This window comes from Aythya fuligula, chromosome 14, assembly GCF_009819795.1.
Source record: "Aythya fuligula isolate bAytFul2 chromosome 14, bAytFul2.pri, whole genome shotgun sequence".
In the NCBI taxonomy this organism is placed as follows: domain Eukaryota; kingdom Metazoa; phylum Chordata; class Aves; order Anseriformes; family Anatidae; genus Aythya; species Aythya fuligula.
The window spans coordinates 12,928,803-13,051,775 of NC_045572.1; the positions used below are offsets into that span (position 1 = coordinate 12,928,803).

The following is a 122,973-nucleotide window of genomic DNA, read 5'->3' on the forward strand; positions in this document are numbered from 1 at the left end:
AAATCCCAGCTTTTTACAGGAGGGTCAGGGCTCATGCTCAGTAAACCAATGGAAATTCCAAGAAAAACAAACTGGTTCTGTTGAGAAGGTGGGTTTGAAACAATGAAAACATCAACCTAGGGGGCACAGGGATCCTTCCAGGGCAAACGAGACAGGGAAGAGCTGAACGGCCCCGTTTTGGGACAGTGGGATCCTGGCTGCCCCCTGTGGCTGGGAAGGTGCTGGGCTGTTCCCCTCCACCTATGTGCGGAGGGGCTGGACGTGCTGCCTGCTGTTCTCAGGCTCCTTGGTGATCCCCACCTGTGGCAGGAGCAGCAGAGCCATCCACCTACCTGATGCTTCTCTCCTCCCCAGTCTCAGCCACTGCTTTTCTGTACACTGGCAGTTCTGCTTCCACCTCGGTGCTCTCTGCTGAGGATGCCGCAGCGATCACAGAGCACTTCCTGCAACACGCAAAGGAAGCAGATCTTGGAAAACGTTCCAAAAACAATTAAGTAAAAGCACATTAGGGGGCTTTGAGGTACTTAGGGAAGAAGCCAACAGTGCTTGCAAGGATAAGAGATGTGAAATTGGCTCCAACTCCTGGCAAAGTGAGATTGAGTGCTGGCAGAACTGTGCAGTCATCCCTTATTGGGTACAAGGGAAATAAATTAAAAGAAGGAAAAAAAAAAGCTCTGAGGTTCTCCTCTCCACACTTAGCCTGCTCAACCACATCTCTAAAACATAAAACCATTAAATCCACATTCACATTTTTCCCCAGTCCTCTGCGCTGCCCTTTTCTGCTGAGGAGCAGAGAACCGAAGCCTGGTTTCCATCAACATTGCGAGGAGGCCGTACGAAGGCTCACGCAGAGAATCGGACATGTTCAATTTCAATCTCCACCAGGGAGAAAAAAAAAACAACTCCAAACAAGCCATTTTTATGATCTCCACATCCCACTACAGTGTAATCCCTCTTCCGGTATCTGACAAGTACGGGCAGCTCCTCCGCAGGAGACAACCTTGGGACAGGAAAATGTCCCTGGTCCCCCAAGCAGTCGCACAGCCCCGGGCAGGGAGGTGCAGGCAGCGAGCACCCAGCACCCAGCTTGCTGAGCTAACACTGCCCTCGCACGGCAGCCGGGAGTGCAGAGGGGGGCGTGCGGGTTCGGATTTGATCAAATCAATCTGCTGCTGGTGCAGTTTCTCAGCGTAAACGTGTTAAAAAGAGACTGAGCGGATTCCTCTCCGGGCTCGAGCATGAAATCTTCTGTGGGTTGCTTGGCGGGGAGCCAGAATGAGATTAAGCGACATTATCTGTCTGTCTATACAAATCACAGATTCACCAGCCGTTTGTTTCTATCACTGCAGTTTCCAGTGTACTCTCTCTTGCTGAAGATGGCACCTGCGTAACTGCTGCTTGGTTGTTCTCCTTCAGCCCTTCTGCCTCTCCTCCCTGCACAAGACACCTCACGGTGCTGGCAGAAGAACCCATGCTCACCTGTTTGGGAATATAAATGACACAGCTTTTCCCTTTCTACTGGGTATGCTGCCCTTGTCCTCACCTGAAGATCTTTCCCTGCTACCTCATAGAAAAGCCTGACAACATGCAAGTGATGCCCTGCGAAGCAACCTGCCCTTGCTCCTCGTGCTGTGGTGCCTGCCTGTGCCACCTCTGGTCTTCTTCAGCTGTGAGCTCCCTGGGACAGGGACAACACTTGCAGCACGCTGCCTCACACAAAAAAGCTCCCAGTTCTTTGCTAAGGCCTCCAGACATATCCAAAAAAAAAAAAAAAGACAGTGATGACACTGGGATGTTCCTGGTGTGCCAGCTCAGTCTCTCCCAGCTCTCCGATACATCGAGGTCTGTCTTTAACCAAGAGATTAGACTCGGGAATAATTACTGATCGCTGTTTCTCACAGCAGAGTGAGAAAGATCATCACAATTTGACTCAGTTCTCTAAGGTCGCTTCCCAAGAATTCTCACTTCCTCCCTGCCAAAAGCTAACACCCTGGACGTAGGGCAGGGGGGGACCAAACGCCTGCCGCAGGCACCACTCCAGTACGACCAGACACGTTCCGCATGGCTGGAAGCCACCAGCAGCAAACAGAAGAGCAGCAGCACAAGCTGCCACCCTCCTCCCCGCGGGCATTTCGCTGAAAACAAACAATGAGGAGCGCGCAGGTCAGCTGGCTGCAGGACAGCACCAAGGAATAGGGATACAGGAGGCGGTGTGCGATTGTTTCAGGGAGAATTATCTGTGCAAATCTTTACTGCACATGAACAGTGTGATTTAACTTGACAATGATATATTCAGGTCATGTATTTTGAACATAAAACTCTCAACATCCTCTGTGAGAGTCCAAGTGTCTGAAAAGCTACGCTACAACCTCTTTCCTGGCTAAAAATCAAGGCTAAAACATACCTCAGACACTGCCAGCAGAGACTTAGGAAATGCCATGACAGAGTTCAGGAGAACAAGTACCGAATCCCCAATTTCTGGCATCCCTCACTTCCTTGCTGCAGGAAAAAAAAAATTAGACATCTTTGGTGTACAAAAATGATGTTCGGGATGAAAAACTACAGGAAAATGAAACAAAGCACTACACAGAAAAGGATCTCTCAATGGATTTAACACTGGGATGCTGTGTGTCAGCATTGCTCAGGAGTAGCACCCACCTTATCAGCCGGGCACGCCGCTGTGACTGGATGACGGGAGCTGGAAGTCATGCATGAAACGCAGCCAAGGGTGTACTCGAGAAGGAAACAGAAGCTCAAGGCTGAACTTTGCATAAAGAAGATTCATTAGGAAACACAATCAAATGAGACATCGCACTTGACTGACTGTTCATGACAGGGAGGGAAAAAAAAAAAAAAAACTGTCATGGAAAAGCCCCAAATTCCCTGCGCTGTAAGGTCCCCCAACTCTCCAGCTAACTCCAGCTTGCTCCTGAGGCTTTTTGTTGCACTCCAGAGACTCTGTGATTTCTCCTGCAGCAACCCACACAGTTTTGTCACAAAATAGCCGATGACCTGAGTTTTCTACTTCAGGCTTGGCATATCCTAGTCAGCAGGTGCCATTCTTCCTTCCACGTCTGCAATATTTTCAGCCCTAGGAAGGTGGGTGGGAAATGATGGTGAATCAGACAAGCCCGGCACAAAACATCCATGCAAAGCAAAACTCCATTGGCTCTGGAGCCGAAAATGCTAAGGGCAGAAAGGCAAATGCAGCAGGGAACATAGGCCTTGTTGCTAGATAGATCATTTATTAAAGTGAAATTCAGCATTTGATCTTTGTCAGACAGTACAGAGTTAAAGTCTCATACACAGTGGAAGCAGGACATTTCCTACACCTCAGAGAAGTGAGTTCTACAGTCTCGCTATAAGTTACTAAGTCGCTTTAACAATACACAGCTATCTTACAGTTAAAAATACAAGGTGTCCAAAACATTTGGCATAAGATCAGCACAACACATGGAGGCCAGAAACAGAAGAGGGAACACAGTTTTTCTCTCCCAGTAAGCCCATTAAGAGACTCCAAGCCGTTCTGCGAGTTACCTGCGATTTACCTCCCCTGCACCGTGGCCGTGGAGCAGAGCTGTGCCTAGGACAGGAGCACACCCAGCCCCATCGGGGTGCAGCGGGAGATCCCCGAGCCTGCTGAAGCACAGCCTCTGAGGGCCTGCGGAGCTGCTCGCGAGGGAAGTTCAAGTTTAAGGCAGGAGCCCCCCTTCTCTCCCCACTCTTTCTTCAACCACTAATTCATTCCAAACAGATGTGTTCGCAGGCAAGTCAAAAACGCAAGAGCGGGGATAGCTGTGAGAAGTGCGAGGAGTACCTCCCGTTGTAACAGTTCATTTGCACTTTGAGAGGGGAAAATGAGCCCTCCGCAGCTCGGTAAGCTAGAGATGGCTCACGGGCGTCAGTGACAAGAGGAGTGAGGCATCAAAAACATTCCTTCACCTTTGGGACTCTCCAGTCAGCGCTGCGGGCAGTGCAAGGACTCCTTTCAGAAGGGAGACCACCTCGTGTTACCCACTCTGTTAAAGTGTGGAGGCAAAGTGACGCTAGTGCTCTGGGGAAGCGGAACGATCTGCCAGCATAAACAAACAGTCCCCCAGCAGACCGCTCCTCTCCCCTCCAACTGCAGTTACTGCTGAAGATCTCCCATTGGTATTTACATTTGGCTCAACCAAAAGACGTAAAGTGCACAGCTCCCCCCTTCTTCCCCTCTCATAAAACATCCATTACGAGAGTCGACACAGAACAAGCCTTCCCCGTGTTGCTAGCAGTGGAAGGGTGTTTTGCTCAGTCTTTCCGTGGGCCGCACGTGTGTCCTGTTTCTTCGTCTCTTCGCCACTGTGACCCACTTCAAAAAATGCACTTATTGCAGATTATTTCTGCTCTTCATTCCAAAGCCTCTCCGAAGCCAGCTTGCACTTTAGACTAACTTTAAATGTCAGACTTAACGCATTTAGGTCAAGTTTTGCATGCCACAGTATCTACTGCTTTACAGCCAGATTTCTAAGGAAAACTGGGATACCACAGTACTGGGGACAAGCCGCACAAACCTGCCCCTTCTGCTTTTCTCAGTCTGAGCATCTAAAGTGCCTGTCAAAAGAAACGTTAGCTTTTGATGCAATTGTTTAGTTCAGGTTGATATATGATATTCATGATGCAGTTTTTTTTTTGTAAAAAATGCATTCTAACACAGCCTCCTTGGATATATTTGCATTTTTCAGCCATCAGATTGCTGCTTACTCCTGTCTTCACATGCTTTAAACTCCCTCGAGTTGAGCTCAAGCCAATAACTACCAACAATGATTTCTTCTTCTTCCCTTAAAGTGAGCAGAGGGTCAGCATAGAGGATGAAATTAACTCTCTTAGAGATGTTTCTGCATTATTTGGATTTCCTACTAATGGCTTTGGATCTGGTCAGAGGTCTAATGAAGTTGATACAACTCTTCAGTGAGAATTGAATTAGTCTATGTAATTGAGTTTGGCTATGTAATGGCTTGAGGGCTTCAAAGACGATTCTCTGCCCCGGGGTGAATGTCACCTATGCAGGCTTGGAAGATGGAAGCTTCCACTATTATAAACGGAAGATGACGTGGTCATCCCCCATGCCCCAAGGCTTGAGCTCCATGGTTCAAAGCTAGACAGAATTTAAGGCCCATCTGTGAAAAGCAAAATGCAAAAAGGAAAAAAAAAATCCAACAACTTGTCACACCAGCCAAAGCAATTTGGGTCTTCCACCTTTCCAACGAGTTCCATCTAAAAGTGCTGAGAAAATGTCCTACCTCATGGCTTCACAAGTGTGAGGTTCAAACACATTTACTTGAAGTTTTTTTTTTTTTTTAAAAAAAGTTGGAAAGTCTGTTTTTAATTGGCATGCAGCATAAGGAATCAAATACACAGAACGGTATTATACAGAATGACAATTGCATTGTTGCGTTTTCTGGTTATTAGACACTAAATGCTTTTCAAGAATCACAGGCACCCTGAACATGGATATTGCTACTGAATTGACATGTGATTTCAGTTTATAGCGTGGCAGCCAGAAAGTGGCTAACCCTTCCAGCGAGACATCAGCTTTCTTTTGCTCAAGGCGTTTTTGCTCTGGCTAAGTTGAGAACAAGGTAATAAGGCATTTGCAAGGGTTTATAAGGCTATGGGGTCTGACAGCCAAAGACTCTTCTGTTTCTTTGGTATCCTGCCCCGAAGCTTTCCACCTTATAAACAACTGCTAATGGCTGGTAAACATCTCTTCATCATCACACTTTGCTAAGAATTTTTCCCCAAAAGTATAATTGCTTTAAGAGAGAAACCAAGAATCACAATTTACATCCATTGATTATTTCCAGAAAAAAAAAAAGTTTCCTGGATACCACCTCTGCACAAAGCATTCCAGTGAATACACCTGAACAGATGGAACCTGCCACCGTATTTCCTTGAAAAGAATCATTTTGCTGCTGGCTGCTAAAACACCCCCAACAGATTTATTTACTTTTAGACATAAAATCAAATGACAACAACAACAAAAAATAAACAAATACAACAACAAAAAAGAAACCCCCAAACTACATTTTTTACAGTTTTGGTCTAGAAGTTACGATGAGGCACAACTCTCAACTCAGAAACTCGTTTTCCCTTGGTAATATCCCCTGATTACATGAGCACTTGGAATATTAACATGCAGTCAGAGAACGTACCACTTTACCTATCTGTCTTGAATGAGAGAAGCCAGATCATGTTGACTGATGTGGGAATTGCTCCACCCTTTCAGTAAGGAAAGGACCAGGATAATTGGGAAAATTTTAAACATTCATGAAATACCAATGCAAGACATCCTCTCCTCATTCCGCAAGCCTCTCTCATGTCCAATGTTCTTAAAATCCATATGGAAACAAACAAGGAAATGCTGAAACCATCACACTCTCCAAAACTTCACAAATGGGGCATGTACCATAACAGATTATTGTGCCTATGACACAGGACTTTAAACACATTGAAGTTCATTTAACTTGATAGAATATTAGCACACAATTCAAAGCTGATGTGAACAGCTTGCTTTAAATTGACGTGATTTTTAAAGAGACCCTGGGAGAGCTTCAGCAAGAGCTTCACTGCGTGAACCCTTCATGCCTTACAAAACACGTGATGCAGTACGAAGCTGGGATTGTGACCTGTGTGTTCTGTTCTTCAACAAAGCTTCATCCAGTTTGGGAATATTAAAACCTGCCACTGGCAAAATGCTAGCCAATGTGTTTTTTTTTTTTTTTTTTTACTGTTCAGTTCATTGCTTAAGGCTTGTTGAGAATACACTCTCTACGTGGAGTCTTGGCATCTTTTGACAGAGCAGAGACATTGGTTAGGACAGCATGGAAACAGAGCGGTGCTTTAAATCGTGAGATCCCCTTGAGTAGAATTTGAGGTCACAGGAGAACAGACAGTCACGAGCAACACTTTCATAAGCTCCTTTTGCCAAAATAACTACTGTGTTAGTTGTTAGGACACCTCGGCCTTAAATAACAGGATCAGAGATATTTCTTCCTACAGTGCCCTGTTAGCGAGCATCAGCATGCCACCCTCTGCTTCAGAGAACTCTCAGAAAGCACACATAATGCTCATAAAAGGCAAGTGCTTCGATACTCAGGATGCTTTGTTTGCTTGTAAAGGCGGATGAAATGCATCATGCTCCAGCCAGTTTGCTACCCTGCTTATGGCACTACACCCGTTAGCTTGTCTTTACACTGCCAAGCCTCTTAATCCACACAGCAGTTTTGTGACACCTGCTGAAGCCTAGCTTCAGTGTGAAATTCCCATCACCTGTGACTGATAGCTGACGTGGCACAGAGATTAAGAGACAGATGTTGAACCCATTCTTTCACCTATCATCACCCAGCCTTGAATACAAGGGAAACACATACAAGTGAATTAAATGAGCATTTCTACCAACGCAATCAAACCCAGCAAATAAGCTGTATTTGCCTTGATACCACATTCTGAGGAACTGCAAAAGTTCTTAAATGCTTACAGACAATTAAGTAGTGAGTTCTTAAATAAAAGAACTTAGAAAAACAGCGATTGTAGAAAGTTGTTTGGCTTCCATGTCGGGTGAAACAAGGTGAAAAAAATAAAATTTCAGACTCGTCAAGTCACTGGAGTACATTTGGTGAGCTGGAGCATTTGTATAAGTTTGAGACTTGAAGCACTGACTCAAGGCAAGACAGAGCACGTGTAGGTGGGGAGCAAGCTTCAGACAAACTTCTGACCCACGCACCTCGATAATGAATTTCATCTCTGCTGCTATTCCAGTCCTGTGCCAAGACAAACTGCATGGTGTTTTGTGATGCAGTCTAAATTCAGTGAAAAAAATCCATCTGTGATCTAAATTACATTGAGATGCAGATTTCCAGAAATGTTTTAAAACACTGAGTTGGCAGACTCTGCAGTCCTACAAGTTTACTTCGTTTCCTCATTATCCTCATTTCTTGATTCCAATGTGACTTTTAAACGAGGGGAAGAGAAGTCTTCAGAAACATGCTGTGCACATGTTTTCATATATTCCTGATAAGAATGTCTATACTTTCCTGTCATCCAGACTTACTGCGTTTTAAAAAAAATTTACAATATACTTCAACAGTTTTTATATACCTAAAATGCACAATACCATCTGTTCCTTCAAGATCCCTCTTATTCCGAGTCTTGTTAATCTTCATTCTAGTTGCTTGCTACTTTCTGATTTCTGGTCCAGCCTGCTCTTGTTGTTCTTTACCATATAGATGAAATATGCAAGCGTCTCTTTCTCATTCACAGGAATATTCCTGAAGTGACGACTGACAGTCTAGAAGGAGAACATGCAGAAAGACAAAAATTCGGAAATTAAAAAGTGGAAATATCCAGAACTATGGGTTTTCTGTGTTTTCCTAAAATTATTTTATGGCCACTGAGCATAATATGCTTTTAGGCAAACATGCACCAATTCAAAGCGTCAGTCTTCATTTACCTCTCTCTCTCTGTCTCTCTCTCTTTACAGCTGCAATACGCATATGAACAGAGCACAGTCTTGCTATGTCAGCACTATTTGCAGCCAACCTACAAGCAGAATTTGGAAGCCAGAATGTCCTCCTGCCAAAGCAGCATATTCTCTCCTCAGTGGCATTTTATGCCGAGATTATTTGGAAGAGTAAGCTTTCCCTGCATCATGGTATTTTAAGGAGAGTGTCAGAAATACTGAAACTCTTTGCTTTGTGAACCAGATGTAGCAAAGATTTTGAGTCAAAAGAAAAATAAGCTTTTACCTAAGCTTTTACTGAAAGGTACACCAGAGGATTTGCAATGGGAAGATTAGAGTTCAGTTAAGGCTACTCCTCTCTAAACTGAGCATAAGCCCTGAACCATTAGCTGCTTTTTCCTCAGAAAGTGAATAAAAAAAACCACTGGAGCTGGATGAGGTCTGCCTCTAATAGGGAATAAGCTCTTATTGGTACCCAATACAGCTCCAAAGCTGAATTTTATTCCTCAGCCTGCATCAAGTCACTCCAAGAAGATTTATGGAAGTTTGAGTTTTCCTTACGGTGGGGTAGCAGCAGGAGTCTAAGAGCCTCAGGCAGCAGTGATTCAAGCATGGGAGCTGGACGAGGATCCAGCGTAGGGTCAAAGCTGCTCAGACTTCACAGGAAATCTGGGAAGTGTGTGACAACTTTAAGTTAGGCTCCCTTTAAGGTTATTTTCTGCTTGCACAGTAGTTTTATTTATTGTTTTTTCCTCCTGAGCATATGAATGGTAAATTGCTCAAGTATGTAGCCTTTCATGGCAGGAGGTAACTGGCAGACAGTTAGTTATAACATGATAAATCAGCTCTACTAATGTGGACACACAACCACCCTACTTCATTTACCTTGCTCCTACGTGCATTACACTACACATTCTCTATATTCTGTACACTCATTCCCTAGCTGACTTGGAAAGAACTAGAAAGTGTTTTACTGTCTTTTTTGGTCTGATGGTTGTTGTTCCTTAAAGCAGCAGCAAAACTATTCAGTTCTGGGCAGACAGTTGTGACAACCTCAGCTTACAAAAACAACCTCATCATTCTTAACTGCTACAGTTCCTCCAAGTTTAGAAAAGACTTTTCTTAGAGAAAACCTTCAGATCAAGTGAGGAGAGAGAGCAGAGCAGATGCACACCAAGCACAACTAGCCTGAATAACAGAGTTGCACAGTTATTTCTTAAGTATGGTGTGAAAACAAAACAAAACAAAAACCAACAACACAGGAAAAGACCTTAAGAAAAAAAAAAAAAAAAAACTTTTACATGTTGACTTACTAGAGAATCATAAGATAAACTGGACAAGGGAGGGAAATAAGCAATCTGAAGTCATGGTCAGATTTTGCCTTAAATAATAAGCAATTCCAACCAGTTCAAGTGGCTGTGAGGAAAGAGAAAATAATAGGGGCACTTCAGGTGACTATTAATGGGTATGCTTGAGTTCCAGCAGAACAGAGATTTTCAGATAACATCCAAGCCACTCAAAGCTAGGTTCTCTTTCTCTTTCCTAAAGGTATTAGAATGGGGACTATGAACAAGGAGGGAAAGGAAGCAGAGAAAAGCAAGTTACTAAAACATGCTTTCAATAGCCAGCTTCCATGTTTTCCATGACCATCTCCAGTGAAAGAAAGCACGCAGCTTTCTGTTGGCACCATCTCCTGAGAACTACAGCAGAGCACATGGGACGTGCTAACAATAGCCACCACAGGTATTGGTGTCCAGAAAGTGGGCACCTCAGTATAGGAGCAAAAAAGATTTTTAATGATGAAGATAATAGTACCACTTGCCATCACTTACTTCTGCTAGCTGAGCCTTGTTGAGTCCAGGCCTTGTCTGCAGCTTATAATGTCTCTTGTAACGTCGCAGAGTATTCACTTGGAGCTGGAACAAATCAACCTGGAAGTGATACAGAGAACAGGGGATAAGCACTACCTTTAGCATCTATTAAGCATAAATGCGGAATAATCTAAAAAGAGCTATTTCCTCTTCAGCAGAAAAAGTTCCTTGCTCACATTTAGAACCACATGAGCTTGCCTTATGGACAAATCTAAATCTATTTTGTACTTGTTAATGTTAAAGGACCAAAATAGCCTCAGGGAAATACAAAATTTTGTTCTGGTTCACATGCTGTCAACAGAATTGCTGGCCAATTTCTGCTCTCAATTACACCTCTGCAACCTCTGAGCAAAGGGGAATCTTTTGTTCCCACAAGGTTTAAAAAACTCACATATAAAATATCAATTTAGCAGGCATCGAACAAAGGGCTTGTGACATAAAACAGAGTACAGAGAAGAAATGAAATTCAAATATTTCAATGGGAAGTGCAGAGTTTAAAAGCAGGGGGCAGGGAGAGGCTACAGGAAGATGAAGATCATGTGGGAAATGCCACATTTCAAAGACAAAAGGAAGCTCTGCCAGAAACCAAGAAGAAAACATCATGAAGACTGACACACTGCAGAGATCCATATTTTGTTATGTGACGTGCATCCCTCCGTTTGTAACCACCAAACAGCTTGCACGCCCTGTAGCACTAACGTTCTTAGGTGCCAGCTGGGCCTCCACCAGCCCTTCTGGTTAACTGATGTAAACTCTGTATTGTAAAGTTTCAGCAGAGATCCATACGGAATGGAAGCACAAACAGCTACAACAAAGGGTCACATATCCTTGAAAACAAAACAAACATTACTACTTTTTCAAAACCTCCACGCAGGAGGTGCGGGGACACAGTTTTGCTGGCAAAACATTTCTTATTTTAATTCAGAAGAACGCCTTTTCCCAGCACGGGTGGCATTTCCAGCAGAGGGCTCTGCTGACATGGCCACAACTCAGCTGCTCTGTGAACATTACCTTTGCACAACTTTTTACGATGTCAACAGTACCAGAATCATCATCAAAACAAACACTGCACGCAACGGGACAGAGAAGAGACGATTCCAGCGTTTTGAAATCCAAAAAGGAATATGACAGTTTCCTTAAAATAAAAAGCCTTACAAATACGGTCTGTAATTTGAAGGTAATTTTAAATAGTGTTAAAAATAGTACATGCAAAGGCCTGCAGAAGCCTAGTAGCCCTGAGGATCACATTCCCAAACATAGAGAGACTGACTGGATCAAAGATTTCATACAGGGATGAAGAAGAAAATGAGGATACGACACAATCAATAAGAGTCTTCCTCAAAAATCAGAGCAACTCCACAGTAGTTTCAGTGGAGCTGCAAATTAAATTATTTTCTGATACACAAAAACATCCAAGTGAAACTTCACCATGCTCAAAACTGGTAAAGCATCCTACGATGACTCGGTGCCTACTAACCTCTGGGACATCGGTGTCATGCTCAGGAGAGTCACCTCCATCATCACTTGTCTTCCTTTTTCTTTTGTTTCGGACGCTTTGAATAAAATTCTTGTGAAAATCACATATATACAGATGTCTCACCTACGGATCAGAAGTGGCAAAAAAAAAAAAAGCAATCAAAACAGGTAGTGTAAAAACAGTACTCAACAGCAGCCCTTAGACACCAGAACCACAGCGTGTGTTCTTACTACCTCATGACCGAGGGTAAGAGGCTGACATTAAGAAATTCCTAATCTGAAACCCCAGGCCTGGTATCATACGCTTGTGTTAAAGATAACTTACATTACAAATACCAAAGAGCTCCAGTTGAACCTGAATCTCAGAGATAACATATTTCTTTTTTATGGTTGTAGTCATATAACAGAAAGACACAGTGAATGGCCTGCAGGAAATGCATTTTCTTTAGGAGTAGCCAGGTAACTAACAAGTAAAATATTATTCTGCTCCACCCTGGTGAACTTTCTGGTTTGAATAGCACATCAGATTATTAACACAAGGGTTTCAAAACCTAGGCAAAACAAAACTTGGCTAATTACATCAATTAAAACAGACGAAGTAAGAGCAAAAGCATCTCCCTTCCACAGCTTATCTTACCCCAGAACTGATGTTTTAACAGATATTATAACACTAAAATTAGTATACATACAAATGATCAAAATTATTTGATGCCAATAAGGCAAGAATATCTCCAGGTAACACAAGCACCCTATATTCAGAATCCCTTTCTGCAGCATACTTGATACTTTCCCTTCATTTTGAGCTCATTAGCCTGATTTTCTCTTTTTATTTATAAAGCCTTTCATCTAACAACAAAGAGTTTTTTCCTAGAATGAAACAACTATGCCACTAAGCAATTCTGCTGGGGACTACGACCAGGAAAAACCTAATTCTATTCCTAAAAACCACGAGGTTTCAAATTTAGTCACCCTCTTCCCATGACATTTTGTATTTTGGCTGTATAAAAGTGACCTGACCACCTGGAGACGCTGCCACATGGCCGGCCTCAGAACTTCACCTTCTTTGTTTTTAATGCTTTTAACCTTTAAAGATCAGATAAGAAAGGCAAGCAGAGCAGACTTCCGGAAACAGAGTCGCTTCTGAGAAATTCCTCCTGCAGTCTTCACGAGCTGCTGTGCTATACCTGCTCTCTACCCGGCAAACAACCTGCTTCTATCTTGAGCTGTCAGCTGTCACTTTGTGGAATTAAGCGGCCAGCAGCAAACTGGGCTGCTCAGTGCCGAACAGCAAATAACCATGTGGGTGCTGTATTTGTAAGGCAGCACGCTGCACGTTGCTGCGCATTGTGGCCGTGATGCAGCGGTTTATATTTTAGTAATCTGCTCCGCTGTGACTTTAATTAGTAAGAAGGGATGTTAGCTACACTTATATAGAGATAGCGAGCCGTATCGCTGGTTTCGCCTAGCAGCACAAGCACGTTCCAGTACGAAACTGAAATTAAAGCAGCGCGGCAACCCCCGGAGCAAAGCCGGCTTGCTGCCTGGCTCCCTGAGAACAGCACCCACTGCGCAGAGCCTTCCCTCTCAGCCACGGCTTTCGGGGCTGCCGCAGTGAGCCTCAGGAGCCCCTCCGTGCCACCAGGCACCGCTGCCTCTGCACCCAGGCGTGAAACCCTGTGCCTTAGCGCATAAGCACCAGAGGCAGCAAGTTTGAGAAGCAAAGCACCGCAGTTCCTGCCACAAACCATCCCCACAGCTCCTGAGGCTCGCAGGACCGCGGGGAGGGGGGTTGGAGGGCAGAGCCCAACTCGCCGTGCGGAGAAGCAACTTTAGGGCCGGGCACGGCCGGCGGCGCACTCACGCTTTTATCGATGTCCAGCTTGAGCTTCTTCTGCGAGATGCTCTTCTGGATCCTCTTGCTGAAGGACGCGTTGCCGGCGGGGCGCACGCAGCGGTCCCCGTCGTCGATGAGGCAGCAGCTCTGGCCGTAGAAAGGGGCTGCGGGAGGCCCATCCCGGCTGTCCTCCTCGGTGCTGAAACCATTCATCGCCCGCCCGCCCGACCCTCGCCCGGGCCGCCGGGGGGTGAGAACCGCCTCAGCGCCTCAGCCCCTCAAACCGCCGCCGCCTCAGCCGCCCCTCGGCCCCCGGGGGGGACCCCGCCGCCCGCCCGCCGCGCACCGCGGGGGCCCCCTCCCGGGGGGGAGCCCCCTCAGCAGCCCGCAGGAGGCCGCTCCGCCGCCCACTCGGCTCGGAGGAGGCCGGAGCCGGGCCCCGAAGCGCCGCCACCGCCGCCGACCCCGCGGGGGAGCCGGGACCCCGCGCGCGCCGCCCGCTCCTCTCCTCACACACAAAACCGCCTCCCCGGCGGCGGAAGTCCCGCCCTCGCCGCCCTCCAAGCCCGTCGCCGATTGGCCGCACGAGGTTCGAGGGGCGGAACCCGCCGCCGCCGCTCCGCGAGGCGATTGGAGGAAGGAGCCGCCCGTCTGCCTGCACCGCCCGGCCCCGCGCTCGCACGGTTGCCGGAAGCTCGGGGCGGGAGGGGAGGGGAGGGGGGCGCGCGGCGTTGCCAGGGCAACGCGGTTCGCTCCCCCCCCCCCTCCGCGGCCTCCCCTCAGGCGAGGCCCGGCCCCGCGCTGCCCCCCTCGGGGCGCTGCCCCCCGGTCCCGGCCCTTCCCCCGGGGAAACCGGGGGACCCCCGCGGCCCCCATCGCCCCCCGGCCCGGCCCCGCAGGCCCCGGGGCTTCCCCCGCCGACCGAAGCTGAGGCGGCGCCGCTGTAACGTTTAAAAAAATAAATGTGGTCAAAAATAAAAAAAAAAGTGGTCAAAATAAAAAGCAAGCATCCAAATGTGTGCGTTTCTTTCCCCTGTCTTTGTAAATAAGTCCCCGGGACACGCTCCTGCCTGGTCCTGCTGCCATCAGCACCTGAGGTGTAAAAAAAAATTATACTTATTTTTCTAATTAGGAGGCGGACAGTGAAAAGATTGAAACTGGAAAAGTGCTTCCCGATGCAAGGTAACTTGAAAGTTTGCATTTCTTTCCTCTCTGGACAAAATAAAAAATAAAAGGACTGCCCTGTGGAAACAAGGCATCACTTCTGGAGGTGCCGTCAGCTGTGGGACACCAGACAGCAGATACTGGCGAGGGGAAAAGCACTGCCTCTATCTGAATAAAAGGCTTTGTGCATAAACAGAAGGTGCTAGAGAATAAAATATTTCTGTAAAGTTTGAAATCATAAGCTCAGTGTGCTTTAGTACCGAAGGAACCGTGCTGCACGTACCCCCATGAAATACCTCTGAAGGGAAGAGGCCGCTCGCAGCCCTGTGGGAGCAGAGGGCCCCAGCAGCACCCACAGGGGTGTCCTACACCTAAATAGCCGTGTTCCAGGCAGCTCCTGCAATACCCCACGTGTCAATAAATCTTGAGGGCAGGGCCCAGTCTCCAGACACTTCCTCAACAGTTCTGACTCGTCTTAGTTTTTATTGCTGGTGTGCTCAGGCGATGAATAATTTGTTTGTGCTGCAGAACTACAGCGTGATCTTACAGGGATGACGCTCCCAGAAGCTGGCCACCCACAAGGGGAAGGTGGTGGAAACACATAACTCACCTGCAGACCAACAAGCAGATAGTGAGGGGCAAAGAGATCACTGAAATAGTCTTGGATTGTCAGGCAGGACTGCCTTGACATTTGGGAAGCTCAAAGCACAAACCGCAGGGGCAGATGATAACAGAAGCAAGCAACTAGATAAAAGGGAGCGTGTTTGTGTCAGGCAGGGCTTCCTCCTGTCCCCGTGACAAGGAGATGCTGCAGGTGCTCCCGACTGCTCCACGGGAAGCTGGGAGCAACTGGAGGAACAAGCACCAACAGTGCCTGAACAGGTCGGTACTTACCATCAGGCTGTATTTCTGCCTGCAATCTTATCCCATGCAAATGAAACCATTCTTTTAAAATTGTTTTGCAACACCTACTGAGAGGAAAAAAAAAAAACACAAAACAACCAGAAAAATAAAAACAAACTTGCTCTTGTCACTGTCTGTTTGCTGTTTCAATGCTAACTACCTCCAGCTCAGGCTAACACAATGACATGTTTTTTTTTAGTCTTCCAAAAAAAAAAAAAAAAAAAAGTAAATGGAGGTCTTCGTATAATTGCAGTTTATTTCAGCATATTAATCCTCATGGGAACCTCAAGATTTCACAGTCTGGTAGTCCAGAAGTAGCTTGCTGTAAAATAAACTGCTTCACAGAGACATTCTTTATTAGGTATCTATCACTAACCTGATCTAATAATTCTTTGTGGGAACTGCAATGAAGTGAGAAACAATGTTTCATAAACCCATCAGCACTGAGGCAGTTTTAGTGCCTTTGAAGCAGTAATAGCCTGCCCATCCAAGTCAGCCCCCTAATCAAATTAGGGAAACCTGCGCAGGCTTTTAAATCTTAGTTGGAGCAGCACTACCTCCTACAGATAAGTCTGCAATGTAGCTGTCATCTGGAACCTACTGTTTTAACAGCATCCATTCAAGGTTCTTGAGACAGAAATGCTACTCTCCAAAAGGTATGTGCTGCAGAAGATGCCCTGGAAAGAAGCTTTTTTTTTCTTTTTTTCTTATACCCCCTCCAGTCTTGGACTAAAAGACTGCTCCCACTGCCCAAAGAACAGAGCACAAAAAGGGCAGTGAGCTGTTGAAAGCCCTCCCCTGAAAACCAAGGTGTAGGATGGATCTACCAGCAGTTGTACACAAGTTAGGCACACTGAAAAAGGAAACTGAGGGCTCCATCTTCCCCTAGGCTAGGCAATTGATGTGCAGCACTGTGCTCCCACAAGCTGCAGGAAAAGGTCTTCAGAAAAGATGCGCGTACAGGCTTGGGTGTTTTTAAAATTCCATTCTCATGGCCATTTATCATAGCAACAAACACACAAGCTGCCTTTCAGGAAAGCTTTCTGTCACTTTGAACATGTGGCTGATGACAGGCTGGGAAGGAAGTGTCCCAGGTATGGTAGCTGCTGCCCAGGTGTCAGCCCCCAGTGACTCCAGGATGGCACAGAGCACCCCCTTACACAAACTTAGCTCTTTCCACAGCTCCTCCAGCACAGTCCACATCTCCCTAGATTTCTCCTCAGGTATCCTCCTTCCCTTGTGGCTGCTGCTTTGTGTTAAACTTGGCTGAGGTGAGGTGCTGCTCCTTGGATGAGCTGCTGTTTTGGGGTGCAGTGGGGTGTTCCCCTTGGCTTCAGAGCTGCCTGGAAGCAGCTGAGGGGCAGACGGGAACTCACAGCTTCTGCCCCAAAGGCACCCCAGCTGCCTGAATCTGGTAAGTATGCCCAGCAGTGTTCAGGCATGAAAGCAGTAAACCCTGCAAATTTATAACCCAATACAAAGGGCAGCTGGGAGGGATGTTTCCCAGTGGGGCTGGAGGAAAGCAGTGCGTAACGTGGCCGGAATCCTACAGCAGAGAAATGTCAGACCAGGGTAACTAAGCTTCTTCTCATAAGAAGCAGAGAAGGGAAATCAATCACCAGAGCAAAACAGGCAGGAACAGTCATTTCTGCATACACAGTTTCAGAAAACACATTAAAAATTTATTTTAAATATATTATAAAAGGAAGTCCATTCAACTTTAAAAACACTAGGCATTCTATCAATGATTCCCAGTTTATGAAAGCTACTACATTAAAGTGCTACAAGTCCTTTACCACCCCCAGATATTAGGCTGTTGGTCCTAATATGCACAGAAATAAATATACACTGATTCAAGAGGCACCATCCAGTTTTACAGATAAAATGCATGCAATACAAGAAATAGACGAACTTAGACCTTATCACCAAGATTGTGGAGAATGCATTTTAAAACAAATTCCCTTCACCACCCTACAGGCTAAAGCTATTTGTTACTGTTATAATAAGGGCTAATGTTTTAGACTAATTAGCTTGATCATTTTTTTAGCATGATTTTATTGTGGTTGAAGTTCACATTTGCTTGCTCACTAATTGGGATTAGAACTTTTTTTTTTTTTTTCCTAGAGTTGAACTAGTAGCTGTGAGACCACACAGATCCAGTATCTTTAAATAAAACTCCCAAATCCCTCACATCTGCTGGAATCATTGAAGCCTTTTGGGTAATACAGAAGCATCAAGAAAGCTCAAACGCAGTGATTAAAGCCGAGGCAGAGTTAAAAAACAGACAGGAATTTTTTATTAGGATTTCCATAATCTATTGTTGCCTAGTTTCATACACATATCTCCAAGTTAAAGTGTGGCACTATAAAGGAGCAATCGAAGCAGAAGGTGAGTTTATTTCAGTCACACCTCAAACTTATAAAGGAAGTCAATCTGACTGGTTAATGAAGAATGTGAAATGAATTGACAACTGAGCACTGAACGCTGATGGAAATTTTGGATCTCAGCTTTCCCGTTCTCCACCCATCGCATCTCTCCCCTCCACTTGAACCAGGTAAAGACTTGAAACTTCTTTTAAAAATATGGACTCAATAATAAGGTGGCAAGTAAAGCACTTAAAGCTAAATCTTACACAGGTTGGGAAATTGCAGCACACAGACTCGCCTTGCTCAGCATCAAGCAATAAGCCACTGGGAAATGGAAAAGGACCTCCTGTTCCTGCCCCCCAGTCCGCCTCCCCTGTTACTACATATCCTGTGAAAGGCCTTTAAACCCTACCTCCACAGACTCTGATAATAACCTAAAGCTATTCACCATTTTGTCAACCACTTGCCAATGATTTAAGAAGCTTGCCATGCTAAATAACTGTTAAATGGAAAGCCAGCTTGCTGCTTCTCAGGTAAGGACTGACTTAGGCACCATCAGGCTTTATCACAAGTAGAAACACGGTAGGTGAGTGGGAACATGAACTGCAGCAGGTGGGAATGGATGGCACACTTGAATCCCCAGCTAGCAAAGCCAGACTGTTTCAGACATAACTACCAGCACTCTTTTGACTGCAAGCAAGCACGACGGGCTGACTGCTAGGGGCTGTTCTCTCCAGTCAAAACCATTCAAGTGTCTGTCCATATCCTGAAAGACAATTTAAGATATAGGCTTCTCCCTTTTAACCCAGCAGTTATGCAATTGCCCAGTATGACTTTCAGGATATATCCCTCATCTCCCCTCAGCGATGCGAGCCAGCAGAACTACTCTAATGATCCGCACCGTGTTCCTGCAGCACTGCTGGCTGGTGCTGCCATTGTGCCTTTCAGCACATTGATGTCTGAGGGCAGCAGGGAAGAGCAAAGTTTGCTGACTGGAACTTTCCACTAAAGGAAAGCAAAGCCCCGAGCACAGACATTACAATAAAACAAACCAGGAAGAAAGATAAGGGGAGAAATTGCTTTCTTGCTACTTCTGTATTAAAGATTTGAACACACCCTTTAAAGGTTTCTCAGTGACGGAAGGTGTCGACCGTCTGTAAGACGCTTCTGCCAGAGATTTGATGTGTCCTTGGGACTATTTGTGATTTCTGATTTGGCTACTTAGAACATAAAAAGCAGGACCTTGCATGCCAGTGAAATGTGTCAGCCTTCGCCATGAGGTGAAACATCCAGCAGCTAACTGAAACATGCTCTGGTCTAGCTTTAGTCATCACAGCGTACCAAAAGGAAGCTGCCACTCTTTCCAACTCTTCCTATGAGGAGAGACACCATCTGTCCTACCGCCCCCAAGTCATTAATGACATCAGTTTAACAGAGGAAACTCGGGAGCTTCTGAATTACTGTCATCCACACAAATTTTGCACTTGGAGTCAAACATTTTAAAAAAAGCACACGCACACAAACACTGCACGAGTCAAGCTTTCTCATACATCCTTAACCCCCCCAACCCTTTCCCCTCTTCTCTCTTGTCCAGCAAGGCACTAGAAAATGGTTCAAGTTTAAGCATTTGCTGTACATTTACATTTAAAAAGGCACATCTTTATTTTAATGATGCTGTATTCCCCCATTCAGTAAGGGTCACACTTTCTTCTATTATGCTGTGGAAAGGAAAGTTAAATGCTCAGGCATGAAAAAGGGCACCTTGCACATATGAGGTCCCCAAACCTATTACTGTCTGTAGACCTTAGAGATTAGCACCTGTATAAACCAAGAAATTCAAGAGCAAATCAAAATATTATTATGCGACATAACACACATCCAGGGATCCCATTCTCGTCTGGGACTCTGATATTTAAAAGCAGCAGAATTTATGCAGCCATGGAGTGAGGGTTTGTTTGAATATTTCTGGGGAGAAATGGAAAGCATTTATTTTGCATTAGATAATCACTGGTATTTAATTTCCAGTCTTGACTTGCATGCAGATATGAAGATTTGCTTATGTATTCATGCTTTAGCAATTTTGCTTACAAATAACCAAAGGTAATTGGAATAATTAACCAGTTTGCCCAGCAAAGGCTCGATTAAAAGATGTAGACTGTGAAATACAGCTTCTATTTCTCAATCAGCGAATGGTTGGCTATATTAAGTCTTCTCATTAGTCAGCAAAGCCTCTAGGGTATTGAAACTTTTAATTGATGTAAATAAATTAACAGCTCAAAGCACAGTGAGCCAGTCAGAAGTGTACAGAATTTGTGGGGTACTTACAAATTCAGATGGCAAGCCTTGAGAAAACAGATGAGATCAACCACACTGTGAAGGACCCAGTGGGACCAGTCACCCCACAGCTCCAGTTTCCTCGTACTGGTGGTTGGTTGTCAAGCAGGAAACGCCTCAACAATCCCTAACCTTTTGGTGCATACTACTAAGAGCTGTCCTTTCTCACCAAATTAAGATCACTCTGTGGTAAAAGACCTGCTTGTTACTACAGTTCTCTCTGAAGCAAGCATCCAGCAAGCTAACCAGCTAGGACTCGAAGCTCTCTTTGCAAGGTGAGCCCAAGTACAAAGCAAGCCATGCATTTTAGAAACAGAAACTAATCCTCTTGTTAGAAAACTAAGCCACAGAAAGCTGCAAGCTGCAATCAGAATGCCCTATGTCCATGTATATCACTTGCTGATTGTGTTCCAATTATATATATATAAAAAAATTGCACTGCTCATGGACAAACAGCTTCTTGTTCCACAGGTACTAAAACATTCATAAAGACACCTAGTCAGGCCATGTAGCGATCCACAGTCAACATTACTAGGCTAATGAGAGCATTAATAACTTAAGGAAAGCAAGTCAGACACAAAGCACTGGGAAGTGGCGCTCTCTCCCATAGAAATGAAAAGGGATCCTAATGACAGATCGTAGGTACTGAGAACAAACAATATTGACACTGGTCTCAATTCCATTGCAATACTGCTGCAGAACTGTCACAGGGAAAGCCTAGAGCCTTTTCCCTTTCTTCACTCCCAAAACGTTAGACACTAATACATTTGGCAACCCCAGTCCCAGCTGCAATGCAATGCCCATTTCCCCCTGCTCTGTAACAGCATGAACCAGGTGAATTGGCAGCACAGGTCAGATACAGCTTCATCTGGGAGGATACAAAGGTGGAAATGATTTTGACCTCACAGTCAATACATCAGACTCGAGCACTAGAGATGCAGGTAGCCGTGCCCTAGCCTGCTCCCAGTTTACAGACAGCACTGCGAGGCCTCAAAGACATCTAAAACACAGGTAGTGGCCCTACAGCTGGCAACAGGAGAAAGGGCTTCTTGTGGAGCTCTGCAAAGGTGGGAGCCAGCCTGACCAATTCTTTACATTAGGCAAAAATCCCGATTTCACAGAAAAGATATGTCAGAGCAGAGCTTCCCTGCCCCAACGAGGAGGGCAGGTCCATTAACCGTGTTTATCTAGAGTCCCAACGGGGTACACTGCTCTTGCCCTGAGCGATTCAGCCTTTCACTCCTGGAGGCGACTGTACACAACCTCTTGCTGCAACATTACTGAAAGGACGATTGGACAAACTGTGGAGCTGGATGATTATTGGAAAAGGCCTAGTTGCATTGATTTAGGAAGCATCTTTGCAAAAGGTTAACTGCACCATCATTCACAGCTTTTGCTAGAAAATGTCACTGCTGCCTTCAATATAAGTTAACTGAATTATTAAATGTTTTCACAACAACTTCGTTTTAAACCAGTCTTTTGTTCCATTTTTTTAAACACTCACTTTTAGATAGACTTGAAACCGATGGTCCTCTGTTCATCCTTCAGTGTCAGCACCTTCTTTTTCCAGCTTCTGGGATGAGATAATTCTCTTTCAGTGTCTGGTCGATCTCACAGCCCAACCACAAGGGTAATACCTTGTGCTGCAACCTGACTACACAAGGACAGGGTACCAGTGAAACCAGCCCCTTGATCCCACACCTCTGCTTAAGCACACAGATCTCCTGTCACAGTGAGCTGTACAGAAAGGGAGAGAGAGATTAAGAGCATGCTCCCCCAAACCTACACCACCACTGACCACAGGACTCATCACTGGAATAAATTACATACAGACTGATGAATAAGCGGATACAAAACAATGGCTAATCCCGGCCTTGACTCAATTATCCTGAATTAATCCGCTCACACCACCTGTGAATTAAGTTAGCCTCTAAAGGAAAAAATAAAGTTGCCTTCGTGTTTAATTCTGAGAAACTCTGGAGGTGTCCATGCTAAAAAGATGTGGTATAAGAGGTGAATTTGATATCCAAAGGCTCCTAACAAAACCCTTAACCTGTAAGAACTGTGCTCACTTAAAAACTCTCTACTAATCTTTCACCTTGAGGATTCAACAGTGAGTGACAAACTGACTGTAAAGTGAATGGAGCAGAAACCCAGATTCCTCATCGCTAATAACCATGGTGATAACCCCAACACTTGGCTGCATTTCCTCTAGAGCTCATTCCTTTATCACAGCTATCATTGGGAAAGTAATAACAGCCAACCTGTTTGAAATATATTTTGGTTTAAGGCAAAAAAAAAAAATCATTTCGTTTTACATTTTGATGTCTTTTTTTTTTTTTTTAATGTCTATGACATCAGAGGATTAAATTTTGTGTTCAAGATTTTACTTAGATGGATTTTGGAAGATAAAGCACCTAAGCGGGAATGCTTCAGCAGGTTGCATAGCAGCTACATAAAGTACGGTACTTTGAGGGTCCTGGAGAAACAAAATCATTTAATGCCAGACCTAGATGGGAAATAAAACATCAAAAAAGAAAAAAAAGAAAAAAGGAAAAAAAAAAAAAAAAAGCAGTTGGAATCAACATTCAGACTCCTCTAAAAACAGAGTTTCTATTCCAGTCTCAGCACAGAAATGGCTCCGGCAAAGCCTTGAGAATTCCACCATGCCCAGAAGAGAAGGATGCAGCATCTTCACAATAAAGACTGGCCTGCTAGTTTACCTTCTCCTGAGATTCTCCCTTTTACCTTCATTAACTGTTAAAAAAAAGTATCCTTAAAAAAATTTTTCGTAACCCTCCCCAGTAAAAACTATAATTGTAAAATATATATATATATGTATATATATATACAGTCAGTCTTTTTAAAGATCAAGGTTTCTATTAAATTTTTCCAAGACGGTTGAGTTTGTATGTTCAAATATCCACTGCTGTGTTGGAGATGAGGGATTGCAGCTGTTCATAAAGATCTTTCGATCACTCTCACTGCAGTCCATACAGCTGCTGCTTACTGGGTGGTACAGGGTCTTGTCCTGGAGAAGAGAAATTTCAGGTGAGGGCACTAAGCAGAGAAGCAGAGCTGTTTTAAAACTGACTGAAAGAAGTCTTAAAAACTAAGGCAAGCCGTTTTGTCACTTGAATGTATCTGAAGAAGTTCCAAGCTTAACTGGTGGGTAAGTAGCACTCCCATTTCCACCCCCTCCCTTGCTGCAGTACTGAACCCAATCCTCCCACCTGCACTAGGAAGGTCCAAAGCTATTGCTGAGAGCAGGTGCTCCAGCACCAGGCTCTCTTCCTGCTGCAGCACTGTGCGTGCAGATTGCAAGGGCTAGGACAGGGCATTTCATCAAGAATGTGCTTACCTGTTTGCAACAAAAGCATTGCTTAGCAGGAGGATGAATAAACCCTTATCTACTTTTGGCGTGACCTCCTAGTGCTCAGAAGAAGCCAGTAAACGCAGCACACTCCTTTGCAAACTGGTTTTGCAAGGGTGTTGCATCACCTCCCCGCCAGCCCTGGACAGGACTGCACGGACAATGCCCTTTTGCTTAGCAAGCCCTGGAAAAGTTGCGCTCACCATTCCTAACCCATGAAGCAGGGCAGTCAGCTCTTTCTGATCAAGGGTAATTAATGGCACAGTGACTGAGAGATGAATAAAACACGGGTGGTGACATCTGAAGGAAACTCAGGTGCCTACAGGCAACTTGCCACCTTAATGAACGCACACGCGTGTGCACGCGCGCACAGCACACACTCACTCTTCTGTATCTCCAGAGCTGGTTCCCCTTCATCCCATGGCAGTCGTAGAGGGTCACAGGGCTGCTGTGGGAAATGGCATCAAAACAAAATTTCTTGGTATGCTGAGGGTCCCCGGGACGGATGTCTTCTCTCCAGCTGAAGGTGAATACCTGCTAGGACAAAGCAGACCCTCAGGATGGCAGGTACTGGGCACAGCGCTTCCACCAGCACTACGACATCGCCTTCTTTGCCCACAGAGCGGGGACTGCTTCAAGGAAAGGACAAAACTATCCTGGAGAAAAACTGCTTCCCCCTCTGGGGACAGGGACTGCTGACTAGGGGGATCCGTAAGAGCTGCCCCGCGGCCTGCCGCGCAGCATGCTCAATGAGGCTGTGCTGCTGCACACAGCCATGCTAGTTAGCTTGGGTACTAATAGCAGCCTTGAATGTCTCTGCAATGCAGACATACATCATGGATTAAGTGAGCAGCTGACCAATTACAGCACTTCGCAGCTAGCAAAAAAAAAAAAAAAAAAAAAAAAAGGGGAGAGCTACAGGAGCTCTGAGTTAACACCAGCAGTAAATATCCAAGTCTGCACAGGCAGCCTGCAGTCACCTTGAGAACAGTTTGCCCCGTGCCTTCTGGTACCAGACATCAGGAGGTCCACAGCCTCCCACCCCAGCTCACAGGAGCTTTGGAAGGGTAAATGCTAGGGCAGTGCTTCCTGGTGCTCTCTTCTACTGACCCTGCACTGACTCAGTCCTTCCAGACCTCTTTTTGCTGGGGTGAAGTGAAAGGAGGGATACCAAGGAAAAGAAAAGGTTTTAGCTCTAGTGACTAAGCATAACCTATCAAATGCCTGGCAAAATCATGGCTTTAATGAAAGCTGCTGGATGCCAGCACATCTTTAATCTATAGTGTTGGAACATGGGGGAACTGTCGGTGGATGTACCATGCTCGGCTCCCCTGGCACTTGCTTTCAGCCACAGCTTGAAATAGGAGCACGGTCTAGCTGCATCTTACGATGATCACGGCTTTGCTTATCACATATGCTTTAAGCATTGTAAAGCTGAATCTCACAAGAGATAACAGACATGTTTAAATGCAGGTGCTGCTGTGAAGCTTCTGCTTCCTACTCTGACAGAACAGTGTCTCTGGCAAGGGTGCAAGCAACCCCTGTGACTGGCACCAGCCAAGGTGGAGCTGCAGGGCTGCTGGGCAGCATGTCCTCCCTCAGTCCCCATGGGGAAGGGGCTCTTCTGGGGGCTCCTTTTGGACCCAGGTGAGGGAATGGCTCTCTCTTCAGAGAGAGGATTTTGTGGGACAGTAAGAAAGACCAGTAATGCGCAGTGCTACTACTTGAAGCAGTGTGGCCAAAACCTTTGGCACAAAGAAGCTGCTTTGCTCCTGTCTCCCTTTAAGCCTCTCTTGTGAGAGAAATTACCATAATCGTTTAGGTTCAAGGCAACACAAAAACCCCAAACGCATTCTCCTCCTCAATGTAAGCCAACACTAATTGTTTAAGATCCTCTTGACACAACAGAGGCTTAGTTTTGGATCGTGCCCGAGTAAATTGGTTTCTAGTTTTCATGCATCAAAATTGATATGCAGCAACACGTTATCTCCTAGTACTGAAGCCATTCCCCCGAAGAGTTACGCATGGCTCTGTAATAGAGGCATTGTTTTCTTGATCTTTTCTCAGCTCAGCTACTACACTTTAGACAAACTAATATTTCCCTCCCTTCTGCTACAATAAAGCTGTCGTTTCTGGCACCTTATATGTTGAGAGGGTGAATCTATAGCCCGACTGGTTTCATCTCTCTCCAGCAACGGCTGGGTGTTTATAATGTATTTGCCTCCTGTCAGGAGGATGATAGTGAGCAGTTATTGAATGCTCCTGCAGCTTTATTAATATGCATGATGCTCCTCTATCACTTCTTTCAGCACAACCTTTGAAGTTAATATTCACTTTGTTACATATTACAGCTGCCTTGTTACCGGTTTCTTTTATTATTTTGGCATATTGTTTTCTTGTGCTTTCTTTTGTTTACTCCGAGAACTTCAAAGCGGAGGTAAAAGCCCTGCACAGTCTGCCAGGCTCCAGACCCTGCCACAAGCAAAAATGCCACATCGGGCTACCAAGCCCATCAAGTGAAATCAGCATTTGAGTCTTGGGGTGCACAGCACCCTCTGCTCACCTGACAGAGTTCTGCAAACGCCTTGCTTCTCAAACCGTTACCTGCACATTGTTCCATGCTGCCTCTCCTCTGTCCTTCACGCAGCTTTCCAGCCTCAGTGGGGATCCCAGGGCTCCATGCTTGGTATCCACACACAGCCCAGTTCCTACATTGCGAATCTGAAACAGCAAATTAGTTGCTGAATCTCCTGCTCTTATCAAGTGACAGCCAAAAGAAAAGAAGACTTAAACTGCCTCAAATAGTGGCGGTATTTGTATGGAAACAGTTTTACGATTCCTCGTTTAACTATATATCTGAGCTGGCAGATAGCAGCTAGAAGAAAGCACAGGAGCTCAAAATGGGACCCACTGCCAGCTGTAAAATAACCTGCAGGACACAGCAAAAACCATTTGCTACACAACTGCAGAGCCTGCTGTGCTGTGTACAACAATCCAATACTTCACTCCTGAGATGCCTCTTCCCCCAGAACACAGCGGACTTTCAAACCAGGGATGACTTTCCTGGCTTTCAGATGGGAAAACCAACGAGCAGAGCAGCTCAGAACAGTTGTGTAGCCCTTTGGAAATACAAGATTTCTACTATTGCTCAGCTGCCTCCTATTCCTAGTTCTCCCCGTTGGTGTGTTTTGCCTTTTACTAAATACATAACATGCAGACCGAGCCAAGACTCCTTTTCTATTTATTTTTCTATTTCTGCACTAATAGAAACTGTTGTCTCACTGCTTTCATTGAGCAGGCCAACACAACGGTATGGGAATGCTGGTCTTTGAAATGCTTTGAGCCTGTTTGCCCACTGCCGACTTCAGACCCCAAACTTGCCTCTCCCCAGGCAGCTGCTGGAGGCTCCACCGGTGGGTAAAACTTGGGCAAGTCCCACGCCACCTCGCTCATGAACCATTTGAAGCTCTTGCAGTTGAGGTTGTTGCGGAGCTCCTTCTGAGCCGTGACGTCCCCTGCAGAAAGGTGCCGGTACTCGGGCCTGCGCTGGTAGATGTACTCTGCGTACTCATCCATCCACACCTCAGCCACCCGCTTCAGGTTCTGTGGGGGCAACAGCCATGTGGGAAAACCAAGGGGAAAAAAAAAACAGATGAGAGATCTCTGTACAAACCATCAACATTAGCATTCAGAACAGCTCCCCTGTTTTTGCTCAGGAAGGATTTTCATTCACATCCACTCTTTCTCTCCAGCTTTAGGAGAGAGATTATTTTTATTATTCTCTAGTTCCAGGGGACTTTTAGAAAGATATTTTCAGCTGAGGTCAAAACAGAATCCTGGCACTTGGCCATTATATCTAGTTCCTTGTGGCTAAGAAAAACAACATTAATCAAAAGTTGGTTTTCTATTTTATTTTTCAGAATAAAAAAAAAAAAGCAACTCAGAGAATGATGCTGGTAAATACCACTGGCCATTCAAAGGTCCCTGACAAAAAGCTTCTTTCTTATATCTTTCCTATTGTATTTTATATTCACCTAGGAATGGGACTTGTACTACTCCCTTCTGGAAAGCTTCAGTTCACAATATTCTTACCACTCTTTTTTGGTTTCCTTGTGTAAAAAGCTGTTTAAGAGAAACTCTGAGATACGGTAGGAATACACAACTTTCAGGGTATGACCACTGAGAACAGAAGCAAAGGGTTTACTCCCTGGCAGCAGAATACTTCACATTGATCTGCACAGCAGTCTCACAAAACCAAATATCCCCCCCAGATCATGCCTGTCACATCAGTGTTAACTCCAGCTTTGTACTGGCTCTGCAGTGAGACTTCTTTTCTTCTGGGAAAAATACAGATAACTGCACATGCTGAATTCGTGTATCACTGTAATGCTACACCCTAAAACACCACCCTAATCGACTGAGCAAATCCATCCCAGCAATGAACACACACTACCCTCCAGAGTCAGCCCTGCTGCTTGCCATCAGGCACCCAGCAGACTGTCAGACCTTGTGCTCTCTGGCAGCACCAGGGATGCTCCTGGTGCCACACAGAAACGTGACGTGTTCAGTCACGACTTCAGCGACCCAACAGCACTGATCACCTCGCTTGGAGGCAGTCAGTCCAGCAGTGGTCACCCACTGCCAAAATAAATTCGGGTGTTAAGAACGAGCAGCGTGCCGACCCTGCCCCAAGCGCGGCCTATACAAAACAAGAGCACGCATTCACCTCAAGGTGACTTTTATAATCTTAGATGACAAGAAACAGCTTTCCCTGCACCTGTCCACCATTTCCTTCCAGCACTGTGGGGGTACGCAAGAGACAAATACTGAATCAGAAGAAATATAGCTCCTTCCTGAAGAGATGGCACAGACAGGAGAGCGCTCTGTCCCTCTGACAGGTCATTGCTGGGCTGGGTAATAAAGTCAAATCTGTAACTAGGACAATGCTATTAAACTGAGAAACATTTTAACACCGTGCAAGCTGTAAGACTGCACGACAGCAGGGTACCTTCTTGTGGTTTATAGTTTTGCAGCCTTCCTGCTCCTATGATTTTTCTTCTCCCCACCAGAGGGCAATGCAATCCCTTCTCAATTTGAGAAATTAATTGGACAAAGCTACTGCACAATAAGCAAAGGCTCTTTCCTCTTTGGGGTACATTAGATTAAAAAATAAGATGGCACAGAACTTCCATTGCAGAGAATTACAGCTTGCTCATTCAGTGGTCTGTGATGCTTGAAACCGAGAGGTCTTTCAATCACCGAAACACAATCAGCACGCTGAAGCCTGCTGCTCTTGGAGAGCACAACTAAAATGACTGAATTATTATACAAATAAAACTGTACCTTGTTTTTTTATTGGTGATTCCATACCAAGTGCCTGATTGCAAAGCTCCTTCTCAACACCTAGCAATAGCTGGTATTTTGAGCACGGAGCTGTCTGTACGTGTCTGTAGCTCCCCTAGACTCTCTTCCCTTTGTGCTAGACATCCTCCTCTGCAACAACTGCTCCATTTGACCCCCGTATGAGTACAATTTGTGTACTACAAGCCTCAATTTTCCTCCCATTGTGGGGTAAAAGAAGACAATAGCACAGCCACATTGCAGATGGACATCTTTTATAGCTTGAGATGGAGAAAGTAGAAGAGCTTTTGCTTTGCAAAACCTTCCAAGAGGCTGCTGTCTGATCACATGCAGGGTGAGGGGGAACATCGCTGCCACTTACTCTTGCCAGGCTGACTCCTGTTGGAACCTTGTAAGGAACGTATTTCCTGTAGATATGGCCAACTCTAGAGCAAGGGATGTCCTCCATACGACCCCCACACATCCATACCTGTGAAACAGCAGAGATGGATTCACTCTTGGTTATATGGAGAAAAAGAGAAGAAAGACTTTCAAGTTATGAAAAAGCTTAACCCAGATTTTTTTTTTAACTTTAAAGTACACACTCTCTGAAATATCCTCCCTCCTTGCTTTAGTCTCAAATCCTATAACTACGTGATTAGAACCATGCAAGCCTTGATTTAGTGCAAGTACTATCAAGCCCAATGGCTAAACAGTTTAATTTTGCATTTCTTAGAGGAAAGAACAGAAAATAATCCAGAGAACAGCACACTTTCAATTGACATATGTTATTACAGCAATAGCGATCATAATAATTAAACTGGACTGCCATATAAGATCCTGGGTTTAGACTGTTTATAAAGGAGGCCATATATATAGTACAGGTCAGGTCTTATGCAAAATGCTCCGGGGAATTCATGAGCCCGCTCCAGTGCCAGAAAGCAGTAAAGACCTGCTACTTTTCCTGGTGGTTATCATTGCGAAGTCTGGGATATCACTCTTATGGTTTTATTGCTGACAGGCACTCATTGCTCTTGCAACCTTACAATTAAGCATAAATCCCTTCCTGGTAAAAACATAATTTGCCTTAAAAAAAAAGTCTTCAGAAAGTCAGTGAAACACACCGCTAGTTAAAGATGACTACCTTGAGGCTTGATTAATGTCTGGATTACACCCAGATGTTTCCTTCCCCATCTGGGAAGACTTCACTTTCTGCAACAACTTTCTGTTATTCCTTATTTATAGCCTGGGTGTAGTCATTTTGCCCAAACAAGTGAAACCAAAGGAGACATTTCTGCAGCAGCTCATCTGCTCCATTAGGTTTAAGAAATATATCGATACGTGCTTCCCAGAGATACCTAATCAATAGTGAAAAGTACTCTTCGCTATTCAAGCCAAATGCTTTTCTAAATTCTTGAAGCATGACATTGAATGGCCTTCGTTTTGTCCCTAGATCTTGTGTTAATACCCCCAAGGCAGCAGTATTAAAGAAGGCCTGCTGGTGCTGCAAGCTGATGCAGAGCTCTTGAGCTCTCCATTCACTGTGGCTAATTTGAGCCACCACAGTTCACCGTACGATGAGCTTAGTCAACAGCTTCACACATAGCAGGCAATTCTATTAATATTCCACGGTGACAGTATTAAATACTTAGCTCGGCAGAGAAATATTTGGCCAAGGCTGCTGCATAATTATTAGCTCTGACACTAAAGTCCTCTGGAGTTTCAGCTCTGTCTACTGGCCCTAATAATTACAGTCATTTGCTGACTGTGTATAACTTAATGGAGGTTGGTTGCTCTCAGTTAGTGGAATATTTTTCACAGACAACTTCTAAAGTTCAAGGTACTTAATTACATGCCGTTACGGCGAGAGAGAGACAAGAAGAAAGTTGACAAACACTCCTACAGAATTTCATTCCTTTTGTCCCTGCTGTGTCTTAAGAGTCTGGTGCAGAAGAGATGAATATAAAAAAAGAAACTTGCTCTCGGCTTCTGTGAAGTTTCTTGTTGAATTAGAAATGCTTCCTATTCTCTGTCTGCTGCGCTTTTTACTACAGAGAGCCACGATGTGATTTCACCACTAGGAAATTAACAGGTAGACCGAGAAAAGAATAGTTTGAGATGTTTTGTTTTGTTGTTTGTTTCTACAACAGAGGGTTTGTACAAAGCTGTAAGAGCTGCAACAGATCTGTCCAGAACCTGGGAACTATAAAAAAAAAACCTGCAGGAACAGCTGAAAAGCCTAGAGCTCAGTTGCACAGGCAGAAACACCCCTCACCAACCTGTATTTTCGCATCGTACGCTGCACCAGCACCAAGTAAGCCCTGTTGATTCACAACCAGCTGTGTTTTAGGGTAAAGCAATCCTGAACGAAAACACCAGCTTGTTAGCCCTGCTGCCTGCCCAAACATTGTATGGCACACTGGGATGAAGGGGTACGGGAGGCTAGACAGAGCGATGAGATGTGGGGCCAAGAGCTCCTTGGTGGTACAAAAAGACTCCAGGTACACAGGAAGACACTACATAAACCCATGTAATGACATGATAAGAAAAGCCACTCAACTGACTTACTGCATAAGTAAAATCTACGATCAGTTTTACATGCTCCTTTCCTAATCATGCCTTACAATATTTACTCCCCAGTGATGCTGCAACACCGCTGTGTGGAGCCAGCAGAAGGCTTCTTAATTCCTGCTAGCAGACCTCTGCGACCCTTTCCAGGTACTTTGCCAACTCAGTGCTTTTTTAATATTGTCTCATGCTGCAAGTGACAGTGTGGCACTCGCAGTACAAATCTAATTTTAAAAGCACGCTTTCCATTCATTCATTGCTGCTTTGATTTATTTTATTAGCGAGCTTCTTTGTGCGGTGACAGAACTCATTACAACCTCCATAAAGACAATTACCAGCCCTTATCTATAAAACTGGAAGAAAGGAGAGAGGGGAAGAGTGTGACGTGTATCAGTAAAACACAGCTAACAAAAGCATTAGAAAGTTAAAGGTCAGGGGAATCACATTCAAGGGCCTGTCAAGGAATAACTGCTAGCGAAGCAAACCCGAAATAGCTGCGCGTTAGCTGAGAGAACACTTCCACTCGGCTGGCAATATTTGGTTGTTTTTAAACAAGGCCACAGTTCACAGGCATGACACATCAGAACTTACACTGCTAAAAATACAGCGCTGCCAAACAGCTGAAACGGCGCTGCTCTGGGGGGAGCTCCTGGTGCCTCTGCTCTAACACTGCCTGCCACTTACTGCATCCTCCTTAAGCCAGGGAGCCAGTTGCTTTTCTTTTTTCCTTTCTTTTTTTTTTTTTTTTTTTTTTTTTTTTTTTGGTTGCTGTTTTATAGAAGGGTGAGCTGGTGCCTAACCTCACTAGCTGACATGACAGCAAACATCAGAGCCTGAACTTGATGCACTTAATTCCAAACAACAATTTACTGGAACGCTGCAAGAACAAGAATTAAAGCTGGTCCGGCAGGCTGGGCTTTACAAAATGATCTAATCAGATCTCATTAGGAGAGAGCAGGAAATCTCTCTTCCTCCCCAGGCACAATTTCACCAATCTACATTTTGAGATAGGAACCTAGCAGCTGACAGATCTGCTGGAATTAACCGAAAACCCGGCTACAGTGAGGTCAGTGGAAATACTGCAGCAGATTTCTCTATGGCTACAATCTCTCCCTGATCATTAAAGCATATACAGGAAAAGTGAATAACACAGGTGGTATTATTTCAGTCTTCTCAGTGGCCTGGAGAGCCATAACTCCATATTCATAAAGTGACTCAAGAGCCTTTGACTTAGCTATGAAAGCAGAAGATAACACGGCACCTATTCTCTACATGGGAATGTTATTCTGATCCAATTCCCGTTCTGCCATTTCAGAAAACAATAACACGTAAGACAGCTAAACCTCTCCTCTCAAACACACAATACAATACCACGATTGGTGTGTGAACACAAATTATCCGGGTGTACAAGGTTTATGGTTTCCAGAGACTGCAGCACGATGAGCCAATGCTTCCCAAGACAGGAAGAAAAAAACCACAAAAGCACACACACACAAAAGAGTGAGTCAAGCCTTGAAAAGAAAGCTGCTTCTGCGAGGCACAACAAATATAAAGCGCATGGGGTGGATCAATGGAGAGAAGCTGGCTGGGTGTCTGAGCATACACTGAAAGGTGGGAAGAAAAGGACACAGAGCAGAAGCCAAGGGGGTTCTCTGCGTAACGAGGTAAGTGAGAGGATGAAAGCAAGGGCAAACAGTAATTCAGGAAAATTGTAATTCTTTGCATTGTAAGCATCAGCTGCCATTACAGCTGGGACTCACGGCTCTATAAAAGATTGAGGTGACTAAAGAGGCGTTGGGATCTGTGTGTTTGCACAATACACACCAGCACGGCTCCTCCTTATTGTCTGGAGCATTTTCCAATAATTGCATTTCACAGGGGGACAGGGGTGTGTGCATGCCCATTTTCCTGCTGGTGCTTGGTGGAAGGCTACTCTGAAATCTGACCTAAGCAGTTAGGGTGAACAGAGAGCAAAAATTCTAGTTGACAGTCTGAAACTGATCTCTGCATCAATGGGATAGGAAGGGAAAAAGAAGCCACCCTTCACTGCAGCTGAGTGCCTTAGAGTTAAGCAGGATGTGCTGCTCAAAAAAAGAAAAAGCAAAATGCCAGGCCTGTTTCAGTGTGGGCAAACGTGAGCTGCTGGGAAGCAGCACCAGTATGTGCCTGGAATAAGCAGCAAAGGCCCCAGTCAGCACTAACTTCAGTGACACAACCAGAAATGTTGTCAGAAGTGACCACTGAACAGAGAAACTAGAGCTGTAGAGTTAGGGGCAGCAGAAAGGAAATGTAGCCAGTGCTGCACAGAAACACTTGTGCATGCTTTTTTATCCTTTCTTCAAAATTCAAGAGTGCACTCAAAGGTTAGTATTTGTTAATCCACTGAGATGAAGGAAAATGGTTCTCATACCACACAGACCTGCAGAGCACTTTGCCTGGAGCATCCTGCATGTAAGGCTTACAAGAGGATGCGGCTCATTTGAATAGGTGTAATGCCAGCAACTAAAATTCAAGACTGAAATCTTCCGTTTCACCTGAACATGACCTGACACAGGAAGACCTTTAGAAGAATTGGTTTAATACACCGAGCTATTCTGCATATACACAAGTCAAAAGAGCACACACTTTTGTCCTAAATGGATAGACTGACTGTCATTTCTAATCTACAAATTCCTGTTTTAAGGGATTGAGATTGCTAGCCAGTATTTAGGGTTAGGACCCAAGTTAGGAAGTTTGTTTCTAATTTAACATTTGCCTAAATTATTTTTGTCCCCACTGTATGCTGTGTTTTCTAGTGAAGCTTTGTGTACACGTTTCATCCAAGAAACAAGGCTTTTATTAATGGAATTTGATCCATCCCCTGGTTAAATGTTTCCTGAGGTGCTAAAGACTGATGGTTTCTCTGCTGGCTTGCTCTCAGCCTGAACGTTCTTTCAATGCATGCAGCAGAGCTAGCTGATGGCAGAAATACATAGGATCTCAGAACAGAAAGGCATGAGACTCCTAAATAAGCTTGTTTATTTGCAGTCTCTCAGGCACAGAGTTCTGGATTTTAAAATAAAGGGAAAAAACTGTAAAGTACAGTCCATACATGGCCGAAAAAAAAGAATGTGTTTGAGGGGAAAAAAAATATCTCCTCCTGGTGAGGCTTGAGAAAGCCAGAGCTGATGCAGTGGTTGAAAGACCATCAGTATAAACCAGTACCTGCACCCACAACTCTCAGCCATAGGAATGAACTCTTTGTTAAAGCTGAGCTGTAAATTTGGCACGCTTAGAATCTGCATCTGCATTAAATAATAAATAATGTGAAAGTAGGTACCCCATGTCTATACCCAGTGCTTTAAATTATTTGACAGTGCCCCTTTAATTACAAAATCTCAGTCTGCTTCCAAAGGTAAGAACATAGCTCTAAGCTCTCCAGGAAACGTCATAGCTTCATAAATTCTATGAACAAACCTTCTATTCTTGCAATTCCAGCAGAATTATTAAATCTATCAGCCACAGATGAATGTATCAAATTTATCTCAATTTCTGAAAATATACCAAGCCTCCTTCAGTTAAAACTTCATTTTTTTCTGTTGCACAATGAAAGAAAAAAAGGGGTTCTTTGCAGAGATTAATTAAAGCAAACTTATCCCTCCATAAATTACCATCTCTGGCCTGAAATAAAACACTGCGTGCTTCAGAGAGGATAAGCAAACAGATGAATGAAGCAGTCTTATTTCCTGCAGATCAAGCAGTGTGACTGTCTGCTGGGGCACTAGAGACAAAGGGCTTGCCCAGCCACTGTCATCACTCTTGGAAACCAGCACTTTCGAAAAGGGCCAAGGAAAAGAGGCTGAATGCTGCCACTACCCCTCCTGCAGAGAATGACACCGTTACACAATTTTGTTACATGCAACACAAAGAACAAATGGCTCTACCTGTAATGGCATCCCCAAAGAGCGAGTCCCTCCCTCCCTCCCTGCTGCTGTTACAGAGGAGAAGGGATCTCCACCATGGCTTTATTATTTTTTTTGTGATTTTTTTGTGACTGAAAAAAAAAATGTTTGCTGTATGGTGGTACGTTGTACATATGCATGGTAACATGGCTTGCTGAATATAGTTTGATATGCCTTGAATTGCCCAGAGGCATTGAGATCTCAGAATCTGTTTTGTTAGACATCATCTGTGACTTTGTCAGGGGAGACAGATGAGAAATTTCGGTTGCTGAAGCTAAACTGTGTACTATACGAGCATTGCTGCTGACTTCTGGGCCTGTGCTGAGGCCAACTAGCTTAGTTCAGTGGCACCGAGACACCTATGAGATATATTCATATACCCATATATTCCATATCCACCATATATTCAATCTCTGAAAGAGAAACCATGCTGTGGCCCAGAGTTAAATGTTGAAATCTTTACTTAATCCTCCACAGGTTATGGGAAGGATTCCCACCACTGAAGAGAAGCAATGTGGGGCAACTCTGGGTTTCCTAGAGTATATTTCAGAGTGCCATATTCTGTGATAACACAGCTACCAGTGGTCTTTATGGGTCGCAGTGACTTGTTACTATTAGTATGCGCTTTTGGCTAACTCTTACTTTAAAGCCCTCGAACTGAGCAGCTTGATCACGCAGTAAGTAACAGAGCTGTCCCCATGCCAGGTAGATAATGATGTGAAGTCACTGCCAGCAGCAGCGCTATTATTCCGATTGTTGATGATTTCTTTCAGGGTAATTAATAGGCTTGGTTCCTCGCAGCCAGGACTCAGATGGATTGAGCACAGACAGTAAGTTACTCTCATCGCTGGGAAACTCAAGTTCAGGCCCAAGGTACTCAACCAGGCGAGCAATGAGATGCCTGGATTCCTTTCACTGAAGGAGAATATTTCATCTTCTTGCTAGGGTGAGTGCAAAAAGCCTAACAGTTACAGATAGCTCCACGCAAGCTGACTTACCCTTGCTGGGAAGAGCACATGCATCTGCAGCTGTGAGCACAGAACGGGGGCACCCCAGCTAACGCTCCAAAACTGACCCTCATCATCGCTGATTCTTCTGCACACTATCTTACTACTCCCAGCTCTTTCACCTTTAGTCACACGCAAAAGCAAGGACAAGATAGATCATTCACATTCTGTGTCTCAGAACAATTCTTACTTTTTAAAACAAAAGTAATTTCCAGAGAAAATAGCTCACCTTAAAGGATATTTCATATTGCTCTCCTCCCCATATCTCCAGACCTGCATCATACCCTCCCAGCTCCCAGAACCACTTTCTATCGACTGCAAACAGTCCTCCAGCCATTACAGGAGACCTTAAGGAAAAACCAGACTCCATATTACAAACATATTCAAGGATACAGATCTCTAGCTAAACATTTAAAAAACAAAAGCAAGATTTCACAAACATTCTTTTCACCACCCAGAGTTCACAGTGCATTTGCTGCCCTGCAGGAACAAGCAATTGTTTTTGCATTATCTAGTAATTTCCCACTTGCAAATGAGGAGGACCAGACCAGGCTCATTTCAGAAGCAATAAATGCCTCTCCTCCAAAGAGGCAAGAGAGTTCACCATTAAGTGACAGAACATAACCTCTTCCAGAGGGACCCATATCCCGCACATTAGTGCTCTTTGTCTCAGTAGTATGATCAAGTCATTGAGCTTGACCTCCAAGGGTGTTTTTTTGTCGTTGTTTTTTATGCTGCAGAAGTAGAAAGGACAGCAGAACTGTCTCAATGTTGGCAAGCACAGCAACAGCAGAACATAACTTGATCACAGATTTACTTCTGCAATGCACTGCAATCATCAAAATTGCTGTAATTATTCTGCTAGGTTTTCTTCTCCCCCCACCTGGGAATGACATATAAGCTGCCACTGGCTTGTTGTTTTTGGCAGAGCATTAGGGATACTAAGTTATGTTTGAAAGATCTCAGTAATAAATGACCACATTAAATGTTACACATTACAGTTTTAAATGAAATGTTAACTTCTGCGGGAATTAAGGTGGCAAAAAATAGCAATGAAAAGGAGAGCGTTCACAGCTACTACACAATACAGTTCTTTTAAATCAACAAAGCAAACAGCTGCCAAAAACCAAGTAGCTTACAATCAGCTTCTGGCTTCTAATACACGGAGGTGTAAACTAACCCCGTAGCAGGGTTTTATTTTGTTAGCCAGCTCTTAGCACGCTGCGTTTCAGTAACTTACTCAAAGGGATCACTGGGATCGAGTTTCTGTAACTCAGGAGGAATAGGGATCCTCTTGTAATACATCTCCCAGTCAAATGCACCTCGCATTGCGTCTCCAGCCTGAGTCTCATATCCAAAGTGGTCATGATCAATAACATCGATCATTGGACAAACGATAGTCTTGCGGTTTCGGGCAATGCGATCTGAAGATTGGAGAAACACATTAGAAGACCTGCACCAGTTGGTTCTTTTGACCATCAAATTACTGAAAAGAGCACCAAAATACCAAGTCATCCGAGAGCAATATAGCTTTCTCCCCTTTCATTCTCTTTTGAGCAGATGCTCCAATTTTATCAATTTATCTGGTGTTTCTGAGATAGCTGGGATATCAGAGCTAAAACTATTGACATCAAAACACCAGGCACTCTTGCTCTGAGGCAGAATAGAAAAAGACAGTCATGCCACCACAGATACCCAAACCACCAGGTTTAAAAAAAAATGACAATCTTGTACGTACTTAGTTAGCAGCCTTGTTTTAATGAGTGACCGGGATGTGAACCCTTTCTGTACGGATTCAAAACCAGGGCAATAACCCATTGTACCACCTCGCTTTAATTGCTATGCCAGGATCTGGCAGGAAGCGATCCAGACTAATGGCATAACTACTCTCAGCAGGCTCAAGAAACGCAAGTTCACCTCCTCCTCTCAGCTTTTTCTTCCAATCAAATAATACAAAACAGGATTAATTCCTGAATAAACATCTGGAACTTCTTAAATACTTTATTACTGAGAAGGTCTCTTGTTGGAAGTTAACTTTCAGAGCTGAGGCGACAAACGATGTCTCAGCTTCCAATGCACGTCTAACAGAAATCCTTTCTTTCTATGCTTCAAAATTAAAGCTCGCTGTACATGTTCTCATTTAAATGGCATTTGAGCTAATTCTGCCCTCCCTCCCTAGAGCTCAAGAAGCAGCAAATGTTTTACGTTATTACCAGATACAAACTGTTGTGAAAGCAACAGCATTACCATCCAGCAATCCTGCTGACAAATCTGACTTCTTTCTCAAACCTCCACTTGATTGCTGCTGCCAGCGTATTCCACAAAGCCACACCTCAGAGAGCACTTGGACACATCACTTGCAATGAGGTTGTAAAGGAGTTTGGTTTTCTTTAGGAGGAAGTTTCTACTTTCATACAGCATCATATCTGGCAGCCAAAGCAAACTGGATACTGCAAGATGCCCACTCTAAATAACGTGGGAAGAGCAGTACGTACAACTGGAAAACCTACCAAATCTACAGCAGGGCACAGATCACAGAGAACACACCCCTCCAAAACAAGCACAAAATCCAGATAGCATCATTCCACTCAGCTGAGCACTGCAAAAACAAACAAAAAAGGCAGCTCGCTACTTAAAACAGAAATTTCCTCAAGAAGCACCTGGGTAGAGGTGTGGCTGGCCAGAGGCACAGAGACACCAGGAACAGAAGGCACTGTCCTTTCAATTTGTCATCCTTGAAACAAACTAACATAAAACTGATGCCTCCTTAAGGATGGAGCACTGCCTTGGAAAGGACTACACATTTCCACAAATACATACCAGCAGCTGTTATTCACAAGAAGTGTTTTCCACAGGCTAGCAGACTACGAAGCTGAATATAGTTATACAGGAGAAAAAAACCTGGAAGCTACTTAAAATCTGTACATAAAGGTCTTTTCTGAATCATAAAGCAATTCCTCTCTGCAAGCTGCAGAATGACCATGCTATTGTTTACTCTTCTAGCAAGCTGTAAATTATTTAAGATTTTGTTTAGTGAGGAAATAGAAAAATATGATCTTTACTCTTTAATTAAACTAAGCATATGATAGGATTTTTGAACAGTCTAGCGCAGAAAAAAAATCTTGTAATACAGGCAACAAGTTGCCAACAATTCGCTCATCTTTCTTTTTTTTTTTCCTCTTCCTTTTTAAGATATTTTGTGTTTTTGTCCATTTACTCACAGTGTGAGGAGACAGCAGCAGGTAGAAATAAAAACATCAACATAGATAGGCATTGCCAGCTCTTTACCAGTTCAGTCTGCAGCCAGGTACAACACCCAGCACCACCATGCTTACCTAACAGGGGTGGCAGCCAGTTGACGTTGGCCTCACAGTGGGAATCCAAGAAGGTGATGACATCCCCTATTGCCATGGAGGCCCCCAGCATCCGAGTTCTTATCAGCCCTTCTCTTTTTTTGGTTCGGAGGATTCTCACGTTTGGGAACTGGGCCATATAATCTTCCAGGCGTTTCTTCAGGTGTTCTGTATGAAAACGAGGAAGTAAAACACTTGAACAGGTAATTTCGTCAAAATGTAGTTCCTTCTTTACCAGAAAATGATGCCTCTGGTAGGTAGGTCCAGAACAGTTAACTAATGCAGTAACAAGAAAAAAGAAATAATAATAATTCTGTTTGAACCCAAAGTTTAACTGTAACTTTTTAAACAAGACTCCTGAAGATGTTCTCAAACTTCAGGAGTAATTTAAAAAAAAAAAAAAAAAAAGGAAGGACCAGGAGAAGATGGAGGAGTACAAGACAAAAAAGAAAAAAAAAAACAGAGAAAAGGGAAAAGAAGAAAGTCAACTAGCAGACCTCTGGGAGAACTTCATATGAACAGGCTGCAGGGATTTCTGCATTTTACAGAAAAAATAACATAGCTTTGAAGAGACATGGAAGAATTTACTTTTGGAATTAAACTGCACTCGGTGCATTTAAGTTGTGTTTGGTTTCTTCTAAACACAAAACAGGACCATCCGCTCATGCTTAGATAAAAAAAGAGCAAAAAGCCAGATGTCCCTCCAAGCCAGCAAGGCAGGCATAGCCTCTGTATATATTTGGATGGCTACATAAAATGCTTATCAGAGGAGATATTTGCATTTAAATACGGGAATATTCATGCTACTGAATATGGACTGAAGCCACATTTGAAATAGCACAAACATTTGCAGTCACTATGATTAACAAGAATTCAGATAGAAACGCCACAGAAAAAGATTACTGAGAGATCAAAACAATGGATAGCTTGTTTAGATGTGGAAATAAAAGCTTGGTCTACACAGAGAGTGAGGGGCATACAGCTGTCTTTACATCAAAGAGCAAAGCACCAAAGAAAATCCCAAAAATGGGCTAAGAGCTGATGCTAGCCTAATCACTAATGGGTGGATCTTCGGCATCTGAAGTTCTGACTTGACAGCAAACCCCATTCACAGTGTGCCAGGGACTGTTCATTAATGCTTCGTACTATCTGCTGCCATCAGCCAAAGATCAAGGAGACAAGCCTCTCTAAGCAAAAGCCAGCCAGTCAAATCTAAGCAATTAGCTAATCTTAAAATCTCATACACTAAAAACTGCAACGGAAGCGATCATTCAAAGCCAAATAACCTTGCAGTTTATATGCCTTGACCTCAGGGAACCAAGCAGGAGCTTGTGTAGGTGCAGTGAGTGGTCCTGTAACACACACCACACCTGCATCAACAGGCTGTGTAGTGGAGTCCTCCTCGACTCCAAAACAGGCACAAAAGGTAGGGGCTGAAAAGGCAGACACTGTAAAAGCACCCCTGAATAGGGTACTAGGGAAGTCCAGCACTGGAATAGCTTTGTGAAAAGAGGAGCAGGGTAAATAAATAAGTTATGAGCTCTCCTGCATGGTGCTGACCCAGCAATTATGCTTTAGCGTTTTAGCTGCTGGAAGAAAAAGCAGGCGAAATCCTTTTGACTACCTAAGTTCTGCACCTCCCCTTTCAAGCAATTATACCTACCTTCATTGAAAGATAACCCAAATTGACTTATTTTCTTTGGAGGTATTACTAGCAAGCTCTTTACCTTTTTCAAAGCTTTATTTAACATTCCCCAGGATTTTATTCTCACAAATGCATTTTACTCTTTGGCCTAACAAGTCTAATTGTCCCACAATATCCACAGAGGTTTGCCTGCTCAATAAAGCCTTTAGTACTTTTTGCTGTCTAGCACGCTTTTTCGTCATCCTTTTCAAGTCCTTTACGAATAGATCTTCACAAGCAACCAGAAATTTGGTCCACTCAATTACAGATTTTTCAAATAAGAGGCTTCTGTAGAGACTAGGTTCATTATTAGTACATCTGCCTTCCTCATGAGGTAGCGTATAGACTTGAAAAGAAGAAAAAAATAAAGAAAAAAGAGAGGGGAGAAAAAAAAAGGCGACCGCCACCGTTGTCTAACATCACAGATCATCCTTTGCCACTGTTAGGTTATCACAGAAAAGAAAAATAGTCCTCACTTCAAGCAAAAACTATAAGGTATGGCCTAATAATTCTACCAAAGACAAGTTAAGTAAAAGAGTAGCTGCCAGTGCTCATTATAATAAAAGGAGGGAACTGTCACACAAAAGATTTGTGTCTGATCTGATTCCCCTACCAGTAACTCCAGATACGGTAGCATTTGCAAGATTAGATCCTGCAATATTTATTTAAACCAGAGATATAAAACATGGGAAAGTCCAAAAAAATCCATGGCTCCAAAACAATAGAAAATATTCATGTCTCCTGTGACTCTGTTTCAACAGAAATGAGAATATGAGACTGTGAAAAATCCCAGAGGTTTGTCTTCCACCTGTGTGTGGTTAATTTTATATTTTGGCATCATCTACCTTTCTGAGCTGCCCTGGTTTGTTTTGCAATTTCTTCTGAGATGACACCTCCAGGCAGCCTAGCAGTTTGTTGTTCCATAGGAAAAAAACACTGTACCAAAGCATTTCATGTTTGTAGTAAGAGGTCTGCTCTACACTGCATTGACAAGAAATGCGTCACAGACTAGAAGTCGTCTTATATCTCTGATGGATGGAAGAGGCAAGGACAAGCTGCAGGTACTTCATCTGCACATGCCTATTCTCACTGATGCAGTGCCCACACGTATCTAGTGCAGTCCTCCTTGCTAGGAGAGATGATGCTCAGACAAGCTGCTCCCAATAGCTGTAGAAAAATCCATGCATGATCATTGCATTTTGTAAGTTTAAGACTCACATATTATGAACGGCAAGCTAAAAGACTTTATTAACATATTTACTTCCTTTTACTGAAGAGTCACAGACTTTGAAGCAACCTCACTAAAAAAATACAAAACGCAAGGAAATGCACGTTTCAAAGAGAAGTTTTTCTTCTTTCCTTAACCCTGCTCTATTCCTGCTCCAGCCTGGCCTTCAGGAGCCCAGATGGAAGATGTTTGATGTTTGTAAAAGAATGAAACAAATATTGTCACAATTAAGTCAATTTTTACTTTTAAAAGAAAATTTCCAAAAACAAACAAGAGGCATTAACTGCTACAAAATTTTATGAGGCTTTAAAAAATATATTATAGCGTCTTGTCACACTGAGTAATTTTTATTACAAGGACAATTTTCTTTAATGAAAGTTGTTAGGTGAGCTGGATGGATTCCAATGGCTGTGCTTACTCTGGGCAAAGTAATATAGCCCAAACATATAAACGAGAGTAAGATTATCTCTAGATTAAAAACTAGGCTGGTAGCTTGCTAACAGACTTTGCTATAAACTTGATATACAGTGTATACATTAACAGTGCCAGCCAAGAATTTCTAAAAACTACCACCAGTCAGGAAATAGTTTTCTTTATTTTGAACTGTACATAAAAATCTGTGCAAAGGAAGAATAGAAGCTTCAGTAGGCCTGCTTAAGGTAAGCAGTCCCAAAGCCTTTTTCCCTGGGACACGTTCCTGTGGTCTTCCTACTGCACTTCTTCCTTCTGGCCTCACCACCTGAGCAGAGCGACCCCCAGACACCATTAGGCTGGTGACCACCTGCAGCATGGCAAGGACTTTCCAAGGCTGGGAATTTTTACATCCAGCTGAGCTTTCACCCCAGCTACTGCACATTTCCCTACTGAACAGGCACGTAGGAAACATTACCACTTCAAAACCAAACATACGTAGAAGCTGGATGCAGACAGAGGAGCCCAAGGATTATCTTCTTTAAAGCTTAGAGAGGCAAATAAATGAGAAACGGGGCAACTTAGACATGGATCCACAGCACAGACCAGCTTAAATGGTACTGCAGTCCCAGGATCCATAAGACACAACTGCTCAGGCAAAGCAGAAGTTACCTGAGCCCATCCTCTCCCTGCCAGTCTCCATGCAGCTGTGGCTGGATCTTCCCCAGTGGAAGGTTCCCTCCCCACCTCTTCTGCCTCCCAGTGGCTCACCAACGTTTTCAGAGAGGCAGGTGCAAAGCCAACGGCAGCTTTATAGCTTATTTTGAATTGATTTGGCTTGGACCAAAGGTATTTTCCCTCAGCTATCAGTGAATAAGATTCAGCAGTTGTCAAGTTTTTAACGTGTCCTTAAACACTGTTTTCCCTGTATACTTTAAGTTAAACAGCTATTCCGCTCAAGAGCTGCCATGGGACACACAGGAACCGTATTCCCCTGAGCTTACACAGTGTGGTTTTGCAGACAGCAGCAAGCTACTGTATTGCCACAGCTAACAGATGAAGCCTCGTCTGTTTTGTGCCCTTTCCCCTCCCACAAATCACACACCAAGAGCTGCAGCACCTGCTTAGAAGCAATCGCATATGGGGACCCAGCTACAAAACCCACTGCTACGTGCGGCTCTGCATCCATCCCTCCCCAGGCAAGCTGGGCACACACAGCAGGCTGCTGCCAGAGGCCGAGAGCTCTGACAAGAAGTGCTCACATCAGGCCTGCTGAGCAGCCCAGAGCTTGGTTTTGCTTTGGTTTTGCTTTTAAATAGGGGCCCTGCAGGAAGCAGAGCTGATCGGTCTGGTCATTCTCATCCTGAGACACACACGTAGGTGTTGCTTTGAGGAAGACACTGGGCTGTTATAGGGCAGACCCATGGTCAGCAGCAGTTTGGGACTCTGCAGAGCCTGACTGATCAAGAAGGCCTTCACCTCCAGCTGCAGGGATTGACAGGCAACTGAGAAGTGCTCATCTGCTTTCTGTGCTTGGAAGGGTTTGAGTCAACCATTCTGAATCACACGGCCATTGCTCGGGTTTTTGAGTTGTGAAGGTTATTAACTGGTCACAGGGCTGAAAAGACAGCAGAGTGTTTTGGTCCCATTCCACGAAACCTTTATTTTCACAGATGCCTGAACTCACAGTAGCTGCAGAAAAAAAATAACACTTCATTTTCACTCAGGAAGAGGTGTCCTCTGCAGAGGAGGGCAGGATAAAGCTTCTAGGCCTCAACACAGAGCTTGTATGACAATGGCATGGCTGGCATAAAGACTTTTTGCACATGTCCCTGTAAGATCTCTGCGATATTTGGAAGGGAATGGGGTACCAACATTTGTGATCTGGGCACAGAAACAAATTCATTCATTGTAAGTACCAGTCAGGGCTTGAAAATACGACAAAGATTTATGCCCAGAGAAAGGACAGGGGAAGTGCTTCCCTCCTTAATTCTGCTAGTGCAGTGCTTCATGGTTCATGTGTTACTTCAGACCTATCAGTTCAGCTTCTGCATTTTACACTGTACAGCACATCTGCGACACCAGTGCCCTTGCTCTTATGAGCACTATCGACCTCATCAGACTGAGCAGCGCTGCAGAAACCAGGAACCTTCCCAGACACCTTCCTGCATTATTCAGATGCCACAGAAGTTCCCTCTGCCCTACCTCCTGCTGAGATACTTCAATTATGAAGAAAGGAAAGCTGCTACACTCTGAAAATCCAGAGAACTTTCTCCTTCCTGCTATAGGGCACATGGCACAGGAGAATTGAAGGACCTGCAGGATCTCCTTGCAGCCACACAGGGCTAGTTTTTCTTTCCCCCAGGTTATTTTGGCTACTCTCTAAGCACCAAAAGCAACTGTTTGCCCAGCCTTTGTTTACTGGTTATCCCAGCCTCCCACATGCAGACACGCTCATTTAAGATTACAAACGAGCCCATTCATCTTTACTTAGATACTTGGGCCTAACGTGCTGTTTAACAATTTAAGAATGAATTATACTTCTTTCTGAATCTATCACAATGTGCAAGCCAGGCCTCCCTGAAATAGAAAGCTCTACATCATTGAAATTAACTTCTCCCCCTGTTTTGGTACAGATGAGTAATCCTTTTAAACAGCAAAACGTGCTGTTACGCAAACAGGCAGCACTTACACTAGTTTTAATTTTCCTTCAGTGTTTTCACCCTCTGATCAGTGAAGTTTCAGAGGATAATAAACTGATTTAATAAATTACTGAGAACACCAGTCCCTATAATAGCAACTGATTAAGCTGATCACAGCCTTCCAAGCAGAATCTTCTTACAAAGGAAGAAGAAAAGGCCTGGGAAGGGAGAATATCAATAGCTGTTGCTTCCCTGATTATAATTCTGTGGTAGACTGTCTAAAAATGACATTTAACTTTGCAGACCTGTGCTCTGCCAGCTCTCTGTCCTGCTTAACTGGCAGTAGGGACAGGGCCCAGTTTCCACAGCACACCCTGCATCAGTGTTGGGTCTCAGCCCTGGGGAAGCTGAACTACCCCATTTGAGAATATATATAATATACAGAGACAATAAATTAGGTTTCTGGAAATCTTTGAGTCAAACTGGCTTTGTTCTCTTCCTAGATGTCCACTGACAGAAATGTTAACTGTACGTTCAATAAAACGCACAAAAGTAGAAGACCTAAGAAATATGGCAGACTGCAAGTTGCTGGGGGCAAAGGCCACATGTGCAAACCTGTGCTGCGTGCTTTCAGAAGCCCAAGTTGTTTAGACTTCAGCTGTCTTACACGTATCAATAACTTCCTGAATTTGCAAAGGGAACTTTCTCATAGCTTCCTCCACCCTAGAGCTGACATCCAAACCCTGCTCAGCTATGTTTTCAGGAGATAATGGGAGTGAACAGAGATAAAGGATTAACCATGAAATGAGAAAATTCACTTACTGGCATAACATATAAATACACCTAGACCCCAGGGAAAGTTTAGTATAGGCTGCATTTCCCAACGAGGGAAATACATAAGGAATGATTATCTTAGCTATGGCATAACCTTTTATTCTTTCAGGAAAGTTTAATTTGTAAAGGAGTCTGCTCCAACTGTTTCTTCCTGAGGGAATCCAGAAAAAAAAAATCATTTACTCATCCTTCCTTCATGCTGTAAGGTTTAAACACCTTTTGTTTGTTAAGAGCATCGGTTCTTACATCTTCCATACTGACTCCCTGGTTCATCTACAATATTAGTTTCTCTTTCTGTGCCTGTCTTTCCTAGAATGAAACAGTCATTCTCATTAGTTTACTCTTCTCCCTTCCAATTTCATTAAATATGTATCAAGATTAAAGCACCCACTTCGTTTTTTTCCTCCTCTGTTGACTGTATTTGATCTAAAGAGGTGATTTTGTGACTCAGTTATTTCCCTGTTAATTGCTTTTGATACCAGAGAATATTTTGCTGGCATACTACATAGCTACAGTTTTTCAGCTACATAGCCTTCGCAGCAGCTGAAACAGAAGCAAACTCCTTGCAGCACACTTAATATTCAGCACAAGTTAGATGTAGCCATGGTGACTAGCAGGAAGGGCATTACTGTCCCAAATACTGCCTTTAAAGTGGGGAATCTGTGCCCTCATCTTAAGGCCACATCGGTGTTTTTGATTATCTAGCTGCTTAACCATGGGGATGTCTGTACTCCTGCTCAATGCTAATATACTTTCACTAAATTGAAAAATACTGCATGGGCAGATGAAAACACTGAAAATTGTTAAGACAAGCCATTGCACCAATGGCATCACCACTGACAGCAATCAGAGGCTCATGTATGCACCACACACTGGTTCAGGATCCTGAAAGTTTATGCTTCATTTTCCCTACTGGAATTAAAAATCACAAGACCAGATTGATCTTTAACTGCATTTAATCTACATTATCAATTGCTTTTTGAGCACTACAGAGACAAGTGAGGGTGTAAAAGTGTTTCAGAAGTTTACTCACAGGACATAACCAACTCAACACAATTCCTCTGCAATCAGCAGGCTTCAAAACAGAACAAATGCACAGGGAATGAATGAGTCAGAGGAAGCTGCTGTGCTAGAGGGATGAGCTGCTTCTACTTCTGGTTAGTGTATCAGTATACTTGCACTGCAGATAGTGATGTATTAGGTAAGATATCATGACTAAAACCTATGACTGAGACCAAACAACCCCCAAATTGCCATCAATTGGAGAGATGCAGGCAGATAAAGCGTTAAGACATTTCATGCTGAAACATTTTGGAACATATCAAAGCTGGGAGATTAAAGCCTTAAAAGTTACTGATTTTTGCTGGGGAAAAGCACAAAAAAAAAAAAAAAAAAAAACACAACCACAAACAAGCCAGTCCACAGAGGTTTGGCTTTACATGAATACTGCTGATAAAGGCAAAGAGAATTTCTTGGCCTGAAAGTATTTGGTCTGTGCAAAACAACAACAAAGGATTCCAGAAAGTGCAAGAATTAACAGAAAAATCTATTCTGGACTTTTCTGTTAGAGAATATGCCATTAGGTCCAAGATGACCCATTTGAAAGTTGCTTTGATTTGGTAGGAACGCAACCCTTTGGAGTCCAAAAGCTTTGATCTCAAGTGTCTAAGGTGAGGAAGAATAATTATGAAGGCTAAAATTAATAGCACAGACCTACAAAAATTTTGCTTTGGGGTTGCAGCCAAACAGAGTATTAGAAAACTGACAATCCGTCATTCTTACAATGATACTCATATATTAGCAACCATGAATGATGAAACATTTGCATTATAGTAAGTTAGAACAAAAAATAAAATATTTGTCAAACAAAAAGTTACCAATACAGCTGCAGGGAAAAAAAAAAAAAAAAGACTTATAGTAACAAACTCCGTAAAATAAACTTCCTAAATGCCAAACTTAACACTTCACTCATTTCTTCCAGACCTCTTTGCCATCAGTTCCCAATGCTCTTGTTTATTTTATTGGCAAGAGATGCAACTATTAAAGTAAGTTGCTGACATCTGCCAGAAAGGTCAGTAAATCTATTAAGTCCCGAAGCACAAATCCAGGACTGTTCACAGCTGTGCTGATACCACAACTAAAAGATCTAACGGAAAACAATATTGTTCTCACCTCACACATTCATTTTAGCTCGATTACACAGAGGAGAGGGTAGTGCTGATACCTGAAGATGTGCTGCTTTGACATCTTCAGCCTTGGCTTCCACTGTCCAACACAGCAAACTACCATGTTCCACTGGAGACGTCACACACTTAGCTTATTGCTAACAGGCAACATCAGTTTTCATGATATTTATGAATAGATGCTATCTTGAAAGAATGAGTGTCCCACTTCTTTATTGAGAAAATATCACTGCAATTAAATCTGTGCAGAAAATGTTTTAGATTATCACTTGTATTTCTAAATTGCATTATCTTTCAATTTTCTGAAACTGAAGAAGTGTTCACCTGTATCAAAGTCCCTATGTTAGAACAGCTACTTGGTCAATACCACTGAAAACTTTCACTTAAATAGCAGAAAGTGTGATTACCAATAGCAGACATCACATACGAGCTCTAGCAAAGGGTGTTCAAATCACATTTCTAATTAGCTTCTATGGAGAAGCAGCTGTAAAGCATTAAAATGCTGATTTGCACTGCAGCTGACAGGTATCTAGATATTTTTGACTTTTAGTAGATGAGGACACATACTTCAAGGTGAGGAGAAGAAAATTAAATCTGTTTTCCTGCAGCTTGCACTAATAGCTAGCTACATGCATTGGGTATCATAATAGCAAGCGATGCAGTTAGATTTATTTAATGAGCTGTAATGGAAAGCCTGCTCCTCAATTATTTTCTCTAAACTTTAGTTTGCCAGACATCCTTCACTACAAAATAATTAGCTCAGAAAGAGGTCAGAGTAAACTGGACCCTTTTAATCTACCTCATCTCCTTTCCAGAAGGATCCTTCAGCAGTAGCAACTGATCTTAAAGTAATAAATACAGAAGATGAAAAGTAAACCAGCGAGTTAATTTAGGCTGTCACAAAAAAAAAAGCTCAAGTAAACAACTAAAATGGGCTCTCAGGTCCTTTAAAACACTAGAGAATATACTTTTAATTATCTCCAGGCATTGCTTAATGAACAATGCAGTTTTTAGATATCCCTTTATGAAGGTACACTCAGGTACAGAAACAGTGTTTGAAGACATTAAAAAATGAATACTCAAAAAGGAAAAAATTAGAAAATTGAATCCCAGCCACATTTCGCTGTGCATCCAAAGCGAATTTTATCACTTGCTTGTCTGAAATATCTCACATCCACAAGACATGGCCAGAGGTAGAGAACAAATTACTTGTTTTCATTAACTGAAATTGGACAACTGCACCCGGCTTTATGCTCCTCTCTCCTTGGTGCTCACTATAGAATAGAATATTGAGTAGTCCACAAATTCACTACAACAATACAAACGCTCTGCTGTAATCCCTAATCCACACAGGAGTTTTGGTAGTAAACATCACATCTAGACTGTAGGTCACAACCATATAAGTGACTTTGGAGCCTGAACCGTATTTCACTTGTAATTTCATGCCACTACTTGAGTGAGTGATATTCACCAAAGTCAAGTCATCATGGAAAAATTGCAAAGGTATTGGCTTCCATCAGAAGCATTTTAACATTGGAAGTCTTACACCTTGATTGCAGTCTGAGAATTACTTAACTCCTTACACTGTGACTTCATGCACCTGGTAGCATTAAACCACAAGGCAGAGGACCATGTTGAAACCAGACATCATCCAGAAGCTGAATTTTAATGAAATACAAATATCAGAGTACGTTTTGTGATAATTTTATTCTAATGAGAGTGAAAAGTATGTTTTTCTCAGACTTGCAAATGTGTACGCCTAGCAGGACCAACCTGCTGCCGCTTACCAAGGGGAGATGTCACTGATAGTTATTTCAAAGCTGTTATGAAAATCTAAATAAACCTGAGATGATTTTCAATGAATGTTAAGGGCAAAAAGAACCACCTCTTCATCCTGTAACTTAATTTACAAAAATAATCCTTTTATAAGTTGTTTGAGACAGTTTTCACGGCTTCTAAACCAGAATTTGAAAGAAACATTTAAGAAAAGGTTGTAGAAAAACAGTTGCCTAAGAAAAGCTTGTTGTTCCCTCCCTCCCCTCAAATACTTCAAGGTTAAAAGCTTTAAAATAATCATATTCAAAATTCAGTACGAAAAACTGTCACCACTTTGTCCTAAGCACAGTCACTCTATTCAGAGATGTACTAACCAGATGCACTTTAGTGCATTTAAGAAGAAAAAAATGACTTTTACAGTGCTTGTGCCTAAAGATGAAAAGATAATCTCTTTAGCTGCATAAATCCTTTACTGTTCCATTTAAAGATCAAAACGAATTCAGGTTTTAAACCCTTTTCTATTTCAGATACTAAGAGCACGATTTCTTTCAATTAAAGCCTGGCAGATGTGGTTAATGGAACAGAGTTGTATTTGCTACATACCTGATGCTGCACCAAATTACACATTAATCATCCCTTGCCTTTTCTTTTCAATATGCTGTGCTTTGTGGCATGCCCCTCAGACCAAATTATGCTACATGTGGTTAAGCCGAGTAGCCTTACCTACATTTGTTTTTCCATTCAGATTATCCCATATGGTTACCTTCCGAATTACTTGTACTGCAATATAAATATTAAAAAGTCATGGGGACTTATCTTTAAAAGGGAAGAAGGGGATTTGGCTGCAGCTACCTTTGACACTAACTGAAGAGATAAGCTCCAAGACTCCCACCAGGAAACTTTCAAACAAGCTACAGAATGGTGGAGACAGCACGAACAGGGAAAAGTGACCAACCCTACAGGATGAGAGGATGAATGAAATGGAAAAAAAGTTGGTCAAAGGCAACTTTATCAGAGGTGAAGACAGATGACATTACTCAGGGAAAACATTTCTTGGACTCCTTTATTAAAAGGTCTAAAAGACTATTGCTGTCTTTCAAAGATAAGTGGTGGCTGCAGGTTGCATTCTAGGCTCCCAATATTTAGGTGTCTTCCAACCATAAAACAGCCGCTCTAATTCTTATTGCACAAAGTCCTGCTGAAAAAAACAGCTAAGCAAAGAGCCTGTAAAAACAGCAAAAGACATTAAAAATGAATGAACAAAAACATTTTCAGAACTGCTACATTTTCACAAAATACAGCTCAGGGGAACAGAGTAGTGGTGGAAGAAAGACAAAAGTTTTAACCTGGAACCACCCTAATGATCCCCCAAGGAAAAATAAAATCCCATGCACCCTGCTTATAACATTTTTCTCCTCAAAATCAAATATATTTGAGTGTGCATGTCACAATATGAAAGACTTTTTTTTTTTAATCTCTGAGCCAGAAGGTTGATTTTGCAATTGCATTGTCATATTGTATTAAATATATTAAATTCATTCAAAATTGTTACTGCCTTTCAGTCACAGGTGCGGATTTTGACCGGCTACTGTAAAGAGGACGTTAAGTCTTTATGTATTGCCTCTGTACATACATACCACACCATGAGGCTGACAGCCCAGCTGAGCTAACACTTCCAGAACAACCCTGATGCTCCGAGACTGCAGCATTTTCAGTGCTGCCACGTTCAGCTTCAGCACTGTATCACCACAGAGCTTTGCACGTAACATATGTTTCAGAGATGACTGATGCTGCGGTTCTCATTCTTCAACAAGGGACAACACTTGTACTAAAACACTGTCATTTACACAAAAGGAGTCTTAAAACTGAGTAAGAACGGGCTGTCAGGCAATATGCAAATAACCGAATGGTAAAACGTGATGCATATGAAATTTAAGCACTTAGCCACAGTCACTGATTTCTGTCAAGCTAGACCATAGAATACGAAATACCTACCCGAAGTACTTCTGAACTGCCTGTGTGAAGGTTTTCTTCTACACGTAGCTAACCCCAAGTACATGGCAAGATGTTTCTTTCAAATTACATTCAACAATAGGTACAGCCTTCTAGTACAAGGTTTACAATGCCTTGAATAATTTAAAATTTTCAATTACTGCTAAGGGTGAAAAGGTAAAAATATGACTTTTTCATTTAAAGGAAGGTCAGAAAATACATGATATCAGTTTGTTCTGGATAATCATACTAACACAAACAATTTCTTCAATTTTTTTTGAGCTATGTCTTGCCTAGACTGTTGCCTTTTGGTGACTCAACAAGGCAACTAGGACATTGAGGCATACAATGTGCTTGTGCAGCCCATTTTATTAGGTATACTCTTCCACTACATTTGGATTCCCTCATTTTGGAGTTTTTCTTACCTATATAAGGCATATCAGCTTTCAATGCTGCCTCTACTAACACCCTTATGGACAAAACAATTGAAATATTTGCTAGTTAAGTGGACAGTGGATTGAAAGCTGGCTGAGCTTTCAGGCCCTAAGGGTTGTAATCAGCAGCTAGGGGGCTGGACAGTCACTAGTTGTGTACCCTAGGGGTTGATATCAGGGCTAATACCATCGAACATCTTTATCTGAGACCTTGATGGAACTCTGCCCTGTTCTTTTAACTCAAGGCTGAACATTGATGTAGCAAGAGACAAGGGCAGCTTTACACTTGCTCATGCAAGCTACAAGAATTAGATGGAGACCAGCAATCCATTTTGCACAACACACGCTTGAGATGAACAGCTTGACTTCTCCCAACCATAGATTCAGATTGTTCACCTAGAAACAGAAGCAGCCCCCGAAGCGCCACAAACTGCCTGTCTGCTATTCACTGCCTGCTGGCAATAATAAAACACCAGAGTCGATACGAAAACCTGCAGTGTTACAGACTGACCTGCATTTCAACTTCTCTTCCCCTCCTCATTTCTATGATATAATGGAACTCGCTTACCGCTCAACAGCATTGTAATTAAATAATCAAAAAGCAAACAAGTTTCACATCTGACAGTCCCCAGGAGAAACTTGATATACATGAAAAAAGCATTTTAGTTTACTTAGGGCCATTCTGGTAACAACAAGCTCTGAGGGATATAATTAGTACCCTGCAAGTCAGCATATGAAAAGGCTTAATTTAACTGAGATCAGAAGTAAAGAATAGCCATATAAATGAAAAGCGAAGCCACAAATCCACGTAGGACTGCCACAACTAAGCATTTTTATGATCAGGAATTCTGAAGTTATAATTTACATGTTTAGCATTCTGATTTCTGCTTATCCAGAGGGTGTTATTTTGGACCACCATGATATAGCTGAGAGTCTTTAGCACGGGTCTTCAGCAGTTCTCCCTGGGATGCAGGAAAAGACAATGTCAGGCAGCTCATTTTTACTCTCCAAAAATAGCTACTGAATTGGTTTCTCCCTCTAATATAACCTATACTCTTCTGCATATTAAAACCTTCCTATTGCTTTTAAATACTCACGGTCAGAAAAAGAGAATCCTTGTATCACCAACATCCCCACAAACTTTGGGGGGAAAAAAAGCATAAGTTATCATAGCAGCCCTATTGGGAATGCTGGAAAGCAGCTTCTTTCCATTGGAACATGCTGGAAAGTAGCTTCTTTTAAACCAAACTAGATTATGAAGACTGCCTAACAAGGGTATCCCCACAGACAAAGAAAGCCCAGTGTTAGGAAAGGCAGCTGTTGGAGGCAACAGCATGCCCTGCAGCTCAGGCAAACTGGATGCTACTGCTGCACGGCATTAGACCGGTCCCACAGTTAGCTGGGCTTTCCCAGAGCAATGTGGTTGATATGGAATCCAGCACTAACTTTGAAATAGGGCTTGATTTTGATCATTTGCTTTATATTCCAGACATCCAATAAAATTCCAGACAGCAAGTTGTTCCAGCACATTCAGATTTTTCACATACAAAGCAAAGGAAACATTTCAAAAGCACGACTTGTAAAGCTTTTGCTCCTTGCTGTTACGATTTGTTGTCATTGGGACAGCCTTTTTTGGCTGAAAAATATTTATTGTTAAAGGTCACAGAATTGTGTCTCAAACAAATTAAGAAATAAATGGCTGTTGACACTTCCAGAAGATGATTCATCTGTCCAAGAGTTCCAATAATGAAAGCAACCCAGCTGCCTCTCAGGTATGCTGGAGAGCACAGCAGCCGCCAGCTAACCCAGAAATCTGTCTTCACTCTCCTGTCACTTTGTTAGCTGACTTCTCAACTTCTTCATAACCACAGCAAGAATTTCTTACTCTCAAGCTTGAAAACAGATGAAAAACTTAGGAAAGTCAGAAAACCACTGATGTGTGCAGCATACTTACTATGTGATGTGTCGCCACATACTTACTGGTGTGTCTCCATACTCACTATTTCTATTATTAAGCCCTCTTTATGTGAAGTAGAGATTCTCCGTGTATGAGAATTGACCAGGGAGACAAAAAAGGCTGATGGATTGACACTAATCACCACCTACAGAAACTAGTGCAATAGCAGAACAATTTAGCAACACTAACAAGAGAACCCCAAGGGCAGCTGGGCAAATTCCAGTGCCTTTAACCCTAAACGCAGGTCAGTTCACAAGACGTGCTAGCAAGAGGAATACAGCCTCCTTGCTGGAGATAGCCTGGTTTCTGAAGGTTAGTCTATTTTAATGAGCTATTAAAGTGCTAGAGGTCTGTTTAGACAACCCTCAAGTGAAAGGCCACCAGGAGGCACAGCAGAGTGTATCTGATATTTTATCTTGTCTGGGTAATCTCTCGATAAAAAAAATAATAGGGTTTTATTGAGCGATTATTCTTCTCATCTTTTGCTATTCACAGGAGTTTACGATGACTGTTTACTGATCTCTTTGGGAAAGAAGCTGACATTTACTGTTCTTACTCTGCTTCTCTGATCTCAAACAGGCCCTCCAGCTATCACCATGTTCAGCAATGGTTCTATAATTTCAGAAGAAAGATTGTTACAAATCTGTGGGACTAGTGTTTGAAACAGAAGCATAGCATTGCACTTGGCAGACAACACAGAAGACTAATCATTTATGATTTTCAAAGAAAATCTCTCCTCACTATTAACTGCTCACCAGTTCTGTGGAACAGAGGTGGTGATGATCATCAGCTCAGGACAGGAGATAAATAACCAGAGCAGTGATCTAAGAGCCCATATCCAAGAATGTGGACTTCTCAAGTGTACATGTGAAGTAAAAGTTTCCCTCCTTCACACAACTCAGTTTGAGGTGTTACATGATCAGTTTTCAGATCTTGGTTTAAAGCAAGACTTTTTTTTTTTAAATGCAACAAATTAGAACCAGAAATTTCTAACCAACAGTGTTTTGAGTCAAGATTATGTATTTAGGACTTAGTGCTCCTGCCTCCTGAAGACTAAGGATCTATTTAAACTCCAGGAGGCATGTGGAAGCCAGCTCCAGCGTGGTTAGGGAAGAACACTGACTGCTGGAGGAGAAGCAGCCAGCAGGAAACGCCACGGTGCAGACACAGAACTGACAGCAGGGAAGGAAATATGCTTCATCCTAACCAGTAATTGTCTCAACACGCATAGATCAACTGAGCTAGCAGGAAAACATTGATTTCAAAAAAAAGGTTTTCATTAGCACACTGTGCCTGTGTCTCGTTCTCTTCCCTTGACAATTCAGCTCCCTGTCCAACACCAGCAGTCTTCTGTGTCCATCTGTAAATGGTTGCTGCACGCAAATCGATCTCAGCTACTTCCTGCAACCTTAGTATGGAAGGTGGATGACTGACTAGAAGAGCTTGCATCTCGTCAGATGCAGGTGGAACAGAGCACGAGGGACAGAAGACATGTCCATGGACTGAGGAGGAGTAGAGATGGGAGAGCCACAGAAGTGCTGTCACCTGGTCAGAAGGACACATCTAGAGAACAAGGAAAACGATCCATGGAAGACCAGATTTCATTACTTCTACTTCTCCCATAAGAAACTCGTTTGTACAATCCAGCTGTGGTTACTGCATGTCTAATTTGCTTCTAGACTGCGTAGCAATAAGGAGACCTTGTTGGGAGGGTATTTTATCTCCCAGCTTAGTCTGAAAATCCTCTAAAGAAATACTTCATAAAAGTGATTGATTTGTTCCAACCAGCATGCCTTGCTTGCAAACTAATTAGAGACATACCTTAGAACAAATACCATAGCTACTGGATAGTGCTTATTTTAAAGTCAATAAAGGTCAGAACACTAAATACTCACAAGCTCATTTTAGGAGTTTCCTATGTGCCAGAATTTTGAAGATGCCTCCTTTAGTATCCATACAGAGAGCTTTATCCTCAGTTGTATAATCTCAGTGGCAGGACTCAAACTCTGCAGCTCGTAAAAAAGCTAAATAATCTTAGTAATTTTAATGGAGAAAACAGTTGCTAGATCTGACCATAATCCCTTAAAGTCACTGTACCCTCTTCAACACTGGAGAGCCAGCTATTTCACAGGGCTTTCAAATTCCACCTGATCTCATTAACTCTGTAATGTCTACAGGACAGACATTCATTCCTCCTTCACTTGAGTGCCTTTTTCACCATAGCAACAGTGAAAACTACACGTTTTACCTCAAGATATAAATTAAATTCTATCTTAATTTAAATCACACAGTGTGTAAATAGTTCAGAGAAAAAGATCTCATCTTTCTGCTACAGAACACATACATTCAGCAGCTACACATATACATTGCTGCAACAACTAAAAATGGTTCCTCCTTCTATGGTGATGTCTTATGACAGCAGTTTTTTATCTTCAAATGTAACGCTTAACCCCAATCCCAAATGATTGCTCTTTGCTCAAGATGCCTCTCCCTGTTTTGCACTACAGTGTAAGTCAGCAAGGGAAAGCAGTCAAAGCTTTGGATGCTGCAGATTTACTTTCCAGGGGCACAACACTCAGGAGAAAAGCCGAATCATTGCAAGTCCAAGGTAGAAACCTTTCTATCAAGGTTTCTTTTCTGTATCTAGAAGAAAATATGAGATGGAGGAGTGAGCTATTTCCCCCTCCCCCCCTTTTTTTTTTTTTTGAATTCTGAATGCCAAACACCTAATCCTGCTCAGCTGGCTCCCTTTTTGTGGTGTCCAAAACACAGGACAGTCTATGCCATCAGTAGCTAAATATCACAAACTGAATATGGAACATAATTTTTGCTAGACTTTTGGCCTTTAAAACATCCTGGAACAAGATTTACCTGAACTCTGTTGCTGGCCAGAAAGAAGTTCTTTAGTCACCTTCCTTATACACCTGTTTGCAGGTTCATCGATCTCTTAGGTAGATAAGCAGAGATGAAGATAGGATAAAATGTTACACGTGTATTATCATACCTCTGTCACTGAAGTCATCCACCAGCACTATCTCTGCTATCAGCTCGGGAGGGGAGCGGTTCAGGACGCTGTGCACTGTGCGGAGGAGAGAGGACCATCCTTCGTTGTGGAACGGTATGATCACACTGGTGTTTGGAAGCTTCTCCAGGTATAGTTTATTCTTGCAGCTAGACATAGAAGAATAAGGTCAAAGGTGGTGCCAAGAAACTCTAGCACATATTAATTGCCATTAAGCAACTCAGTTCATCCCATTTATTCAACTGCCTGAAAAAAACTTACTCAAGACAACACTGACCTGGTCTAGCCTACCTTGTTTTGAACACAAAGCACAGGAGAACTGGAATGAGGCTGGAAACTCAGGTTTGCAGAGTCACCATATGGACCCCTCAAATTTGTGGGCATTCCCCCATGCCATTAGTCTCCCTTAACCTTGAAATGGGGGTAATGCTCCCTCGTCTTGCAGGTGTGTTTTCAAGATAGCCTCATGAAGAACATTCAGACTACAGCAGTGAGTGCAGTGTTTATTTTCCTGGGAGTGGAGTTTGAACTTTTTTAAACAGGTAAGATCTAAGGCCACACAAAGCACAGCTGCAGTTAAAATTACCTAACAGCTGTTCACTAGCAGGTAAATCTATTACTTTCCTGGAACCCCAGTCCAGTTGAAAACAGACAGAGTTAACTACATGAGTACAGATTTTTGGAACATATTAATGATAGAGCTAGCAGGGTGGGCTGTCTTCTTTCCACTATCACAGGAGGGAGGCCATCCTCCACTCGCTGCCCTGCCACAACACTGTGCTTATCACACAGCACGCACAAGAGCTCATTTGCAGAGTAGGATTTTAGCACATGCACAGCAGAGTGCACGCACACAGGTAGTTCTCTCCCTGTTCTCAGAAGGGCAGATGGGAACAAAATAGCTCTGGCACTGGCAGCTTTTTCCTGGTGCCTTTCCCAGGGAATGGAGAAGGATACACCTATGTGATACAAGCCCAATAAATCTGTGATTACAGGAAGTGACTGTGGTGCCTGCATGAAAGGACAGTGGCTTATTCTGGGTCTAATGAATTGTCTTGGGGTACTGCCAAGAGTTTGCAGGCTATGGCTGCTTTCATCCAGTCCTTGGCATTGCAATCAACCTTCTTCTGAGGTAGCTGCTAGCTGTAATTCTGTAACAGGATGAAACGAGATCCCCCAAATCTCTTCTAACCCTTCTTAAACTGCAATTCTCATCTTCTGACTTGAACAAGTAGAAACTTTAGCTATTAAGTTTAACCATTAAACATGGAAAGAAACAGTTTCCCTCCAGCTATCACATCCGCAATTGCTTTACAAGACCTGTAAAATTAATATTTAAAAAAAAACAGAGACACTTAAAAGAACTATTAGCTGGGGAAGACATGACTGCTGGAACAAAGGGCTGTATCATCTGGATGCACAAGGTAGATCAGCATGCTCCCTTCCCCAGGGCCCTGCAGTTTCCACATTTAAAAGCAGAGGTGAGGCACTGGTTCACACACATCCACACAGAACATCTCAGAAGTGAGCTGGTTCAGTGTCAGCATGAGTGTTTGGAAATCCACGGGATTTCCAGACCCTGACAGGCGATGCAAGACAGCTGGCAGCTCTGCCCAGGCAGGGGAACGTCGGCCAGAGCTTGTGGAGATAACAGGGCTCTCCCCTCTCCTGGGGTTCCAGAGCTGCACAGCACTGCTGCAAACAGTGGCTGCTTCTGTCCCTCCCCAGGCCAGCTGTTGGGAACAACCTCAACCATGGTCCCAAAGCACAGTAAAAAGGCAAGGCAGATCTCTCTTTTTCACCATTTCTCCTTGTGCTTACACTCCCTTCTACCTCTGGGCATACTTCCGAACTTCCGAATTCCCATACTCTTACCAAAGATAAAAGGCTAGGTAAAACAAGTGCTTTAAAGCACAGCTCGCTTCTTTCTGTAGTGCTCTTTATGGGCTTTACCTCAGCCAAACTTCATTATAAATTGCCCCCATCCAGCTCCCAAATAACATGAAACACAGCACCTCAAGTGTATCTTTTCTTTTAATGGGCAGGGAATGCACAACAAACCTTTCCAGTTGTGAATTCCTTTACTGAAGATCTCCATTAAATGCAGCTCCATTCCCTGCCCACCTAATCCTTGCATCCATTATATACATGCTGTTTATCCTCATCTTGAGACCTCCGCAATTATAACTCACTACTTTGGGGGAAAGGATGTGTCAAACGTCAAGCAAAACCAGCTGCAGCAGGATCATTAATCCCAGCTTAAGGTGTTGGTGACTTAGACACTTCACTTATTAATTTTAACTGGGGACTAGAGTCAGAAGTTTCACGTTTTTAAAAAGTTTAAATTGCAGAATTAGCAATGAGGAATCAGCAACTTTGTGAAGCACTGGGGAATATAAGGTGATATATTAACACCTCAGGTGAGGAAATACTTGTATTGTCTAAAGCTTAAATTCTCAAAGCCCATGGCAGCCCCAAAAGGAAACTATTTAAGTTAACAATCTCAAACTATTTCCTAGAATTTCAGTATTAGCTGACCAAACATCTTTAGTTACCTGAACAACCTCTATACTTAAACATTTCAGCTGCATGCTGAAAGCATTTATAGAGCTATACTCACTACGCTGGTTTATGGGTATACATTGAGAAAGGATGTCAAGATAGAGTATATGGTTAGGCGGCTGTGACAGCTAAAGAGGCGCTCTCAAATGCCCAAATTATAAAAACCAATTTCTGCAAATTATATCTCATGCATAAAGTAAATGCTGGATTCAGATTCACTAAGTTGTGATAAAAATGGCTTTACACAAAACAAGCTTTCACTCAAATGTCTAACAAGGCTTCCAAATTAAAATCTGCAGTTGAAAAACCTCTCAGCTTAGTATCAACAAGAGTTAAACAGGTGAATCAAAATCCAAAATTCAATTGGAACTAGTCTCTACTTAAAAGCCCTGGAAAGGTTTTTATGAGGAAGATGTTATTGCTGACAAAACTCTTCTTCACACATAGAGTGGAGCTACCCAAGTCTTGTTCTGCTCCTAAAAATTTCATGGTCATTTCCAGCTACAGGCATACCTAAGAACCAAACAGTGTTTAGTGACAAAGTCATTACCCAACTGTGCTTAGTGCACTTGTGAAGCAAGTCAGACGTTTACGCCAGCTTGTACTATAGAGAGAAACAGCTCTATCTTGTTAGCTGCTAGAAGTTGTTGGCTATGTCTGTGGGCTCAGGAACTGAACTGCCTACTTTCTTCATCTCTTGCAACATGTGACTCCTCCCGTTTAAGTTCAAGATTCCTTTTGTGCAGGGCTGCAAGTTTTAAGTAATTTTAACTATTTTGGAATTGAAAGTTATTTTTTTCCTGGTTTGTCTCCTGCATTTCCCATTGCAGTTATTACACACTGTCCTTTATGAATAAGATAGCAGTGCCAACAGGAACCCAGCTGTGATAGGCTTGTATTTGACAAAGATACAAAAGACCATAATAAAGAGCACAGTCCTGCAGATGTGGTAATTTAGAGCTTGTAAACTTTCACTTGTTGAAAAGCAAACGATGTACTCACTTTGGATGTCTGATGTCTGGAAGGGAACGATTCAGAGAAATTTTATCACTCACAAAGATATTAAAGCCATTTTCCCTGTATGCCTGGTCCACCCGCTCTGCATCAGTCATTGGGTAAGGTTTTCCCTGTTCTCCATTTCCTACAGACAGAAAGTAAACATGCATCATTACTACTAATTGGTGCTTAACTGGCCAGAAACTAATCCATATATCAAAAGGACGGCAGTTACCTTACAGCCCTTTCAAAAACCCCTTCATTAGTTCTGTGCTGTATGTCATACTTAGCACTAGGTCAACCATATCAGCCTAACAATTTTATTTGATACGAGATTTTGCTACAAACTACTCAGCTGTGCAAATCCTACAAGTTAGTCTTCCTTCTAACATCAGAAATAGATGAAGGGGCTATGGCAATGCTGGGGAGGATCTATAGAGTATTTTTTTTTGTTTCACAGCAGGAAGAATACATATGGTTTAAATACCTCGATGTTGCTTTTTTCAGCACAGATGGATATGTATATTTAACAACCTGAGTTCTGGTACAGAGGAGGAAGAGCCCTTGCAGACACACCAGCGTAAAGCTGTGATGCTCAAAATGGAGCCTTCTATATAATGCAAGACAAAATCCAGAACAATGGAATAAAAATTGAATGAATGTTATGATCAACAAAATTTTTCTTACACTTCTTTTCTTTCTGGATCCCTTACCACTTTTGGGAAAAGCGTAGTGTTTTGTGTGTGTTTTTTTTTGTTTGTTTGTTTGTTTTTGTTTTTAGTAAGCTTCTAAAAATCAATACTGTACCTATCCTAAAAATACCAGAATGTTATCAACATCCTTTCATCTCATAATGGTTATTTTAGAGTTGGTGGAGGCAGCTTTAACTGGGATTACCATGCAATAACTGTTGCATCATGCCAACAGCATCTTGACCCTCAAGTTCAACAATACATTCTGTGCTCAGACTACTAAATAGAATCAAACTGATGTACAAACTGTATTAGAACATGCACCGTAATCTTACATACATACCCACACGCTCTGAGTCCCTCCTTATGGCTTCTTTGTTATGCCAGTCCTTTTTCCTTTGTCCATCACCAAAGTAAGGGTCTTTCTTTTGCCTCACGTATGATGCCTTTTAAACAAAAGATTGGATATATAGAAAACAAGAAAAAAAAAAAAAAAAAAGCTTGTGAAACATTTTTTGATAGCCTCCTACTTCCTGTAAGAGAAGACAATACATCTTCCTCAAGGTCAGACTCTCACAAGCAAGCAGTTTTTAACCCCGAAAGGGATGAGGAAGAAAGCAAGTTTTGCTTGCCTCAAAACAGTACTTTATCTATAGCTAAGTGATTTTTTCCAAGTGCAACATCATGTATGCAGACCAGTATTCTTAATCAGAGAATCTATTAAAAGCTCCCATTTTCATTTTGAAAACATCTAATACATCTTACTTCCTATTTAATTAACAATAAAGCTTTAATGGGTGACCTATTGCAGGATCATTATTAATGAGCACACTACTATACCTGAATAAAATAAAAATAAGATTTAAAAGGTCATTTATTAAGACTCTTGCTGCTCAACTTAAAAGCAAGTTTCACATGAGGCATGAGCCTGCACCGAATGCAATTAGAGCTGCTCTTTTCATGATGTTTTTTCTGAAATTCAAAAGCAATGAGTGCTTTGGGAACAAGTTAGCAAATGAAAGATGGGGTGAATTCTGGTTCAAAGAGACTATGGTGTGTGGAAATAAAACCGCGATACATCTCTAAAAACACTGACATCCCCAGAAAACAAGGGAGATACATATGTATATATATTTTAAATAGGCTTTAGGATCAAGAAGAGAACATCTCTAAGAATGAGAATTTTTCTTTTTAATGCCTCCAACTTGCAGAGCAAGCTCCACAGAATACAAATTTCTATAAAGAAAAAAAGCTAAAGCAGGGAAGTGCTCAGAGGGCGAGAGGCTTCAAGTCTCACTCTAATGGGTCAATCAAACTAAACCACCACCAATAAAAAGCAACAGCTGGCATAGTAACCTTGCATGGTTACCAGATATCTCTGGCATTAAAAGCACAGATGCCATTTGCTTTAATAAACTACAAACTCGTTATTTTCATGCCTAGATTTGTCTTGCACAAGTAGGGCATCTGGGCATTTTACTTGCTATTTCACTCCCTTCTGTCTGCTGAAGCACATCTCACTGCAGTCTGGCAGACAAGCTCTGCTGAGCCTTGCCGTGAAGGTTTTGCAGGTTTATCCCCATCAGAGCAACCCTTTTCTACAGCCAGTAGGAAAGGCACACTGCTAGTGTTTTCTCCACTCAAGCTCAGCACCCTCAGTGCATCAAAGTTGGACTTAAGCTAAGATGTCCAAATGCAGTAGGGAAGCTGAAGGTGCATACCCTGTTTGCCTGGTTTTGGGTGGTAACCCTTAGCAAAGGAACTGCACAAACAGCACGAGTTGTGCTGGCTGTATTACCAGGCCAGAGGGTAATAAACAAGTGGTCCACAAGAAAGAGAGCTCAACCCGATTAAGAGCTGCCCTATGAACTATTAGAACTTGCTTGGGATTTTCTTTTCCATGCAAGAGATTTAAAATCATTCTAGATCCTTTCAAATCAAGGATCACAGAGTGATTTACACTCAGCTGCTTGACTTATCTGGCAAGACATTTTACAGACCTGGCAGAAGTTGAGTTTCATCCAAGAAACCAGACACTCGGTTACACATATCAACAAGTATCAATATCAGAGCATTTCCCTCCCTGCAATTCAGATGTACTTTCACTGCAGGAACACTGATGGGCACTCGAAATGGACAAGGAGTCACACAGCTACTTCTCAGCATGAAGAACTATTACTGAACTTCCACCTCTGTCACCTGGAGCTAACAAGGGTATTCTCTGAAAAATATTCGTGACACAAAGATGGAGGGAAAGGAATTTCTCAGGGCTTCACGGGGAGAGTGAGACCACACTATGCGATAGGAATAACAGTGGTGAAATACATAGCTGCCAGTAAAGGCTGGTTATCAGGAAAGGGCAGTTATATCCAGAAGAAGTGACCACTTCAAAGAAAAAGCCCAGTGGAGTGGTATTTAGATGGTATATCTGATTTCTTTCATCCTGCCCATCGTTATTCATCTTCATCATCTGTTCCTTTATTTTCCACCTGATGAAGTTACCTGAATCAAAACTGATAGCTCATTTTACATTAATAATCACTGCCCCTTTAGCCTATTAATTCTAGTCTTCTAAATCTTTATTTCTGTTCAAATGCTGAAATGTGTGGTGTACCTTCCCAAATTCCAATCTGCACCTATTAGGACACAAAATTAAGATTGTCACCAGCAATCTAATATCTTCAATTCACCTGTTGGCATTTGCTGAGGGAAACAGGCTTTATAAGAGGCACTCTTATAGGGAATAGGCCTCACCTATTCCCAAATCACAGGTACTAGGGCAGTGCAGCTCCAGAGCAGCAGAGCTGTGGTGAAGAAGCACACTATTGTCCCTTTTCCCTTTCTGGAAGGGTTTCTGACCATCACTGAACTCTGATATAAACATCAAACTGAATTGGATAACTGTCCCATTAAACACCACTGTTCTTACACAGATTTCTAGACATATCACCTGTTGATATGAAAGGTATGTTTAAGTGTGAAAATGAACACGTGCACCAGGAACCAAACGTGAAAGAAAAAAGTTTCAGTAGTAGTGCAAACTGAACACAGTGGACAGCAGCACACCTGGGGGAAAAGAGCAAGCATAAAGCTTGTCCTCAGGTCAATCTGAAGCTGGTGTCAACAACACAATCAGAGCACCTTGAAAACCAGGGGGTGCATGCCCAGACCAGCCATAAAGCTGTCTGTTCCCCAGGTCTCCCCATCAACCCCACTAAATATTCCACAGCACACGCTACCGTTTCTTTGAGATTTGTGCCTCTGTTTTACAAGATCTCCTCTTTGCCAGGCCTGTTCATGGGCCCCTCTCCTCCCTGGGATGCTCCTGTGCTAGCAGGAGCCATGGAAGGCCTCACACACCACACACCTTCCCTGCCAGCAGCTTTTTGCCAACCTCCCTCGCACTCGGCATGTGCAGAAGTGTCATACTGGGCACGGGAACAGCTGGCCAGTTTGAGAACTCAGTATTTTAAAGTCTTTTGTCTGCTCTTTATAGCTCTCTGGACTGGATGAGCAGTACAAGGAGAATGGCTTACAACGCCACTGCCTGTTCCACCATTTGTTGTGATCCAACACTTGTAAAACCCGCTACCTGCAGTTACTCCGGAAATCCCACCCACCACAAGGCATTATAAGGCTGTTTAGGGGCTAGATCTAACCAGCAATATAGAGTGCAGCTCAGAGCCTTGTAACACCATTGTGCCACCCTATGCCAGATGTCCAAATCTCTATGAACTGACCAGGGGACATCAGGCACAATGAAGAAAATTGAAAAACAAAACAAACAAACAAACAAAACAAACAAACAAACAAACAAAAAATCAGCAAAAAGACATCCAAGTTGACAAGAAGCTAGGAAGAATGTTTTACATCCCACCTCTTCAGCAGCTTGAGCCAGAATTGCAGAAGCATCTCGCTCCCTTCGACTTCTAGCCTGTACATGTCCCTTTGGAAAAGCATCCCAGGGGGATTGCTCTATCTGAAATACACTAAGAAGGAAAGGTGGATCTTGAGCTCCTGCACACAACAGCTCAGGAGATGGGAGACCAGCTCAAATTATACCTTAAAGGACTCAGACCAACATCTGCACGAAGCCTACAGAAAGCACCTAACTCTCACGAGGACAAGGAGCAATCTGAAAGCCATTAAAAAGCAGTTTCAGCCTCCATGCTCAGGGTGAGCATCTTCAAGTACTGGGCTGGAGCTGACCTTGTGCTTCTGTTTTCAATATGAGATACTAGGAATAAAGAAATAAATTTTCTGCACAGCTTCAAGCCATTGTTCATAGAGGTCAGCAATGTGCATGTAAATACCTGCAGAGCAAGCAAACAAACCTGACACGACAGCATGCCATCCTCCAGTTCTATTAAAAAGAAGAAATCACAGAGACTGCCACTGCATTATGTGGAGTCCAAATGAGGCATACAGACAGCAGGAAGTCTAGTAGAGACATCACATCTTGCTCTCAAATTTATGCGTAAAAATCTTTGAATTTGGCTAAGCTAAGCTGGGTCAAAGCCACATGTCAAGAGAAAGACTTCAGGAATTTGCAAGCTTCATATTAAGGATGAGGGGAAAACGACAGAGCACAGACATCAGCCATTCAGACCCTTCCAAACTACAGCACTGGGCTTTGGAGAGATAGAATATGAGTTATTTATCCTTAAGTCTTGTACAGAGCCTTTTCGTAAGCTCTCACTCCTGGAGACTCGAAAGGCCTGACTTTTCTCTACATTAGCACTGGCGAAGGAAAAAGAGGTCTGCACAGCGTGACTCATCTGTTCCTCTGCCTTCCATTCTTACAACATTACTGCCCTGTACAAACGAAGCCAGACAAAAGATTCACACAAGATAAACATGGTATTAATCTCCTTTGGATCAACATACCTTTCTAGAAGCACCTTTTCAATCTTTAAGGCTAGACGTAGCTGCAGATGGCCATGACAGACGTGCTGCATTGTGGAGCTGTTTTAGCCTTGGGCAGGTAAGTCACACGAGTCAATACAATTCAGAAATGCTCCACTAAATTTAATTCAACTTGGGTAAGTGTTAAGAGTTTAAAATATTTCTCTTAACGGTATCACTTGCAAGCAAGCTTACAACACTTACATTGCTTTCACAGGTCACTATTAAAGCATCGTATCTGAAAAGCCTGCTGTGAGTCACTGACAAGTTCTGTCAACAATGTCTGAACATTAATTTTAAAGTGACTTTCAGTGCTAGAAAACGAACGTCAGTGTCTTTGCTTCAGTGAACTTGCCAGCACCCACGATCAGCGTAGCCCTGCAGGGAAGGTGCAGTCGCAGCAGTCTGGTAGCAGAGCATTTTGTGCTAGAAATCACACTTTGAAAACCAACTTAAGCAGACTACTGAAAAAAAGTCAATGCAAGTGATAAACATTTACCTTCCCCCCCGAACGCAATTTTTATGCTCATGTCATCACTATTAGCGGAGCAGTGTGTAAAGGTACAGGCAGCATGCCACCACTGTCACAGGGAATATGTGCATAAACGCCCAGTCTCCCTCATTGTCAAAATAAGCAGGTTCCTGACACTGACATTATTTTGGAAGCTTTCTTTCTTTTTTTTTTTTAATTTTATGTCTGAGCTCTAGAAATCCAGACAGCACACATGGACCAGAATGTTACTTTTTTTAGTGGTTTTCTTCAAGGATGCTGCATGGGATTTGACTCATTTATGCAAATTAAGTAACTCGATGATACTCCTTCAACAGAAGCTCTAGACGGATATCTAAGCAGTCTGCAAAACACAGAAAGTTTTCTAGGACCGACTTTGCCTTCACTATTAAACAAGCATCTCATTTGTGGGGAGCTAAGTCTTACCTGGAATACTGCATTTCATGTAAATTTTCACTTTCATCCTTTTTCCCCATGAATTCTAATTGCATAGTCGAAGGTCTAACATTTTTGTCCAAAACCCACAAGCACAACCCCCTCCTTATCTGTATTTGAACTGTGAAATACAGAATCACAGAATCATCTAGGTTGGAAGAGACCTCCAAGATCACCTAGTCCAACCTCTGACCTAACACTAACAAGTCCTCCACTAAACCATATCATTAAGCTCTACATCTAAACATCTTTTAAAGACCTCCAGGGATGGTGATTCCACCACTTCCCTGGGCCATTGCAATGCCTGACAACCCTTTCAGTAAAGAAGTTCTTCCTAACGTCCAACCTAAACCTCCCCTGGCACAACTTCAGCCAATTCTAATGGCCACTGTTTGAACATTGAAGTTACCTACTCCGCACAGTTAGGGTAAATTGGCATTAAGGATCTGGATTTCTGTCCCTGTAAAACAGGTCAGCAAACAGAAGTACCAGGCTATAGACTTTGTAGTTCTGTTTTTCTCCACCTTAGCTTCTCATTTTGCAAAAATCTGTTCATTTTTTGAAATGGTCAGTTGTAAACAGCAAAACAAAGGGGAGATTTCAAAGCCCAAAAGGTTTATTGCAATCATCTAGTCAAGTTATGTAAGTGCACGGGCCATTGAATTTTATCCATTAACTCCTAGAGCAAGCCCATAACTTCTGTTTCAGCTCAAGCACATTAACTTTTCCTTAAAAACTGGAAGCTGTTTACCACTAAGTGATTACTTCTCCAGCAATACCTTAAACTAATCTCCTGCCTGCTTCCATTTTTTTTTTTTAAAGTAAAAATGAATTGAAGTAGAAAGGCTTATTAAACAATATATTGAAAATGGATTTAGACAGATTGCTGTAAATAAGCCCCTTCTGTTGTCTACCATGCTGTTACTTAACATGCCACCAAAGGAATCGATCAGCATTTAAACGCCAAACACAAAAATGGAATTTTAATCTTTTCTGTAATCACTATTTAGTGTGCCTGGCTCCAGCCAGAATACAAGAAGAGTGGATGGAGATGTAAGCCAAGAGCTTTATATACAAGAAGAAAAAAGATTTGTTCAAGTGCATACAGCTAATCATAATGCTGTATGGATTTCAAACCCTGTTCAAACATTTACTCTGTTGAGTTTTCCTTTAATTTTTTTTTGTAAACCAAGTAGCTATAATGAGACCCAAGGAACTATGATCTTCAGATGTTATTAAAAGAATGGCAGATTCACCCTAGGTCTCTCCATTTATCCTAGCAACTCAGCAAGTATATCTTGCATTTATACCTTACAAAATGCTGAAGATGACAAAATGATCCAGAAAAACAAGAGAAATGGAGAGCAAATAGAAAGCATTCATTTATTTATTAAAGGAAGTTTTTGCCTGAGGCAGATGTAGGTAATGTACCTGTGTGCTAACTTGAGCTAGGTCAAAAATATTGAGCAGAAATTCACTGCAAGAGTTCAGTTTTGATTATAACTCCATTAGCACTCCAGGCAGCCACTAGATATTTTAAACCAGCAATTGACAGCACACACACACACAAAAAAAAAAAGGCAGGATTTCCTCCTCTGTTGTTAATAGAAATTGAGCTTTGAAAGGCCAGAAGGAAGAGCATTTCACTTCCCAGACAGCTGTGCCTAAACTACACGAGGAAAGACAGGGACATGGTTCAGAGGTTCCTCTCTTTGCTGCTGACACCATCAGCCAAAAAATTCTCTGCAGCACTCCGAACATTTGACAGAGCTAAGACACTATCATTTCAAAATCTATTCACTGGCACAAGCTGCAGTGCTGGTAAGTTGCAATTAATAAGGGCAGAGCGTGCAGACTGCTCCATCATTCCGGAGGACACAGTGCAAGACTCAAGAGCACGCACTTTGTGTGCAGCCTGTCATGAGCCGTGCCCCAGCAAAGCAGAAATAAGAAACGTGTAACCTCACCACCGTGCAGCACCAGCTTCGCTCCAGTCTTCCAAATCCTGGAAGACAAACAGCTTTGGAAGGAAGGAAAGCCTACATTTTAATTATTGTGGGACCATCAACACTAAATGGTGGTAACCTTCTCGTAAATAAAGTTTTATTGCACCATGGGGAATTTTTATTTTATTTTTTATAATGAAATGTGTTAGGTTATCAGCATGCGTTGAACAACTATGTACAGAACCCATGCAGTGCAACCAGACTCCATCCCTGGTACTAGTGTGAAAATAGCTGAGATTTTCAGATCTAAAAAATAAATAAATAAAAATCTGCAACGTCAGTTGGAGGCACTCTTCCTGGGCCTGGAAGCTGAGCATAACCTCAGTCAGTTGCAGCTCCTCATTTACTGGAACGGGAAATAGCGTACTAGTAGAAAAAGGAAGCTGCTAAAAGCTTGTCCTGCATCCTACCCAAGTGTTTTAAAAAGGTTAGTTTTTGAAGCTATTTCAGCCCATCAAAAATTTAAAAGCTACATTAATATAATCCATATCTACGGCATTTCAGGAACTGTTAAAAGGCAAGGCAGAACTAAATGGCAGCACATCATGCGGAAAGATTAAGTGCTTTCAAAGACAAAAAAGTCAAGTACATCTTCACAGCTATGTTGTGACTCAGATCCAAGCAACAAGTTTGAATCAGATCTAGAGGTTCCCTGCACAATGCCAAGATCCTACGATTTGGCCATCGTGCTCTTCTCTCCCACCAGAAACACCACGAAAATGAAAATCCATATGTTCGGATTTGTGCTGTTCTTTGAGACAGTCACACTTCAGGGTATGGAGATAACTTGCCTGGCTCCTTCAGGAATTAAAGGCAGAACTGCTGCCCGTACTCCTGAGCAGTCCTTATCCTGTGTCAGCTAATTAAACCACAGCTGAACCCAAACCAGCTGAAGAAATCAGTGCTCCAGGACAGAGCAGAGCCTTTTCTGCAGAATACCCAGGGACAGTTGGTAACTGTTTGCAGAGCTATTAAAGAAATAATTTCAGGATTCTTTCAAGAGGCCGTGCATGCTGTAACTTGGTGGACAAGACGGCCTACTGCTTAAGCATTACCCAATTTTAGCTGACACAATACTTTTTAATGCAGAAAGCTTTTTGGATCAAGTGCTAGGGCAGTACTTTGTTGAACCAAAACTTTCCCCCTTTTATATTCCCTCATTTAAGTTTTATTCGACCTCAATTGCTGAAAAGCCCTTACCACAAAGAAATGTTTATCTGCAAAAACATCCTGGTTTATCAGCTGATTAAAATCTAAAGACATCAGCTGAGGACAGTGATCTGACATCCAGCTTAGTCATCTCTCTCTACCAAATACTTTACTCTTTGTTCTTCACTTACCTTTAGAAATAATATTACGGTTTTGCAGTGTTTGCTGTTCTAAACCTAGTGTTTGATTAATTCAATCCAAGCCTCCAAATGCACAATGCCATCTCAAAGTCAGTGCAAACAGTGAATTCTTCCCCAGGTTTTAGAGCGTACCTGATAGCACAGCACAGTTTGAGGCTCAAGATTACTTTCAGCTGTCAAAAACCCAGCTGAAACATTTTTAGACTTCGGAACAGGACTCATAGCTGTTGTGGGCAAATTAAAGCACTCGTCTTTTCCGTTCACTTAAATGTTTAAAGCCCTTGATATCAGCAGAAATGCTGGATTTCCCACATACTAGCATGTCTAAGGGTTCTGCTCAAAGTCATGGAGTAAGCTCCTGCGGGCATTTAGTTGCATCAGAAACCTCCTCATTTTCCCCCTCGAGCGACAGGCACAGGCTCAGTGACCTTGCTTTAACATACAGCAACATGCTGTAAGTTTCCCAAACAAGAGTTTGCTCCCTGGGCTATCCTCGTGTTGAGATTGGAAACATGTTAGTCACACTGCCCGAGGTACTTCTACCATGATGTGCTTTGACAGCGAATATGGAAGGTATGAGGACTTATCTAAGTCATCTCCCAACTGCCATTCAAAACAAGATTAAAGCTTTCCCATCTCTCTTCTCCTTCCCTTTCTGCTATACACGCTTTCTGGAATCTCCGACTTACAGACTATGCTGCATAAGCAGAAACACTTGACTAATCTGCATTATGCTTTAAGAAAAACGCTGGATGTAAAACCTGTTAATTCCATCATCTCCATGAATTCCCTGTACTCAAACTATAAACATCCGATCAGATTAGCGGAACATCAGGCCAGTCAAAGATTGCTCAGATGGACACAACTTCCAAGGATTTCGAAAATTAGCAGAGAACCACACTACACATGTATATCATACCAGCAGAAATTCAGAAACCTCATGGCTGATACCACAAAGAACGTAGTGTACCATCCTCAGCATCAATACTACACAGGTGAGATTTACAGTACGCGGACAGCAAATACAAACTTACACATACGCTAGGTACTGCAAGTAGTTGGACCTGGTAAGTACGTGATTGAAAATTTTACTTTGTTCAGTTTATAAAAAAATACATTTGTGACTGGAAAGGTGGAAGAGCTACCACTATTTTTGCAAATAGCATTCAATTTCATAAAATGGAATGGACAGACCTTGGGAAATCCTAGTTTTAGTGCTGAGAAAATTGAGATGGCTGCTAAAGGTCCAACAAACTGAAGTGAGAACAGGACAAAAATCTATCCATATTGACAAATCTATCCATCAGAGAAATCTATCTAGATGTCCAGAGAGAGGTCTAAGTATTTTCCTTCAGACTGATAAACCAAGATGAAACCATGCTGCACAGATCTCAATTTTGAGACTTTCCAATGTGCAAACTATGCTACTAGGATGTCTCGCATTTTGTGATAAAGACAGCCACTAGTAAGACAAGAGACTGTATTATAAACATGTTTTCTTAGTAGGAGGAACTAGGCAGTTTGAAAGCTTGCTGACAGTGATAGTTTAAAAAAAAAAAACAACCAAAAAAACCCACACAAAACAGAAGTGATCTGGATTTTACGTGGAAAAATAGACGGAGCATTGCTGCTTCCCTAGCAAGCAGGGTATGAAGCTTAGAAATTGCCTTTTCCCTAAAATATTTTCAAAGACACTAGAAAGAAGTCTGTATTTTAGCTTTTTTTTTTTTTTTTTTTTTTTTTTGTTAATAGAGGCTTTATCCATCACTTGGAATCCCATAAAACGATAGAAGTGTCTCCTACCAGGAATGCGTGGGGAAGCATGATGTGACCAGGAGCAACAACAACATCTGCCAGCAAGTCAGACTCAGCACTGGGGGATGTCAAGCAGCCACCAACCGCACTCATCTGCTAGCACAGGAGAGGATCCCCAGACACTGCCAGCTCACCCTCCTCAGCAGGTCACAGCTGCAGTCTAACAACAAACTGTCACTGGAAATGCAGACGGGTGACACAGGACCTCCTGTGCTTTCCCTGCTACAGACACCTGCTGAATAAAGACCCAGGCCCAAAGGAATCTAAGAAGAACCTAAGAGATCCAAAGGCTTGCAGGTATTTTCAGAGATTGTTTTTTCACGTTGCCATCTGCTACAGGAACAGTAACTTGCTAATGTAATACTTACACACCACTTGAACAAAGTAATTCTAACCAACGCCAATAAAGCAAGGGGAACCGCACACATTTGTTTTATTTTCCACACTCCTCAGTCAGTAACTTCAGTGCTGACTTTGCTTTCCAGCCTTCCAGTTACTGCTCAACCAACAGGACCTGTCACAACCGCTGTGACAGCTGTGGTTTAGAAAAAGCCTCAATTTTAATTGAACGTGTTTATCACTATTACTTCAGGTGGTGCTCCAGGTTTTGCTCCCTAGTTCATGCGTCTAGCATCAGGTTCCTAGTGACATTTTATTAGTAGCAACACAGTAAAATCTCTTTTTTGCTGTTGTTTAGAACAGAATAGCAGTATTTTCCTTTTAGATATTTCAAGAATTTTAAAGGACAATTTTCTACCAACTTCCTGGCAGACTTGATGCTTCTTGACAGTGTTATGCTAAACTGAAAACATCAGCACTAAAAGGCAACATTTTACACGCCTCGTCTTCCCAACAAGTTATTTAACTGCTGGTTCAAACACCAAGCACACTGCATTTAGCAATAGCAAATGCTCAGATCGATGCCAAAATTAATCACGCTCCTCTCACCATCAGACTTCCTGCTATTACCTCTGGTACTCAAAAAATGTTTGAGCCATCCTCAAGCCTCCAGTTTCCCCGTTTGCGCTGTCAGTTCCTCTGATATACTCGTGTTTTGTTTGCATTGCCAAGTTCTCCTTGAGCAGAAGGCAGTAAATAGAGTTGCTGCCCTTGATGGCAAGGAGTCCTGCTGGGCGCTGCAGAGCGGAGAGGCTGTAGGAGATTCGTAGTCAGAGCATTCCTGTAAACAGCTTTCTCTGTCAAAAAGCATGAGCCACTCCTGGAGACCAGGCAAAAGCTGCATGATCCCACTTGGAACAAAAGGTAGAGCTAACTTAGCTAAAATTAGCTAATTTCAGTCTTCAAACACCTTCTAGAAATCCAAACCATCACTGGTGGGTTACAAAGATTTGCAGGAGACATCACAGAGTTAAGGACCAAAATCTCACCGTGAACTGGCTGCTGAAGTTATCCCACAAAAGCTCTGGGCACGCTCACAGGAGGTTGTGTTTACGATAAATGGGTGGTGACTTCTCCCCCGTTAGACACTGAGGTGCCAGGCACGCGTACCCAGCAAGGCAGTGTCTACCACAAGGGAGGGATGGCAAAAGGGAATTGGCAGAATTCCCCCAAATCCTGTCTTATGTGCCATCTGGTCATGCTTCCCAAGTTTAATACCTCTCCCCTATGCCTCTCCCCCTTTTGAACATGTTTAACTGTGAACATCACACATCTTTACATTGTCCCTAGGCTTTTACCCTCCATACCTCTACCCTTGTCCCAAGGCTTTTACCCTCCATACCTCTACCCTGAAGCTGGGATGAGGCTGGCCCAAGGCCAGGAAAGAATCAAGCAATTTATGCTGAAATAAAGAATCTAGAGGCCAGATTTGTGCCTCCTGGAGATGCTCTCTAGCAGTGATCACCACTTGACCCAGGTAGCTGCAAGTTGTAACGCAGCAAGGAATTACCTGGCTGCTCAAAGTGTCAAGAGGGGTAGCAAGAGCAGCACGCTGAGCCTGGTTAGGGTGCAATAGGAAAAAAGAAATTGAATCTGGTGACATAAATTGGTTGGGTCTGGGAAGAAGGCTGTTGACGGTCTGAGGTCAACTCAGAGTTGTATCCAACTGCCAGTGTAAGACAGGTGAGATACCCAATTACTGGAAAAGCATAAGCACAGCTGGTGAATTATGGAAAAGAGGGGCTGGGGATGCAGACACAAAAACTATGTACACATACAGGTGACAAATCACTTTTGGATATCACCTATAGAGTGACAAACAGGTACCACCTATAGCAGTGTCAGGATAAAAACTAAGAGCCATGCAGCTTCTTCTGGGACAGGTAACAACTCTGCGAGAGAAGGCATCACTCCACTGAGCAATGCAAACATGAGTAGGCAACAGCCTTGTTACTCTTGATATCCAGATTGTAATTTACTGAAATTTAATCAAGACCTACATGTTTTGATGCAAACATCCACATCGTGTCAAAATTAGATTTTGCAGAACCTTTCTAGACCCTTTGAGGTTACCTATCGATTTCAGTATGGGGATAAAAAGCACGTTTAAGTCTGCTGATGTTGCCAGCTAAGTGGAGAACAGGATTAAAATCCTGAAGTGGTCCTAACATAACCGAAAACCACGTCAAAAAATTAGGATACCATTCAAAGGGTAAAGAAAACAGCATTAACTAAACAAATGCAGGATATGAATCACTTATTATGCTGCTCAGCAGCTGTTTGGTCATTTTGTCATGGGTGATGACAGATCACTGACTTTATGATTCTTTCCTACTGCTCAAAAAAAATTTCATCCTGAGATATTTACAGAAACATCACATACAAAAGCATGTAAAGTTATGGGTGCTGACTAGGGCAGAGATGACTGGGTAGACAGGAAGGGTAAGCATTGCAGAAAGTCCCCTTGCTTTTTCAGACTGCTGCAAGAAGAAAATTGAGAAACATGAGATTAAAAGCTGGAACTGTGGCAGAGGCTTTTCAACCACACGAGAAATTAATGTGTCCCATCTTAAGCCAAAAGCCAGACTTTGAGGAGTCTCATTTTACCAGAAGGGTCTTTAGGGAGATCTCTCCCTTGAGCATACATGTACAGTGAGAACACCCAGCTCTGGTAACCTTCACTGACTGGCTTCTAGAAACTTAAAATAAGCAAGGGCTACAGCAGCTTGACAATCTCACGAGCATCCAGCAGGAATCACACTAAAACATCCTACAATGCTTTCCTTTTTCCTAGGTCTGCTCCATGTCCTACAGCACAGAACTGTATTCCAAAGAAACTGAATTATTTGAAGCCTTTACTGTCCTCCAGTATCATTACAACAGCACAAAGTTAGGCCTATAATAAAATCTAAATTCTCTTCTCTACAGCACATCGCCTGACCTCGCTATAATGAAGCTCCATGGGACTGAGAAAAATTGTTGTATAGGATGACATTCTCTGCAATGGAGATTTTGTAGCTTGTTGTGCTAGAATAAAGTAACCAATCTGACTGGAACATGTTATACTTAGGTTTTTTTATGAGTCTCACTTCATACTGAAAGAATACTGTTTAAGTGGGGACAAAAAAAATCAATAAAGAAATAAAACACGGTTGTACATAAGGTACAGAAGAGAATGGCCTACATAAACTCCTCACATTCGCTTACGTGTTTGTTCTACCAAGTCTTATTAAACAGACAAAGAAGTTTGTTCCGCTGGGACTATTTTAAATAGGGAAGGCTATTAGCAGGTCTTGTTGAGGTGCATCTAAGCAATGCATTGCATGCACCATCTCGTGTCTTCCTAAGATTTATGGTGTAACACCTCAAAGCAAAAATGGTGCTGGTAAAACAGTGCTACTGCACAGCTTACATGAAGTGTACAGAGACATGGCACTCTTTTATCTGTCTGGAAGAATTTTAAAGGTAAACTTTGTTTTTGTTTTATTTTGTTTTAAGCCTTCTTTCAATGAGAGCAAGAAGTGAGGCGTATCCTTTATCCTGGATTTTGGGTGTTTCCAGAACAGTTGTTCCAGGTAGTATTCAGGTGATGCTTGGTGTGGTAACCTTGCTGAATGTGTATTGTTTAGTTTTTATTTCTCCTCCCTAAGATCAGTCAGAAATCAGAATGAAAGCTTGTGCTGTTTGCTCTGCTGCAAGCAAACAAACACACAGAACAAACACCCTCAGTCTTGCAGCAGGCAGAGGACAGGAACCTTGATCACCGTACAGCAACGTTACCTTCCTCCTCCTCCTCCTTAGTGCAGGAGGGCACAAGGAACCCCAGCACACACAAGACAAACCTGCCAGGTGTTTGGAGATGCAGAGCTGTTCCTTACACCACACGGACAGATACGCCCAGTTCAAAGACCCTGGGATATATAAACAAGTACTAGTTCTTCAATCACTGCTACTGGTGACCAGATGTTTCGTTTAAATGGTCCTGTCACTGGCTTTTAGTACAGATGGAGATAACTCTACAGAAAGGTGTTATCATTAGAGCCATTCAGAATGATAAGGATGATGCAAGGAGTTCCAGTGCCTCTGAAGAATAATGTCCTGCAGAAAAGCGACAGAAAAATCATGGATGTAACACGAACCATGTAAAAAATAGGTTTTCAGACCAGTGTTTGCAATGTTGGCCACATTTTTATTTTCCTCTCCCTGTAAAAGCAGAGGTATTTTGAAAACAGAGTGCTCCAAGTCTTCAGAACCATTTGCAATGGAGATACGCAGAGAGCCTCCTCCACTGTGAAGTCTGACTGGACACTTGCATCTAGCATTAGGCAGACTTCCTAAATTCTGTGCCACAGTTGATTGCAACAGAACAAAATTATTTTAGAAATTGTTTTTCTATTTTAAGCTGAGTGGTTTTCAAATGTTTTGTAAGATGTGTATCAGCTAAGTGGGGAGTAAAGCAGGCTGAGCAAACCGGGACTGACGAGACGCAGTCAGTGATAATGAACTGCTCTTATTACCATAAGAGACCAAAGTTCAAAACTCGATCTGTGTCATAAGTGAAGAATCAATCTGATTAATTTTGCCAATAACCGCTCTTCGGAAACGTTTTTCATCACTACTCAAGGAAAAGCCTTGACCCGATGAATAAGTGCATTCACCGGAGCAGCTCCGGGCAGCCGACTCTCTCCAAGACCTACTGGCCCTTCAGACCGATCTCCTGACCACAAAAAGCTTTTACAGAGCTTCCTTTTGTTCACGACAAAGGCCTACTTCACAGACACTTTCTGCAAAGTCTCTTAAAAAAGAACAACAACAAAAATATCGACAGCACTAGAGCACTACTATATAATAACTCTAGACTAATATGGGAATGCTGGTTCCCTCCCTGCAAATCAAAAAAGCTTTCTGTTCAAGAACAATTTTGAAGGAAGCATACCACATATACAGACACAACACAGCTCATTACAAGTTCTTTTCAAGTGACAAACAAGGCATGAACACTGCAACATTTTCAAACCTTTTGGCATAAGTGAATCGGCTAAAAAGTTCGGAGTGACTTTGCTCGGGAGGTGGACATCTCTCCGTGCTCCACCTGACCTCACTCATAATCATTCAAGCTTCAAATCTGCTACTAAAGCCTCCGTTGTAAGCAATTATTTGCCTCTGTGCAAAAATGTTAATTTCATGCTCTGTAAACACATCTTGCGAAAGACCAGCCTGCCTATAAAGATTGCTTTTGACAGCCTGATGACCATCTTCTGCAGCAAGTGACTGAAACACCTTTCGGTGAGCTGGAACATCTGTTCTCTCCTCCAGAAAGGAGAGGACACGCCAACATGACATGTTTACAGGTGAGCCACATATATTGACCTTTATAGAAGGAAGTGGGAGAGTTTGGGCACTTACTTAGAGCAGAGCAACTTGACATCATAAAATTAAAGACAACAGCAACTGCTTTCAAGTGGCTATAGCATGTCATAACGTTTCATCAACTATCATGGAAAACATTTGTCTCTGCAGTGCTTCTCTTAGGGAATGGATGCAGGGAAGAAACGGGCTGGGGGTAAGAAAGGTGACTTTTTAAGTAGCAGTGGAACTGCAAGGGAAAGGCTGGTTGTCATTCTTCAGGGAAAAAAAAAAAAGCACCACGCTTTACCAAAACCAGTAACACAATGTAGGCAGTTTATTTGGACCATAGCACCAAAAATCAGCCACACCTACACAGGCAAGTAAGAAACAGACACTGCCCATGAGATCAGGGAACATTATGCTGTATTGCAAACTTTTTCCCCCCCTCAGTGTTGATCTGAATCCCAAACTAAACCCACTAAATACATACAATTTTAATTTTGGATGTCAGCACGCATAAGATTGCTGGGAGACAAGATAAATATTTTAAGGCAATATAAAAAAGCAACTGTCTTCTGAAAATGCTACATGTAAAAGTTACCACCTTTGCTAGAAAGGCGAGAATCATAAATATGCCAGGCATCTAATGCTAGGGAACAACTCAACTTTGAATAATTTTATGCTATTAAGAGATACACACTGAATACAGACTCAGATCGCTTCATAATTCATATCTAACATTAAAAGTCAGCCTCAGTACGGCAAAGCAAGTTGCCAGAGTGGTCTTTCAAATGCATCTGAATTCCCTTCGACATGCATACAGAGCAAGGAAACACTTTCACCTCTCTCAAAGCTTTCACTTCTCTCAGTGTTGCTTCGCAGATGCTCTCAACTAGACCCATTTTCTCATGCCTCATTTTATAAAACACTCCAGGGGCCACACATAAAGTGATCCAGTTCTTTTTACTTCTAAGAACATTTCTTGAAACTTGAAGTAACAAGCAAAGAGACTTCAAAATTTAAAGTCTCAAGATGACATTTCCAGATTAGGAAATATTTATGTATTCCCACGAGTTTACCACTGTGCAAAAAGGCAAGAAAGGTTCACCATCCCAAAAAGCATAAACCAGAGCAGTTGCCTAATATGAACCCTAAAAAGCTCGGATAGATGGCAACGTTTCAATAATCTCATTTGGGACAGCAGCTCTGAACCAGCCTCCGTAGGACCAGATTCTCACAAATGACATTAGGAGGAGGAAGGACCATAACACATGCTATAAGAGATGAGACGTCAATCTTACAAAAAAATAATAAGATTCTTAATACTCAGTCTGGCGAAATTACTTTCCAATTCACAAAACAAACACAACTCAATGCAGCTGTGTACTTTCAAATAAAACTAGCCTTAGACTGATAAATCCTGACACCTTTTTTTCCATGGCCTGAGGTAAACCCTTGCAGCTTCTTTGAGCAGGTGAAAGCAGACTCGTTGCTTTACACAGCACCACAAGAGTGTTTTTGCTGAATTTCATTGCTATTTTATACTCATCTTTTTCAGGAGCAAGCTCATTTAAAAAGCCTTTTCCCTGTTTTGACTCCAGCTCATCTCCCCGATCTAATTTACAGTAAGTCCCTGTACAGATCTGTACCAGCACAACAGAGTGGGAAGTGAGGCAAGGCGAGGGCAGACCATGGGATCGCCTCCATCACTGCGACAATGCGCATCAAAACCCCACGTAACACATGTTCTTGGGTTACTGGATTGCTGGTAGTCTGGAGGAGACTATATTAAGGTAACTCATTTGCCATTCTTGATATCACTACCACGAGCAACCTCGAATTCACACTTTCATACTCCCTCATGTAGGAGCTTGTACCAGTCTCCAGCTTCCCCTAACTTGCAGACCCCTTTGGTTCACTAAGCCTGAAATCTTGCAAAGCAGAAAACCGCTTGTGTGAAAAAGGGAAACCTCAGTGCCAGCCTTAAAGGAATCCATAAATGCTTACTGGGAGGTGGGAAATTCAGCACATTTTTGGCTGCTCAGTACACCTAGTTTCAACACGCCTAGGCAACTTTAACTGGTTGCAGCAATTTGAACCACCCTCCCTATATAAAACTTTAAACAGATACTTGCTTTAGTTCTCAGAACTGCATCGAGCCCATGCTAACATTTTAGTCTCAGTAACAAAGATCCCAATTAACCGTGACTCCATAACATTATTCTATTTAAACAATCTTTACAAGCTTCAGAAAAATCATTGCCCCCCAAAAACTAAACCAAACCCCACAAACCAAAATGGAAAATGCTTATAGTGAAAGGCCTTCATCAGCAAGGCGCGCTCTGACTGTCTGGAATAACTTATGCAGCAGCTCTCATTAGAGTTGGCTAAACATTTCATCCAAGAAGGAAAGTATGAAGAAACTATAGTACACGGTGGTGGTGATGTGGGAAAAATCAAATACTTCTACTTCCACAGTTCTCTTAAATGCATTTTCAAAAAGCAGCATTGGTTTCAGACAAGCCAAGATATTCCAGTTAGACCACGGGGACAAGAAACCATGCCAAATTCCTTAAAATCAAACAGAAGCCAACTTTCTGCTAGTTTCCATTAAAGGTGGGATCATATTATTTTCCTTAAGATGCAAGCCAGAACTCATAGCTACTACAGATTTCAAAGTATTGATATGTTCTGAGCGCTGCCTGAAAATGCTTTGTGTTTAATTGAATATTCCGTTTTAAATTGATGCTTCTGAAAATGAACTGTGACTTGTCTTTCAATCAGAAATGCAGACCTTTAGAAAATGCAGGCCCTTCAAATGATGGCCCACATGTCAATGGGGTAACGAAGTTACCTGCCAGCAGAGCCACCTTTGCTTTGGGCCAAACACAGTATCCCTTATTTGATAATCACAGCTACTCGAAGAGGCAAATCACATAAGCTTGCAGTACATGACAGCAAGAAAACCTTAATTACCTCAACAGAGAAGTGACAGTCCCCCAACCGTGTGGTGGCACCTCCTTATGCAAGGGAGGGAGAAAGTCTTGGTGAAGAGGAGCCTGGCTGAAGGACAGCCAAGTGAAGTAAGGGTGAAGAAAAACACCACGATACACACACAATAACAGAGGGGACCTCTGAGTACATGTCAGAGCAGCTCTGCAGCTGAGGGGCACACGCACCTATCTGAGATTTTCCTGATGAAGTCAGAGCAAGAAACCAGAGCGAGTGCTGCAGACAGTGGAAACATCCTGCGTGATTGGGGGAAAAACTTCTCTGTGGTTCAGATGAGCAACCACTAATAAAGATATGTGGTATGAATGGTAATCGTTAGTTTAAACTTTCCCAATTATACTTTGTTAGACAGGAAAATATGCCCAGCTAAGCACATGCAGCCAGCACCTCTACAGCAAGCCATAGTCAGCAGAATTCCCCCCTCGCTCCCATACCGACCAAGCACTTGGTATATATCATTTTCCAGAGTTGCTACATGACTGGGAAGCATCAAACCCTGAACGTTTGGCTGTTTCATTTATTATAGCCCACCAATACAAAGAACCATTTTATGCTCCTATACAAACAGAGTCAAAACAAGAAATCTTCTCTTTGCCAGGCACCAGTGAGAGCCTTTGTTCAGCTGCACAAGAATTCAGTGTAACCAGTTCATACCTAAAAACCAGTGTGTGGCAGTGAATGTTCACCATCTCAAAGTATGGAGAGATTTGCTGTGAGGATTATATCTAAGCAGTTTTAAACACTAATGTGAAGTAACAAAATCCAAATCATTAGACTTGCATTTGCTCAATGTGGCTCCCCAATGCAGGGCAGCGTGCCATGTTCCTGCAGCAAGCAGCCAGGTCCCTGCTCAAGTAGTTACCTACTGACGCCTGCCACCTCTAATCTTCTCTTGGAATTGTTCCCCAGTGCCAGGCAGACTCTAGGGATTTCAGTGAGCACAAGCTGGCTTATACTTAAACTGGTCCAAAGCCGGAGGAATGATCTTTAGGGGTAACAGACGGGCACAGTCACTGCCTCTGGCTACCCTGAAGGGTATAAATCAGATGTATCATTAATCTTTAAATGTAAAGGTACGTATCTTGTTCTGAAACATCTTTTATCCATAAAGACCTTGCACAAGAAGTTAGTGATAACATTTAAACAATTCCTATTTCCCTTTCAAATCCTCTAGGAACATTTCAAAGAATCAGGACCACTGTTACTTAAAGAACTGCTAGTATATAAGCAATTAAATCCATGTCAAATGTATTGCTTGTCTGGGACTTCACTGCCTAGAGGGATATTTCTGCTACCTAGTTTTGAGCAATTAACCTTAGGCACTCAGCCTATCCCCTAACATTGCCTCTTTTCTCAATTTCTGCATCAACCAGACTAAGAACTCAGGGTGATGAATGCTGCATCACTTTTTAATGAGGTGTCCGTAGCAAAGCATAGGTATTTCTCCAACCTCTCTCAGGCATGCAGAAATGAATGGTTTATGTAGCAGTAAGTCAAGCTGTCTGAATTTTGGAAACCGAGGACACCTGATGTAATTCCCCAGTGTCATTAATCAAGTAGCTCCTCTCCACCACAAAGCCATATACATGAACATGCAACATCTCATATTGTGCATACACACACACAGTGCAACGAATGAAGATTCCTTTCTGAGCAAGTGGTCACTCCAAAGATATGCAAAGACAAAAAAAAAAGCACCAAAATATCTTTATTTGAAATCCTTTATCTCAATCCCAAACAGAACAATTGAAATATTACAAAAGCTTCTGTAGTAGAGGGTCATGCCATTGCCACTGGTGCGCAGAACTCAGCAATTCCATAGGTTCAAACACATACGTCAGAATTTTGTTGACTTTATGCTTAAGAGTTTCATACCAGTTATAAAACTCAGTCCAGCCTTTAGATATATGTTGAAGTACTATCTCAAGCAAATGTCCACCTTCAAGTGTTAGTTATTGAAGGCCAATGAATAACACTGTGTAAGACCATCCACAGCAATATTTGTTCTGGTCTCTATGCATGCCCCCCTAACATCTGTGCATGTCTTATAAAAGAGTTTGCAGCCAATAAAACCCCTGACAAGGGCAGAAAGTAAATTTTCTTGATTCAGCCACTGAACATTTAATTCCTAAAACTTTATTTTCAACATTTCCTTTGAATACGCTGCATGTAATATTTAGAACGCCTGGCTTCCAGGAGACATTTGTCAAAGCACATTTAGAAACCTGCAACGTCTAAAACATCTGCAGCTGGTTATAATGCATCAGGAAAATGAAGTTGTCTGGCTTCAGTACTGTGCCAGTGTTTGAAGGAAAAGATAAAATCAAAACCATATGCCTGCTCTTAGGTTATTCTCAAGTGGTCTATATTTTATAAGGGAACTTACCATTAATTTTTAAAGTCCTATGAATTGAATTCTACTAATTGGGCTTCTTGGGCTTCTTTAGAAAGATGTTTTTTTAAAAAACTTGAAATTCCCATAATCCAGCTGGCTTTGATACTACAGGTCAAACATCCAAAATCTTACCAGTAAGAGGCATAAGCTCCAAAAGTTCTCACAAAAGTGCCATACCCAGAGTGTCTCCCTTCACTTCTCCCCTAGAAAGGAGTTCCCTTTGATAATTGTTTTAGCCAGGATATCAACATTATGGGTGCACAAAATGATATCCCCTCCTGAGGAACTTCCATTGTGGTTTTAAAATTTGAACCACCTCAAATAGTGGTTTCCAAAACGAAACAATAGCAGGGATTTTAATCCAGTGAGGAACTCAGTTCTAACCCAGGTCCTCCATTCCCTCTGAAAACCACTCAAAGGCAGCAGTAAGGTTGTTTGCCTGCTCCAAAGGGTCCTGAGTTGTGCAAATCACCGTGGCCACACAGGCTGCCCAGAGAAGCTGTGGATATCTGCAAGTAATATGTGCATGTAATACCGCAAGTGGAAATCTTCGGAATAAACACCTAACTTGTCACCTAACTTGTGCTTCAGATTGCAGTGAAGCGGTCCCAAGCCTATATAAACCTTCCCACTTCCTCACCTTCCCAGTGTCCGTTCTTCTGTTGGTCAGAGGGAGGCAACTCTTCTGCGTCTAAACTCAGTGCCTTTTTAATGTGAGCAGCCCTAAGCCTCGTCACTCATGCTGCTCTGGAGGAAGCATCTCTCACACCAAGCAAATCTGCAAAAATGCTTTCAAGAGCAGAGCAACAGTAGGGGAGCAAAGCTGGTGCTAGAAAACCAGCTTCTCTCGGTAAGATGCTTTACAAAGAAATTATGAAGTATGGTGATAGAAGGGGCTGAACACAACACGTTAGGTTCATATCTCCTGGGAAACTTAAGATATAATTAAATAGTCCCGTCATACTTTTTCCTTCCAGGAGATAAATGTTCTTAGCTCCACAGATTAATGGTCTCACTCTGCCTTCACTGCATAGCCTCTGCCCTCAGTGTGAAGCTCAGAAAGTACCACCCTCCATTCTTCTTTCAGAGCAAGACACTTCAGAATTTGCCTTTGGCTTAAGCACTCAGTAACCACACAGTTTCCCAGCGATGCTTTTACTGATTTACCACCTAGCAGGCTTCTCTGTTACTTAACAGTAATAGCACAGCAAACACAGAGACAGTCATCCATTCCCCCACAGAACCTTTAATAAGGATAGATAATTACATGGCTGTTGATACACCAGAAGATTGCAAAGGAAATATAAAGAACCAGCTTTTCATTTATTGGGAAAGGAAATATAAAGAACACAATTAGCTTTTTGTTTATTGGGAAAAAAAATATCCAGACGATGCACACGACAGAGCTCTTTACAACCACACATTGGTTTTCAGGCTGGGTTTGTTTGATGTGCTCTTGCAGTTGCCAGTCAAAAGCCGAACATCAGCTTGAAGAGCAGTTTCACGGCTGCTCACAGGTCCCAAAAGCAGCAACACAAGTTGTCAAGGTTCTGCTTTTGTTTCTTACACCTTTGGCAACTTGATAAAATTGAGCAGCCAGAAGTCAAAGGTGAACTGCAGGCTTGGGAAGACCTTCGAAGCACCAAGCACTCCTAGCGCTGGCTGAGTAAGGGGAGGTTGAATGTCAGCTTCTAGAGCAGTTACCTGCTCTTACCTGGAAAATATAACTCTGAGGCCACTAGTTCTATCAAGCTATCTCTAAAATGCAAAGAGCATCAAAATCTATGCAGAACATGAAATGGGAAGATAGCAGACCTAGAGCTCTCTTACAAAGAGAGCTTATAAGCAGAGAACTCCGCATTGCTGTTACAGAAATTCACTGCCCTCCAGTACGCAGCCTTTTCTGTAGCAGCCTATGAAGCCTGAATTTCTGCTGCTGATCTGTCAGCACCTTCCCTTCAGCACTAAGGGCTGCTTTCAGCCTGTAATTGCTTCTCTCGCAGCAGCCTGGCACAAAGTTCAGCACCGCACAGCGTACGAGGGCTCTGAGCCCGCTCAGCATGACACAGCCAAGTGTTGCTCGGATCTTGCTTCTGTACTGGGGTTTCTTGATACAGCTGCTGTGACTACTGTCCTGGGAAGGGCATGAATAGTTTTACCCTTCAAAATGCAGAAGTGGTTTGTGGCTTTAGGACAAGGAACTTCATACACAGCTCATGGGGCCAAGAAAGTTAAAATACAGCTACTTGGGATGTCCCCTTAAGATTCAAAGACCCTAATTAAAACCCCAAACCAACAGCACAGTCCAACAGAAGCACCCAATCCATGCATGTACACATGCCTAGAAGTCACTGCATCGTTTAGATTCAGGGCTTTAATCACCGTTTATAACAGCAGAGACACGCTTCTCAGCTCCCAGCAGGGACAGACCCAGGGCAGCACAACTTGTGTACGGGCAAGTCTCTCAAGCCCTCGTTACCTTCCCATCACCCAAACAGTGCATTAAACACTTGTTGGCATCCCACAAAGCTGTCATGCTGCAGCTCCACACAATGCAATTTTTCTGTAAGGTACTAAATCTATCATGTATGATCACCCAGTGTTTTATAAGCAGCCACAGGCTGTGGGGAAAAGAAGGAAAACATTTTAAATGGCTGTTAGTCTGTATGTTGTGCTGCCTTATGCTGACATGCCCAGGGATTTTGGAAATGCCCTCCAAAGAACACCATTTTTTTTTTTCCATTACTGCTGAATGTCCACAGCTACGAGATTAGAAAATCCTAAAGAGCTACTCAATGGCAGCATTAGTTCAAGAAAAGGCAAAAATTGCTTTAAGAAAAAAATCATTTATTTGAACTTATCTGTAACCCACCAGCAGCACAATATCACTTTGTAGCCCAGAACAAGGAGTAGATCAGCTTGGAAAGGAATGTGCAGTCAGCTTTCAGAGACTTCTAGAAAATGCCTGGAACATTTTAATAACTTAATTCTGACTTAGAGAAATCTTTAATTAAGACAGCATTTAGAAAGCATTTTCAGAACAATCTGGAATCCTGTGGAATGCCTTAAGGCCTCCATGGAAGCCGCTCTCGCTCGGAGCTGAGATCAGCCACGACTGAGAGGAAGAAAGCAGCAGCCAGAAGTCGCCAGCACAATCCGAGCCTCACCGTGCAATTTGCCTGTCTGTCATGTCACTGCTTGGCACAAGGATCACTCCGTCTACCCTTTATCACAGTCATTCAATGTTTGCCGCATTTTCTCCTACAAGGATGTTACCCAAATCACAGTCATTCGGGACTTGACTTACAAGAATTAACTGCCGCTTACTTTTCCTGGCAAGCCGCTGCTAATCCACGCTTCTCTAAAAAGAGAGAGAATTAGGTCAAGGCAGCTTAAGTGCTGCTAAAATACGTTGCATAGCACCTTATATCCACAGCTCAGACAGCACCTTGTCGCCCACAAGCAAGCAGCAAACAACATCGGCAGACAAGTCCGTCTGCCGGATGGCCAAAGGGTCTTTGTCTGGATGCAAATGAACTTTCCCTTACTCTTTAGGAATGCTTATGCCTCCTTTAAATGTCTGCTTATCAAGCAGGCACAGTTCCCAAGAGATTACTTTTGAGGAGATTACACTCCACTGGGTTCCTGTTCTGTAACTTCTTTTAACTATGACCTTCTGAAGTACAGCAGCTGTCCTCCTCACAACAGGAGCAAAGTTGGGGCAGCAAGAGCTGCAGCAGAGGGATCCTTTCCTTCCTGCCTGGTCCTCAACTGACAACCAGTGCTTCATCAGCTATTCTTTAAGAGAAAGCTGCCCATCCAACTGACACTCCTGCACACTGAACTGCAATGCATCAACACTAACATTTCCAGTTTCTGTGATATATACAAAAGAAAAGAGCTATTCTGTTAACGAAAGCAAGAGGACACGCAATCCATCACATCCAAGACTGCTGCTTTAGCACAAGCACTTTCCCATCAGCCGGGCACCATCATCCTGCTGGCTGCGCCCAGGGGATGCCAGCTGTCCAGTACTACAAAACCACCAGCTTTGCTAGAATTGGTGCCAAGAATTTTGCCCAACACAGCCCATTCTGCCAGCTGGGTTTGGGAGGATAGGATGCTGTCTGATGGCAAGATGAGGAAAGGGGCACTTGCATCCTCTCCACCTCAAAACCCAGTGCTCCAGAGATGCATGCAGTTGCATTCCCACATCAGCCTGTGCAGCCCCAATAGAAGTGGAAAACAGTCAGTGACCCTCCTGTGGTCAGCAAATACATGACTGGCAAGAACTACACCAGTTCTCTTATTGGACTATTCTGGGCTCGAATGTAAACCACCACGAAGAGCAAGAATCACTATAGCAACATCTCACTTCAGACTGGGACACAGCTATACAACAAAAGTGTAAGAATAACCAGAACAGTTTGACAATCCAGGGAATAATATAACCTTCCTGCCCACCTTTTCACACCCAAACAGATGAATTATGAAGAACTTGTGTGCAGAGGTCAAAGTATAAAAGGCTCAGCAGCATTCCCTATAGTCTTATTGTCACCCTTCAGAAAGGGCAGGTAACCAGAAATCAACAGCAAGGAAGCCAGGGTGACCAAAGCAATAGTATGGCATTACATGGCAGAGATCCACCTAAACTAACTCTTCACCAACTCCTACTGAGAACTGTGCCATTTATCAAATATTTCAGGGACACCAGCCAGCATTTGTAGCTACTTGTTGAATTACAAAAAAATCCTTTGGAAAGCTGCTCCACAGTTCCTTTGTGGAAGAGCATTGTTTAATGCTTCTACTATTTTGGCTGCAGACCACAGTAATCTCTTGCATACATCCTCTAAGTTGTCCAAGCCATTCTGCAGACTAATAAGGAGGTAGTTTTCATAAACTGAAGTCAAGATTGCTTTGAACCACAAAAGAAACTTAAAACCTGAAGAGCTCCAAGAAATCAGTGGATATCTTTGCAACTTCTGCTTCTCCCTCCCTGTTTTTTTCCAAGTATTATGTGTTAAGATTAAGATCTCTTGGTGAGAGATTTCTTGTTACACAGGGAGTTTCAATGCATTAGGTACTAAGCGGAGTTGCTAGAAGTCACCATCAAATTCATAAGCCCAGACATGCAATTAGGATGCTGGATTACATTTCATTAAATTTTAAGAGTACTCTATAACCAAGCAGCTTTCAGGGTCCTCACCACCAGCCAGCTTCCTCTGAGGATCCGCTGGGAGTTTTTATAGGCTTTAGAAGCTTTGCACAGTGTGATTTCAAACAAGACGCAGGTGCACAAACTCATCTCCTCTAATTCCTAACCCTTCTTGCTGACTACACAGCACAGAATCGAGGACAGCTTACAGGTACAACAAATGGTGATGTGGTACACATTGCTTTCATTTAGGAAACAAGAAGAGAAGCCTGGCTGCATAATCCAGGAGCACCAGACATGCCCAAACCCACATGTTAAGCTAACGGTTTATAAATAGGATGGAAGAAACCTTTCTTTGGTAATGCTTCCCTCATCCAAAATGGAAGAGATTGCTAGAGTCTGTGCACAAATTTACTTTAGCAGTATATCAAGACAATTCTTGAGCAAGATACAGATACCTTCGTTTCAACAAGCTTCCACCAGAAAAGGAAGGGCGTCTCACTGCTGATCTTCTGATCAGAGTCATCGCCTTTCCAAAAGATGCTATTTCTGGGAGGAATAGCCACACATTTGTAGAGTTCTGCAGAAATAGGCTGTACCTGCACATAGAATAAACAGCCCACATGAACTCACTACTGATAAACACAACTTCAATGAGCTTGAAAACATTTTGTTAAATACATGCTGCTAATGTGAAGATGAGGCCCATTTATGAGGTAAGCTAGTGCTCCTCTTAAACATTTAAACCTCTAACAGTTATAAGGAATTAAAAGAGGGATTAAAAACAACAAGGTTTCAAAGTCAGATCCTGTCACAGCTCTGACAAGCTAAGGAAGAAACCAGATCCAGAAATCTCATGTCTGTGATGGGAGATTGAAAGCATAAAGCAATTGCGCCAGTCAGAAGACTGGAAATGCCAAAGACCTTTAAACACTGGATTCAGTAACCAGTGAAAGCCCAGCCAGCCCCTTCAGGAAGCTGTGGTGTACTTGTGATACAATATAAAGTCAAATTACTGAAGCTGCTTTTCTTGTACCAGTACCAGCAAACGATTTGACTTGTAAGGCATTTTCTATAGAAAAACTTTAGGGAAGGAAAATAAATGTACTTTCAGTTGATGTGACTTTACGAGAAGCATTTTTTTCCTCTGAGCGTTTTACTTTTTTCCTTACAGATTTCTGACCAGGTCTCCTGTGCACTGCAGAAACACAAATCAATTCTCATGAAGCCATCACTTTTCCCTAATGGACCCAGAGAATTTAATGGTTTTTCTAATCAGCTCAACAGTTACTCAGAAGCAAGAACTTTGCAGGAAAGTAAAAAAAAAAATAGACCTAAAACACATGTAAGAGCCTTGGGAGCATGGGCTTAAGGTTTGGGGAGGATCAACTGGTTTCTGAGGATCGCTGTCAGCCTAAGCCCTTAAACCCACTTAGGCCGAAATCCACAGGAGTTAGGTACCAAAGGCTCTCACTTTCTAGGGTTTTCGGTTCACTCTGGCATAAACAAAGTGTGCAAGTATCTGTGTTATATAAACCATGGGAGATAAAAGGGCACACACTTATCTAAATGAAGAAATTAAAGGAAACATGCAGAGAAGGGAACAAGCTGTCCATCTCCTTAAATGTGAACTGATTTACAAGAAGACACATTAGTTACAAGCAGATAACCCTAAAATAACTATTTTCCTTTCCTATGTTACAACTAATACATACACCACTATATCTCTCATGTTCAGCCCATTCAGTGTTTCCTACACACAATATTCTCCCATTTTATCCTGCAGCACCGGTCCCTCTAATCACTGACATATGCTCCAGCACAAAGCATTTCCTCTGGCATGCTTTAAAAAGAAGCACTGTCACCAGAGCAATGTAAGTGCTGGCAAATATGGTCTGTCAGGTTTTGTTTTCAAGGACTATAAAAATAGACTTCACTGCATAAGGCTTGAAGATTCATACCCTCTAGAAATAATTTTAAAAGAACAAGTTTTCAGATGACTTATTGTTTTCAAATATCCAGAGAGAAAACCCATAGTTTATTTCATTTAACATTTTTGGGTTAGGCCAATATTTTAACTTTTCTTACATGACAATTCCCAGCTAATTTACCTGCAAACACCAGTGCTCTCCTCATGTGCATCAATTTGCAGAATGCTTCCCAGAAGCTTTTCCACTACAAGCAGCTTCCTGTTATAAAAATATCAACGCCCTGAATGGCACAACCACGCTACTTGTTTCCAGAGCTTAAGCCTTTCACCTTTGAAAAGCAGTGTTATTTTGAACTGATAACAGCTTTGGCCAAAATGCAAGGAAAAGGATCCTGGCACAGGCTGAAGTTTGAGACACTTTGTTAGTTTGCAATTGGCTTTGCCAAGGACTCTTGTTCTGTAATCAGTTGGCCCAAGTTTGTATTTGCAGAACATATGCAACTATGGTAGAAGGAGACCTATTATCTTTTATACACACTCTGCAGCAATTGAAATCAAGGACAACTCAAGTAGCACCTTCATGTGTTTCAGATAAGACTTTTCCAATCTTCCACATCCCCACTCACAGAGCGTACAATCTGCATCTGAAGATCAGAAAATTTGAGGCAGAACAGGGAAATTTCTCCTCAGAGAGATCTACGAGACCGCAGTTGGAAGAGAACCGTTATAGATAGCAAATTTAAATTCAGAAGTCCAGCTCTAACATAAGAATTAGTTTAGGTGATGGTGCCCGTGACATCCTGCTTAGGAGGATGTAAAGAAGAGAACCGACTTCCCCTACAAGTGATTATTGAGGCTTTAACTGAAGTTTGTGTGTACAAAAGCCATGCTACGTTGCATGTAGCAGCAGCACCATTTCTTCTTAGATTGAGACAGCACAAGGCAGCAGCAAACTGCACACATCTGGCAGGATGACCAAGGGAGTTCTTAAACTCCATCTTACAGTCCAGCAACAACGCCCTCCCCAACACATACCTGCTGAGGGAGACTATGAGAAAATATAAGAGAAACTTTGGCTTACGTGGGTCAGCAAAATACTGATGTTCAAAAAAGACAACAGTCCTGTCAAGAGACAATAAGGGAAGAGCTCCTCTGGATCTATTACCGAGGACAGAAAAAAAATCAAGAGACCAATGCCTATCCTGTCAAAACAGTGACAGACATCTGTGAACTGACATAGAAGATAGATTTCGTAGTAGAACTGTGTTTGCTGTTTTTAAAGTCAATTACAGAAACGGGAAATATTTGATATTCTTCCTCACAATGTTTTTAAACATCTGTTTTATAAGCAACAATGATAGAAGACATCACAAAAAAATGGTTCCTCTAGCAGTATTTGAGCAACAATGCCTTTAATTCTTATATGAAATTCAGTCTGGGACATTTTGATAAATCTTGACTAATTGGAAGAGTGGAGATGCAGCTTTTGCACATTCTAACTGCACTACAGGAAGAATTGGCCAAATTTCAATACAAAGATGTCAAAGATGTATTTTTAACTACAATGTATCTGCTCCATGAAGCACAGCACACAATTCTCCTCTCCAGCTCCTCTCCAAAGGAGAGCTCCAGCACCCGTAATTTAACGGATCCTTCTGCAAAGTGCAACAGACAAACGCAATTGATGCAAATTCTGTAAACACTGGAGTTCAGATAAACTGCTAGTGTCTTGGTAAAGAACCGAGCCCTATGCACCTACGCTTTCAGTGCAGCATCACACGCTTCCAGCTTCACTAGCACCTTTTTCTTTAGCTGGAACTGCCTGTACTGGAAGTCAGCTGTTTATTGAAAGTTCTTTTTATTCCTCAGTGCATCCTAAATTAAAAAAACATGTTTGGTTTGAATGATTAAAGGAAGAGGAAAGAGATATACACATGGCAATTACTGGAACAATTTACTCCTTAAAGGCTGACCTCCCTTCCACTTTTCTACAGTAGCAGCAGCAACAGCAGGAAAATGGTAGCAAAGACAATGATTTTGGTAGTCTTTTGGTCTCTCTCTATACAAATAGATTTCTGCATCGAAAACAGAGGTCTACCAATACTTTGCAGATGTTTTTACAGCTTAATTCCATGCCCTCAGTCCCAGGCAAACAAAACAAATTTAAGAAGTCTCATTCTAAACAATTTAATTGTGCCAAGATTACTTCTTTGCCACTGTGAAGGAGACCTGTGAACAGATGCTGCTTTTTTGAAGTGAGATTTTTTTTTTTGCAGACTAAATCAATTCCTTGAAACAGATTCCAAAACATCACAAAAAAAGTTAGTATCTAAAACTAATTTTTTGTTGTTGCTGTTTCCATCATAGCAAGCTGCAGCCTAAGAATACGAGAGAAGCAGCACAGAGTGTATTGGTGGCTAAGCCAAACTTCCATATGCATGAGTGAGAAAAGGGTTAGTCCTTATTACTTGGCTATCACACACTAAACCCTGCCAACTGATCACGTGCTAGATAAATGAGAAGACAAAAAGATAATCAGCGTTCACTTCTTTTTGAGATACTGAATAATCTTAAGTAGTAGTTAATATGAACTGACAGTCTGGCTAAATTTAAGTGACCTTCTGTAACGTTACAGCTAGAAACTTACTTGCCTAATTGAGGCCCTTGCCAGAGTTATGCTTGTATTTACCTACCTTTGGGGGTTCTGATTTTCTTCAGTGAAGGAATATATTTTTGCTTTTACTTATCCAAGTTGAAAGTACAGTTTCTAAAGAGTGCCACTATCAAGGAAGCAGAGTTGAGATTAAAGTCAGCCTGAGCAGAAGTGAAGGAACTGCTCTTTCTTTAAAAAAACAACAAATAATCTTATACATAACCAGGTCTGGCATCCCGTATTTTTGTATCATACCCTAGATCAAAGTCACTAAGACTCTTATTTTTCAAAGGAGCATCACACCCTAAGACACCTTTGAAAACTTTAGTCTAAACATTAAGAACACTCGCACACTGTTTCACTTGTTTTATTCATTAAGCAATAGCTTGTGCTTACTAGTCTCTGAAATTTCTTCTTAGGACTTCATCTAAAGGCTAAGAAATGTTAGGTATGCGCAAGAAAGAACAAATTACCTCTTCTCCATCATGGAGAAAAATTGTTTTGTTGCTAGTGTCATGAACTGGATAAAAGTAACCTCCCAAATGACTTTGAACACAAGTAACCTACGCAAAGACAAGGCTATACAATCTTCTACTTTGGAAAAACAAGACAGGCTATTAGAGATTTTAAACGTTAGATCTTCTTACGTAAACATAAGCAAAGATGGAGGAGATGACTTACCCTTGAAAAGTCACCTTAGTTTGCACATACAATTGCAAGCAAAGGATTGCAGACGTTGGAGATAAAGCAGAGCAGAACCCTTTCTAACAACCCAACCCTGTAAAAATAATTGCTCAACAGGGCGGAAGCAAAGCAGCTCTACCCATGAGAGAGACAGCTAACAGTGCTTCCAGATAAGATCCCAAGTCTGAAATCAGGGTGAGGCTTTGACCAAAGAAAATACTCCATTCTCCTTCCAAGAACTTGGGTAAAGAGTAGTGATATACCGATGCAGATTTTATTTATCCAGAAAGTTCTTGCAGGAGACAGACTAATTAGTCATTAGTCTGCGATTCCTTTCTTTCTATTACTGAATAGAAGTTCTACAGCAGAAAGAGTTCATGCAAGGTTAAGATGGAAGTTCTAATGTTTGTACCTGAAAAAAAAAAACACACACACAAAAAAAAAACAACTCTTCAACACTTCTTTGAAATTTAACACCCTGGCTGGTCATTATTTCAGTAAACAACTGGAATCCCTATGCATTTTAAATAATGCACTGCAATGCTTTTGGGGATTTTGGCTTGAGCGGTCACTTTGCGAACCCTCAGGCACACAGGATAGACAGTTTTGAATTCAAAAGCTACATCAGGGAAACGTGTCAAGTCACTGCTACATCAGCTGAGCATGACATACATGCAAGAAATACACATTAGTGCTGAGGGGAGCAGCTCTGAGCACAAATCAGTGACCTCACTGCAGAAGCAGCGCTCAGCGTAACGGGAGAGGATGCCAGCATCCACTGCCTTGAGACGATTTTTTTAGAAGTTACTTTCTGCCACTTCTTGTGCTAATTGGAGAGAAAAAAAGCATTGCAGCTGAAAGATTAATAAGAGGTTGAGACTGGAAGACACAGTCACTGAATAAACACTGAGCAAACTTAAAGGGTGGGTGCTGCTCTGCATTCAAGTCTCGGCCGACTCCATTTTCCTTCCCTTTATTTTGTATTTCTTGCCAAGGGAAGAGTCACAATATCCACACTTGTTACACCAGCTCTCTTGCAACGGGTTTTCCATTTGAGACCCTCACTAAGTTTAACTGTTTGTCATTTTAATTTGACTCAACAATAAAAGAAATCAAAAGCTACAGAAATACAAGCCACGTTTTGCAGGGAACAAATTTCAAGCCCACCAGACATCATTTAGTAGCTGCCTGTAAATATGCTCTTGCTCACAGTAGTTGTAAGACATCTGAGAGCACCTAGACAATATGAGAGACTTCATCCCAGCAACATGCTCGTGTGCTCGTATCATGATTTCCAAGAGACAAAAATGAAGAACTCAGTTTTCTTTAAGATGCCTGCACAGAGTTGTAGCAAAACCCAAAGAAGTCAGACCTTAAAAATGAATTCAATGACGTTTCAAGCTCTCTGAATACACCAGTGATGGACGTTAATTGCTGTAGCTGGTAGTTTGTGCTTCCAAGAAAGCGACAGGAAGAATAAACAAACTTTTCTCTTGTGAGCTACAGAAAACAACATCGACCTGAAAAAGGTAACTTCGTGAAGTGGGAAGGCACAAAACAGCATCAGAGGGAACTCCACGAGTGGGATAGCTGAAAGAGTTCAGTTTCAATAAAATCAGCAGCTTTTCCACTAAAATGAGTTTCTTCCAAGAGTATTGGCGAGACTGGAGCGCTGCTTTACTCTGCTGTAGCTGTGGTTGAGAAGCCTTAATTATAGATATATGCTCTGGAGAGCTCTCTTTTAACCCTGAAGCTAAGATTAGAGAAAATGAAGCAACTGCAAAAGGGCAGGGAGAAGAGCTAATTATTTAGAAAGAAAAGCAGATTTAAGGACCAAGATGTGGTAGACCTCCCTTCTTTGAAGCTGCAATTTAAAGCTTTATCAAATTTATGAACAATAAGCAGAAGTGTCAAGTGACATATTTCTGATATTTTCGGGGGCACGCAGGACTTGGATGCAGAGCTGCCAGCAGATCTCAGGCTCAGCAGGTTACTCCTCTACCCAAGCATTTGGGAAGGAGGGGCAGCCTGCTAACTGCACTACACATCGATTTACTTATCTGTAGCTTTCTGCAATCGTGGCCAGACCCTTTAAATCTACTCACAGAAGAGGCACAGTCTGACACGTCAGCCATAATTTGATATCCAGTACTACTTATGTTAGTAACAAAGCCGTGTAGATAAACACTCCCATCCTTGTTACCTATCCATTATCCAGGCAAGGTAACACAAAATGCAGCAAATAACACCACGGTGTCAGTTACCCTGACAGAAGAGATACCATTACCACCCAGGGGTTATGCTTCAAGTTGAATAAAGCAGGACTAGTAACACTTCTGGCTCCCTGGATTGTTAGAAGGCATGAGCAGCGTGCCAGATCTGAAAGTAAAACCACAAGGAAACTCTAAAGGAGATAATGAAAAGCTCGAAAGATTTTTCTTTTCATGGCAAACAAAAGAAAAAAACATAAAAACAAAGAAGGGGGAGGCACCTGCTATGGATTACGGAATAGAGTATCACTGTTATGCTCTTGAAAGTGACTTGAGCATCAGGAATTGTTCAGAAGTCTGAAATCAGATAACAGATTCATGCTTTCTGTTCACTGCTAAAAAACATTGAGAGTTATCAGTTTTGCAAGCAAACTGGGATCTGAAGTCACAGTTTCTCTTATAGTTCTCTCTAGAAGCAGAGGAATCCCAGGCCAAGCTGCACACTACCATCCCTGTATATCCCACCAGATTTTTCCAGTTTTTAATTCATTCAGCTCTGGAAAAATTCCTTTCCAATTTTCCACTAAAGGTGATTCAGAAGAAAATGTGCACACGCATTCCAGTCACTTAACTTGAGAGTGCCTCTCTGCTACTCTTCAAGGATTTCACATGCACAAAGTTACTGCAGCCACCTCTGTCCCCGTGTCTGCACGGTATCGTGCAATATTTATGTTATCAAGCTATTTAAAGCTGCACAACTTATCGAGGTCGCTCTACAGAGATAACATGGAAAACATGAGGCATGACGGACCCTGGAGAGAGGCAAAGTCCTCTGATGGTAAATACCCCAGCAGCTTTGTTCATGCACATTTCTGCCACCCTGAAGCATGCTGTGCCATAAAACTGGGCACGCTGCATGCTGGTTGGGGTGCACTGCATAAAAGCCTACAAATGACAGCTCTGCTGTACTCAGCACGATGCCAAGCTGGCACGTAGGAACACCTGCTTCCACAGGAGCTCCAAATACATTTATGCAGTACAAGGTCTTTTTTTTTCCTAGTGATATTTCAAGCACAGGGAGCAGCAATACCTCCTACCAACTCCTAACTCTCCCCAGCAGCTCCGTACTTTTCAGGGGGAGCCTGAGGGCTTCCTGCCCGTGCCAGGACAGGGCTGCACAGACACAAGCAGTGCACAGGGTGCTCTTACACCAGGATAACAGCTTCCTCTGTGTTAAGTTAACCCAGACCCGCTCCTATGTGACGCAAATGGGGTTACAGGTGGCTCCCAAGGGAAGCAAACAAGAGAGACAGCAAGGTTAACAGCTGCTCCTTATCTTTTTATAGCGATGACTGCAATTGTATTTAAATAGGGAGTGGAAGGTAGCACTGTGTAACTAAAGGTCTGCTAGAAAGCATTTTTGCCTGACTTCAACACGTCGCTGGTAGTAAGAAGCTTCCCATTATTTTCTCAGCCCACTTGGTCAAATGCCTGACAGGGTATTTGTAAGTGCAGTTGCTCACAAATCTCGCTGTCTCACCATCTGATCCCCATTCATATGGGAAAAATGAACGGCTCCGCAGATGCCTGTATGATTACAGTTTTTACTGGTGACCTAACAAAGCAGTCAGGGTGTCAGGAGCCAGAAAGTTTTCCTGCTGAAGTCCTCATTCAAGGACAGGAATTATGCATCACAGCTTTTAAGAGCTTCGGACAGAGCACGTTTGAACAGCTACCCATGGCATGGCTGGGCTGGTAACAGGAGCATCTGCTCCACAAGAGGAGAACCCCAGCAGAACAGCAGATACAACACACCTTTCATCTTCATGCAGCATAGGAGCTAGAGCACAGCCTGGTTGTGCTCTCAGCTCCGTGTTACCATCACAGTTAAGACCACCAGAAGGAATAAGAAGACCAGGGAAAGCCCTAATTTATCAGCCAACGTCCCTTCCCAGTTGGGCTTTGAAACTTCACAGCTGCAAGATGGTTTAGCCACTTCACATGCTCCAAACCCTTGTCTTCTGTCCTTTGGAGAAGGAAACAGGGCTTTCATTTCAGCTCACTTTGCAGTACCACATGTAACTAGTCCAGGAGAAAATGCTCATTTTGCAGCTGCACTAAAATAATGAACTTTAGAGTAGCCTATACTAGAAATCAGGCATAAAAAAAAATGCTTTTTATCTTGAGCACTTGTGCTTTAGCTCTCAGTTGTCAATTGTTTTACGCTGTGCTTATCAAAATAAGCTTTACAAAGTTTGCCTTTGTATCAGTGGACAAGGAACGAGCAAACAGGAGGGATAACACGGCCGTCCCGCAGAGAGCAGAAAGCCACCAGGCAGGGAGGTCTATGGCACCACCAGTTTAGCTGTCAAAGACATGGGCACGGGAAGCACGATGAGTTGGCTTTCCATTCAGAGAGCAGGAAGGTTTTCCTCTCCCTCTCCCCAAGCCCTCGGGAAGCCTTGGCAGCAGGGGAAGCCTGCTAAGCCACCCCCTTCCCGGCCAGCGCTTGCCAGCCGCGAGGTGAAGCTGACAATTGGTGACAGTTTCATCGCTGCCCTGAGGCCGGGATGGCAAAGCCGATCATCTTCCCCTGCTGACGAGGATGAGAGCAGCAGAAGCAGCTGGGCAGGCAGCACCGTGCTGCTCCCAGCCCCTAACCAGGCCTCCTTTCTCAGCAATACAGCCTGGACGCTTTAAGCTTAACTACACGAAAGCCAAAGTTTACAACTCCAAATTGTCCAAGGGCTGCATTCTCAAAAAGGCTTTTTCCATCCCATTTGCAGCTCGTGTCTCGCTGCCGAGCCACAAGCAGCCAGGTACAGCTGGCAGCAGAGGGCACCACACAATCAGCTATGTGATTTATACACTTCCATCATGCTCACGAGTGAATTTGTAGAACACAAATTACTATTACAACAAGCTACAGGGTGACTTTATAAAGCATGCATCATACCAAATGAAATGCGTAAAATGAAAGGCTGCTAATTTGCTCCAATGCTTTTATCCAGCAATTCAGAGAAGGAGACATTCAAGCTTAATCTCTCCTGGAGTTCAAATGCCCCATTCCCCTAACAGGGCACATCACACAGATCTCCTGCCCGACCTGGCAGGTACGGAGCAGCATCTCTGCAGAGGATTAAAAACCACGTAAATAATTGCATTAGCCCAAGCATAAACCGCCAGCCCACAGCCCACCTCATCTGTGGTTTTGCACGCTGCAGGACCACACATCAAACGCTTCAGCTGACGGTGCCCAGCAGCCTCTGAGGCGGACAGCAGGGATTCGACAGAGAAGGAACAAGCTGAAATTTCTCTTGCAATCCCCCACACCTACAGATCATATGTTTTTACCTATCGAATACTTGTTAAAAAAAGATGAAGCTACACCGGAGTCAATCTGCACTATGTGAGCATGCCAATATACACATCCTGCCATTTTTTCTCACCAGCACAAGAAGCTAAGCTAATACCTTTGCTGTCAGCAGAAACATTTTAGCACCTTGAGCCCATCGTCCCTGCTGAAAGCCACCACACCAGCCAAAGCTGTTACACACCCCAAGAAAAAAGGACTTGCTAGTTCATATCATCCGAGGAGCAACTGTAAATACATAATGATAAAGGAAATTTCCTCACATGCAGGTGTACTAGAAAGAAACTCGATGAATCTACTTTCCTAATGACATCTCTAGTAGGACTTTAACGACTCGAGGCCATGCCCTCTCCCCAGGGATGGAGAGCCAGCCAGCAGAGCTCCAGAAGAAGAAACCCAACAGCAGAAGGAAGGAAGAACGCCGACCTAACCCCGGTATTAAGGCAATGAATTATTTTCAGCCACTGTGTTTTCCCCTCAACACGTAAATACAGAAGCAATTAGCTGCCTAGGCACTTCTGCAGAAACAATTTAGCATAATCTTTTCTAGAATATATTTACATGGCTCCTGATTGCTTAATTTCTGACACGTCTGTTTCAGCCACTAGAAAGATTAAATAAAGTGAAATGGCGTGCACTGATACCTTGCCATTTTGAAGGTAAGAAGCTGCACAAGGCACACTGCTACACAAATTCTTGGCACAATTTGAACTTTAAAATTTTAGTATTGAAACTTTGCAACTGTATATTCTAAGAATTGCCTTTTTATGATTTTAATCCAACTGTTTCTTAGAACTTCTCTGCCCTTTTGCTGTTACTCTGAAAGATAAAATTACCGAAGAGCAGACACTATTTAAGCAAAAGAATGAGCATGGGCAGAGATTTCATGGAAAAGCTCATTTCTCTATCACATCTGAAACATCTTCAATTCACAGATTAGCCTGTGCAAGTAGGCAAATTAAAGCCAGAAAGAAACAAATATTTCCTGAGTGCTATGCATATCATTCTTTTAATGATATAGCCTCCTGTGGTCTTAAACTAGAGTACTGGTGTTAAGAAGTCGGCTGTTCCATACAGATCCGTGAATGAGCAGACAAACAGCGAATTAATTTACAGGCTGGAAGTTGATCAGTGAGTACCAAAACCATGAGTATTTGTCAAGACCATAGGAGAAGAGACAGGAACCACCAGAACTGAAGACACCCAACAGACAAACTCTCTGCAGTCAGCTGGCAGATAACTCTATGACAACAGTAAGAAAAATGTTTTTATCTTTATTCTGCATCATCTGAAATTATTTTTACCAAGACAGCCAGCTGTCCTTCAGGGTATGTTTTGCCTTGCTCAGTGTAACACAAGCTATCATTTCAGGGCGCAGTCCTTAAAAAAATATCTGTGATAGATGTGTATCTTTACTGTCAGCCCCACTGCAACCAATAGTTCCCCAATAATTAGGCAGGAAGGTTGAACCTTCAGCTTAAGACCCAGCAACCCTGATTTACACAAGAGCAGAGAACTTTTATTTCAAATTCTCCTGTAATCGGCACAGACATTTGCTGCCCAGCTCACCACACACCCAAACCAGTAGCAGATCTCAGTTTATTGACAGCCGTCATGCTTCAAACAGACATAGCATAAAGAAAAATAGGATGAGCGCTCTGTATAACAAGTGATACGACATTTTTTAATTCTGAGAAGACAACACACCGAAACCAGCAGTGACGCACTGCACAAACTGCCTGGCCTACAGCTGCTCCAACCCAAGGCCCGCAGCACAGGGATGACTTTGGAAGACGAAAAATAAAAAGTCAGCTTTTTATTGTATTTTCAGCCCTGGTAGATTTAACCAATGTTAACTGCTACCTCTAGCAAGGAGCTTTGAAGCCTGACAATTACCAACTTCCTCCTTCGCAACCTCTAGAAGAGGCATGATTTTACACTGGTCTTCATGTACTATGTGGAGCTGTGCAGCAGTAGCCTACAGGGCTTAATTTTGTCAGTCATGCAAAATAGATCGCCTGCATGCAACAGAAATACAAGCATAAGGCAATAGCATCAGGAACTGTGGGCACACAACGATCACTGTGCATTAAAAGGATCTCTGGGCAGGTCTGGGGTCTGCTACGTAACCCCACATTACGGCAGGTACCAACTGACTTTTTCGTTTCTTCCCCTATCAGCATGGCATATGACCAGGACACAATCATGGTTATGCCTAGGTTTACCCAAATAAATTGAATTTGAACAATGTTTCTGCTGGGAAGGAAGAGCTCAACCTCAGCACCTCATTCCTGGAGCCTCCTTGCTCTCTGAGCAGAAATTGCCATGCTAAGTTTCTCCACCTTTACGGTGCAGTCGTAATGGCAAGTCTCTGAGGAGGGGAAGATTGAGACAACTAAGAGTTTTAAGTGGTTTTGAACAAGGAGCCGAACCGATAGTTACACACTGACATTTCAGGCTTTCAAGCCCCAATCATTCGTAGTGGTATGAAGCCAAACCAAGGATGGGATAAAGCAATTACAGAGCCAAAAGTAAATGCAGCTAAACCGAGCTTACAAACGTCTAATCCGGGTGATCTGGCATTCGTGTCCCTCACATTAAGAAGGGGGGTTTGCCTGTTTCTACCCCAGAGGGACAAGCAAGGAATGCATTTTGCTGCAACACCACCAAGCAGCAGGTACCTAGCGGGTATTCCCCACCCCGATGGGAACAGCTCTGTGCTCTTCTTTCCCCAGAGGAGGATCAGGGCACAGGCATCGCCCTCACGCTCCACCCGGTGCTTTCTGCTAGCCCTTGCCACAAGGTCTGTGGGGACCCCGAAGTAACTGGTGATGCGCGTTCCCCGTACCTTCCTGAGACAGGTGAAGAGAAATGGAGCAGAAGGGATGCCCTCAGGAGACACATTTACTATTCTTTCCATTGCAAGGAGGGGGCAAACTTCCCTTCCTTACTCCTTAGAGTGAAGATCCTGCTTTATTCCCTTACCAAGCCTGGCCAGAAAGGCAAGCAGACCTCTGGTCTCTGGATCCGTAAGCTGCCAAGAAAGTACTTGCCTTCCACCTCCAACCCATCCCCTACTCGAGCCCCTTCTCTCCTCATCTTACGTCAATTCAGCTGCTCCCATTTCTCACGGGAGCCACGCTCGGCTCCCTCCCTGCAGGCAGCCTCCCTCCTGCCACTGCCTCCTGGGGGGCTGCCTCCCCCTGGGCTCAAACCACCAGATCCCTGCTGCTGTGGGGCAGCTGCTCCCCGTCCCTGTGTACAGAGGGGCCAGATGAGACCCCCCCAGACACCGAGACACGGGCGGGGGTCCTCAAGAGCTCAGCTCCATCCCCCAGGCATGCACGAACACAACACACCGCAGCTGAGCTCTGGCCCCCACCCACTGCAGCCCCACACTGCTGGGCACTCCCTACACACACAGCACCCCATGTATACCCAGGACCCCCCCCAGCATCCTCCACACATCCAAAATCACCCCCAATACCCCCCCAGCACCCCCTACACATCCACAATCACCCCCAGGACCCCCCCAGCAGCCCCATACACACTCCAGGACCACCCCAGCACCCCCTCCAAGCCCCTCACACCCTCCCAGTACCCTCCCATCTCCCCCATACACTCCCAGCATCCCCTAACACCCCCTAAACTCCCAGTACTCCTCCAGAAGCCCCCCTCCAGTACCCCCCACAGCCCCTGCCACTCTCCAAGGACCCCCCCAGAACCCTTTACACTCCCAGTAACCCCCCAGCAGCCCTCCCCTCCACTCCCAGTACCCTCCCAGTACCCCCCCCACTCCCAGTACCCCTCCATTACCCCCCCCACACACCCTCCCAGTACCCCCCCCCCCTCACTCACCGTCTCTTCTCCAGCCCCCACCTCCACCACCACCGCCGCCCCTTGCCCTGCAGCCCCCCCCCCGCCACCACCGCCGCCGCCGTCCGGCTGCCGCTCCCGGTACAGGGACCAGAGCCCCACGTTGGGCAAGAAGACGAGGGCGGCCAGCGCCAGCCCCACCGCCTGCAGCAGCCGCTTCTGCTTCCGCCGCATGGGAGCCGCGGGGAGAAGGAGAACGACGGCGGCGAGGAAGAGGAGGAGGAGGAAGAAGAGGAGGGGATGAAGGCGAGCAGGGGGCGCGGAGCCGCCCCCGCCCCGCCGGAGCCCAACTTGCCCCGCGCGCGAGCAGCGCCAACTCCGGCACTTCCGCTCCGCTCCGCGCTGGGGGGGCGGGGCCTCGCCGGGGCACGCCCACAAAACGCCAAGAAGTGGGCGGGGTTTAGCGCAAGCCACGCCCCCCTTCCCCTGTGCCACCCCCCCTCCCTGCAGGCGGCGCGCTAATTGCGGGAGGTGCCCCCAGGCAATTAGCGCCCTGCGGGGGGGGTTGCGGGGTTAATTAAGCTGCCCATGAACTGGATGGGTTGGCTCAGCATGTGTTGTTTTTTTTTTAACTTTTTTTTTTTTTTTAATTTTAATTCTTTTTTTTTTTAATAATTATTTTTTTATTGTAAATACGCCAGCGGCAGCAAAATTGGGGGGATTTGGGGAATATCCCCTAAAAACGGGGGGGTGGATCCAGTCCTTATTTACGAGCCAACTTGCCCCTTTAGCTAGGAAGGTGCCCGGCTCAGTTGATGCCAGCAGCAAGGCTGTGACACCGCTGGGGTTCCCGCTAAAAAATAAAATAAAATAAAATAAAAAATAAAAAATTAGGTCTTTTCCAACATAAAGAAGTTGTTATTTCGCAGAAGGGCAGCAAAGGGCTTTGAACTTCCCCAAAGTTCCCCGGGCCGCCAGGGGGCAGCTGCTGGTGGGGAGCAGCTGGGGGGTGCAGGCTGCTGCTCCTGAGTTGCGGCACGTTCAGGCAGCTCCTGCTCCCCTTTTAATTATAAATGAGGATTTGTCGCCAGCTGATTTCCCTTCCATTGTTCCTTCGTGGGTGGAGAAGACGGCGATTCGTGAAACGCCTCTGCTACTGTCTGGGAGGGGTCTTCCAGCATCACCAAACCACCCCTGGGCAGCGCGGAGGCTTTGGCCACTGCTGAATAATGCTTGGCCACCAAAATCCTACAAAAAAAAAACTACGGCTATGTTATCCCTGCTTTCTCTGTGAGCACCTAGGCTGGAAAGCTCTGCTGCTTCTGCTTTAATCCTGCAGCCATATGGACCCCTACAGCATCATCCCCAGCCCCTTCCTTGCCTCTGCCCCCTTTGAGAAGAGCTCGTGCCCCAGCAGAGGTCTGTGGGTAGGCACGCGGGACCGCGTTCTGCCCTTGGCAGAACATCCTCGTTTATATAAAGAAATGACAGCCACAAAGTTGGAGAGTTAATTAAAACAAAGCTACTGGCTGGCTTGACACATGCTTAAATGTGGGATTCTGAGCCTGCTTGCTAAATGAAATGTTTGCCTGGTATATTGACTTCAGCGGAGTCGCACGAGCTCAAACTGGGGCAGGAATTGGCCGGTGCTGCAGGTAGATCAGTTTTGTACCTGGGAGCATCCCAAACAATCAAAGTGTCTGAAGAGCCTCGTAGCAAGGGCACCGTGGCTGCTCCTTGGTGATCACACTGGAAATGGATGCTCTGGGTTTCTCCTACCTGCTTCGTGATGGATTGAATCCCCTTGGGGTTACCAAGTAAAACCATTTATACCCGTGCAGCCGCCTGTACAATAAATGGGTGGGCTTCCCCGCATGGCAGCAGAAACCTGGGGGGGGTCTCTAGAAGGACCCCCGAGAAGTGTTTGCAAGCCTGGCTTCAAGCAAAGCCACGGGCAGATCTCCAGGAGCCCCAGGAAAGCTGCTGGCACCTGAGGGGCTCCTCGCTGTGCTCCATGGCACCAGGGGAACGCACTGCCGAAACACTGCCACACTGAGGCCAGTCTCTTTGACTAAAAGCCCAATGTTTCTCCCTCTCCTCTTTCTCCTGAAGTGTTTTAGCAGAGGCAGAGCTCTCGTTTTGGCCCGCTAGGTGTAATGCCTTGGGGATTAATTGGGTACATGCAAAATAAATGGGGATTTGCTTCTGAGACAGGAGAAAGACTGCGGATGTTAAGCCTCTAGTTGGAAAGGGAAATGGTGTACCTTGCCGAGGTGCTTTTCAAAACAAATATAGGATGAATTAATAGCAGCTCAGTCCCTGTGTGGAAGCTCTCTACTAGCGAGCTGGGTTGCCTGGCTTGCAGCTCCTGTGCTGAGACGCTGCAGGGGAGGGCGCAGCACAGGGGCAGCGGTGCCAGGAAAGCTCAGACGGAGGACGAGGAGCTGGGTGCAGGAGGAGCTGGGCCAGCAGGGGCTGGTGGAGGGCTAGAGAAGAACACAAAGTGCTAAGGGGGGTGTACAGAGCAGGAGCTGTGGGATAAAGCCCCCGGATGGCACGGCAGCATGGGGACGAGATGGCAGAGCCCTGGGTCTGTGCTCTCCTTCTGGTCTCCTCTGGCCACAGCTCCTCAGGGCAAGGACTGATGCTGGAGAAGGGCTAGATTCTGACCTGGGGATGCCTGCAGGGGTGGCCAAAGGAAAGCAGAAGGCCCTTTACCTGCTGCAGAGAGCTGCCAGCTGTGCCAGCCCCTCTCTCCAGCCTGGGAGCGAGATGAGTGCTGGCTTTCTGTGCCCTCTGCTGCTGTGCCAGCCTCACCACAGCGGCTCTGGAAGAAAATCCTGCTGGAGGCATGGCACAGCTTCCTCTGACAGCAAGAGGGAAGCGATGATCAAAATACCACTCAGGAGCCTGCTAGGTTTTTGGCTCAGGTTCAGCTCCATGTTGCCACGGCAGGGGTTGGAGAGCAAAAATCCAGCCCAGACCTTCGTTTCCACGCTGGGCCAGTGGCAGATGACATCCAGAAAGCCAGCTCTGCCACAGCGGCTGGGACTGGGGATAAATGTCTGTATGCTGGTGATGCTTCCTCTTTGCTGTACATGTTGTTTTTAACCAGAAGAAAAGGAACTCCTTAAAAAATAAATGAACCTCAGACATGGCTGTGTCACAAGACCTTTTATTCATGGCACTGTTTTATCCTTCAGTATTTACCGGTTGAAGTTCAGCTCAAATCTCATGTGAACTGAATTAATTTATTGGATTTTTTTTTTCCTTTTTTTTTTTTTTTTTTTTTTTTCCCTCAAAAAGGCAATGTGCTGTGTGCAGCAACCAGCTCACCTGTGGGCAGGAGCAGAGCCTCGCTCTGCGGCACTGCTGGCTGCCCCCGAAACTTGGAGCTGCTTCCAGCCAGCACCTGTGGTGCTGTAAAACTTGAATTGTAAAGGCTTGAATAGCTCAGGGAGCTTTTTATAAGAAATTTAAAGCCCTGGCCCTGTGTGAGGGCATCCCGCCCTCCTGCCAGCCCTCCCGGGGAAGGGGCACCAACACCGTGAGCCCTGGTCCCTGGGGAGTGAGGCGGGGAGCTGGCTGTGGTGTGACCGACCTGCAGGTTAATCCATATAGGACAGACCCACGCGCAGCTTCTAGCAGAAAAATAAATAAAACAAACATGTCGATATTCCCCCTGGATCCACCTGAATGAACAAAATCCCTGCAGTCAACAGGGAGATCTGCCTGCGTTTGCTCTGGACAAGCAGAGCCCGGCGAAGGGGGTGGCTGGAAGCTGCGTGGCCGCGGGCTGCTGCTCCGCCTGCCTGCTGCGAAGGGGAAGGAGCAGCCCGGAGAGGTGCAAAAGCAGCCGAGCTGTTGGAAGAGTTTCCCGGAGCGAAACACTCTTTTAACTCCCCTGGCCTTAAATCAGCTAGGTAATTTCGCCGATCTCCCGTGGCAGGGGAAATTGCTGATGTCTAAGTGGAAGCACAGCCCTGGAGGGCGAGGTGGCAGTAGCTTGCTGGGAGGATAAATGCTGGAGCAGAGCACAAAGCAAGGAGCAATGTGGGCCACATTCATCTCACATGCTGCCAACAGTTGCATGAACATACCCAGAGATTAGCTTTGCATGGGGACATGTTTTTTTCCCAGGAGTTACCTGAATCCATCGCCCACCGCAGGGCCAGGCTGCACAACAGGCACATCAGTGGTTCAGGAGGAAAAGGCTTTGCTGTGCTTTTCAGGATCAGGAGGATGCCAACAAACACGGGAGTTTTGAGGGAATTCCTCAGCTGTGGGACCAGGAGACTTGCACAAGGATGAAGACGTGCCAGGCATGGCCTTGGTGGCAGAGCCTGGAATAGAAATGTGGGACGAAGCCATCGCTGCTCTCCTCTGGGTCTTTATGATGGGTGAGGAGCTCGCTTCTCCAGGCAAAGCCACTCCTTGCACAGCACCACATCAGCCTGGTTTCATCCTGCTGCTGCTTTCCCCAAGCAGCCCTGACAGCCCGTGCACATCCATCAGCAGGGCTTGGCGATGAGGAGCAAGAGGGCCTCCTCCAGGCTCTCTCTCAAGTAACCTTATTAAAAAAAATAATGCAAACCACAACTGTTGCTGGAGACTTTCTGCCTGGAATAGGCAATGAGCCTTGTCTGCTCGCTCTGCTCCGAGCTCCGAGACGCTGCGATGAATCGGACCAGCTCCAAGTCCGGTGGAGCCAGCGAGGCTGGCTGCAGCAGGGATGTCCCCAAAACTCCCTGGCTCCAGCTTCCCTGAGCGCACCGTGATTTTTTTAGCTCAGTATTTTCCGTGCTTCTCGAGGGACGTGGAGGCTCACGCTCTAATAATTAAGACAGCTCTGAACGCGGAGCCCTCAGCCTCGCTTTGCTTCGTAGTCTGTTTCCCGTCACAGTCGCTTGTGCATGGAGCAGCCGGCTGCTTTCCCACTGTGCTCACGGGGTTTTAGCACGGAGGATCTTACAGCAAGTTCTCCAGTGCACACGTGAAATAGTGAGAGAAGTTTGCTGCTTTCCTCTGAGCAGCTGTGCAGGAGCACTTTGCGCAGCACTGAGCTGGACCCGGGGGAGAAGTTGGCTCCTCTCTGGCTCACTGGATGCCCGCTGGGATGAGAGGAGCACTGCTTGGTCCGAGGTCTTTTGCAGGGTGGATCGGGAACACGTCAGTGCTCGAGCCCTCCTCTAGGAGGTTGTTTGCAAAGTGTGCTAAACTCTGCTTGCACTGTTAAAAAATAACCTTATGGAAAGGGGAGAGAAGGATGAAGGCACTTAAACCAGCACTAAAATATCTAATGCTGAAGACACCCAGGAGAAAGGAAAAAATAAAGCTGGCTATGAGAAAATCTAAGTGAACTGCATAAAAACTTAAACGAGGTGGATAATATCACCCCAAGTGACTGCACTCAGCCCCACTGAGGGGAGAGGAGCCCAGGCTGCAAAATGGAAATAGGGGAGAGGCAAACCCAGAACAAGAGCCACGAGTTACCTGCCTGAGGGGAGAAGCATCGGTGCAGGGCTGAAGCTGGTGCCCCCCTGGACACGAGTCCCCCTTCCCATGGGCTCTGCTACTCAGGGCTGCTGGCGTTTGTCCCCTGCTGGGGTGAAGTGGCTGCGGGCAGGTGGCTCGAGTGCCCGAGCGGAGGGCACGGCACTGAGCCTGCTGCTGCCGAGCCGCTTTTCCAGCTGGGGGTTGCTCTCTGCTCTTAAAATAGGTCCTCTCCAAGGGCTCTTGTGTTTGAGAGCTAGAAGAAAGCCAGGCTTTTTGCCCTTTATTTTCCCTCTATGAAGGGAAAGGCAGGAAACCCAGCACATGAGGACAAGGGTGGTGCAGGGTGGGATGCAGGGTGGCAACAGAGCCCTCGAGATGCTGGTGCACCCCAGCCCATGACCTTCTCTGCCCCCTGAGATGCGTTGGTGGCTTTTGTTTCCAGACCTGAAGGAAATGTCCTCATAGATTTCTCTTCTTTTTCTCTTTCGCTCCTTTTGGAGGGCTTTCAAAGAGCTTTGTCAAAGGGAAGTGCTCTTATCTTGGGTTTGACGAGGTGTCAAGGGGCTCGCTGTACCCTGAGCGGTGCTGGACAGGGCTGAGGAGCTGGGGGACCTGGTGCCTGTCCCCATCCCACACACGCAGAGCATCCCCTGGCTGGTACCCAGCTGGTTCCCCTGTGAGCTCCCTTGGAGTTTGCCAAGTCCCCGACAGGCTAAGGAGAGACTTAAAGAGGGATGCAGAGTGGAGACAGCAAAAGCTAGGCAGGAGGAAATAAATTAAAACAATAAACAAAGCAGCTGATGGCGTTCTGTTGAGCTTTCCCAGACATAAACCCTCTGCTCTGCGGACGCTTGGGTGTCTCTCATCAGCTGGCATTGTTTTGTTCTTCTGTGCATTTCCAGTTGTTTGGATGAGAGAAAAGAAATGTTATGGCAGGGAAGAAGAAAGATAGGGGAAGGCTACAAAAAGCTGCGAGCTGCCAGTGTGTTTTGAGTTGCTTTATTCTGAATCAATATTGAACTGAAGAGGAATTATAAATCTAGCAGATTACAGCTGAAGCAATGCCAGGGCATCTGTTTCCAGATATTCTTTTTTTTTTCTTTCTTTTTTTTTTTCTTTTTTTTTTTTTTTTTTACTTGCTAGAGCAGCTGTTTTTACAAGAATCTGCAGTAAAAGAGTTATTAAAACAAAGGGGGAAAAGAAATAACAATAAACGGGAGATATATAGCAGGCGAGGAGCAGCAGAGACATGGGGCTGGGAAATAAATGGAAGAGAGGAGGAAGAACCCGGCAACTGACAGTTTGTCACCAGCATCGGGCGCTACAGAATCTGGAAGATATTTGTTTTACAAGACAGCCAGCCCGAGCTCCAGGATTTTGCTCGGTGATTTACGACGTCTGGCAGCTGTTGCAGAGGTTGAGCTCAGCTCAGCAAAGAGAAAAAAAAAAAAAAAAAAGAAGTGGAAATCACCCTTAGCACTCGCGTGTTGTTCCCTGACGGGAGGAGATTTACGGGGGCAGGAAGGCGGGGGGGCTGGGGGTGCTCGCAGACAGGTCCCGGCCTCGTCACTCCCCTGTCTGCCATCGGATTTACCTTTGATGATATTCAGGGGGCTGCGGGAGTGTAACCGAGGGCATTCACGTGGCTTAAAGCCTGGCTGCACATCGGCAGGGGTGATGTAACCACACAGGCGTGCTCACAGCCCAAGGATGAAATAATGCACGGGAGAGGGAAGCACTGTGAGGTCGTGACGCCGTCACCGCCACGGGTCACTGCGAGGCGTGACCCTGCTCAGCGCTGGGAGCTGTGTGCCCAGGCTGTTCCCCCGCCTGCAGCCAGCCACGTGGCCATCGTATTCCCAAATTTCCCTAATTCCACCACCAAGCAGCTGGGGTACATGGGCTGCTCTTCTCTGCAGTCCTGCATTTTTCCCCCTTGCACACCAGCCCTGCACGCCCAGCGGTACTGCTCGCGGGAGGGCTGGGGTCTCACTCAGCTGCTGGAGAGGTGCATTGGGAAAGGGCTGGGGGATGACCTGGCACAGACAGGACCTGTGGAATTCTTTCGTGTTAAACCTTTTATGTCACGTAGCTGATTTTTATAGGAATGAATCTAATCAACCAAAAAATGATATTCCTCCCATATTTTGATTGTTCTCTAACTTCACCCTTTGGCAGTCTCAGACTCCCCGAAGGCTGGCTCCCACACCTTGATAACCTCCAGTTGTTACAGGGACAGTTTGCAGGTTTTCCCCCCCTGCCCTCCGAGTTGAATGATGCTCGGGATCTCGGTCCTCACAGGCGGTGAAGTGCTTCACCCTACATAAAGGTGCCCCGTGCTGCCTTGAAATCAGGCTGATGGCTGGCAGCAGCACAAACAAAAAGGGTTTTGGCTCCCATCTGAAGTTGCCCCAAAATCCAGCTGTCCCCTGTCCTTCTTCGCTACTGGTGCCTGGAGCAACTCCTGTGTTTCCAACTGGCTCTCACCAGACGCCTGCTGGGGAACGTGGGCTCCCCTGCAGCCACCACAGAGCTGGGGATTTGGCCTTGGTTTTGCTCTGGGTTTATTGATTCATTTTGCAACCGTGCTCTATAAATAGACTCATTCTTGCAGTTATAACAGAGTCGATGAGAGCTTGGGAAGTGGAGATGGTAAGAAAGCCGAATAGAAATCAAGCCCCAAACAAGACACAGAATGAATGCATCCCCTAGACGTGAGAAAAAGCCAGAAATGGTTTTCTCACTCGGGCTATAGCTATGCAGACTGTGCTGCTGGTGTTACCTGGGCTAGGGGGTGATGCCCAATGTGCTGGCCGCAGGATGGGTGTCTTCATGCCCTAGGCTGTGGGCAGGCTGCGATTCCCCATGGCAAAGCCATCCTGGAGGGTGTGGGATCCCAGCCTTGGTGCCGTGGATGGTGCACCAACAAATGCTCTACACCAATCCCACCTGCCCAGTGACTGTGCCTGCGCCACCTCTGGGGTGATTTACTGCAGAGCCCTGGGGGTTTACAGAGCTGCCCAAATCACATCACAGATCATCCCAGGCACTGATGTGCCCAACCTGCTGAAACACTGGTGACAAACCATGCCTAAAAAGCTAATTTTTAACCTCTTTTTCCCTTAGCCATCTCCATTAAATGAGCAGAGTCAAAATTCTTTCCTTTCCCCTTTTTTTTCTGGCTTGTGTTTCTGGCTTTAATTGCTAAATCTTCTGGACAGGGATCGTCTCTTCTAAAGCACCCGAGGAGCGCTGAGCACAATGGCCCTCCAGTCGCTGCTGGAGCTCCAGGATGCAATCCAAAGAGAAATTATTCACTGAAATCTGCAGTCAGCTCACAGCGAGCTGCCGAGCAGGAAGGAAGCAATCTTCACCTAATCCACAGTTTGATGCAGATTATTCATACGGTTCTGCTGAAGAGTAATACACTCGGCCGGGACAGAATCAAAATGATGCCTCCTTAATATGATGGAAAATAAATAGAATCTGCTTTCGAAGGATGCATTGACTGAGCTGTCGTGTCTGATGCTGGGGAGACAAGTGTCTACAAGCTTCAGCTTAATGTAGCGTGGAAATGTATTGGGTTGTATTTATGCCCATATACAATACTTAACCGGCTATTGTGCTGATTAAATATTTAATTAGCTGTCTGTGAGGGGAAATGCACCATTAGTCTATAGGGAATTACACTGTTCCTTGTGTCTGCTCTTAAATAAAATGTGTAATTCGTTGTCACTTAAGCATGATGTTAAGTGCCCATTAAGGAGGTGTTTCCAAGGGGAAAAAATACAAAATGTAGCTGCTGGTGGTGTGTCAGGTGGACCTGCAAGTGCCCAGAGCACAGCCTTTGTGGGTGTCCTGGGGAGAAAGGAGCCGTGCTAGGGATGTTCAGCCTGTCCTCTGTGTACCAGTGCTGGTCAGGGCACGCTGCTGAGCCAGGGAAAGGCCTCGGGGGTCCCAGCTTTCATCCCAGATCCAGCTGGGATTTACCCTTGGGAAAACAAGTCACAGGGTGCAAGGAGTCAGGGAGCAGCAGGAGGTGTATCACGGCTCAATGCCATGGTCACCAGGCTGGTGAGCTCGTTTTTCATGTGGTGGTGGAGAGAGAGAAGCAAAGAAGGCGGCTGCTGGCTGGTGGAGCAGGGGGAAGGAGGGCTCCAAGTCCCCGAGCTGTTCCTCTCGTCCCCAAACACAGCCTGGCTTCTCAGACGTCTGCTGGGTGCAAAAGGAAGGGGAGAGCAGTGAGAAATATCCAGGAGAGCCAGTGGCTCCAAATGCACTTTTTACTTCCATACATATCAAAGACACTGACCAGGTATTGGGATTCAATGGCAAACTCCAATAATTCTGAATAACCCAGCTTCATCTGTGTACTTCCAGCTAGCTTCTGCCTAAGTGCAGGGAAGCTCTCCCACTCTCCCTGTGCTCAGGTGGGATTTACTCTGCAATAAACATTCCCATGCTCCAAAGGCTGCCTTAGCAGGGCTGGCGTGCAGACACAGCCACCCTGGGTGTGGTGACAATGAGGGGCATGGTGTCACTTGCATTCATGTGGTTGGATGTGGAGCTGCTGGGAGCCCTGATTTCCCCAAGCAGGGGTGAGGGGCCGTGATGCTCGGCCGTGCTGCGGTGGCATACAGGGCTCCTGTCATATGGAGAGGGATGGGACACTCTGCAAGGGCACAGGGAGGACAGCTCCAGTCCTTCCTGGCACATCTGCTTGGGGGAGTGAATGATTTATCGCTCCTGACTTCTGTGCTCCTGGCACCAGGCTCAGGAGAGCACCAGCCGAGAGAGCTGCTCTGCCACGAAATGTGATGCTGAGGTGCTGGCAGCCTGGGCGAAGACAGTGTGAGACCTCCATCTCAGCAGGGTGAAGCAAGGAGCAGGTCAGACCTGTTTTGGGGTACAGAGGGAGGAAATGATAGTTTTTAGTCCCCTTGGGTGGCTGAGCCGGGGCTAGCTGTGCTGGGAAGCGATGTGCAGAGCTGGCACTGGGTCATGCTGTGAATTCACAGATTCACCAGGTGACTTCCCTGTCAAACGAGGTGTCACTCAGCCACCCCTTGGCTCCCCTCCGTGTGCTGTGAGAGGTGCAGCAGTGTCAGAGCTGCCCCCAGCCCCAGCAGCAGAGCCGGGGCCCTGGGGAGGTGTTGGTGCTGCCCTGCATGGCCCAGCCCTGAGATCTCAGGTTTGGGAATCCTGGGGGTGGTGGAGGAGGCTGCAGATTGCCTTAGTCAGGTTGCTTGGGTTTGCTTTCTTCTTCTCTCTCTCTCTTTTTTTTTTTTTTTTTTTTTTTCTCCCGGCTTTCACACCTCCCCTCACTCTCTATTTTTGCTGAGCTGAGTCAAGCCTGGCTTTGGCGCCAGGATGAGCGGAAAGGTGATGGGAGAGCCGCGACGTGGGAGGGCAGCGGTGAGGCTGAGCTCCTGAACCCCCAGCACAGAGCTGCACCCCACTCGGAGCGATGCAGAAGTGTGTGGGGTGGCATCCCACACACTCTACAGACCCCAACCCCAAAACCAGGACAGCAGCAGGGCACAGACATCAACTGCTGAGGGCAGGGAAAAGGGCAAAGCGAGCCCGGGGTCTGGGGAGGGTTTCGGGGGCAGACAACACGGGGTGAGCAGGGGGCTAAAGCTCCTTCTCGGTCCAGGGATGCATCTCGTGCAGCTCCCAGGGGCTTTGTGCCCTTCTGCAGCGTGTCCTTCACGGTGCTGGAGGCACATCTGGCTGCTGTGCCCTGGATCCAGGCGTGACGGCCTGAGCCACGTGGGGTGCGCACGGGGAATGCTCCGGGCCCCGCTCGGCTGCAGGCAGCTGGCTGGGGGAGATGGGCTGAGGAGAGGCAGAGGTTTTTAGCTTTCCTTTAGAAAATTAATCACACTTTAATTACAGTGAAACCTGGAGACATGGCAAAGGATTAAGTGGATTATCTTCAAAGTAATTTGTTATCAAATATTTATCCTTCTGGGAAGGGAGATGCAGCCTGAGAAAGGCTGTGTTATTAGTGCCGCAGGCCAAGGACGTGCCGCGTCCTTCCCACCCGCCTGCCCCCAGCCCCATGAGGCATCCCTAAAAGCAGAGCAGGGTCCTTCATCCCCCAGGGCTGGTGGCTTCGGAGCAGGAGCTGCATCAGGGTTTTGCCCCCGTGAGCTCATTGTGCGGCTGGGAGTGGTGATGCCAGTGCCTTCGTGGGGCTGCCTGGTCCCTGGGGTGACACTGGGGACAGCCAGCACTGCTTGTGGCTCAGAGGGGATGGATGATCCAGCCAGGCTGCCTCGGCCCCACTTCCCATGCAAGGAGCCAGTGCTGTGTGGCAATTTGGGCTCAGCCTGAGCTCTTCATCCACTCGCAGACTGCGCGTTTAGTGCTTGGATGCTTCGTTAGCTGATAATAATGAGTCCTTGTAGTTGCCTCCCGGGCATTGTAAATGATCCAGCATCAGGAGATGCTGCGGGGCTGTGGAGAGCAGTGAGGCTGGAAGGGGCTGCGCCCTGAAGCAAGGATAACCACGATGCAGATTTAGCTTTGTGTGCCCAGGCTGGGGATGTCCCCATGGGAAGGGTGGTTGTGGGGATGGGGACAGGGACAGGACCACATGGGGGCTCATGGGTGGCTGGGTAGGACCTCTCCCCACTGCTCACATGCACTGAGCAGAAGCTTTCCTTCTCCTTCCCTTTGATAAAGGACTTTTTGTTGCTCATGCTGCCCTGCAAACATCTCTTGCTGTCCTCCTCCAGTGCTGGTTTTGGCTGCAACGGGACCCACTGATGTAGCACATATTTATCTTGTAAGGACAATTCATCCTCCTGAGTGAAAGCAGAGTGCTGGACAATGTGTGACAAACTTCTGCCCTCCAGGTGGGCTGTGGTGGATGGGATGGAAACACTGAAAGCACAGCAGGATGCAGCCCCCCTTCAGGGGACGTTAGCTCAAGGTGATGTTTTGGGACTCCCTGGCACCAGCAGTCCAGTCCCAGCAGCCTGAAAACTGCCAGGTAGTGCTGGGGCTGTTCACACCCCACATTTCATCCTGCTGCTGTGCACTATGCTAGCAGGCATCACAGAGGATCTGGGGGCCAGGACACCCTCAGTTTTGAGCTGGGCCCAGCGAAGCGCGGTTCCTGCAGTGTGCAGCCGCCTCTGCTAGCCAAGCAGCACAGACGGGCGCCAGGTTTGTTTGACAAGGCATTGTTTTCCATAAAGCCATGTGTGCTGGCATTAATTAGAGTTCTATCCTTTAATTCTTTATTAATTGAATCTCCCATCAGCTTCTCTTTCATTTTACCGTGGATTAACGCTGGGATGAGCAGCCAGGATTTACCAGGGCCATCCTTTCCCTGGCTGAGAGCCTCTTGCCTTTGCCACCCTGCTCTCACCCCACAGCACCCCATGGCCCCGGGCTCTGCCCAGGACCCCCATTACACCCCACGGTGCACAGGGTGCCCGACCTGCCACGGTGCCAGTGTTTATTGCTGGCAGATGCTATTTAGTATGCCTACATCTTTAATGAAGGAGAAAGCACTTCAGCAGCCTGACACGAGACAGATCTAGTTGCCTGCTCATTTCTGAACAGCAACAGAAATATTTGCTGCGTGTCTCTGCCTGCTATGTATCATCATTAGCACTTCTGCAGTCTCTATTAAGCATTTGTCTGAAATAATATAAATATAATTTTTAAAACGCCTTTCTTATTGCTCTTAGCCCTTCCAGTCGTGGATTTTCCTCAGCATTTTTACCCTGCTTTGTGCATCCTTAACACTTCACATCTCCCATTGAGTACCAATCACCATCTAGTTTTCCTTTGCTCTGTATACATTTTCCAGTGTAATTGCTGCTTTCATTTCACCGCTGAACCACAAGGCCTCTAATTGCTTCCTTTCCTAACCGTGCAGCTGGGCTTGGTGGTCTGCAGGCTCCCCCAGATATTTCTCTGCCTGGTCTCCCCTTTGCAGCCATCCACAGCCCCCTGGCTTCCCAAGACAGCTCCTCCATCCTCCCTCCCTCTCTCCAGGCAGGTTTATTCCCCACCATGACAACTGGATCTGCAAAAGGGGATCGTGGCCCCAGCCTCTGTCTGCAGAGCCCCCTGCAGCCACAGCACTGTGTGCCCCAGGCTCTGCTCCCACCAGGATGTCCCACCAAGTGCAAGAAATCCCCCTCTCTGTGAGCTGGGGACATGTTTCTTTCTCCTCCTGGGCACTGCAGCCAGCAGAAGGATACCTATTCAGTGCCACTTCACCAGCTTGGCACGGCTGGGTGCAGACGCTGGAGGTGGATCAGGATGCTCTGGGTCAGACAGGAGCCTGCAGGAGGTCCTGGGCTAAGGGCAGGGGGAGCAGGAGGGAGAGGAGGACTGGGAGACGCTCACCATGGTTTGGTTTCCACAGCACCACGGTCACGGTGGGTGCCCACACCAGGGACATGCTCCATCTGCGTTCACCTCTGCTCTTCGGCTCAGCAGCCAGACCCTATTTACATCCTCCGTGCCCCATGCTGTGGCGTCATCCCCCAAATCCCCGCTGCATCTGTCAGCCACCACTGCCACTCCTGCTTCCCCTGAGCCTCCAGCTAAAGCAGGAAAAATGAGCAGCAAAAGGCAGCACAGCACCAGCACACTTGTTACCTGGACCCATCTCCCAGCCCGGTGTCCCATGGCACAGGGATGAGTGTGCTCATTAAGCCACGCTGACCCAAAGCTGGGCTTTCTGGGGCCCAGAGGAGGTATTTATCACACAGCCCTGCAGCCGCTGGCTCCGTTCGTCCCCATGGCAGCAACTCCAGGTCCACAGGGCTGCATCGGTGGGGCACTGATGGGACCAATTTATCGAGTGAGAAGAAAGCAAATTTTGAGTCGTGGTGACACGGTGAAGGAGGGATCCTGCTGGGCGTGCCGGGGGTAATTGCTCATGCAGCTCTCACTGTCCCCAGCACGGCCACGGGTCTGGCACAGGGAGGTCTTTTTGGAGCTCCCATCCTTCAAATGTCTAGGCTGTCCCTGAGGGCTGAGCAGGCTTTCGTCCGCCTCCCCTCATGATGAGAGGGGAGGAAATGTCCAGGCAGGGAGCTAGTGCCATTGTTAGCCTCCCTCTCTGACATGCTTAGCGCCCTCACAGCTTGCCAGCCCCTCGCTCTCCCTCCCCTTGCCCTTTGTGGCAGGATTCAGAGCAGGGAGCAGCCTCTCCTCATTAGCTGGGCTGTGGACGTGCTCTGAGTGCCCTGCGCTGGGTAATTGGCCTTAAACGGGGCTGTGCCAGGAGAATTGTGGGAGTTAGCTCAGGGATAAGAGCTGAGACTCAAAAAGTGGTCCCAGCAGATCTGGTCCTGCCTCCAGGATCTGCCTTTATACCTGGACAGAGAGAAAAAATGGGTTGAGGTCCAACAGTGTGGCAGTGTGGGTATTTTGGGAACAGAGCAGCTGCCGGGGCTGGCCCTGGGTGCAGTCCTGGTCACCAGGAGATGGATCTGGGTCTGGATGCATCCTCTGGCTGCCTCCGGCCCCAGAGCTCTTCAATACCAAAGATTCCCCAGCAAAGAGCAAAACCAAGACAGAAGGGAAAGAAAGAAGAGCCTGGAAGCTTTGCTGACACCCTTGGGAAGCTGGGGGAGGAGAGGTGGCACCATGTCCCCATGTCCTGGTGGTGACACGAGCTCTTAACCCCTGTGGCCCTGGGGATGCAGCAGCTTCACTGCTTCACACAAGCCAGAGCCTGGGCAGATGCCAGCGATGCTGAGCAGACTCGGACCTGCCTGCTTGCCCTGGGGGTGGCTGCTTTCTGAGCTTTTGGGCTGGTTCGTGTTGTGACTTCAAGGCTCTGTCCATGAGCACGAGCTCCATCAAGCTGCTCCAGCTCAGGAGGAAAGCTGAGGGATGGGGATAGCCGGCACTCGAGAAGCGCAGCGAACCCCATGAGTCTGGTGTGAATTGGCTGTTTGCGAAATGAGACTTGTGAGCAAACTCACTGCTGGAAGCCGGCTGCAGGTAGCCCCGAGGCAGCTGCCTGCACTGCAAGTACACGCACACACGCACACAGGGCTTGGGTTTTGAGTCTCTTTTTTTTTTTGCATTTGCTGAAATCCTGCAAAGCCAAGCTGGTGAGGAACTCCTCTCCAGCCAAACCACAGCAGAGAAGTGGCTTTGCCCTCCTGCAGCTTCCCTCCACCCTGATGCTGGGGGGAATTTTGCCAGCAAAACCCCTCTGTTAAGCTCCTGCCCCACACAGAGCATTGCAGGTTTTGGTCAATGAATTCCCCCCCCCCCGTTGAGCCCATGGAGCATCTCCAGCAGTGAGACAGAGGGGGAACTCGGGGGACTGGGAGGGGGGAATGGGGCAGATTTGGGAAACGGGGCTCTAAAATGAAACAGAAATGCACAGAGAAATTTTTCTTCCCTCAATTTAACTGGCAGAAGGTGACGCTGGGCCTGTCACCCCCTTTCATTACATCTCCAAGGCTTTTCATGCAAATTCAGGCAAACAATTTCTCGGTTCCATTTTAGCGCTCCGGGAGGGCCGATTTCATTTCAGGAGCAGTGGGGAACAATAATCATCTTGAAGTGTCTTCCATCCTGAGAGACGCAGATAAGAGCCGCGCAGTGGACTAACAGCACTAATTTGACGTTTTCAGCTGATAGCTTTGCAGATGACAAAAATCAGGCAACATAAAAGGACGGTAAACCCCCAAGTGGCAGCGTTACCCCCTCCTGTGCCCACTGCCTGCTCCCCTCCTGTACCCCAAGAGCAAAATCAAGCCCAATCCCTTTGAGCATCGCTGCTCTTGCTGTGTTTTCAGCACGGACGAAGGCAGGTTTGGCTGGGGAAAGCAGGGGAAAGGAGCAGGACCCCATTTCAGAGCCCAGGGAAATGGGGGGCAGCCTGGTGCTCGGTCCTGCCCGCTGGCACTGCTCCAGTTCTTGGGTGAAAACATGCCTCCTGTCTTCTGCTGTCTTTCTATCAAAGTCCCTGAGCACATATCCAAAGGGAAGGTGATTGCTTTCAGCCCATCCCATCTTGTCCTAGCCAGCAGAGGATGAACAACAGATGCTTTCTTCCTTTCACTCACTTTTCCCATCATCACTTTGTTACTTTTAGGCTCTTTTTGAGCCCAAAACACCATTTTTCTCATCCCATCTTTTTTGTTTTTCACCCCTACATTGTAGAAAATGCCCAGATGCTTTTCCACCCCCATGTTTCTTGCCGGTGCATGCGGGAGCCCAGCACAGCCAGAGCAGCCTGGGTTGGTCCAGCTGGGCTGCAGGCATCCAGGATGGCAGATAATTAAACTGGCCATGCTGGGGGTAGGACACGCTGGAGAGAGCACGGGTTTTGCTGATGCAAGTTCACTGCTGCCAGCTGGAAAATGAAATCCCATCCCATGCTTGAGAATGTGATTTCAGAGCAATTTTTTTGACCTGAATTGGGGCAAAATGCAATATCAGATTTTTTTATTTTTTTTTATTTTTTCCATGGGAGGAGATGCTCAGAGCGGGTGGAAAAACAGCTTTAGGAGAGCTGCAGTGGGGTTTCACAGCGACGTGTGACTGCTCAACCGGTGCCCATTAATTCTGTTTTCTCCCTGAAGGCAGAAATGGGACTAGACGAGTGTCTCCAGTTCTCCCATCCCTTCTCCCAGAGGAAACTCATAATTTTTCATCCATCTTGAAATTTTCCCAAAGGAAAAATTTTCATTTTTATGAGAGTGGCATTTTCAGCCAGCAAACTGTTCTCACGGGAAACTCCTACCTGGATTGAAATTCACCTCACTCTCCTGGGCTTCGATTTCTTCCTCTCTCCTTTTTCTTTTTTAATTTTGACCACAGGCTGCTGGGGACAGGCGCTGTTCTCCTGGAGCTGCTCTCAGCCTCCTGTGGGATGAAAGACAGATGCCCAGGACAGCCCACCAGCAATCTGGGAGAGCTGAATTCTCCGCTGAACATTGACCAAGCATTTCTTTTAGCAGTGTCCACAGCTCTGTTTTTATTGTATGTGTTTGCCCATGATTTTTTTTTTTTCTGATTGCTGATTACACTCCTTCAAGCATCCCTTCTCTCTGTTAACTCCCCCTGCCAAGCATGCTGCCTCTTCTAAAGCCTTGAAATGTCATTTTGCTGATATTTCTCCCTGCTTAGCAGACTGGATTTCGGTTGCATTGCACTTGCTGGGCCAGGCTCTGGTCATCCCTCACATCCTCAGCATCCCTCGCCTGGTGCTGGCAGTGCCCTGCCCTCTCCTCTCGCCCTCTCTGATGTTTATTGTGGCTCTGCCAAAGCTGGAAGAGAAATCAGGCCTATTTGTCCCTTACAGGGAAACCACACAAGATTTTTTTGTCTCGTTTCCAAACAGAATGGGATAATGTCTTGCTGGCCTGGCTGGTGGTGGCTGTGGGGAGGGAGGCTTTGCTGGTGGGGCACTGATGCCCCACTGCGGTAGGCTATGTGTCACTGGGGAATCTGGGATCACTATTATTATTATTATTATTATTATTTGCATAGGCAGATTTGAAAGGAAGGGATCACTAGACATTACCAATTTCTGACTAATTGGTACTTGTCCACCCTGCCCTTAATCCTCCTTCCATCCCCCCTTTGGGTTGGGCTGCACATCCCAATGTCTCCCTCCTGCCCCTCAGCTCCAGACCAAACCCTAGCATTTTCTCCTTACCCAGAGGCTGGGGAAGGCACCTCCAGCCTGTGAAGGCTGCTGGCATCCCTGAAGCAATTTCTTACAGCCCCTGGCTCCTGGGATGCCCCTGAGGCTTCCCGTGATGGCTGGCACCCACCAAGAGCCTGCAGTGGCTGTCCCAGGGCCCTGGCTCCATCATGTCCCCAAAGCTCTCCAACGAGGCAGAGATCATCCAGCTCTGCCGGTCACTTCATCCTGGCTTTGGTTCATTCAGCATCACCCTGATCGTGGTGTGGGGCCAAGCGATCTGCAGGGCTTTAGGAACACAAAAAGCATGAGGAAAAACCAACTTCCCATTTTCTTTCTTTCTTTTTTTTTTCTTCTTTTCCTTGAAGTCTGCTGGCACCTTGATGGAATT

At 44.5% G+C, this 122,973-nt stretch overlaps 2 protein-coding genes across 2 annotated transcripts; both read right to left on the reverse strand.

The window, feature by feature from the left end:
• Positions 1-6,746: 6,746 nt before the first annotated feature.
• Positions 6,747-13,976, reverse strand: SAP30L (SAP30 like). The gene is made up of 4 exons (XM_032196752.1): positions 13,706-13,976; positions 11,846-11,968; positions 10,330-10,428; positions 6,747-8,326 (listed from the first exon to the last, which is right to left on the reverse strand). Exons 1-4 carry the CDS (start codon positions 13,889-13,891, stop codon positions 8,198-8,200), a joined length of 537 nt encoding a protein of 178 aa, XP_032052643.1. The 5' UTR covers positions 13,892-13,976; the 3' UTR covers positions 6,747-8,197.
• Positions 13,977-22,996: 9,020 nt separating this feature from the next.
• Positions 22,997-62,897, reverse strand: GALNT10 (polypeptide N-acetylgalactosaminyltransferase 10). The gene is made up of 11 exons (XM_032196610.1): positions 62,784-62,897; positions 61,755-61,893; positions 58,173-58,339; positions 40,010-40,195; positions 37,915-38,098; positions 36,904-37,021; positions 29,541-29,648; positions 27,200-27,421; positions 26,423-26,539; positions 24,203-24,352; positions 22,997-23,476 (listed from the first exon to the last, which is right to left on the reverse strand). The coding sequence occupies exons 2-11, from the start codon at positions 61,862-61,864 to the stop codon at positions 23,309-23,311; spliced, it is 1,530 nt and encodes a 509-aa protein (XP_032052501.1). The 5' UTR covers positions 61,865-61,893; positions 62,784-62,897; the 3' UTR covers positions 22,997-23,308.
• Between the last annotated feature and the right edge of the window lie 60,076 nt (positions 62,898-122,973).

Bases quoted from the DNA above. Each gene is read 5' to 3' on its own strand.
- SAP30L (XM_032196752.1), bottom strand. From the start codon at position 13,891: ATGAATGGTTTCAGCACCGAGGAGGACAGCCGGGATGGGCCTCCCGCA. The intron at 11,969-13,705 runs GTGAGTGCGCCG...TCTGATCCGTAG, and splicing joins AGCTGGACATCGATAAAAGC to GTGAGACATCTGTATATATG. The intron at 8,327-10,329 runs GTAAGTGATGGC...TTCTCCTTCTAG, and splicing joins ACAAGGCTCAGCTAGCAGAA to ACTGTCAGTCGTCACTTCAG.
- GALNT10 (XM_032196610.1), bottom strand. From the start codon at position 61,864: ATGACTGATGCAGAGCGGGTGGACCAGGCATACAGGGAAAATGGCTTT. The intron at 38,099-40,009 runs GTAAGCATGGTG...TCCAATCTTCAG, and splicing joins CTGGCTGCCACCCCTGTTAG to ATCGCATTGCCCGAAACCGC. The intron at 37,022-37,914 runs GTAAGTTACTGA...TTTTTCCTTAAG, and splicing joins GATCCCAGTGATCCCTTTGA to GTCTCCTGTAATGGCTGGAG.